Source organism: Pinus tabuliformis, chromosome 2_2 (genome assembly GCF_031772625.1).
Source record: "Pinus tabuliformis cultivar Carrire ecotype Pingquan chromosome 2_2, CPIR1, whole genome shotgun sequence".
Classification (NCBI taxonomy): Eukaryota; Viridiplantae; Streptophyta; class Pinopsida; order Pinales; family Pinaceae; genus Pinus; species Pinus tabuliformis.
In genome coordinates this window covers 588,332,906-588,477,084 of record NC_142300.1, presented here as the reverse complement: position 1 = coordinate 588,477,084, position 144,179 = coordinate 588,332,906, and positions in this window count along the sequence as shown.

Here is a 144,179-nt window from a genome sequence, read left to right as displayed (position 1 = left end):
TCCTTCTAGACTTGCTCCTTCAAATCGTGCAACTCCTTCTCTGTTTCCTCCATTCTCCATTTTTCTCTCTACCTTTGTGCATTCCTCTTATCACGATGTTACCTCTGCCTCTATTTCCAAATTTACTTTCTGTACAAGTGGGTCAGCTCGAAACTTGTAGCTTTGTTCCTCCTCCATGATGTTAACAATATTCGTCTTTCCTTTGTCGTGCATGGTACGTTTACCTCTACTACTGTTGTTGTTGGTGCTCTTCAGGATGTTTCTTGATGCTGCTTCGCTAACCATTCCACAGCGAGGCTAACCGATTCATTGGTCTAGAGGAGATATAATAATATCTCTATGGGTCTTCCTCCACCCAATGACATGCCCCATGAATCCAAGTAAACTGTACTCTCATGTAGTGGTCCTTCAAGGGACAATGTGGGTCATACGGATTGAAGCTTCAGGAGTTGAATGGATATTTCTTGAACTCCTCTACTTCGACATCCGCATGCCTGAAATCAAGGATAATTTTAGGGGCGAATGTTCGCCCTTTGGCGAAATTAAGGGGTTTTAAATTTTAGTGGGCGAATATTTTGTATCATAGTACATTTTTACAAATCACCTCAAATAGCCCACCTTATTTTAAGGGAGAATGTAAAAAAGGTAAATTTAGCCCTTGAAATTAGGACTTACAACCTTCCATTCGCCCATTTTCAAGAATAGGTTTTATTTAAGTGAATCCATTCGCCCATTTCAAGAATAGGTTTTATTTTAAGTGAATCCTATGGGCCAAATACCATATTTATAAAAGAGGTATGGTAAATTAATAAAAATATAAATAAATGAGAGGTATGGTAAATAAATAAAACATTTTTTATATTTACTCCATAAGTCACCTTATATACATGTAAGGGTGTAAACAAATAAAAATATAAGTAAAGTGGAGGTATGGTAAATAAATAAAATGTCTTTTTATACTTACTCAAAAGGTATGGTAAATAAATAAAAATATAAATAAACTAGACGTATCGTAAAATAATACCTATTTTTATATTTAGTCCATAACCCTCATTCTATTTATGAAGGCTCAAGAAAGAGGTTTTATTTAAGTGAATCCTATGGGTCAAATACCATATTTGTAAAAGAGGTATGGTAAATTAATAAAATATAAATAAATGAGAGGTATGGTAAACAAATAAAACAATTTTTTATATTTACTCCATAAGTCACCTTATATTTACGAACACTCAAAAAATGGGTTATATTTAGGTGAAACCTATGGCCAAAATACTATGGGACAAATACCATGGACTAGATTGTTATTAATACCATGCAAAAAACCATTATTAACCCTAATATTAGAATTAATAAAAATAAAAATGGCACAGGGTATTGACCCATGGTATTCACCAAAATGGCACATGGTATTGACCCATGGTATTCACCTGGAATGTATCCTATTTAAATGGGGGAATTAAACCAGCATGTAGCCTATGCTAAGATTCACTAGGACTTTACAAAGTTTTATTATTTAGTGAAAGACTCGCCAAGATCTTACAAAATTTTATAATTGAGTAAAATATTCGCCATGCCTGGTGAGAGATTCGCCAAAAAATTATATATACATATTATATTATTGATAAAATCGCCTTCCATTTTTCCTATATACCATGGAGATTCGCCCATTTATTATATTTATAAATTTAGGGGGGGTTCTTAAAATTTTCCCTGCCTGAAATTCCATATCTCATATAACCCGATCTGCAATGGCAGAGTGGGCCAAGGTGCATACTTCTTCCGATGGAGCCTAGCTGAAAATCCTACCGTTATGTGATATGATACTTCCTAAGTGATGAGTTTGTCCAAGGCAAACTTTGGTAGTACATGGGAAGGCTTCTCCAATTGTACATCCATATGAAGATGCCAGATGGTGAGGCATACCAATCTACTATATGAATTAATGCCTCCACTGCTGGCTTCGACATGTAGGGTGGATGTTGTTCAAATATCATATTGTACACTGTGGTGACAATATGATCAGGCAATTTTGTGATAACCCCGTTGAAGCTGCATTAGGACAACATATTAGAATAAGTTTTCACAGAGGTCTCTCTTGATGTCGATGCCCACTTCAAGCTTGACAACTCCTAACATGCATAGACTGCATCCAATATGTATGTAGACATGTACATTCATGCCTGCTGACCTTTGGGCGATTGTTGAGCTCTTGTTACCTATTCCTTCAGCTAGTGAGCCAACATGTCAGACTAGTTGCATGCTTTTCCTTCTTGGCCAGTTGGTCCAACATGATCACCCAAATCTGCAATAAGGTTTTCATGATCTCTTGGCCATACAAGTGACAAGCAAATATTACCAAGTATTGATACACCTTCTGTAGTAACTTTGTCTTATAGACCTGGTTGGGTGTCGTCTGGAATTTGGTTGGCTCCTTTACCCAATTCTTCAAGATATCACTGGAGTTGGCATTGGTGCTAGGTATGCTGAAGGGTGTATCCATAGTAATCATGGGTTTTGACACATGATACATCTATTCATAATCTTTTGCCCTGAAGGTAGCAATCTTCATCCCACTGACAATGCTCAATGTCATCATCTCGGGATCAGTGTGCAAGATGATCCAATGTATCATATCTGTGCATGGGAGCATGACATACCTGCATGCAATCTCATACAAGCTAGACTTATGGATGTTCACATAGAATTTTTGGTCTTCAAGATCTTCCCCAAATGTTCCTGCAAATACATCATTGACCTCTTGACATTTCAACTTGATTTCCTTGTCTACAATCAGCTTGGTGTCTTCATAAATCAACAAATTTGTAGACACTAGCTCAGCTGCTGTTCCAGTTGCACTTTTGTTAGTGTCCTTTGATCCTGCTCTTTTGGATTCCATTGATCCTGAACTGCTGAGAGGCTATATCTTCTATTGTGTGAGTGAAAAAGGAATTGATGTTGAGTTATGTTGTAGCTTTGCAAGTTTCTTATAAGAGGAATGCTCTTCCTATAGGATTTATTTAATTCGTTTTTGAGACCTCATTGATGCATATGGGATTGAAGGAGATTCATAGGAGGTATAAGGACATGGTTAGAATCATGAAGAGGTGGTGTAGGTGGCAGAAAGCTTGATGTATTTTATGATTTTTTTCATGTAAGGCATAGTGGAATTTGAAGATGACTTTTGGTTACATGGAATGGATGAGTGATTAAAGTGGCATTGGGGAACCTATATCAACGTTCCCTAAAGAATAAATGACCTTTTGACCCCTTTCTCCAATCAGATTGCCTCCTGTAGCTTCTTATCAGCCATATTATAATACTACAGGATCTTCCTATAGTAATTTAGCACAACCTCCTGTAACAGAATTGTTTTGTCCATATCTCATAAAAAGTAGAATGAATTGATCTGAATATTTTTTATAAATTTTCCATCATCCTTATGCACCTCCCCATAAACAAATATTGTCCAATGGATGCACAAATCGCGAGAAATATTAAAAAGGGTTGTAGGTTATGGAGGTTGATTTATCGACAGCTGTGCACTCGAATTGGGTGAAATTGCTTCGGCATGTTACCTTCATCCATATGCATCTCCCCATTTATCATCTTTGCAAATGGATGCACGAATATCAAGAAAATTCAAAAATGGTTGTAGGTGATGGAGGTCAATTTCTCAAAAAGTGTGCACCAAAACTTGCTCTTATTTCTTGGGCATGTTACCGTCATCTATATGCATCTCCTCCTGAAACAATTTGGCAAACGGATGCATTTTTTCAGGTATGACAAAAATAATTTTTTGTTGTATATATCTTTGTTTCATGTAGTAACTATAGGATCTTGTTGTAGCATTTTAGGATGAGAAGGAAAATGAGTGATAAAATCTTTGGAAGATGAGTGGATGGTGGAAATGTATGAGGGTGATGGATTGGCATGGCCTTGGTCCTTCTGGAGTATCTGAGAAAAATAGGAGAAAGTCCAAGTTTGACTTCCTTTGACTAGGCTTTTGATCAACTTTTCTTTTGGTGGCTAACTTGTTTTTTTGCTTGCAGAGGTTGTAGAACACTTGCATTCATGAGAGAGAGATACAAGGAGAAAAGAGTTTTATTTTTTTTTCTTTTTGGTTCTAAGGCTACTAACCCCCTCAATGAGGTTTTCAACTAGTAGGTCTACCTAGGCACCTCAAAGGAGGTTTTCACCTAGGATCTTTTCTTTTTCTCTTTTCTACAACCCATTCACTACCTCATGGAGGTTTTCAATCAATGAGACAATCTCAGGCATCTCAAAGGATGTTTTCACTTGATATTTTATGTTTTATCTTATTTTTAAATTTTTATTTTTTTTCCTATCCAACTCTACTTGAAACAATGGAATTATTTTCAAGTGTAGGAATACATCCAATGGAGCCACTTTCAGAACTGGGTCACATATAAAATCATGTGTAGGCTCGAAACATATTATTAGACATGTACCTGAATGTAAGAGACCAAACGCTTTGACTTTGATGATATCAAGCACAATTGAAGAATAGAATATTGTTGCAACTTAGTGACTGTCTGGAACCATATTTCAATATAGTTGTGATACACCTAGTCCACTTGATGATTTGGATCATCTTGGATGTCTTATTCTTCCATGAAATTCAAATCTTCTTCTTTTTGTTGATTATTCTCTTGAACACATAAAGGATTTCATGGTAAACATGAGGGCACTTTCCGAATCTCTGATTTTGGTGTCCACTCTTCATCAAGCACAGCCCATGATTCTTTGGTATTCTCATTTGAATCTTGTTTTCCAGCATGTTGTCATTCAATGATAACAATGAAATCTCTTTTTTGCAATACCTTTCCTGATCTAAGATGAATACCATTTAGACCAAGAGGATATAATTGGAAGTTTTGTGCCTCAACATTGTAAGTGGGTTGAGCTACTTCCTTGTTTGGGTTTGGAAATGGTAGTATAGGTAGTTGAGTGGGAGTGGATATTTGATATGGATGTGGTTGGGGTTGTGGTTGTGGAAGAGGTGGATGGTAGGTCTAACATGGAGTTGAGTATGGAGGATATTGAGGAAAATATCAAGGATATTGTGGATGGCTCCCATAAGTTCCTTGTCAACCTTGTTATCAAGATTGTTTTTGGGGTTAAGATGGCCAAGGTTGCCAAGGAAAGGGCGTGTTCCAATTACTTTGAGATGGATGTGCATAAGCTTCAAATTATGAATCAAGCTCTTGTATCATATTAGGTTGAATAGGTTTCCATGGTCCTCTTGGAGCTACATAGCATAGTTGCATTGGAGATTGACTTGGTCCATTGCCCTCTTGGTAAACTTCCTTCAACCTTGGTAATGAGGGGTAATATTTAAGAGCATGTGATTATACATGGACAACACAAATATAAACATATTCCTTTTCCTCATCTTGCATTCTTAACATTTCTACTTGTTTGGTTATATTGCTAAGAATTTTTGTTTTAAAGTCATCAAACAAATTTCCAAGTTTAGCTTGACTTACCAATCTTGATGTTGATTTAATTACTTTCGTGCTTCCTCTTGATATGTGTTTTAATGTTTCACAACTTTCCTCAAATGATAATTTATATACATCACCTATACTCATGAGGTCGAGGAGATATATCGACCCATCCCTAATTGTTCTAAGTAAGAGGGTTTTTAGTGTGTCGAATCCTAATTGATGTAGTTTTTCCCTCTTAACATTATACATGAACCTCTCTTTTAAATCCTCAAGGATCTAATATTCTTTTTGATTCATTCTAAATATTTCTTCTTTAAGATCATGATCTTTATATTTTTCTAGAAATATCTTTTGCATATCATTCCATGACCTTATTTAATTTGTCGCTAAACTCATGAACCATTTAAGAGCTCTATCCTTCAATGTTTCTCGAAACAATGTCAATTTTTTAGGGTTTATAAAGTAACCATAAGATCTACAAACAATTTCAAAATAAAAGAGAAATGTTTCAGGATCCTTTGACCTTAGACCATGAAATTTTGGAAGAAAATATGGAGGGATGTTTCTCATGAGCACACTAACATCAGTATCTTGAATGGGAAATCCAAGAGGATCTTCTTCATTACCATCATTCCCATCCATTTCTTCTTCCTTATTTGCCACCTCTTCTTCTTTTACCTACAAAAATGAAAGGTTACATGGATCTTACTGCACCACATGATCAAATTTGGGGGTTTGGTGTTGAAGAAGTATTTTTATTTTTTCTTTTGAATAAGAATGCTAATGCAATGCAATTTTCTATTTTCGAAATGAAATATGCCTAATGCAATTATTTTGTTTATGAAGAAAGTAAAAGAAATGAGTCAACTAGGGGAGAAAACAATGCATACCTTGACACCTCCTTGGAAACAATGCCAAAAAATATATGAGCCTTCGCATTGCAACAAAAATGCTGCAACTCCCAAGGCTACCAACTTTAATTATGAACTCGGGGTTCCTACAAACTTAAGAGGTATTGACACTATATGTGAAGCATAAAATGTTTACTTTGTTTGATTTCATCATGTAAAGGAGTGAATTTAAGGAAATCAAATACTAAACTAATTTCATAAATGGAAATTTTACTTTGGAAAAAATTAATCCTAGTCAAGAACAAAAAATTGTAATTGAAATCCTAAGAGCATGAATTCAAATAAATAGGCCTAATCTACATTGTAAAAAGGTATGTCCTAATTGGTGTTTATTATTCCTAAACCATTTATTTAAATCTTAGGGGTATTGATTCAACCCTAAGGGACCAAAACCAATATTTTTGAGCAAACCTGGGCATGTATATACACATTGGAAGAGTACTGAGGAAACTACAACATGTTACAAATTTACTACAGGAAGTTATAATTCATTGAGTGACCAAGAAAATAAAATCCAAATTCGATGGGATGATTTTTTTTATTGAATAGGATGTACTAGGTCTCCATTCCAAGTGGAATAACTCAAAAATACCTCTATTAACCCATGCTAAAATATAGTAGAAAATTACTAGTCTAAAATATAGAAATTCGAGAACAGTGAGCTAGTAAATCTATCAAACGCCTAACCCAATCAAGTGAAAATGAAATAGGGTGATTTTTTTATTAAATGGACTATTTTTGTGATCTAGTTCAAGTGGAATCAAATTGATTAAATCTTGCTATCATGTTCTGAAAAATATCAAAAATTTATTGTTATTTGCCACAAGGGATATCCAGAAATCTAGATTTGGGAATAAGAAAGTTAATCCAAGTAGATTAGTGATTACTAAGACCTTCCAAAGTTATTCCAAGGATGAAATAGTTCTTGTGATCTAGTAAAATAAATTACTTCAACCATTGAACCCAATCCTACAAGAAGAAATCATTAATACTAAATGCAGAAATATAAAAAGACAAGAACAAGAGATAGATGTGAATAAGAAGTGAAATGAAGAAAAGAAAATGATACGAAAGGGACATAAGGCTCCTAGGATGGCCAAGCATAAGGAAAACTATATTCCTATGAAGGAGACCAATATTTATAAGCTAAACATGGCACCAATCTTCATTATTTCCATCAGTACGATTACATCCTTGCAAGAAATGATATGGGAGCATCAAAAATACGAGTTCTCTCCACAAGAAGACTAAACAAATAAAACCCTTATAGGAAAATTAGACATGGTACTTATATAAAATGATTAGGAAGAATATATGATGAAACGAGGATTCTCTCCCCTCCAAAATCACTTATTAGTGGATCGCGTTGCCAACACTATGAATTTGCATTAAATGACTCGGAAAACATTCCTAGATTTTCTCAATCATTGTAGCTCCAAAATTTTTGTAGTACTTTCATAATATCTTGTTGATTTATTATTCAATATTGATCCTCTTATAGTAGGGAGAAATTCCCTAAATTATCTCCTCCTCCAAATCTCCATAATCTTCCCAAGTACGAGTGTCCCAATAGATGGGATCACATGTCCACACACAACAACATCCATACTCCTGAATACCTATGCATGGGAAGCCTATAGACTAGTGATGAGTTGCAGGAGATCTTCATAGTTCTTGATCTGACTCTAGATGCATGCCTTTAGCTTAACCTCTCTGGGCTTCATCATCTTAGGAAAGTCTAGCGAGGCTCCCTTATATCTCATTGTACATGTTTGCATGTAATAAAAAACAACATGTACGTTCGACAAGGTACATTGTCTCCTAGCACATCGTTGCTGCCAACTTTTGAGATGGACAACTACCTTATTCATGGTACCAAACATGGAAAACAATGCCCACATGATTGTTTCAAGGGATAATACCTCATCTAGTATTGCCTTCTTCAACTCTGCTTAGGTGGATGCTATAACCAATTCTTATCCATGCTTGGCCATCTGTAACTCCATAGCCATTCACTCATTCTCAGCTATAAAGAAGCGAACACTCGAGCTAGTGGCTTTGGCATATGATCTGGTAGCATCATCAGATGCTTTTGGATATTTGTGCACATCAAAGACAATCACTCTTTCCTCAAACTCGACAGGAGATGTGTAATCATCCAGAGTCGATACTCTATGAGATTTCACAACTTAATGTTGGAACTCATTGAATGAGATGTTATGCATCTCCTCCTCTAGATTGTCTCCAAGGATCTCAGTGTCTCCTTGGTCACTTGGGACCTACTCCACTTCCGGATCCGGTGAATTTGGTGGGTTGACATATTGGTGGTGATGCATGAGGTCGATATATTGCTCTAACTCCTATTTCTCCATGTTTTTATCCATATGATCAAGTGCTTATTCAATCTCCTAAGAAAAGTACTTCTCTTACGATGACTCACCCTATGTGCCTGATGCCATCTATCCAAATGAGTTGACTTCTTATATGGACACAGTTTCATCTGTCTGTACATGTTGTACCCCCTGCTATACCTGTTGCTATTTCACTTCCTTCTCCTATCTGTGCAGCTCCTATTCCTTCTGGATTTGCTCCATCAACTCATGAAACTACTTCTTTGTTTCCTACATTGTTCATTTTTCTCTCCACCTTTGAGCATTCCTCTTATCGCGATGTTGCCTCTTCACCTTTATGCCAAAGCTACTTTCTACATAAGTGGGTTAGCTCGGAACTTTCAACGTTTTCCTCCTCCATGCAGTCAACAATCTTCCTCTTTCCTTTATCGCGCATTGGTATGTTTACCTCTATTGTTGTTGTTTTTGGTGCTCTCTAGGATGCTACTTCACACTTCTTTGCTAATCATTCCACAGTGAGGCCGACTGGGTCATTGGGTCTGGAGAAGCTGTAACAATATCTCCATGGGTCTTCCTCCTCCTAATGACATGCCCCGTGGATCCATGTAAACTGTACTCTCATGTAGCAGTCTTTCACAAGATAATGCAGGTCATATGAATTGAAGCTCTAGGTTTCAAATGGATATATCTTTATCTCCTCTACTTCGACATATGCATGCTAAAAAAATTGTATCTCTTATAACCCAATCTGTAATGGAAGAGCAGGCCAAGGTTCTTTCTTCTTCCGGTGCATCTTAGCTGACAATCCTATCGAAATGTGATATGATACTTCATGCATAATGACTTTGTCTAAGGAAAACTTCGGTAGAACACGGGGAGGCTACTCCATGATGTACATCCGTATGAAGGCGTCGAACGGTGAGGCATACCAATCTTCTATATCAATCACTACCTCCATTACTACCTTCAAGATGCAAGGTGGATGGTGTTTAAACATCATATTGTACACTAGGGTGACAAAATGATCGGACAGCTATGTGATAACTCTTCTGAAGGTGCATTCAGACAACATCTTAGAATAAGTGTTCATAGAAGTCTTCGCCAATGTCCATGCCCACTTCAAGCCCGAGAAAACCTGATGGGCACATATTGCATCCAAGATGTAAGAGGACATGTAGATTTCTACTTGCTAGCCTTTGGGTAGCTGTCGAGCTCTTGTTACTTGTTCCTTCAGCTGGTGAGCCAACATGTCGGACTAGTTGCATGCTTTGCCTTCTCTGGCCAGTTGGTCTAATGCGACCATCCAACTCTGAGGGAAGGTTTTTGTGCTCTCTTGGCCATACGAGCGACATGCAAAGATGAACAAGCATTGATATTCCTTCCATACTATCTTTGCCTTATAGACCTAGTTGGCTGTCATCCTAAATTTGGTGGCTCCTTCACCCAGTTCTTCAAGATACCTTTGGAGTTGGTCTTGTTGCTGGGTATATTGAACGGTGTATCCATGGTGATCACAGGCTTTGACATATGATATATCTGTTCATTATCGTATGCCCTAAAGGTAGAAATCTTTGTCCCACTGACACTGCTCAATGTCATCATCTCGGGATCAGTGTGCAAGACGATTCAATGTATCATGTCCACACATGGGAGAGCGGGATACCTGCTTGCAATCTGTAGAAGCTAGACTTGTGGATGTTCACATAGACTTAGCAATGTTCAAGATCTTCCCCAAATGTGCCTAGAAATGCATAATTAACCTTTTTCCATCTCAACTTGATGTCCTTGTCTACAATCAACTTGGTGTCTTCATAGATCGACAGATTTGTAGACACTCACTCAACTGTTGCTCCAGTTGCACTTCCATCAGGTCCTTTGATCCTGCTCTCTTAGAGGACATTGATCTTGAACTACTGAGAGGCAGACGAACACATGCTAGATCTGGAGACATAGATACATGCATGGAAAGAAATATCTTAGCTAAACAACAAAAAAATTAAGGAACGACATGCAACATACCTGGGGATTGACTGGTAAGGATTCCCTAATTTTTCGTGGGAGTTCGGGAGACTCGCTACCGGAACTGCACAAAAGGAAGTTTGGGCTATTGGGAGGCTGGCTGACTACTGGAATTGTGCAATGCAGAATTTCTGTTGGAAATAGTTGCAAGCTCAGTGACTGCATTGCATAATTTTATGGGCCAACATTCATTACCTCTCAGAATTTCACAATGCAAGATTGGACGACAATCACTGGGAAAAAATGCTCATTTTCTGAGAGGAATGCAAAGCCTTCCCTCTTAGAATTGCACAATGTTTTCTTGGTGAGGTAGAGTCTAGGCTAAGATTTCCTAGACCCGTCGATGGGCAAATGAAACCAAATTTGAAAGTGAATGCATGGCGATACTGAGTGTAAGGAGTGAATGATCGTGCATGAAAACAATGAATGGGAGATTCAAAAAATAGAACAACATGCATGTGGGTGAAGCGAGTCGTTGAATCGGTGATCGTTCGTGAAAAAAATTGTCATGCATGCGATAGTAGAAGCTAATATGCATGAAAACAACAAAAAGCATTCACAGAAATAAAGCAAATAACACTCACACAAGCCAAAACACAAAAAGGGATAGAAATGCTGCAAAAGACAAGTTAAGATGACTTACCCGTAAATAGTTGAGTTAGATGTATCGAAGACTCCTGGATGTGCTATGGGATGTAAGAGCTCAAAGATCGATGCAAATAAGAGAGCTCTGAAGTGTCGAATAAATAATTTTGAGGCTCATGATAGGCATGCCACAAATCTAGGAAAAAGCGACAATTGGAGGAAAGATTCTAAAACTATCTTTGCATGTAACCTCCAACTGTTAAAAATAGATCCCTAAAATATAGGGAAAATTTTTGCATGTTTCTTTTTTCTATTTAGGGGAAAAGAAACCCATGCATGCAAGTCAAGTTTTCTCGGGACCTGGTGGAACCATTCAACCCAATGGCACATGCAACAACCTTCTTGAATAAGGGGAAATTTTGTGTATTTCTGGGAGGGAGTTGAGTTGGCTGCCCAGAGGGGTTGCGTAATTTCTCAGATGAGAAGCTGACTGCTACCCAGAATTGTGAAATTTCTTGGCTAAGCAGTCTTGCTGGGATAAATTGCCCATTTTTCCGAGTGAAGGTTGATAGGTAGAATTATGAAATTCTGGAGCCCAGCAGGTTGCCAAAATGGATTGCACAATTTCTGGAGGGAATGCCAGTTCCCCTCTAGAATTGTGCATTTTCTTAAGTAAGCTGCTCAACTTGCAGCTGGGCCAAGTCTGAAGAAACAACCTGGGAGGGGGTTGCAACAAGATATCATCCACAGGTTGGCAATCTGCTATAAAACCATTGAAACTTGTGTACTTGATAGTGGAAGACATGTTGCTGAGGATCGTTGCTAGGGAGGCTCCAAAATAAATCTAAGGAAAATTTTTGGAGGGTGGTTGTCGTCGCAACAACACTTGGCAACATGCTAGTAGAACCATAGCTCTCTTAACATACCTTGTTCATGAAAAGCAAGTCTACCACCTCTGGATGTATTGTTCAGCTCTCATTCATCTTGGTTTCCACACTTGCTTGATTGTAAGATGTAGCATCTTCCAAGCTCTTGGTCGGTCAGCACATATTCCAAGCCAAGCCAACACATTTGTTTTGATTGGGGTAAACAGGGACATTGGTGCACAAGAAGTATAGTCATTAGGGTCTTAGTTTCATCTCTAGTGTTGCTCCACTCCCAACAGACCTAGACAGTACCCTGACAAAGTCATGCAGGAACACAAGTATCGTTCTACTACCAACAAGCCTTGTCAGTACCTCGATGGAGTTACTTATATCATCTCCTTGTGTAGGAAGCCTTTCTCTTCTTTCACCTTATTCATTTTTCATTTTGAAATTTTTCACTTTTAATTTTTTCATTTTTCATAACTGTGCATAGCACTTATTCATTTCAGAGGCAGAAGAGTGATCCTGACTTATTGAGAACAGAAGAGGTTTTTCCTTAAGAGAAGTAGTTCATTATATACCTATAATATTACTATTAAGGTTTTCCCCCTCACATTACTCTACTTGACTGAGTTACCAAGTATTAACCCAAAAAGAACCGACTAGAGTAGGTGACACTAGTTAGCATGCAAGTGTTGTGTTTTCACCAAGGTTCACTTCGAACAGTACGTATTTTCCATTGACATATCACGAACTGAAGATAACAAGTTCTTACATAAGAGAGTAGACAATAGATAACCAAATGTAGATAATGGTATAAGTCCTCTTGAACTTTAGCCAGCTTGTTTCAAGAGTCACACATAGTTTCATGCAAAAATATCCTACGAGTGAAAAACAAGCAAACAAACAGAAAACAAAGTAGAATAACAAGTGAATGTGAAAGCAAAGCGGAAAGAAAACAAGCAAGTAGACAAACAATCATGCGTAGTAAGAAATCAAATGAGCATGTAATCAAACAACCAAAACAAAACACTATTCCTACTCCCAAGCTAATGGTGCATGGGCCTAATCACGTGAAGTGATACTTCTAATGTAGCCACTGACGCATTAGTTGACCCATGTTGATGAAGGCATGGTCTACGAGTAATCTTGATGTGTCAACTAGCAAATAAGAAAGATATAACAATGAAGAAAAAAACACTCCATGTTTCAATGTGTCCATAAAACATAAGTGAGTGCAACTACATGACACGCAATCCGTGGACTTGTCATGGTGTTGTGCGACACTATGTGCAACTGTGAAGCATACACATACTCTGGACTATGACATGCAAGCAAATGAAAGAAAAAAGCACAACTTGCATCATGCATGTTTTCTTTCAATGTAAGATTCCTCCAATGCATTAGTGATGGGATCGTGTAGTTTGAGTGGACGAAGTATGATCTGTGTGTGAGATTGATCTTTAATGCATATAGATGAGTGACGAGGAGCCTTGGATGTTTCAAAAATTTCGTCATCAGAAGTGAAACCAACCACAGGACACCAAGGGCCTCACATAGCCATCATCTCAGGCTAAAGTGCCTTGATAGTCTGGGGTGTTTTGAATTCATCATCAAATAGATCATCATAAACTAGTGGCTTCAAAAAATCAACTGCAATAGAATCATCATCGTGATCAAATACGAGAGCAAATAGATCATGACAGCTATGATAAGCAAAATCAATGATTTCATCGGCATCCTCATGATCTAATGAATGAAACAGAGGGGTATATGAGAAGCAGACAAATTCACCCTCTATGTTTCTAGAAAAGGCAGATGAAAAGGCAAGTGGATTTTCAATGAATAATTTATCCTCTCTGTTGTCGGATGATGCACTGACATCCGGTGTGTCCTATGAGTGATCAGCAATGTTACATCCGTAGGTGGAGATACACATGTGAAATCATGCATGGTAGGTTCACTAAATAGTTCAGGGAAGAACAGAGGAGGCTCAGATATTAAGGAGTGTTGATTCTCAAACTCCCAAACATACTCTTCATTAATGACAGTGCATGTTGGTTGTGCAACACCAACTCCGTCGATGGCTTGATCCTCATTCACAATATGTGTAGAGTCCAGAATGGAAGAACACAAGATAGTATCATCCATAGGATCATCCGAGTACAAATATGGAGGTTGTGGTACAAAATGAATACGACAGTTGGGTTGACTCATACCCAAAACTGTACGAAAATTAAGTGAAGTGATGTTGGGAAGATGTGACAGTTGAACAAATGCGTGCACCTATTCTTCGACATCACTCTGCAATGGTGGAGCTATTTGATGAGGGGATGGCGGGCATTCACTTATGATAGTGACCATTTCCATTTGTGATTGCATATCTCTATCACTGAAGTATGTTGAGTGAGGCTTGGGCTCAAACTTCTTCTTGGGATGAAATAATTTGGTAAGGCAATACTTGAATCTATCCCAAAGATAAGGAAATTTCATTTGTCTTTTCAGAGCTTGAAATTGAAAATCACAGAAGTGCTGCCAAAAATCCATAGGTGATTCATGTAGGGCCTTCCGTTGTTGTAATAGTTTTTGGTCAATATGTTCGAGATCAAAATGATGGAAAGTATCTTCAATGAGATCACAAAAATGCTTAAGTGAATGCATGTTGTAAGCCGGTAGGCTACAACAGCATCGCCATGGGGATTTGTGAAGTACATGTGCAAGAAGAAAACTGGCCTATTCGTTAGAACATCCATATTCCTCATCAATCATGGCAAGGAAGTCATGTAAGAACATAGGTCAGGAAACTTCGCCTTCACCATCATACATGAATTCGAATAAGAGATGTTTGAACTCCTTCATGATGTGTAGAGGTTCAACATGCGAAAGACATTGTGGATCGATTAGTGTAATAGGATCCATAATAGATGTGAAAAGGTTTAAAACGGGATGAGAGGACACATCTTGCCATCTGGTCCTCCTTCTAGTGGCAAAAATGTTGACAGTGTTGGACCCACCAACATGTCAGGGGATCTCCCGGGTAAGAAGTCCCAATTAGACCTCAGCCTGTTTGGTGTAGGAGTCCTAGCAGTGGGTTGTACGGTATTGCATTGACCATGGTTTCACACAAAGACAAGTAAGATTTCCCTATTAGTAGCAAGAGTGTGACAATTGTGTCAAGTCCAGGAAGGTGTATGAATGGTTCTAACACACGGAAAGTGGGATGAGTGCGCCTCTTGGAAACCTGTAATAGTATGCCGCTTGGAAGGGAACACACAAGAGAAGATGCATCACAAACTGGAAAGCAAGTTAGCGAGCAATCCAAAATGATGGTTAATCCAATCAAGATATTTCAGTAAGATTAATACATAGTTATATAGAATAGTCCTTACATGCATGCGTAAGGAAACAAATACATATATCATTTAGTGTAAACAAGATAGATGGAATACAATATGGCATATGCATGAAATGTGCTAGCTTTGTTATATTAAGAAGTGTAATTTCCAGTCAGACAATACATCCATGTCCACCCACTAGTTCCGATAGCGAAATGTTACAATCACAACCACCTACTCCTCCAAAGAGATATACTAGCTCTGCATAGTGGAGAAGCCAAGGATCATTATAATACTATCCAAGATTTCTCTAAGATACTCCTATTGGAAGCTTGGTTGACCAAAAGCCTCTAGAATGAGTTATGAGGGACTATATATAGCAAAGGGTGGGGTGGTACTTGACATTCCCCTTTGTGACAGTTCATCTACCCTCATGCCTCTTCATCTACTCTATGACTATTACATCCAACTATCAACACTTGAACTTACACTTGATAATACATTACATACAATTTGCACATGTACCCATGTGAGACAAAATAGGCTTGAGCAAGCCATGCAAGACATCACTATGACTCAGACAAATGTGAGAATACCAGCTCTTCGACATCCTCCTGGTGGTTGATAGCAGCGAATTGATGCGAAGCTCGATAGTGTGCAATGGTGTCTATCTACTCTAAGCTCACATATTTCTGGAAATGAAAACTTTCCTCGATAGCATCTGGGTACACTACTTGTTTAGTCAATTTAGTGTTCCTAAATTGATGTCATTAATTGTCAACCCAGGGCTCGTAAGCTGATGAAGTGAAGGTGTACTATATGTACTTAAGCAACCTCTTAGAGCTTTTTGTCGTTTGGGGTGTTGTTTGTGGTTAATTTATCTTCCTAAGATGGAGTGGTGATTTATAAACAGATGAGTGATAGTGTGTGTAAGGTGAGTTCTAGATGAGTGAGAGTGTGTGATTAGTGGTTTCTAACTACTTGCTGAAAAGGAAAAGCTGGAAAGAAATAAATAACTTGAAATGACTTGAAAGCAAAGAACCACTTTCTAATGGCACTAGACACCATTCATGCTGCTGCAAATAAAAGGTAAGAAAATCACTTTAAAAACCAATGATAATGTTTATCTCTTCCTAACTCCCTGCTTCTAACACATAGTACTGTGTAAAACACGATTAGGAAGTAGCTAAAGATGAGTTAGAAAAGTGAAAAAAATGAGAAAAATCTACTTTAAAGACTAGTTATAATGTTCAGCTCTTTCTAACTCTCTGCTTCTAACACATAGTACTGTGTAAAGCACGATTAAAAAGTAGTTAAAGATTAGCCTAAAAAGTACTCAAAGCCAGCTGTAATTTATCAGTATTCTGATCTCTAAAAGATAAACAATTTGTGATAAAGAGACCATTCATATGTTAGCAGACAACTTCGAGAAATTAAACTAAAAATCAGCTATGAAAATAAAGTAAAGGCAGCAACTTTGAATCTGTCAACTGAAAATACCATCAGTTATAAAGCAAATACATAAACACAAAAACAATCCCGGGTTAAAAACCTGCAAAAGAACAATACTGATCAGCTTAAAATAAAGGCTGGAAATGAAATAACATGAAAGTGAATCAAGCTGTACATGTTTCAAAGAAAAGAAATGCTGAATGGAAAATAAGGAAATGCTGAACATAAAATACTATACAAGCGCTAACATGAACATGGGCCCTCCATTCATATAACCCAAAGAAGACTCAAGGATTTGAAAACTTCAGAACAACGCTGTCTTCTATTACTCCATATGCAGAAAATTACAGTCAAGAGTGCTAGAACAGCACTATCAAAACAGAGCCTTGGAATGCACTAAAGTTATAACAAGTTCATAAAACACAGCAACTAAAAAGTAACATTAAGTGTATGCAAACGCTAGTTTTTATAGGCATCTAAACGATTGCCTAATGCGGAAAGCTAGAAACTGAAAATTAACTAATCTGTCATGCGTAATAAAGGTTCAGCAACACGTCATAAGCCTCATGGATGAGCTGGAGGTTCTGGTCGTTATGGGAATTGAATCCAGAGTTGGATTATGTCTTCCACAACCTGCGTAACACGGACAAATCACCAGTTGCATTGACGTGACCCAACAGCTTACGTATCACCGTTTAAGCTGCCTTTGTTGACCGTGGCTTGACCCTCGTTGACCGGAGGTGTAGATGATGTGGCTGACCGAACTAACAGCACAGGAACCTCGAGCACCTTTATTCCTAAGTGCCCATGTGGTTCGTTTTGCAAAATGACACGTGGAACCTTGAGATTAACAAAAAGGCTGCGGAATCATCAGATGGCTGCGGAATCGCTGAATGGCTGCGGAATTGCCAGACAGCTGCGGAAACTCTGTAAATATGTCAAAATCTAAACAAAACAGTCACACATTAGCAAAGTTCACTTAATCATGCTTAAAGACATTAAATGTAATGATCTGGGTTGGTTTGCAAGGAAAATGAGGCAAAAGAGAGAGATGAATGAGGGAAAACTGTAGGTAATGATGGATAATCAAGTGCAAAGTAGAGGCTCTACATACCCCCACTACGAGGGCATTGCATGTCCTCATGCAATCAAAAACATTGTTCAGTCCACCTGCTGAGATGCCTCTGCTAAGACATCCAGCCTTCTCTTCTTTCTCTGTGTGGCTATATTGACTCTTGGTCTTTTCATCAAACATCTGAATTTTAGATTGATCAAAGCTCTATTTAACTTCCTGCATCTCTTCTTGAGCTTTTTGTTTTCCTTTTGCCAAAGGCCCATATGAAGCATGGTGTTATCTTGGACCATCTTGTCCACATTGCTCTGTTCCTTCAGTCTTTCATTTTCTTGTTTGATGTGGCGATTTAGTACCTCTAGCTCAAATACTTCTTGCTTCAGTGATTGAACTTGCTGCTCCAAAGGTTGAACAGTGCTTGGACCAGCAGCTGCTTGTTCTAACGTCTCCAGGTAATTATAAACTTTCTGCTGATCTGGGTCAACCTCAGGTGACTTCTTTGGACTGGGTTCATACTGAAATTCGGATCCATGTTCATATTCAGGTTCATGCTCAAAAGGACTTTCCTCACGTGGAGGACTGGTCTCAACATACTCAGCGTGTGGAGGGCTTTTCTCAAAGTCAGGTCTTGTAGCAACCTTTTCAGGTGTGCTCAAGTCAATGATGAGTGACTTTTTACCCTTTGTGGCCCCCACTTTTCTTTGTAACCTGCTGCTCCTTCTCACGGTGGTGATGCTCTGTTTTTCTTTTTGTGCTTTTTGCTTTTGTTTTTCCACCTTCTTGGAAAGGGCAGTTTCATGGAGTTGGGCCAACCTTTGTGCTAAGGGCTGAGTATCTTCTTCACTAGAATTCTCAGGAGTAAGGTAAGTTTCTTGGGCTGCAGCTTTGCCTTTATCTTTCTTTTGTTTCTTCCTACTCTCTTTTCTCTTTTGAGCAACTTCTTGGGCAAGTTCTGAAAGGGTTTGTGTGGTGATTCTTTGAGCTGTTTGATCAATGTCCACAGCAGGTTCAAGATCAATTTCATGTTCAGAATGATGTACATCAGTTTCTTCTTCAATCTGTTCTTGGACAGTTTCCTCTTGGACAACAGTTTCAGGGGTAGCCTCTTTTCTTTTTCTTCTACTCTTTCTAGGCACAGAGGTTTCTCCTGCTTCTTCAAAATGGTTTCTCACAAGAAGTCTCTCCCAGGTATCTCTTTTTGCGTTCAACTGTTCCTCAACTAGCATCTTAACAAGACCATGATGATACAGATGTGATTCAATGTTTCTTGGGTTCCTTTGGACAATTGAACACATTTTTCTAAGACTTGAGAGTAGAAAATATGGAAGGTTAATATCTTCTCCTAAGAAATGCATCATGACTTTGGCATGGTAAACATATAAAAATCCAAACCTTCCCTCACAAGTAAAGAATTTTTGCACTAATAAAAGTAAAGTTGTCCATTCTTCCTTGACATAAGTAACAGGAATCCCTTTTGTAAAAATGCTGGTATCCATACCTGGATTCTTTAAGATTTGCTTCCACTGTTGGTCTTGTACTGATCTGTTTTTAAACCATCTTTCTCCAGTTTGTGGAAGTGAAGTGGCCTGTGCTATACTGCTCTCAGTGACTGTAAACTTTAGGTCCCCTATCTCCACTTGATTGTCTTTGTCTCTGAAGGAACGTGCAAAGGCCTTCGTAACCTCCTTGTGGTAACCTCTGAATTTTTGGATGCATTGGAGCCAGTTTGCTTTCTGCAAAGCCTCTTTAACTTGAGGATATCCCTCCAGAAATTTTGAACCCTCGGGCTCTACTCTTAAGAGTTTACCCATTGGCTCTACGGCTCTGTTCTAAGACTTTGGGAAAAAAAGGTTACACGGCTTCAACAGTGGCCTTAACACAGTAAATTTACGGCTCTAATGTAACAACCGTAACATACGTTCACTGATAATCAGAATTAGCAGAGAGGAAGAAGTAAAATAGAGTATGGCTAAGGTAGCAGCGTAGTGAGCACAGCGGAATAAAGGAACTGTGGAAATGAAACAGCGTGAATGGAATGATACGAGCGTAGGAGGGTTATGAAATGATGGGTAGAAACGATTAGGTCCTTAGGTTTCGGTCATAGGTTTACACTTGGCTGCGGGATTATGACTTAGAGAGACGTAGTATAGTAGTCTACGTCACTTAGGTATGAAAATCTTAATGGAGGAGCAGCCGCAATTGAGTTTCAAAATCGTGAGGATCATGACCGATAAGTGTGGGGGATACGTGGATTTTTGGTCGCATGATGGGAAAAACTGGTAATCATTACATTAAATGGCAGAAAACATAATCCCGGAAACTTTGCAAAATGAGATAACCGTAAGTTTAGGATTTAGATCATACCTCAGATCCGCGCTTGGATTGCCTTTGATCATTTTCCACTAACCCTTCATTGTTTTATTGCTGTTGCATGACTCTTTTCCACTTATTGTTGATGACTTCTGAACTGTAAATTTCTTTTCAAACAGACTGTGTTTTTTTTATGCAGGTGCAGAGAGCTGCGGAATGGCTGAATGGCTGCAAAATTGCCAGACAGCTGCGGAAACTGCAGTGGTACCCTCCGGCTGCACAAAACAACTTCAGTTATCTAAAAAAAATAACTTTATTGATGGAATGAAATGTAATGAATGGATGGATGGATGGAAAGAAATGAGGTGAAGTGAGAATGATTAAGTGAATGAGATGGTGAATGAAATGGATGAAATGGCGAAATGAGATGGAAGAGAGAGAGTTTTTTTTTTTGGAAAACATGAGGTGTCAGGTGACCCTGATTTTCACCTCAGGTTTTCTGCATGAGACTGCCAATCAGAGATTGGCTTTCAGGCTCATACATTTATTCTTTTTTCTTTTTTTTTTTTTTTTTTTTTTTTTTTTTTTTTTTTTTTTTCAAAAACCAAAGATTAGGCTGATGGAGGAGAAGAATCCTTCTCCACCAACCTGATTGCAGAATCTTCTTTAAACAGCTTGTCAAACTCTTCTTTTGAGAATGGCTTTTGGTAGATTTTCAAGCGATGGCCATTCACAATAAGAGGAATATGAAATTCATCAATAGTTTTCACTCGAACTGCTCCATTGCTAAAGACTTCATCAATCTCATATGGCCCAAGCCAATGAGTTTGAAACTTTCCTTTGAAGTCTTTGAATTTTGAATCAAACAATAGAGCCCAATCTCCTTTCTGAAACTTTCTTTCTTTGATATGACGATCATGCCATTTAGATCTTTGGTGCTGAACTAGATCGGTCCTTAGAATTGCATCTTGTCTTATTTCATCTAGCTCATTTAGCTGGTCCATTCTGTGTCTTTGGGCTTCTGAGAGGCTCATTCCCAATTGGACTGCCATCTTGAAGGTCTTGATTTGGAACTCAATGGGGAGCAGGACTTCCTTCCCATAAACAAGTTCATAGGGAGAATGTCCTGTTGTGTTCTTCCATGTAGTCCTATAGGCCCATAAGGCTTCAGGGAGCCTTTCCGCCCAATCTCTTCTATGAAGATGAACAGTCTTGGTGATAATGCCTTCAAGAACTTTATTGGTAGATTCCACTTGGCCATTGGATTGCGGATGGTATGGAGTAGATGTTCTGTGCTTGATCTTGTATTCCTCCATCAGCTTCTCCATCAATTTAGATGTAAACTGGCTGCCCTGATCTGTTACAATTTCCCTTGGGACACCAAAACGAGTGAAAATATCCTCAAAAAGAAATTGAACAACTGAATTTTCAGTGGCAGAAGGCAATGCCTTGGCTTCTACCCACTTAGTAACATAATCAGTACAAACCAGTATATACTTCTTTTGCTTTGATGGTGGATTAATTGGTCCAACGAAATCTAGAGCCCATTTCTCAAAGGGTTCGATGCATACCTGAGGCTGTAGAGGCATTTCATTTGAAGGAGTTGGTTTCCCAACTCTTTGGCAGCTGTCACACCTTCTAACATACTGCTTTGCATCTTTAAAGAGAGAAGGCCAATAATATCCTAGAGAAAGGATTTTATAGGCTGTCCTCTTGTCAGCAAAGTGCCCGCTGCATGGTTCATCATGACATGCCTTAAGGATGTCAGGCATTTCATCTTCCCGAACACACCTTCTGATTATACAATCTGGCCCTGTTTTGAACAATTCATTAGAAATCCAAGAATAATGTGCACTCTCCTGAATGATTTTCCTTTTCTCATTAGGAAATAAGTGTAGAGGAAGCTTCCCTGTAACAAGATAATTAGCCATATCTGCATACCAAGGAGTCTTGGTAGTCACTGCAAACAAGTATTCATCTGGAAACTTATCTTGTACTGGAGAATCTTCATTAGTGTTTTGGATTCTAGACAAGAAATCAGGTACTGTGTTTTGTTTTCCAGGTCTATCTAACACAGTAATGTTGAATTCTTGTAAAAGTAAAAGCCATCTTGTAACTCTACCATTGGTGACAGGTTTTTTCATTAAATATCTTATGGCAGAGTGATCAGTATGGACAAAGGTTTCATAGCCGGCTATGTAGTGTCTAAACTTATTGATCGCATGTACCACAGCTAAGAACTCTTTTTCTGTAACAGTATAATTTAACTCAGTGGGAGTCAAATTCTTACTTGTGTAATAAATGGCATAAGGGATCAAATCCTTTTGTCCCAAAACAGCTCCTAGAGCTGTATCTGAAGCATCAGTAGAAATGTGGAAAGGGAGTTTCCAGTTTGGCCCCCTTAAGATGGGTGCTTCAGATATTCTAGTCTTTAAAGCTTCAAAGGCAGATTGACACTCAGGATCCCATTTGAACTCACAGTCTTTGGTAAGAAATTTGAAAAGAGGGGATGCTATCTTAGTGAAGTTTTCAATAAATCTTCTGTAATACCCAGTAAACCCAAGAAAACTTCTAACATCTTTCTGGCAATTTGGAACAGGTAACTTAGAGATGACTTCAACTTTGGATCTATCAACCTTAATCCCATCTCCTGAAATATGATGTCCTAAAACAATCCCTTCAGTAAACATCATAAAACACTTTTCATGACTTAAAGAAAGATTTGTTTCCTTACATCTTACCAGTACTTTTTCCAAATTTTGCAAAGCTTCTTCAAATGTATTACCATAAACTGTGAAATCGTCCATGTATACCTCTACACAATCATGAATCAGATCTGAAAAGATTCCTAGTACAGCCCTTTGAAATGTAGCGGGTGCATTGCACAATCCAAAAGGAAGTACTCGGTAGGAAAAAGTTCCCCAAGGACAAGTGAATGTGGTTTTGTCTTGATCTTCAGGTGCTACCTGAATTTGATTATACCCACTAAAACCATCCAAGAATGAGAAATACTTTTTACCTGCTAAAGTGTCTAGTACCTGATCAATAAAAGGTAGAGGGAAATGATCCTTTAAGGTTGCCTTGTTCAATTCTCGATAATCAATGCAAACTCTCCATTTACCATTCTTTTTGGGCACTATAACCAAGGGAGAAACCCATTGGCTATCTGAAATGGGGTAAATGAAGTTTACCTTGAGCAATTTCTGGAGTTCTTCTTTCACGATTTCCCTAAGGTTTGGATTCATCCTTCTTTGTGGTTGCCTAATAGGTCTGCTATTTTCTTCAATATAGATGTGATGAATACAAGTCTTAGGATCGATTCCTTTCATGTCAGTGTATTCCCATGCAAAGGCAGTGGAATGTTTTTGAAACAGTTTAGTTAATTCTTCTTGTTGTGGTCTTTCCAAGTTTTTGTTAATGTTCAATGTTTTTCCTGGAAGGATTTCAACTGTAGAACTACCAAACTCTTCCATTGAGAAGAGAGACATCTGTCTAGAGGAGAGATATTCAATGTCTGCATCTAACTGAAATTGTGTAGAGTCATATTCTAAAGGTATTTCAAAATTTTCTAATGTATTTAGAATTTGACTATCCTCACTGATTTCAGAGATGGTTAGAACAGGTTGAATAGTATCCTCATCATCAACCCACTCATCTTCTCCTATTTCTGTTATTGCCTTTGCTGGAGGATACAAGTTGAATTTCTTGGTGGAATTACCATCTGATATATACATGTCCCCAGACCTACAACTTATGAAAGCATCAGCTGTGGCCAGCCAAGGTCTTCCTAAAATAAGAGGATGTCCTCCTAGATTGTTCTTGGGAGTTAAAATCATAAAATCAACTGGATATTCCCAAGAATCTAGAGAGACTGGAATATCTTCCAATACACCATCAGGTTTAATGATTGATCTATCTGCAAGCTGCAGCAAAGTAGGTGTAAAGAGAAGGTTAGGAAGCTTTAACTGATCCATGGTCTGTCTACTCATGATGTTGATCGCGGCTCCTAAGTCAATCAAAGTATTTGGGATTTCAACCCCATTAATATGAGTTTTGACAATAGGGCTACCGGGATCCACATATTTTTGCATGGTAATCTTACCCATCATTATGTCTGCAATTTTTCCAACTAGATGTATCCTTTTAGTATCTCTGGTTCTTTTTCCTGTTTTCTTCAAACTCAACTCCTTTATTGTCTTCGCTAGAATGGGAATTTCTTTAATGGCTTGTAACAAGGGAATCTTGATACAGACATTCTTCAATTCATCTAGGAAATTATAGTCAGGCACCCATATCTGCTTTTCCACCCCTTTGTCAATTTGCAATCTTTCAGGAAAAGGAGGTGTAGCTAAAGGTGTAGGTTGCTCAACTATGGGAGTTGTAGAAGTTGATTCTTTTTCTTTTTCTTTTTGGATATTTTGGTTTTGAAGTGATACTTCAGAACCTTTATTGACTTTGAGAGATTCTTCCTTAGAAATGCTTGGTTGTTGAACACTTGTAGAACGTTGATCTAAGATTCTACCTGATCTGAGTTGTACTTCATTGAGAGGAACAACCATATAGGTAGGGAATGGTTGACCTTCCATCATGTAAGAATTTTGAGGGTTCCTATTATTTGGATTTGGTAATGGCTGAGAGGGAAGTTGATTTGATTTCTGCTGGGATTGAAGTGATAGTTGAGAATTTTGATTTTGTGGAGGAGGTTGTTGTTGTTGAGGGTATGGCAATGATAGTTGTTGACCTTGATTTGGAAGTTGTGGGGCTTGCTGATTCTGAAATGATGGAGGATATTGATAGAATTGAGCAAATCTCCCATAAGGATTTTGCATGCTTTGCATCCATGCTTGAAAAGCATTTTGAGGTTGAGGCCAAGGTTGTTGCCAAGGATTCCAATTTGGTTGGGATTGAGAATTCATAGAGTTGTTAAACCCTTGATTCTGTTGTCCCTGCCAAGGTCTCCTTGCAATAAAACAGAGAGATTCAAGTGTATCTGGATCCTCTTGAAAGACTGCTTTGAGGCCAGGAATTGAAGGACACTCCTTGGTCTCATGAGTTTCTGAGCAAATTACACATGTTTCTACAACGTGTGAATCTAAGGGACATTCCCTTAAAGCATGTTTCTTTCTACATTTCGGGCAAAAGATAGCCAAAGCCTCAGCTTCTGCTTTTTGTTTATTGTGAATCTTAAGGGTATCAAGTTGTTCACTAAGACTCCCTAAGATGTCAGTTTTAAATTCATCAAGCATACTGCCGATTTTAGCCCTACTTACTGATCCTGTGGCAAATTTATTTTCCCTAAGGAGAGAAGGATCTCTAGGCCCTTTTTGAGTTTTTGATTTGCCCCTTGAGAGATGGATACAGAGTTCTGCTATATCATTGAGTGAAAGTTGAGAAATATCCCCTTTTCCCATCATGTTTAAGATATCTATCCATTCATCCCTAATGGCTTTTAATAAGAGGGCTTTTAAGGTCTCTCCATCCAAGGTACTCATTTTTGCTCTTTTCAAGTTATATGGAAATCTCTCAAGTAAATCTTCTAAGCTCTCATCTTCTTTTTGTATCATTTTAAAAACCTCGTCCTTGTGATTAGTAGGCATACAATAGTCCAAATACCTATCCAAAAATGTCTGTTTCATTTCATCCCAAGTCCTAATGGATTGAGTGAGTAACCCCATGAACCATTTCAAGGCTTGATCCTTCAGTGTTGAAGGGAACAATTTGAGTTTCTGAGAGTCATCCAGGTAGTCATAAGTTCGACACACCACTTCAAACTCAAATAAGAATGTTTCAGGGTCCTCAGTCCTTAACCCATGGAAGTTAGGGAGGACAGATGGTGATATGTTTTTCATGGTGGCTCGGGAATCCTCATTAACAATGGGAAACCCAAATGAATTATCCCCATCTCTATTTCCTCCTCCAAGGGGACCTCTACCTCCATTATTGTTATTTTTGTTTCCTCCTCCTCCTCTACCTCTACCTCTACCCCTACCACCTCCTTCTTCCTCTGCCATGATGATTCTCCTAGGAATTTCAAAATCTTCTGGTTCCTCTACAAAAGGTGAATGAGAAGAGATTTCTCCTTCTTCTTTAGATGATTCCACTTCCTCAATTACAATTGGTCTTTCTGTGGGAGAAAGAGAAGAGTCTCTTCCTAGTTCAAATTCAATAGAAGGTGCAGGAGAGTCAACTCTTGGCTCTTGAATTCCAGGAATTCTAGGACTAGGAGTTTCGGTTGGAGATAAGGGGGGTGTCTCTTGTCTATCCCTTGAAGCAGATGGACTTGTAAAAATTGAACTTCGAGCTCTAGCTAAAAACCTTCCTCTAGAATCTCTAGCTCTATGCATGTCATTTTTTATTATTTTCTTCAAGTCAAGTTAATAGTTCTTTTTCTGATCTTCCAGTTCACTCTAGGTGCAAGAAGAGAGCATACTCAAGAAACTACCAAATCAATAACTTTCTCTTTTCTGATCCTCCAGATCACCTTGCAGTGCAAGAGGAGAGCATACTTTGATAGGTTATCAACTTCTTTCCTTGAAATTTTTATGTTTTTTTTTTCTAAGAATATGGCTACTTAATTTCACTTCCCCGGCAACGGCGCCAAAATGTTTAGTCAATTTAGTGTTCCTAAATTGATGTCATTAATTGTCAACCCGGGGCTCGTAAGCTGATGAAGTGAAGGTGTACTATATGTACTTAAGCAACCTCTTAGAGCTTTTTGTCATTTGGGGTGTTGTTTGTGGTTAATTTATCTTCCTAAGATGGAGTGGTGATTTATAAACAGATGAGTGATAGTGTGTGTAAGGTGAGTTCTAGATGAGTGAGAGTGTGTGATTAGTGGTTTCTAACTACTTGCTGAAAAGGAAAAGTTGGAAAGAAATAAATAACTTGAAATGACTTGAAAGCAAAGAACCACTTTCTAATGGCACTAGACACCATTCATGCTGCTGCAAATAAAAGGTAAGAAAATCACTTTAAAAACCAATGATAATGTTTATCTCTTCCTAACTCCCTGCTTCTAACACATAGTACTATGTAAAACACGATTAGGAAGTAGCTAAAGATGAGTTAGAAAAGTGAAAAAAATGAGAAAAATCTACTTTAAAGACTAGTTATAATGTTCAGCTCTTTCTAACTCTCTGCTTCTAACACATAGTACTGTGTAAAGCACGATTAAAAAGTAGTTAAAGATTAGCCTAAAAAGTACTCAAAGCCAGCTGTAATTTATCAGTATTCTGATCTCTAAAAGATAAACAATTTGTGATAAAGAGACCATTCATATGTTAGCAGACAACTTCGAGAAATTAAACTAAAAATCAGCTATGAAAATAAAGTAAAGGCAGCAACTTTGAATCTGTCAACTGAAAATACCATCAGTTATAAAGCAAATACATAAACACAAAAACAATCCCGGGTTAAAAACCTGCAAAAGAACAATACTGATCAGCTTAAAATAAAGGCTGGAAATGAAATAACATGAAAGTGAATCAAGCTGTACATGTTTCAAAGAAAAGAAATGCTGAATGGAAAATAAGGAAATGCTGAACATAAAATACTATACAAGGGCTAACATGAACAGGGGCCCTCCATTCATATAACCCAAAGAAGACTCAAGGATTTGAAAACTTCAGAACAACGCTGTCTTCTATTACTCCATATGCAGAAAATTACAGTCAAGAGTGCTAGAACAGCACTATCAAAACAGAGTCTTGGAATGCACTAAAATTATAACAAGTTCATAAAACACAACAACTAAAAAGTAACATTAAGCGTATGCAAACGCTAGTTTTTATAGGCATCTAAACGATTGCCTAATGCGGAAAGCTAGAAACTGAAAATTAACTAATCTGTCATGTGTAATAAAGGTTCAGCAACATGTCATAAGCCTCGTGGATGAGCTGGAGGTTCTGGTCGTTATGGGAATTGAATCCAGAGTTTGATTATGTCTTCCACAACCTGCGTAACACGGACAAATCACTAGTTGTATTGACGTGACCCAACAGCTTACGTATCACCGTTTAAGGTGCCTTTGTTGACCGTGGCTTGACCCTCGTTGACCGGAGGTATAGATGATGTGGCTGACCGAACTAACAACACAGGAACCTCGAGCACCTTTATTCCTAAGTGCCCATGTGGCTCATTTTGCAAAATGACACGTGGAACCTTGAGATTAACAAAAGGCTGCGGAATCATCAGATGGCTGCGGAATCGCTGAATGGCTGCGGAATTGCCAGACAGCTGCGGAAACTCTGTAAATATGTCAAAATCTAAACAAAACAGTCACACATTAGCAAAGTTCACTTAATCATGCTTAAAGACATTAAATGTAATGATCTGGGTTGGTTTGCAAGGAAAATGAGGCAAAAGAGAGAGATGAATGAGGGAAAACTGTAGGTAATGATGGATAATCAAGTGCAAAGTAGAGGCTCTACACTACTCGAGGTCCTCTATCCAACTCCTCTGATAACATGCGCATTATTTTCTTGAGTATGACCAAACCAGCAACATACATGTGCATGGTGTCTGCACTGATCACCAAGTCTGGGTTGGTGGCTATGCGCGTCAACTCGTCAAATTACGAGTCAAGATCTATTTGGACCTATGCCTTTTTCTTCGCTTAGGCGTGTGTCCTAATAGATGGGATTACATGTGCTCGCACAATAGCATCGACACTCCTGAATACCCATGCATTGGAAGCTTATTGACTAGTTATGAGCTATGGGAGATCTTGATAGTACCAGATCTTACTCCGGATGTGTGTCTATAGCTTGACCACTCTAGGCTTCATCATCTTAGGCAAGTGTAGTGGGGTTTCCTTGTATCTCATTTTCCATTATTGCATGTAGTCAACATCAGCATGTACGTTCAACAAGATATGTGCTCTCCTAGCACATTGTTGCTTCCAACCGTTGAGATGGACAACTTCCTTATGCACAGTAGAAAAATTGGAATACAACACCCACATGATTGTTTCAAGGGAAAATACTTCATGAAGTATTTCCTTCTTCAACTTTTCTCAGGTGGATGCTATAACCAATTCTCCTCCCTTCTTGGCCAAATGAAACTCCTTATCCATTCACTCGTTCTCAACTATCAAGAAGTGAATACTCGAGCTAGTGACTTCAGCATATGCTCTGGTAGCATTGGCCAATGTTGTTGGATGTTTGCGTACATTAGACACGATCACTCATTCCTAAAATTTTGCAGTAGATGTTTGACCATCCGGTGTTGACACTCTGGTAGATTGCACAACTCTATTTTGGGACTCATCGAATGATGCTTTGTGCATCTCCTCCTCTATATTGTCTCGAACCATCTCAATGTCTCCTTTATCACTTGGGACTTGCTCCTATTTTCGATCAGTTGAAGTTGGTGGGTCGACCTCTTGGTGGTGAGGCATGAGGTCAATGTCTTACTCTAACTCCTATTGCTCCATGTCCGTATCCATCTACTCAAGTGCTCGTTCAATCTCTTGAGCAAAGTCCTACTCATGTGATGGCTCACGCTGTCTACCTAATGCCAGCTATTCGAATGATTTGAATACTTGTACAGGTGTAGTGTCATCTATCTGTACATGTTGTGCCCCCTACTTTACCTACTCCTATTGTGCTTCCTTCTCCTATCTGCACAACTCCTATTCCTTCCAAAGTTTCTCCTTCAACTCATGAAACTCCTACTCTATTTCATCCATTCTTTGTTTTTCTCTCCACCTTCGCACGTTCCTCTTATCGCATTGTTGCATCTTCACCTATATTGCTAAAGCTGCTTTCTACACAAGTCGGTCTTCTTGGAACTTGCATCTTTTTTTCTCCTCTATGCTGTCGACAATCTTCCTCTTTTCTTTGCCGCACACTGGTATGTTTACCTCTACTGCTACTGCTACTGGTGCTCTTCGGGATGTTGCTTCATGTTTCTTCACTAACCATTCCATAATGAGTTTGACCAGTTCATTGGGTCCAGAGAAGCTATAAAAATATATCCATGGGTCTTCCTACACCCAATGACATGCCCCGTGGATCCAAGTAAATTATACTCTTGTGCATTGGTATTTCACAAGATAATTCAGGTCATATGGATTGAAGCTCTAGGTGTCGAATGGCTTTTTTTTTATCTCCTCTACTTCAACATCCACATGCTTGAAATTTCATATCTCATATAACCTAATCCATAATGAAAGAGCTAGCCAAGGTGTCTACTTCTTCCAGTGCAACCTAGCTAACAATCCTACCGAGATGTGATATGATACTTCCTAGATGACGAGTTTGTCCAAGGAAAAATTTAGTAGAACATGCAGAGGCTTCTTCACACTGTACATTTATATCAAGGTGCCAGATGGTGAGGCATACCAATGTGCTATATCAATCAGTGCCTCCATTATTGCCTTCGACATGTAGGGTGGATTGTGTTCAAATATCATATCATACACCGGGGTGACAAAATGATCAGATAGCTATGTGATAACTCCTTTGAAGCTGCATTCAGAAAACATCTTACAATAAGTGTTCACAGAGGTCTCTAGCAATGTCCATGCCCAATTCTAGCCAGAGAAATGTTGACGGTAGAGATTGAATCCAAGATGTAAGCAATGTTACACTAAAAAATGTCACCATGACTACTTACAGTTAGTATGGCTCAAATCAACAGTCATGCTACCCTCTTAGGCAAGTCTTATGCCTCTGCTATCCATCTCAAACTCAAAGAAGAGAGAAAGTCTTGTAAAAAACGTGTTTATCTGTGGGGTCGTAGGTTCTCTCTAGCCTTACCTGCGGGGACGCTCACAATGTTCACAAAAGTTGCGTCCATGGACGCTCTGTATGTTAAGGGACAGGTGCGTCCTTCTGTAAAAGGCAAAATGCGCGAGTTTCATCTTAAAAAAGTTACTTGTGGTTACTTCTAGAACTTTCTAGAGGTCGGTTTGATGAAATGGATGCGCCTCCAATTGGTTCATGTATCCCTATTAAGGAGGAACTTATCCCATCAATAAGGGAGCTATCCCACCCAAAGAGGGGGATTATCCCATTGATGGTGGACCTGAATAACCTCTTTATAGCACTATAAATAAAGACATTGAGCCAGAGGGAGAAGAGGTTGGAGCTATACATTTTCTTTGGGTAAATGCTGCAGGAATTAGGACTCCCATTTAGAACCTTGTGAGGAGAGATTGTCTTTGCTTGATTCTACTTGGAAGTGGGTGAGCTTTGTCAAAGTAGAGGAAAAACCTTGATGGACCCTGGGAGGAACTTGCACAACACCAAGGCCAGGTTGTAAGAGTTTCTTTGTTTCGTTATTAATACAAACTGGTTTATTTTTCTCAATAGCTTGTGTTAATGAGTTATTTCATGTGTTCCTTGGTCTGCATGTTGAATATATGTTTTATTATATGAAATGCAAGTGCTTGGTAATTGTTTGATTGTTTGTGGTTGCAGGAATTGACATGAAGGAGGAGCTCATCCGGATCGGCAAGGACGGACTACAACAACAGCGTTTTGGAATAAGGTAAGCCTAAACACTTGTAGTTTTCATGTTTTAAAAGGTATATTTAGAGAAAGATCACTCCATTTTGTCTTGTTTGTCGCTAGAGAGTTTAGACTCCTAGGGAGGTCAGTTGTGTCCGCACAAACGACTTTTTCCGCCACGACAAATTGGCGACTCCACTGGGGAATCCATTAATGAGAAAGTCTTTTCCTTTGTGTGAACTTTGCTCTGAGAAAATCATTTTTATTTTCTGGTTTTTGACTGTGAGAATTAGTATTTGGGTGGCTTAGCTTTAGATTTAGTTAGATTTGGTTTTTCTTAACTTTTCCAGAAGGACGCACCCTCTGAGTACTGCACAGTGCGTCTTTGGACGCGCTGTTGCCGTTTGCACAGAGCGGGCCCGCACCTGTTATAACGGGTTGCCTGCGTCTTCCTGTAAAATTTAGGAAAATTCCATTTTTGCTTTAATTGCTTTTAGATTTTGATTTTTCTTAGTGTTTTCTGCCCAGATCCTTTAGTACCCTGTCAAAAATTTTCACCTGAACTTGTTTTGTGAGCTTTGAGTGTTTTAGTGGATTTCAACGAAGTTTAGGCCTAGGGTTTGATTTTTGGATAGGTCCTGTAGTGACTTTGACGGTAGAAAGTTGTCCAGCCTTAGATCTCTCTGGTTAGTCAGCCTTCTTAGAAGTCGGGCCTGTCGTAAAGTCTCCTTGTGTGAGCAGCTTGCCATTTAAGTTGTTTTGGGTCAAATTTCGAATTACTTGTTTATAAAGTGTTGATTTCCATTTTACAAAAGAACAAAAAGATTAGAGTTTTGTTTTGGCTAGTTTTTGGTTCTGCAATAAGCTAGTCCTTGATTTGATTGTGATCAAGTAAAACACCTTAGAATAATCATTGTTGGTTTTGGCCTCGTTAAGATTGCTTAGAGTAAATTTACCTTTTAGTTTGCTTATGAGTGAATTTTCGTAGATTTTAATAGTTGTTAAGATTGATTTTTGGTTATATTAGATTTATTTGCTTTATTAAAAGAAAAATACAAAAACATCTTCTTTAAAAGTCTTGTTTCAAGTAGCTTTTTGTTTTTGAAAGAGGAAAAGAGTTTTTTCGTGCATGTAAAGAGCGGTCATGTTTTTATGCTTGGAAAAGACAAACGAATTGTTTCTTTGATTGTCTTCAATTAAGAAGTTGCTTTTATAAAGATTGCATTCTCTCAACTTTTTAGTTAAGCAATTCATCGAAAAAGTAAAGTAGTGGGTAAATCATCCTAGGTGCATTTTGTAGTGGTTTCGAGTCGAGTCAACACACCACTGGTTTCACTTCCATCACCTTTTGACTTAAGAAACAACCTTAAAAGTAACGCTTAAATTAAAATCAATCTAGTAATTTTTATTTTTCTAGGGCTCTGAAACACCAACATAGCTTAGGCTAGGGTCTTGGAGTAGGTGAGTACTTAACTCTCCAAGACTACAAAACCAAACAGATAGTTTATCTTGAGTAGATTAAATCCAATTGTTTCAGTTACACTCTGGGAAAGCTCCTCTTAAAGGAGAAGCACGAGCTCGTGTCCGAACCAGTGAGGGGATCATTCCCCCCTCGTTGGGAACGACGCCAGACAGTACGTATTACAAACGGTAAACCTCGGATTAACCATTGTCGAGGAGCCAGGGGTCACTTATCGGTAAACCTTGGATTATTGTCAAGGAGCCGGTAAGGGGATTGAGCTTGTTACTCTGCCCTTGCGTGCTGTCGGAGTTTAGACTGTTCCCCCAGGTGTAATTGTTGTGATTGGTAACTTTAGTGACCATAATCTTTAGGGTTCTACCGAGGTGACGGTGGAGGGAAGGTCCCACTGTACCTGGAGCAGACGTCGGTTATACTCACTTGGATTTTCCGGGGGGTTCACTTCACTTCGAGACGGTTAAAGTGGAGGAACTTGTGCCGGTCTATTCATTAAGCAGGTTGCCGGGGTAACTGTTCCACCCGCCATTTCTGTACTGAATCCTGCGAGGTTGGGCCTAATCACCAACTAGCGCTTTTGGTCCGGAAGACTACTGTTTGTGTTTGGTTTGACGCTCTAGATTCTTTAGGCGTGTGCTTCAAATTTGTTTGCTTCTTTAGAAGACTTTAGGTGGTTTGATTTGAAATTTTTACTTTGTTTTCGTGTGTTGTAGTTAAAAATCTTTAATTGTGGCGGAATTACCGAGACAGTCCCGTCGACTTCGGGGCAAGTCTCCTGAGATTGTTACCGGAATAGATTTGTTAAGAAAACTCCGTAAATCGCGGGTGAATCTCCTGAAGACATTCCGGGTCAGTACGAAGGGTTAAAGGTCCTTGTAACTCCTCCTAGTGACAGTAGAGTAGGTTCACCTGAAGAAGGAGAATCTTCCTTGGTAGTCCATCCAGATTACCAAAGTTTAGAAACAGGTTACAATCCCGAAACTGTTACAGTTTCCGAGCTTGCTGGTAGTTTTTCATCTGCCAGTGAAACAGGCGAAGAACCTGAAATTTCCGAACCTGTTACTCCAACTTCTAGTGTCCCTGATTCACCGAGAATAGAAAGAATTATCACCGAAAATCTACCTTCTGGTTTGATTGCTATAGAAGAACTTGCTCCAGAAGAAGATATAGGTGTCTCTCACCTTGAAGGTCAACTTACTATTGATCTAAGGGAGCGTGAATCCATCTTTTACAGTCCTCCTAGAAGTACTTCTTGGTACCTTGCGTTAACCAATTTTTTAGACAACTCAGTAGGTTTTTCTACACCTCGTACTCCTTTTCCACCTGGAGGTATTTATACTCCTGTAAATATGTCTGGTCAGTCGTCCGTGTTTACTCAAAGTCCTGAATCTTTTTTACACGGCGGTCCTTCTGTTCCCACTGGGTATCAGTCACTTTCTGGTACCTTTGCGGGGGCATCTCCTCAACCCGTTGATCATGGGTTATTTGCTGGAAACAGTGGTAATATACCATTGGGTGTAGGAGACATTTACATGATGTCAGGTTCAGTTCCCGTTTCCCAACCTCAAGGTGGCCAATTACCGCCTGGGGGGCAACCGCAGTTAACGCCTGGGGGGCAACCTCAAGGTACACAAATCGTGTCTGGGGGGCAACCTCAAAGTCAGTATGTACCTATGGTGCAATACGTGCCTCAAGGTCAACCTCAGCCTCAATATGTACCCCAAGGTCAACCTCAGTATCAATATCAACCTCAAGGATGGCAACCCAAGGATGGCAACCTCAAGGGTATCAACCCCAAGGTTATCAACCTCAAGGGTACCAACCTCAAGGTCAAGGTCAACCCCAGTATCAGTATTTACCTCAAGGTTATCAACCTCAAGGTCAATACTCAAGTCAAGGTTATCAACCGCCTCAAGGTCAGTCATATGTTCCGAGTATGGGAACTGCACCTTACAATTATCAATCCTACCCTCAATCTGGTTATGGATCTCAGTATCCTCAACCTGTTACGGGTCAGTACCCTGGAATGTTAGTGTGGGATCCATCACAGGGTCAACAGGTGTTGCAGCCAAGTGTACAGATGGTTCCTCAAGCTGGACAACCCGTAGTTTCTGGTCCAACCCAGCAACCGCAACCTGTCCAGCCAAATGTTCAAACTTCTGTAGCTTCGGTAGTTACTCAGCCGTCAATTGCACCTAGTACTCCATCTCAAACGGCTGCTGCAACTACCGCTACATCTACCATACTTACTTCTGGAGTATCGACGGCTCCAGTTTCTACTGTCCCTGTTACCACACCTCAGACATCTTTACCGTTGTCTGGATCTACGATTCAAACCACGGTCCAGATGCCTGTAGGTCAGCCTGGTATAAGTACGGTTGTCACTACTCAACCTCAATTTGTTCAACCTCCGTACCAGGGACAGTACCAACCGGGCAAGCTGTCCAACAACCGGTTTACCAGTATCAACCGTATCCTGGGTACACTTATCAACAACCTCAACAACCCCAGTACGGTCCGGTTAATCCTGGTTTTCCAGGAGGATATAATATCCCAAATGCGACTCCTGTTCCTAGTTATCCTGGATATCCTCCTCCTGGGGCTGGTATTGTGACCCAGAGTTTTAGAGATCCTAACCGGCAGTTACCGTTTATTGCAACTTTGGATTTACCCGACTTGACGCGCCTAACGAACGATCCAATTCAATATCTTCAGTTCTGGCCGCCAATGCCAAATAAGTTGCCCAGCGATATACCCAAGTTCGAAGGTAAGTCTGGAGAGGATCCGTCCAATCATGTGATGACTTACCACCTCTGGTGTGCTTCGAATTCTATCTCAGATGATTCCATCCGCTTACGTCTTTTCCAGCGTACACTCATTGGTCTCGCGGCCAAGTGGTACATTGAGTTACCACGGGCCTCTTTTTACAACTTTAGCCAGTTAGCTACCTCGTTCTTAACTCACTTTCAGTTGCCGGTCAGATACGATAACGGCACGGAGTTATTAACTTCACTAAAACAATCGACGTCCACGTATATTTCTGATCACATTCATGAGTGGAGACGTCGAAGGAGATTAGTGAAAGTTTTTATCCCGGACCAAATCTTAGCTGAATGGTTTGTCAAATCATTATTACCGAAGATTACTGAAGATGTAGCTAAGGCCGGAGTAGTTACTGAGGAGCAAGTCATTGCTCAGGCACAATACCTTGACTTAGTTTACACTCAGTCGGGTACGTTACACGAGAAGATTCCGGATCTTCCAAAGTCGAATCAAATCGCTGCTGCTCCTTCGGGATCTCATGCCGCTGATGGTATGATTGGTATCGTGACTACGAAGAGCAAGAAGAAGTCTTCCAAGGCTTCAACTACTCCAATTATCACTTTGCCTGATTCTCCGACAGGAGAGTCTTCTCCTGAACTCACCGCCGACATTCACGCTGTAGAGTCATCTACGGCCAAACCAAAAAACGGTGGAAAGAAGAAAGGAAAGAAGAAGGCTAAAGCAGACAAGGCTCCAAAGGAGAAAACTGAAAAGTCGGAAACCAATGACGAAAAACGCAAACCTCGATATCCTTGTCTTATTTGTGAAGAGGATCATTTTACGAGAGATTGCCCTCATCGGGCCGAGGTTGTAAAAATAGTCAAAGGTTCTCCCACTCCTGCTGTGTTAAAGAATCCATTTCCAGAGCAGGAGAATAAGATGATAGGTTCTTCTTCGAATGCCAGTGAAGAACCCATTTTGATGATGTCTCATGTGAGGATTGCGACTCGATCGCAAGATTATGGTAGTAAGGCTCCTGTTGATGGCAAGGAAGCAGAATCTTCTCACTCTAACCCATCAACCTCAGCTCCTGGTTCCGATCCACTACAGATCGAAAAACCTAACCCAGACTTAGTGATTAAGCCGCCCGCCAAGGGTGTACTTCGAAGGTCTGCTTTCAATCCACATGCGAGAGCAGCCCAGAATTACAACATTGTTGAGGACTTAGCTGTTTCACCTTCAGCAATGTCGGCACTCGAAGTGCTGCAATCATGCCCAGCACAACGGAAATTGCTTTTGTCGGCTATCGGAGCTGTCGATGTTCAGGACCCGAACCTAATGATCTTTGATCTAGAAAATAGTACGCCACGTCTCCCCCATCAAATGGCTTTCCAAATTCCAGTGATAGTCAAAAACAGGCCTATTCATCGGACTGTGATTGATGAGGGAGCTTCTACGTGTATTATGTCGATTCAATGTTGGAGATCGCTTGGTTCTCCTTCGTTGAACCAATCCCCCACCATCCTTAAGGCCTTTGATGGCCGTGGGTTCCGTCCGTTTGGTATTCTACAAGAATTGCCTATAGGGGTTGAAGGTAAAACCGTTAGTCTGGATGTGGAAGTGGTTGATGCCCCTCTAGACTACAACCTTCTTTTGGGTCGAAGTTGGTCATATGCTATGACAGCGGTCGTTTCATCGGTCTTCAGAGTAATTAAGTTTCCACATAACGGTAAGATCGTGACTATTGATCAGCTGACATACTTTTCATCCGACCCAGCCTCTTCAGAGAGTATCCAGCATGTTGGTAAGACGACAATCCCTTATAGGGACGTTGGTGTAGGTTTAGTTAAGGATTCCGGTTTACTGGGAACTTTTCCTCTCCCTCCACTCAGCGCAGATCCTTCGTTTGCAACCATTCATATGATTACATCAGAAAACATTATTTATGATGATCCTTGGTTCGTCCCATCTGACTCTGAGATAGACTCACTCGGTGATGCTATGCCTTTGAGTCCATATGAAATTGCTTATGAAGCTCTCATGTCTTTTACCGACTTTCATTCAACCGAAGTCGACCAAATGAATGTGGTCAGTGAAGAGTCACTTTTCACCTCACCCTTAGAACGGATAACGTTTCCCGAAGTCGTGTCATCTGACGAACAACTTCGCGAAATCCTAAGTGTAGATGATCTACCATGGGAGGATCTCCATCACAGATCTTCGTTTTTACCTAAGGATGATGCATTTGAAAATGATTTTTCATCTATCTTTACCGCTGAATATGTCAAAGACGCTCAGGATCCAACGAAACATTCTGATTCAGAGTTGAATTTAGGGAATATTTCTCGTACTATTCCCATTGATATTTCAGTGAAGCCCGGAATCGAGGAAAACATTCATATAGGTGCCGCATGTACTGAAGAAGAAATCCAAACTTACAAGGCCCTATTCCAAGAATTCCGCGACGTGTTTGCCTGGTCTTACGAGGAAATGCCGGGAATTGATCCTGCCATTGTTGTTCATGAAATAAAGACCTACCCGGATGCTAAACCCGTCCGGCAACGGTTGCGTCAAATTCACCCTCGAAAAGCGGCTGCGATTAAAGCAGAAGTCGAAAAGCTGTTGAAAGCAGGTTTCATTTATCCGATCCCGTTAACGGATTGGGTATCGAATATTGTTCCAGTCAATAAGAAACAAGGAACAATAAGAATCTGTATCGACTATAGGGATATAAATCGAGCTTGTCCAAAAGACAACTATCCTACGCCTTATATCGATCAAATTATTGATGATTGTGCCGGAAGTGAAATGTTTTCCTTCATGGATGGTTTCTCGGGCTATAATCAAATCAATATTCTACCTGCCGACCAACCAAAAACGGCATTCATTTGTCCATGGGGGACATTTGCTTATTGCAAATTACCTTTTGGGCTTAAGAATGCCGGGGCCACTTTTCAACGGGCGATGTCTTATGCATTTCATGACATCAAGCACATTGTGCAACCCTATCTCGATGATTTGCCTGCTCATTCTTTACATCGAGCTGATCACCTTGTCCACCTACGAGCAATCTTTATGAGGTGTAGGCATTATCGAATTCGGTTGAATCCCCACAAGTGTGTTTTCTGTATAGAAACAGGTCGATTGCTGGGATTTGTTGTTTCAAAAGCCGGCATTCGCGTCGATCCCTCGAAAGTCGAGGCTATCATCAAATTGCCTCCTCCTTCGAGTTTGCGCCAACTCCAAAGTTTGCAAGGGAAAGCGAACTTTTTACGCCGATTCATCCCAAACTACGCCGAGGTCACTAAAGGTTTTACACGGTTGTTGAAACAGAATGCACAATTCTTTTGGGACGAGATTGCCCAACAATCTTTTGATGCACTTAAACACGCGTTGACCCATGCACCGTTATTGCATCCTCCCAACTACAACCAGGACTACTTCTTATACCTCGCAGCTTCGCATTCCACCATTGGAATGGTGTTAGTTCAAGAAGATGAATTCGGAGCGGAGCATGTGATATATTATCTTAGTAGGACCTTGAATCCCACTGAGCTAAAATATTCGCATGTGGAGAAATTGGCCCTGGCAGCCGTTCAAGCTGTCCAGCGTTTTCGTCACTACATTCTTCTCCGCAAAACTACAGTTATTTCGGATTGCAACCCTATGATTTATATTTTGACAAAACAACTGCTAGGGGGCAAGTACTCTAAATGGATTGTCATCCTGCAAGAGTTCGACTTGGAGTTCGAGAAGTCCAAGTCTAAGAAATCCTTAGTTTTTGCGGAATTGATGTGTGATTTCCCGAGTGCTGACACAGAGACTGTGGCAGAGGAGTCCATTGCGGACGAATCTTTGTTTCTTATCAGTACTGTAGATCCGTGGTACGGGGATATAATCATTTATCTCCAAACCCAAACCTTTCGGCCTGAAGCTTCCAAAGCGGAACGTCGAAAAATTCGGTTTCAATCCCAGCCATACAAAATTATTGGAGATACACTTTATCGCCGGGGGGCAGACTTAGTTTTTCGACGTTGTTTAACTCACGAAGAGGCTGAGAGGGTTTTGAATGATTGTCACTCTGGAGCATGTGGCGGTCATATGTCTGGGTATGCCACAGCTCAGAAGGTGTTGCGCGCTGGCTATTTCTGGCCGTCTATGTTTAAAGATTGTATCATTGCAGTCAGGAAGTGCCACAACTGTCAAGTGTTTGATCGCAAGATGCGCGCTCCACCTGCTCCTCTCCACCCTATAATTGCCGTTGGTCCATTCGCCAAATGGGGTATCGACTTTATTACTTGTAACCCTCACTCGGCCGGGGGGCATGCGTATATCATCCTTGCGGTTGATTATTTTACTAAGTGGGCCGAGGCGATGCCTACATTCGACGCAAGCGGCAAAACAGCTGCAGTTTTCGTATTCAATCATATCATAACTAGGTTTGGTGTCCCACAAGCAATCATTACTGACCATGGGAGCCATTTTCGAAACGTCATGATGACTGAGCTTACAAGCCAGCTTGGTTTGCGCCACGATAGCTCTACTCCTTATTATCCGCAAGCCAACGGTTTGGTTGAGTCTATCAACAAAGTTCTAGTTATCATGATCCGACGAACCATTGGTGTTCATCGGTCGAATTGGCACAACATGTTATTTTCAGCGCTATGGGCATACCGAACCTCAGTGAAAAATTCAACAGGGTTCACTCCTTTCCAGCTAGTTTATGGCTTAGAAGCTGTGTTACCCATTGAATGCGAAATCCCATCACTTCAAATGGCTGTCGAATTACTTCCAGCTACTTCCGAAGAGGAGAAACGTTTATTGTACTTGGCTAAATTAGATGAGACTCGACGTGACGCTACATTGGCAATCGAGACTCACGCGAAACGAATGAAAGCTCAGTATGATAAAAATGTAACCCCTCGAAGTTTTTCGGAAGGAGACCTAGTACTATTATATGATCAAGCTAACGATAAGCTAGGTGCTGGAAAATTCGTTCCCATGTGGCATGGGCCCTACATTGTAAAGCGAAAGCTAGCAAAAGGGGCTTATGAGCTAGTTGACTTTGATGGGGACTCTTTGGGTAAACCCAGAAATGGACTTTACCTAAAGAGGTATTATGCTTAAATGATGGGTATGGAGAAATTTTTAGATAGGTTAGATTTTCTTTCTAGCTAGCAAGTGTGTTAGTTTAGTCAGTGTGCTTAGCTTAGAGAGTGTGGTTTTTCGTCGTTATTCTGGCTTATCTTGGTTTTACTCTTGATATTGCAGATGTCGACGCCTCTCCAAACATACATTGGATTTGCTGATGGTGCTTGTCGTAGTACACGGAACATCTCTTCCGCAGCTTGGGTTATCTATTCGCCCTCTGACGAGTTAGTTTCTATGCATGGGGTAAGCCTCGGTCAAACAACGAACAACATTGCAGAATACAGTGCAGTGATTGAATTATTATCCGAATCTATTTCATTTGGAATTCGACGTTTGATAGTGAGGTTAGATTCTGAACTTGTTGTATTACAGCTTAATAGAGTTTATGCCATTAGGAATCCTGTGTTATTAAGGTTGTTTTTGAGAGTGCGTCTCTTGGAACGTGAATTTGATTACATTGAATATCAACATATTCCAAGGTCTTTGAATACATTAGCAGATGCAATTGCTTCTCGAATGTTGGACAGACATTTACGATAATCATGCAAGTAAATTTAAAAAACATTTCATCACATATGTTAAACAAGATAAGCCGGTAATAGTGATATATATAGATAGAAGTGTGTCAAAAAATATATACATCGTCTTCGATCATAGGTTGAAAACACCTTATGATCGGCAAAATGATAGTACAAAAAGTCAAAATGTCACATGTGACTACAAAAGTGACTAGTCAATCACTGGTGGTGCTCTCTGTATGACACCACTGCGCGGGCTACCTTACGCAAAAATCTCCTAAACGGTCCAGGGACCGCGACTACGAAGCGCTGAAGCCGGGTAGGAATGTCATCCATAGTAGTCTCAGGTATATCTGCCGTGAGACGCTCTAGATCATGCTCCAACTCAGCTAGTACTTCTGCAGCCGCGTCCTGTGGGGCCGGTACCGGTGCAGCTGGATGTAGTCTATCAAAAGGCCGGAGGTTGGCTGGACGCTGTGGACCAACATCTGCATTTTGAAAATTTTACTGTTAGTTTTGAGACGATATATATGAAAAATAAAAAAAATACATAATTAGAGAACTTGTGAAAATAAAAGTACCTCTGTCATCCCATTGTTCTCCCGGTGGAAGAACCATGTCCGGATCACCTCTAAAATCCACTCCGGCATACGGAAAGTCCTGTATCGAAAAAACCTGGTCCTCTAACCAGTGAAAGTAACTATCTGAGAATCGAACCACTGTCGCACCCTCGTCAGGATGCGGGCCATCACCGCAACCCATCGTATCAGCTTTGGCTCCCGAGGACCCAAGATATCAACAGTGAGTTGCTGAGGGATCAGCATTGGAACTCTCTCCAAGGCAAAGCTCACGACTAGAGGCCCATATCCAAAAGTCTTTAGTCGTCCGTTCTTTGCCTTGGTCAGTTGGCTCTTCATATGAGCCGACACAGCTTCACACCAGTTGAAAATGGTGCCTTGGTAACAGTCAATTGCCATCCGCATTTGGGATCCGGAAGCAATGTGTAAAGCGGCCGCGCCGCAAATTCTGGTAACCATGAACGCTATGACTTTGAGTTCAGGCAGAGTGATGTGTTTTATCTCTATGCCTTTTGAATGGTGAGCCCCAGGTGTGCACCACTCGTCGCGGAGACTATCAAGGGATTGGCCACCCGGCCTAGTCCCCACAAGACTGAGTTGCTCACCTCTGTTCGGCAAGCCAGTGAGAAAGTATACATCCGAGGGCTCTATCTCGAGCTGGTGCCCTCCTATGTAAAAGCATTGTTCTTGAACGTTCCATCACTCAACCAGCCATTCCAAGAATCTTACCTGGCCCCTCATGCCCGGTATGGTCCAATATTTGTATAATCCGCATGCTCTTAGGGCATCCAGGGAAGGTTGATGATTTATTGCAGCCTCATCATCCTCTACATGCTCTCTTTATCTCCAATCTAACATGGTTAATGCCCTGCACATCAGAAATAGTCATTAGAAATTGATTTGGGAATTTTTAGATAGTTTTTGAGGGGGTTGGGGTTTTGAAATGCGCGTTTCACGGAAGACGCACCCCGACTTTACAGCACAGGGCGCCCGGACGCGGCCCTGAAGGCGGGCTGCGTCTTCCGACCGTTTTCCTGTATAGGAAAAAGTCGGGGGACGCGGGTCACCCGAAGGGCACCCGCGTCCGCCGAGAGGCGCATTCCAAAACTAAAACCCCCCCAAAAAATGAAACTAAGACCTAAAAATTAATTCTAAATGGATAGAAATGCAGAGTAGGATGTGTGAAATACCTGGATAAGACGGCGTTCGATTCCGACGGTCGGATTTTCCGCAGCGACCACGGGAAGTTTCTTGTCAAAAGCTCCTTTTTCAACCTCAACAGTCAAATGGTAAAAATGACATGGTAAAAGGTCTTTTTATAGGTTTTTTGGATGAATTAGTTCATTTTTTACCATGAAAAGATATTTTTCGATGTATTTTTGCCTATTTTAAACAGGTATGAGTAATGTGTTGCTTTTGTGCAGGACAAAGGGATTTCGAGGGAAATTGTCATTTTTCACAAATAAAAATATCAGAGTCATCTTTTAAGCCCTTTTCTGACTCCTAAAACATGAAAAAATTGCCGAGCGTTTCTTTTACACTCGTTAAAACGGAATTAAAAGACGGTCCCCTTTTAGCTCTTTTATGACCGCAAAATCAGGAAAAGATTGCCGGGTTTTTGTCGTTTCAAACTCGATAAGGAAATAAAACGACGTGTCCTTGATCGCTTTTTACTTTTCAGGTCAACGACACTATTATGAAAGTACTCCTTGGTCGCAAGATCAAGCGGTTCCCCCAGGTATTATTTTATACTTTTTCGGGCTTGAGGGACACAAATATACGAAAAAGTTCAACGTGGAGTCTCCTTTTGTTTTTTCAGACTCTCTAAAAATGAAAAACGCCGAGTTTCTCCTATACTGGGCTCGTTAAACTTTTACAGTAAAGGACCTGTTCAATTACAAACAGGAACGAACCACTCCTTCCTAGGGTTCGAATTTAAACTAGGTTGCACTCGTCCGAAGGATGAGCTTATAATCAAGCATATGTTATCCTCCTCAAGCTTGTTAAAAATAAAGAGGTACTTGCCAGAAATGGTGGGGGAAAAGAGAGAAGAATGTACCTGTTTGTTACCTTTTGTCTCAAAAGAAACTTTATTACCACTCTTGAACACGACACTTTTCATTCACCTGGGTTGGGAAATCTTTTACCTCACAGTTGACCAAACCACTTTGAAAGTCTTTAACCGGGTTCCGGGGATTAACTTTGAGTTATTTGTCACCAAGCCATCTGTCGTGTCGTTATGTGTTCAAGAGGTCTGCAAGCAAAACTTTCATCTGCAAAATACTTGTCATCCATTTGACCATCCCTGAGTCAGTCCTTACAGCAACATTTCTTCAACTTGAACAATGATTTCGTGTTGCAGGCTTGCCTGCAACGGGTCGCTTTCTATCGACATCGACACATTATCTAGAAAGATGACTTAGGAATCGACAGTACCTTGAAGTCTGCATGCATCAATGGCAGGTTTCTCGCCTTTGACGTCAGTTTACATCATTGACTTTCGATCAAAGGATTCCGTGAAGTGTTCGACATCAAAACATCTATTCACATTTCACGGGTTGTGCTTGGTACTTTGAGAACCATTGACATTACTGGTGGTCTCTCTCACGCTTGTTAACAGTTTACATCATCGACTGGTAATCAAGTGGTTTCTAACATGTTCGACATCAAATCATTTAATCACATGGCTAGAATCGTACCAATTCGGGAAGTGGAAGTGAAGACCCTGGATCTAGTTTCTACCATCCAGGCTGCGAGGAGTTTTGTATTCATTATCTATGTAGACTAATCGTAAACAGATGGCTGCGTCCATACTGTGTCTACAAAAGTCTATAAAAAATGATGTACTGCAAGATCATTCCTGTATCAGAATAGTTAGTCCATTAGTTAAAGTTTTGAATCTGAGTTTGGGAATGCCTACCTCAGTGATGATATAATCTTATACATGTATTTTGTGTTGAAAATTGCAGGTTCCAACCAGGTCATCCACAAGACAATCCTTGAAATGATAAAGCGCTTCACCCTTCCTAGAATTACAAAACCCTAATCTATTCCAGGCTTCGCACTTTAGGGGGCAATCTGTTACACTAAAAAATGTCACCATGACTACTTACAGTTAGTATGGCTCAAATCAACAGTCATGCTACCCTCTTAGGCAAGTCTTATGCCTCTGCTATCCATCTCAAACTCAAAGAAGAGAGAAAGTCTTGTAAAAAATGTGTTTATCTCTGGGGTCGCAGGTTCTCTCTAGCCTTACCTGCGGGGACGCTCACAGTGTTCACAAAAGTTGCGTCCATGGACGCTCTGTATGTTAAGGGACAGGTGCGTCCTTCTGTAAAAGGCAAAATGCGCGAGTTTCATCTTAAAAAAGTTACTTGTGGTTACTTCTAGAACTTTCTAGAGGTCGGTTTGATGAAATGGATGCGCCTCCAGTTGGTTCATGTATCCCTATTAAGGAGGAACTTATCCCATCAATAAGGGAGCTATCCCACCCAAAGAGGGGGATTATCCCATTGATGGTGGACCTGAATAACCTCTTTACAGCACTATAAATAAAGACATTGAGCCAGAGGGAGAAGAGGTTGGAGCTATACATTTTCTTTGGGTAAATGCTGCAGGAATTAGGACTCCCATTTAGAACCTTGTGAGGAGAGATTGTCTTTGCTTGATTCTACTTGGAAGTGGGTGAGCTTTGTCAAAGTAGAGGAAAACCCTTGATGGACCCTGGGAGGAACTTGCACAACACCAAGGCCAGGTTGTAAGAGTTTCTTTGTTTCGTTATTAATACAAACTGGTTTATTTTTCTCAATAGCTTGTGTTAATGAGTTATTTCATGTGTTCCTTGGTCTGCATGTTGAATATATGTTTTATTATATGAAATGCAAGTTCTTGGTAATTGTTTGATTGTTTGTGGTTGCAGGAATTGACATGAAGGAGGAGCTCATCCGGATCGGCAAGGACGGACTACAACAACAGCGTTTTGGAATAAGGTAAGCCTAAACACTTGTAGTTTTCATGTTTTAAAAGGTATATTTAGAGAAAGATCACTCCATTTTGTCTTGTTTGTCGCTAGAGAGTTTAGACTCCTAGGGAGGTCAGTTGTGTCCGCACAAACGACTTTTTCTGCCACGACAAGCAAACATGTATATTTTTGCCTCCTGACCTCTAGGTGTTGTCAAGCTCTTGTTACCTATTCCTTCAATTGGTGAGTCAACATGTCGGATGAGTTGCATGCTTTGCATTCTTTGGCTAGTTGGTCCAATGAAATCACCCAACTCTGTGGGAATTTTTCCATGCTCTCTTGGTGATACAAGTGACATGCAAAGATGACCAAGTATTGATACGCCTTCCGCAGTATCTTCGTCTTGTAAACCTGGTTGGATGTCATCCTGAATTGGCCATCTCCTTCACCTAGTTCTTTAAGATACTTCTTGAGTTGGCATTCCTGTTGGGTATGCTAAAAGGTGTCTCCATGGTTGTCATGAGCTTCAACGTATGATAGATTTATTCAAAATCCTGTGCCCTGAAGGTAGAAATCTCTATCCCGCTGACATTGGTCAATTTTATTGTCTCAGGATCTATGTGTGAGATGATCCAATGTATCATGTCCACGCATGAGAGCATGGGATACCTACATGCAATCTGGTACAAGCCAGAATTATGGATATTCACATAGACTTTGTGGTCTTCGAGATCTTCCCAAAATTTTCCTACAAAGGTATCATTGACCTCTTTCTTTTTCAACTTTATTTCCTTATCTACAATCAGCTTGGTATTTTCATAGATCCACAGACTTGTAGACACTCGCTGAACTACTACTCCAGTTGCACTTCCATGAGTGTCCTTTGATCCTACTATCCTCGAGGCCATTGATCTTGAACTGTTGAGAGATGGACAAAGACCTGCTAGATATGGAGACATAGAAACATGCATGGAAAGAAATATGTCAACTAAAACTAAAGAAAACTTGAGGAACAACATGCAATGTACCTAGTGATTGACTGGTAAGGATTGCACAATTTTTGCCAAGAGGCCAGGAGACTGGCTATCGGAACTGTGGAAAAGGTAGTCCAACCACCTAGGAGGCTAGTTGGCTACTGGAATTGTGCAATACACAGTCCAGACTGGCCTAATAGTTGTTGGAATTGCGTAATATAGAATTTCTTCTGGCAATGGTTGCATGCCTAGTGACTTCATTTCGCAATTTTCTTGGCCAACAGTCACTGCCTCTCAGAATTGTGCAATGCAAGACTGGAGGAAAGTCACTGGGTAGAAATGAACATTTTATGATTGGAAGGAAGAGCCTTCCCTCTCAGTATTGTGCAATGTTGTCTTGGTGAGGCAGAGTCTAGGCCAAGGTTGCCCGAACCCACCGATGGGCAACTGAAACAAAATGTGAAAGTGAATGCATGGTGATACTAAGTGTAAGTAGGAGTGAATGATCATGCATGCAAATAATGAATGGGAGATTCAAAAAATGGAACAACATGTATGTGAGTGAAGTGAGTCACCGAATCAGCGACCGTTTGTGCAAAACAGTGTCACGCATGCGAAAACAGTGAGATGCTAACGAAAACTAAAATGGTGCTAGTACAAGATAATATGCATGAAAATGACAACAAGTGTTCAGAAAAATCAAGAAAAGAATAGTCACACAAGCCAAAATGCAAAAAGCGACAAAAAATTTGCAAAACACAAGTTAAGAGGACTTACCCATAAATAGCTGAGATGGATGTGTCATAGACTCTTGGATGTGCTATAGGATGTTAGAGCTCCAAGATCGATGTGAATGAGTGAGCTCTAAAGCATCGCATAAATAAGTTTGAGGCTCATGACATACATGCCACAAATCTAGGAAAAAAGTGAAACTTGGAGGAAAGATTCTAAAAGGAACTTTGCAAGTAACCTCCAATTTCTAAAAATTGATGCCTAAAATCTAGGGATGCTTTTTTCATGTTGTTTTTTCTATTTCTGGAAAACGCAGCCCATGCATGCAAGTAATGTTTTCTTGGTCCTGAGTGGAACTGATCAAACCAATGGAACATGCAACAACTTGCTTGACTGAGGGGAAAATGTGCACATTATGGGAGGAAGCTAGGCTGGCTACCCAAAGGGGTTGTGAAATTTCTAGGCTGAGTAGTTGACTGTTGCCTAGAATTGCACAATTTCTAGGCTGAGCAGTCCTACTCGGACATATTGCATAGTTTTTCCAGTGAAGGTTAATAGGCAGAATTCCACAATTCCAGAGCCCAGTAGGCTGCCAGATAGGATTGCACAATTTCTAGAGGGAAGGTTGGTTCCCCTCTACAACTACGCAATTTCTTGAGGGAGCTTCTCAGCCTGTAGATAGACCAAGTCTAGACAAATAACATGTGAGGGCGATGCAACAAGGTATCATGCATAGGCTGACAATCTGCTAGAAAACCATTGAATCTTGTGTACTTGACAGTGCAAGACATGTTGCTGAGGATGGTTGGTAGGGAGGCTCCAAAACAAAGCTAAGGAAAAATTTTGTAGGGTGGTTGTAGCCACTACAATAGATAGAAAATAAGAAAAAATTTGGTTCTTCCCTTCCTCATGTGTATTCCTCCTTTCCTGCAATGATAAGATCTTCCTTCCCTACTTTTTTCACACTTATTTGTCATTTTAGTATTGCATATATAATTCTTCTTCGATGGATGCCACATTAGTTCGAAGACATTTCCCATATATATTATTTAAGATTGGTCGAATCACTTCAATTAGGCTGACTTGTTGGAGATGGAGCTAACTTGGTGGAGGAGACTTATTTTACATTTTTCACATTAAAAAAAATATTTTTTCTTTGACATAAGGAGCCCAAAAAGGGTCTTTTACATTATGACAAGGAGAATGACTCATGACACAAGCCCTACAAGCACACAATGGGCGCTCGAACCTATAAATATAATAAATTGAGCATGAAACCCATGCTTATAAAATAAGAATTTTATTTTATTTACAATAATTTGCTTCATTTTTGAAAATACATATAAATTACTTATTGTCATGACCTAGACAACAATTATGAGGATCGATACTAGTTACTTTTCTCAACACTCCCTCTTAACTAGAGAGGTATTCATAATTGTTCAACTTCTACAAGTACGACCTCAATTTGAAGTGTTCCAAGAAGAGTACAATAAAATATCAAATGCTAGATACCATCAAGGCAAAAACTACTAAGGTATCAAAGATCCAAGTGTGAAGACACTATTACAAGAATCCACGTGTCATCACCAAGACACTAGTTCAAGGGTCCAAGTGTCATTTCCAAGACACTAATTCAAGGATCTACTAAGTCAACAAGGACTAAGGTGTCACCAAGGAAACTTTCCACTCTAGGTATCATCGCGCTTCAACCAAATTATCAATCCGAGAGGATATATATACCATCTAATCCTCCATGCGAAGATACCAACTCTTACAGGGATCTAGGTATCATCAAGGTAAACAATAAAATAGAGAACCATAAGACCATGATACCCTCCCACACTAGGATCTAGACATCATCAAGGCCAAATAATAACTGATATCTCAATACCAACCAGGTTGAGATGACCTCCCAAGTACCATCATATAGGTACACAGACTAAGGTACACCTTATCAACCAAATCAATCGAAGAATTCTTATGAACTATTCAAAACTTCTCAGGGAGAGATCAACAAACTACCTACTTGTTCATCCATTAGGACATATTTTATCCTCATGACCCTAACTAAAATCAAACTTCCAATATATTTGTTCTTATTATCAACATGATAGCATAAAATTTGGTGTCCTCAACCATTCTGATGCTTCCTAATTCATCAAAATATCCAAACAAATATTGATGTAACATTACCTTTTTATAACTTCTAAAGCAGTATCAAACTCAGCCTCAACACTTCTGAAACATCTAAGTCTCTGTTCACAACTTCACCAAACCAGAATAACCATAAGAAATCATTTCTCCATTCTCCAATATCATTCTTTCTTAGTAGTGTTTACCATACTTCATTCCTTATAAACCTTCTTTCATCAAAGCTCCATCTCAACTAGGGATTGTCCGTTCTCTAAATATTTTATGAGTTACCAAAAAGAAACTATTCTCATATTTTCTTCTTCATCATCTGAATCATTGACATGTTGATCATGATGATCATTATATTGATTTTCCTGGGTTATGAGGAGAACTTCTCTTGCATCTATTTCTTTTGTATCACATTCATCTAAATATTTGTTGTCTTCTTTAGAATAAATATTTTTCTTGTGGAATATTTTATATTCCTTAAAAGGACATCTATTAGAAAAATGCCATATTCTTACACAATCGAAACAGTTAAAACGTAGATTACCTTTGTTTTTTTCGGTAATCTTTTGCACTTCCTCATGAAAATTGCTTCTTCTATATTTGATTCATCACCTTGTGTTTCTTCTAACTTGGGTTCTTTGTTTCTTGTCTTCCTTTTGAATTTAAAGGATTCTTCTCTATTTGACTATCTATCTTTTGTATCTATTCTCATTTTGTATGGTATAAGATTGCTATGTACTTCTTCCACTCTCATCTTGGTTAAGTACTTGGTTTTTTCTATAGAAGATGCCTTAGCATCATCACTCAATCGAAGTGATCTCAAGGCCTTTAATACAAGAAAATGATATTTGAATTCTTCTCCTATTCATATGATGAGGTTGACAACTTTATATACTCTGAGAAAATATGTCACAATAGATTCTTTTGCATCCATTCTAACATTTTCAAAATGATCTCTATATTTTTTAAGTTTGACCTGCTTGACCTTATCATCACCTTCATACATAGCTTTAATTTTATCCCAAACTTCTGTGACTATGGTGCATGGCATCACCTTCAGCTTAATGGTTCTCGAAAGTCCACCTATGAGGGCATGAATAACATTTGAATTGTAGTTGAACAATTTCTTCTCATCAGGATCAGTTGGAGGATTTTAGGAACTTTGTATCCATTTGTGATGGAGAGCCAAATATACACTACTAAATCATTTAAGTAGGTTTCCATGAAAATCACTACAAGAAAAAAGGACAATGGTGAGGGGTGAAAAATTTCACCATAAGCTCATTGGTGACGGTCAAAAGAACCTTCGTCACCAAAAATTGAACATCACCAAAGGTTGCATCGCCAAAAGTATAGGTGTTATAGTGACATTCAAATTTTATCACCAATAATGATTTATAATGGTGGATAGTGATCATCAATGTTTCATATGAGCAATGGTGACGGACCATAGCTTCCGTCACCAAAAACTGAATGTCACCAAAGGTGGCGTCACCAAAAGTATAGGTTTTGTAGTTAAATTCAAAGTCTGTCACCAATAATGATTGATAATGACGGATAGCAACTGCCACCTTTTCATATGAGAAATGGTGATGGACCATAGGCTCTGTCACCAAAAACTGATCGTCACCAAAGGTGGTGTCACCAAAAGTATAGGTGTTATGGTGACATTCAAGGTCCGTCACGAATATTGATTATAATGGCAGATAATGACTATCACCATTTCATATGAACAAAAATTATTTATTATGATGGATATTTCATAGTCGTCACTATTGGTGCATATATATGGTGACATTTGTTAATCATCACCAAAAGCTGCATTGCCAAAAGTATAGGTGTTGTGGTGACATTCAAGGCTTGTCACGAATAATGACTATAATGAAGGACAACGACCATCACTATTTCATATCAACAACAACGATTTATGGTTATGGACCTTTCAAGTTCGTTACTATTGATGCATATATATGGTGGTGTTCATTGACCATCACCATTTCATATTTTGGTGAGGGTCAAAAAATGTCACCAAAGCTCATTAGTGATGGTCAAAAGAGCCTTCACCACCAAAAATTGATTGTTGCCATCCATATGGATTTCAGGGCACAATGGAATCGAACCACCAACCTCCTTCTTGTAAAGCAGGTGTTCTTCCATTGAGCTATGACCCTTTAAAGAATTAGACTTTTAAAAATTAGACCTTGAAACTTCATATATTGTAAATCTACAACTTTCAATAAAATTAAATTCTCGGCAATATTTTACTAAACAAGCAAAGAAACCTTGAAGTTGTAGGTTGCTACCTAATGGTTATGGAAGTTATGAAAAGTGGGTGGAGGGAAAAATAATTATGTATAAGAGAATCAATATGTTTAGTTGAATACTCAATTAGAAGTGAAACTCTGAAGACATTTATAATCTATAAATGTCTTATAACTAAAAAATTCACCAAATATTGCAAAGGAAATGTAACAAGTGGATATAATATGGAAGAAGAACATTAATGAAGACAGATGCAATATGTTATAGGTTGGGTGAAAGAAAAATCTCAATGTTTTTGTTGTTTCATGTTTATATATTTGAACGATATCTAAACTTATGTGCAAATGTAACATAGATCTCCAGAAACCATGAAGGAAATGTGATAAAAATAATTATATATATATATATATATATATATATATATATATATATATATATATATATATATATATATATATATATAGATATGTATATAGATATATATAGATATATATATATTCCCTTTACATAAACCAACATGCAATTTGGAATTTCACAAGTTTGCACTCAAAACATGACATCAACCAACAAATAAAAGAAATTGACTTGGACAGAAAACAATAGCTTCACCTTCATTCTTGAGTTTCTTCTGTTTATTTGAATTTGACTTGTGACATTATTTATCTGACAAGGAATTAAAATCATCATTAGTATTAAATTCACGTAACACGGAATTTGGAGATCCCACTGACATTTGTGTTTTTGTTTCCATGCTTGAAAAGCATGGAGATCCATGTCAATAGTAGAAGAGGATGTGTGTCTGCTACTCAAGAGCACATTCCTCATTAACCGTTGTTACCTGACAGAAACCAAAGAGGCAACAAAATATCAGTGTACACAAAATCCCCTACCTAAATATAATCATAACTTAGCTAAGAAGTCTAAAAGATGTTCTTAATCAATAAACTTTGTATTTAGAAATTTTATTTCTTTAGATTAAAAAAAGACTATTGTACAACACTTGTGTCTATTTATCCAAGGAATTATATCATAACATATGTCACATAGTAGAAATCAGAGTTATTTAGCGAAACAAATCCCTACACCATTGGCCCTTTCGGCATCAACCCACGGAGCACGGACTCATGTCTCACCAGAAGCAGTATGGGGGGAAGCTGGAACCAAGCTTTCACACCCTTGAGATGTTTGTGATGTCGATTTAGTCCAACTAGACCTCACCTTCATGTAGGTCACTTCGTGCTCTGTTCTAACCTTTAGTATCCTTGTAAAGTATCATAATCGTCTTTCGCGCAGCCCTAACCAGGGGCTGAGATGCTTCTGCGCTGCTAGGGCAACAATTTGCGCTATTTCCCCATCTAGACTGAATATCTTACTCATCTTAGTGACAGATCTTAGTTATCTCTGTGAAAACAGATATTCTTCGTTATGTTTACTTAATCAATATAGTTATACACATTCGTGCATCATATAAGCATTAAAAGTGAAATTCATATTTAATGTAACAAATGCATAAAACAGGAAATAAATACATAGAAATGATTGGAAAATTCTCTTTATTAATACTTCTAACTATTACAGACTCGACTCACCCTGTGCCCTCAGCTGTAGGGTTTGCGCACTCAGCTGCGAACTTCTAGGCCTCTGCGTACTTAGTTGCAGAGCCTCTTCCTACTCTATGACCCAAAACTAGACTTTACTCCACAGATATGACTCAATTCTTCATCATTTCTTCCATTCGATTATGTTATCAAACTACTTAGAGCCTCGCTCTCTTTATACAATCCCATAGTTCGCGTACCATGGGTAGATCTCTACAGTCGACATTACATTATCAAAATTAAGGGTGGACAACCCTATGACTCTTTTCCAAACTACGCACTCTGCACCCACAAATTGCAGAGTCTTTACATCGGAATTACAAAATTAACAAAAATCTAGGCTCTAAGCCCCAAAAATTTCCTTGCAGGATCCCGCACCCAACAGGCCCCTAACACAAACATCGTGACATCCTCGATTCAGTCTGTCGGTGCAGAGATCTTTGTGCGAAGACCTCCCAACTCTGATTGGATCGCTATAAGTTTGGCAGCGCACTGAGCGGTTGCCTACTGAACTTCCTCGACACGATGTTTGGTGACCGCTGTCATTGAATTGATGCCTTGAATCTTCTCCTATGCTACTTGCAGCTACACAATCTTTGCTTCAATGGAGGCTGTAATGGTATACGCCTCATCAATCCACAGCTGTAGACACACCTTCAAAACTGCTTTATTATGCCGAGTAGCATCCATCGGCTCCTTGAGCGCCTTAGCCTGCTACATCCTCCCAAGCCTCTATGTAAGGGCAACCATCTACATGCACCCTTTTACCTTGTCATACTTCTACTGTAGCTCACGCGCCACTGTCTCTAGGCGCTCTATGTTTAGGTCCTCTTGCAGGGTGGTGAGGACCTTGAACGACTGCTCGAGCAGCTTGGTGCAGTCTGTCATTGCATTGTTCATCGCCGCCATTGCTATTGTGATTGTGGTGGCATGTTGTTCCTTAACCTCCAGTGGAGTTGAAGGCTATGCTTTCAACTAAAGTTTTTCCATCTGAAGGTTCAGCTCCAACTAAATCCTGGCCATTTCATCTTTGGCGTCACGCACCGCTGCTGCTAATTTTCAGACACGCAACTCCATCGATTCCTCTACTTGGATGGCCAACTTGGGGACCATATCGCAGGCTTCCTCCACCACCTGCACTATCTGTCTATGCTACTCCATGACCTCGTTGTGCTATAGGCTCAACTGCTCAATATTGATTCATTGCTTGCTCATTACCTATTGCGCATGGCTCTCCCTGGCCCGTAGTTCTGCAGTGACTCCATCCTGCAAATTATAGAGCATCTCCCAAGGGAGCGTAGCCATGTTTAACCTAATCCTTTTCAACCCGCTGACAATAGGCATGTCTACCACATTTTCTGTAACGAGTGTTCCATCTAGTAGCACTATTGTGTTGGTCATCCAAACACGCAACATTTCATCGACTGCGGAAGTTCCTACTGCGAGGCTAGTTGACACTATTCCAGCCTGCATAGTGCACACCTGTAACCCCTGTATCTACATCTAGAGAGCCCCCAATACCATCTAGTGTTGCTCCTCAAACTACTAGAGGGCCTTCATAGTGACATCCCTCACCATTTCGCCGATATCGTGTAGGTCACCTTCAGTAAGGGTGATAGGGTCGAACAAAGTCTTTGAGGCCTTCGCCTTCTTTTGTGGCCCTATCTGCTCTCTTGGGCATGGATGTTTTAGCTGGGTGGACATTGTCTGTGGGTCTATGCCACCTTGTTCTGTATCGGACTCCGGCTCGGGTGAAAGCAACTTCTGTCCTTCGCACTCTTCTCTTGGCGTCTGCTATTCCTCAGCCAATTTCGTAGCATCATGTGCCGCTTAGGCCTTAGCTGCTACTTCTTCCTTCCTGTGATTTTCCACCAACTATGCCATCTGTAGTTTTGTGTCTTCCTTCTTCTACTGCATGACAAAATTCTCTGCTTTCATCGCAGACTCAGCGGGAGCACACCACTCCAGCAACCAAGACATAAGGACCGTGAAGATGACCTCGTCGATCACCAAATAGGGTAACTCATGCCATGTCTTTGTTGGCTCCTTTCGTGCCCTTATGAAGACATGGTGGAAGTTTGCTTTGAACTCCGAAAAGCTCTGCAGACTATTGTAGATTGTGGGTGATAATTGCAGCTTACAATTAATCCCCATTCTGATATTCATCTCCATGAGCACCCATAATATTTTCTTTCCCTTATCCATTGTGTATCTTTGGTTTCCTAGAACGAAGCGTACTTCACTACCTCTTGAAGGTCCTACACGATCCTTAGGAACTAGCTACCTTCAGGAAATTTCCATGCCACCAGTACTACTGACAATAGGAGACATACATAATGGAATGTTTTACCCTACTCCTATGCCTTGTGATAGTTCTCAAGGAACTCTCGGCATAGATAGTTTGCCTTGTTAAACTGGAGCCCTTTGCGCATTGTGCTTCTAGTACAACCACCGGTGTGGGCACCTCATCCGGGCGACACTTCTACATCACCTTCCCTACCAATATCTGCATTGAAACCTTGACTGTAGGGTTGTTGATGCTAGAAATGGCATACCCTCGCTTCCTCTTCTCTAGTTTAAATTTCTTCTTCATGGCCTCTGTAATGGCCAAATCGTCACTCTTTCCTTCTAAAATGTTTTTCGGTACCTCCCTTGCACAAGGGAGTAATGTAATCCTATGAATTTCATGGTGTGTGATGGGAATGTGCTCCTCCAACCACAAGCATCCATCATCCACCAAGCAGAGCAGCTTCCTGATGACAAAAATGGTCACTGGGGCACGGTGGTAATGCGACACCCAAAGCAGGTTTAGCAACCCTACCTTCTCAACACCTCTCACCCATTTGCATGGCTCCAAATCTATTATTCCAGGTGACACATCTTTTTTCTGGTGCATTAGTTGCACAGTCACGAGATGCAAGAACTTCTCATGGTCCACGAGGTCCTAATCCTCAAATTTTAGCACGGGCACTCGTCTCAAGTGTGCTCCTTCAAAAATAATGTCGTCAGGGAGCAGTGGAGTCTGCATAGATCTCTTTCTCTCATCTATATCCTTAGGCACCTTTGCTTTACCCTTCTACGGAGGAACATATGCGGGCAGCCTGGTGATAGGGTCCGCACCCTGCGTTTGAACTTCCATCTCTACATCCTCCTCTTCAACCAGGATTTCTTCAAATTCTTCCTGCTCATCAGCCTCCAAATTGATGGCTTTCCCCTTTTCCTCCATGGTGAGCTTAGTCCTAAGTAGATTTCTAGCTGAGACATGCACCGGTACCATGGCCTGCTTGTCTTTCTTTAGTCTCAGCGTGCGCGGTGATTTAGGGATTTTAGCTTCTATCTCGATGCTCTCTGGTGCTTCCACTTCCATAATTTCCTGTACGGCTTCCTTGGTGGTCATTTCACTAGTATCCATGACTTTTTCAGGCACTACCATAGTGCTATTCCACAATTCTCTCACTGTCTCCAGTAATTGTTCAAGCAACAAATTTGCTTTCATAAGATCGAACAAGTTTCGGTTCATGAATATCTGAGAGCGCAACAACTTAGTTCTCAAATTTCCAAGTGTTGTTCACTGGACAACCATTTTTAATTTGTAGCACCTTTTTAATTTGAATTCGACCGTTCCCCCCACATTCAGTTCACTAATGCTCGATTAGCAGCAGATTTTCAAGAATCTAGCCCATAAAGTACGCCTTAAATGCCTGTCGCCTACTCCATTTGGTCTCAAACCAAGCATCACAATGTGAATAGTGAACTTATCGGTCACTTTCCAAGCGACTCACGTGGAAATGTAGCTATCCTCATGCTATCGTGGACCTTGTGATAGTTCACTACTATGCACAGTCTGACATCGCGTAGTTCTCGAGTAGAGTTGTTTATAGTCCCACACCTCCTTTTAGCTGTTTGGAGCGCTAAGACTATGCTCTTGTCGGCTAGTCAGATGGCCAGGCCACCTATGTATGGTTTCAAATGACTGCCATTCACTTTTCATGGGAAAGGTTCTCCATTTAACTTTACCAACTACACCTTGTCTCCATCTGTGATCTCCTTAATAAAATATGGTCCCAGCCAATGCATTCTAAGATTTCCAGGGAATTTATCAAACTTACTATCATACAACATCACAAAATCATTCACATTAAAAGTGCACAACTTAATATGTCGACTGTGCCATGCCTTTTCGTGCTGCTTTTGGACCTGCTGGTGAAATCAATCCAAAAATCGTTCTTCTTCGAGCTCCTCCAACTGTGCAAGCCTCTCCTCCAGGGCTTCGTAATCCATCATATCTATGAGTGCTACTATGTGTAGACTAGTCACGATGTATTCCATAGGCATTACAACTTGCACTCCATAAACAAGCCTAAAAGGTCTATGTCCTATCAGTTTCTTGCATGTCATCCGATAAGCCCATAACACTGCTACTATGCACGGATCCCAATCACTTCGCTTAGCATTGCATGCCTTCTTCAGTGCATTTCATAGCTTGTGGAATGCTTCTGCACATAGAATTTTCTATGTGATTACTCTTCGTGCATAATTTCTTTCGAACATTAAGAGCCATCTATGAGCTTGCCCCACCAACACATTCTTATTGATTAGGTCTTTTAGCGTGGAGTACATGTGCATCCTTGCAAGTTGGTGATATTTTCCAGAGGCTTACATCCACTTGGCCAGATGTGCATGCGGACCATCCTGTCCCTTGTACTTGTCTACCAATTGTAGCGTAGGCTTCCCAAAGTGTTCTCTCATCATTCTCCTACATTCACATGAATCGTCAAAAATTCCTTTTTGTGTACCCCACCATCTCATCGGCGTAGCATGCAGTACCCAGTCCAATGCCTGGAAGCATTTCTTTTCGGGCACCTCCCTCTTAAATGCATCCAAGAAGGTATCTACGTCATTCAGATCATCATAAGTAGGCAGATTTCTTACTTCTATTGACATGCAACGCAATGATCTGGTCACCATATTGCAATTCAATGTGGTTAGTTCATGTAATCGATTTTGTGATCTCTCTATTTCTTCATCAGAATCTGAAGTGCAAGAGCTTTCACACTCCCATGCAATCTACCCATCCGCAATGGGATTTACTAAGTCTTGGTCTCATTCTGTTATCTTGTAGCTACAGTCCAAATCATCATCACTTTCATAGTCGTGAACCGGTTCCGTATAGCGCAATCCTTCAGTAGGGTCCAGGGGTACAATTACGCGGAGTGATTTCTTCTCAAAGGTGATTTTGTGCTTCTTCAGATTAATTACCCCACTCATGTCAGTGGCCTAGTCAATTCCCAAGAGCTAAATTGGACACCATTGTAGCGTAGATCGCCCCATTCGCTCCCATGTCTATTTTGGTAGAACATTCGCATTTGATCCCAAATCTAGAATTACTTGATCCATTTCATATTCTCTGATCTACGCAGTTAGTCTCATTTATCATCCCGTCCTTGTCTTATTCTTTCTAATCTTCCAGACTACGTGCAGTTCTCCTGGCGTGGTCCCAACACATATATTGATGAATCCCTGTAACTCTTTCACAGCCTTACTGTCACATAGTAACTTCATACAGGTTTCTAGGAATGTTGTCAGCATAGATGGGTCCATTTCTAGCTCTAGTTTATCTTTGCTTCCTGAAGTGGAGGCATTAGTGAAGCTCTTCTTAGCTTCCACAAAGGTTTCTTTAGTGTGCTCCAAATCAAACTTAGCTTCTTTCATCGGAGCTTTGCAAACCCAAGTACTATTTTCTGGTTATTTTCTTTTGTCATCTCCCATCACAATTCCACTTCGGAGCACAATGTTAACATTTAGATCTTCCTCGCATGGCTTAGACCTCGTCATCTGTAGGTTCTGAGTCGGGGGAGGTGGTAGTGCTCCCTTATCGCGTATCCTAACTATCAGCATAGGAAAATCTTCTGTCTCATGATCAAACAACGTGTAATAAAAACATGATAGGTGCGTTGGATTCATGCAATCATGGGCACAGTGTCTTCACACTTCGCAATTGTAGCAAATCAACTATCCATGACCTCTTCTAGGTCCTTCTCTTCCATGGCCTCATCCGCACCATTCCTGCATTTTGGTCAAGGGGTCGTGTTTGGGCCTGAACTCTGTAGGTAGGTGTTCTATCCATCATTAACTCATAACTTCTACAAGTGTGCTCATGATGTCCCATCGACCTACAAAATTTGTAGAACAACTGTTGTGAATTTTGCATATACTTCTGTAACAAGTGACAATTGTTTGTGGCATGCTTTCCAGGCTATTTGAAAATTCGCGCACCACAATGTAGGCGCCGCTCCAGGTCCTAGTTAAGCTTCTAGCCTTAAAGGCATCAGTCCTCCTCTTGTGAGGTAATTCATAAAAATCGAGCAGTGGTCTTTGTCATGACCTTGACTCTTTCATTTCACACCACACTTCTTCGCACACTTCTGGTTGAACCATCCTGTCCTGTTTTGAGACTCTGCATCTCAAGGCATAGATTCTTCAGCTGCGCGTGGATCTACTGAACTCCTAGGTTAGGATCCTACATTGGGGTCTCATGTAGCCTCATAACAATATCCAGGGCCTCAGCCTAAATTGTTATCTTCTATTGCGATAGCGCACTCCTTAAATATGGTAGTAGAAAAGTTACAAACCACTCGCAATGCTATCCATTTGTCAGATTCATATTAGCTTCGTGAATCGTACATTTTAGCCTCTGATCTAGCTCCCAAGGAGTCTCAATTGGTAGCATCATGATATCTTTGAAGCCAATGATCGACTATGCCTCAGACTTAGCCATGCTAAATTCTTTATTTAGCGCGGTTTGGATATCTAAGACTCATGCATTTGGACTATCATTGGAGTACTTAATATACTAGGTTACCGTGGGATCCTGCAGGGCACTAACTAGTATCACTTTCTTTATATGGTCATCTGTAACTCCTTACCCTTCTCATACAACCCCTACAATGAACCAGAAGTGGTCAAGATCCTTAGTTCCCAAACCCTTGAACATAGGCAACTTCACCGTGTTTGTCATATTGAATCATGGTGGTGGTGGAGTTGGTACGGGTGAAGATGGAAGTGATGGCAGTGATGTTGGTGGTGGTGTGGTTGGAGGTCATATTCGCAAAATTCTTTGCCTTATGAGATGGATCACACTTCGCGAAGAGACCTTCAAGAGATCTTCATCATCCCCTCGCGGAGGTGAAATCAAGGGGCTATTTTATAGATCCTTATTTCCTTCATTCCTGTAAACCTTTCCACTTCGCATAGCCCCAAACATCAAGGTAACTGCATAAACCGCTTTTCACACAACATCATTTTAATCCAAGTATTCAAAGACTTTATGTTCTTACCTCATTGTCCTTTGAAAAAACATCACTCTGTGTCGCTATAGTTGACTGAGGTGTTAACTGCGAACTTAGTAACGAGTCCTCCTATAATATGATCGAGCCAATGATCAACGACTTGCACAATCTTATCCTCTAATGCTTCCAACCTTTTCACTAACTCTAGGGTGCACACAATAGGATGGTCAAGCTTCCACCTTCCTCAGTTATCTACTAGCTTCGTGATCCACTCATATAGCATAGTAGGGAAGGACGTGAAGAAGATTTCATGGATCTTTGTATACAGGTAGCTTTCTAGCCACTCTTCTTTTGACAGTCGTAGGTTTTTGTTCTCCTACGCCGTGAACTCATGAATTCTTCTATCCAATCAGCCTTCAATTTCTTTCTTAGTAGGATTTCAATGATACGACATCAGACATCTCTATCCAAATTTTGGTCCCCATAACAGAACCATTTGTTGGCTTATGGGGGCCTGACCCAAGTTCAGAGTTATTTGGCTAAACAAATCCCTACACTATTGGTGCTTTTGGCATCAGCCTGTAGAGCGTGGACTGAAGTCTCACCTGAAGCAGTATGGGGGGATGCTGGAACCAAATTTCTACACCCTTGAGATTTCTGTGATGTCAATTTAGTCCAACTAGACCTTGCCTTCGTGTAGGTTGCTTCGCACTCTGTTCTAACCTTCAGTATCCTCACGAAGTGTCATAATCTTCTTTTGCGCAGCCCTAACTAGGGGCTGAGATGATTTCGTGTTGCTAGGGCAGCGATCTATGTTATTTCCCAACCTAGACTGAATATCTTACTTATCTTAGTGATAGATCTTACTTATTGAATTGAGGCTTCTATGATCCATATCAAGTTTATGAGAGATTTTTTGGCGTAAATCACATGATATTTCATTTGTTGACGCATTTCCAACCAACTAGTGTGGTTCATCATTAGGACAAGTTGAAGAATTAGATCTAGCTATGCATGTTAAATAGTCAGAGCAGAGCATCCAACGACTAAATTCTAGACTAGGTAACAGCTATATTGACTAATGGCTAAATTTGACTGGGACCGGACTACTCTGATCTTAGTTATCTTCGCAAAAACTAATATTCTTCCTTGCATTTACTTAATCAATACAACTATACACATTCGCGCATCATATAAGCATTAAAATTGAAATTCATACCCAATGTAACAGATGCACAATACAAGAAATAAATACACAGAAATGATAGGAAACTTCTCTTTATTAATACTTCCAACTATTATAGACTCGACTCACCTTGTGCACTTAGCTGCAGAGCCTCTTCCTACTCTACAACCCAAAACTAGACTTTATTCCATAGATATGACTCAACTCTTCATCATTGCTTCCATTCAATTATGCTATCAAACTACTTAGAGCCTCACTCTATTTATACAATCCCATGGTCCGCGGACCATGGGTAGATCTCTACAGCCGACATTACATTATCAAAATTAAGGGCGGACAACCCTATGACTCTTTTACAAACTACACATTCCATGCCCACAAATTGCGGAGTCTTTACATTAGAATTACAAAATTGACTAGAATCTAGGCTCTAAGCCCCAAAACTTCCCTTGGGGGATCCCGCACCAAACAATACCTAAAGTAAAAAGACAAATTTACTCAAGAAAATAGACTTAGAAATGAACTTTGAAAAGTATATGTTTGTCATCAAAGCTTTAATTATTTTCACAACAAACTAGTTGGAGTTTCAAAATCAAAACCATTGATAGGAAATGAGCAGGACAATGGCCAAAGTGGATTTCATACAAATAAAGCTAGATTCACTATTGTCATTGCAAAAAACTGAAATTTGGGCATTGGTCTAACAATTATAGCTTATTTGCAGGGAAGATTCGTCAATACCATCATTTTTTTCCACAGTCCATTGTGTCTCTAGTTCCATATGAGATACCTTATTATTCTGTAGTTCTACCATTTAAGTGTTAATTTCTAGCTCACCCTTTAAAAGAAAATTCTACCACACCATTTGATTTTGTTTTATCAAGAGAATTGGTAGGAACTTCCCATCCTCTATTTTACATCAATCAATAACCATCCATCAATGATATAAAGAATAACAGATACACAACAAAGGCCAAAGATGCACTTGTTGTATACCTATGTTCTAGGAATCATTTGACCTTATTGGTGCAAATAGCTCACCTTGAAAAAATAGCATCCACATGGAATTTACAAAAAATTTTAAAATCAAGCTTGAAGTAAACCAATCAAAATATGAACATCATTTAAATCAATAAAATCTCTGACTTAAAATAAACGTGGCCTAGAATTGAATGTTATATCAACCATGTCAAGTAACTAACATCGGGTGAGAAATACATGCCATGCATATTGGATTAGTGCAATAATTGATGTCATAAAGCTCAAAATCAAACAGATGACTTACAGCTAAGAAACACAAATAAATGACTTACAACTAAGAAATGAGGCTGCCCTTTCAAACCTGTCATTAAATAACTCTTCTATATGTCATAGACCATTAAACTTTTTTTGATACCAAGTGGAAGCGGTATTGTAACATTAACCTCTAATAGAGTTTATGTCCATGACTAATTCTAAATATCCACTCCATTACTAGCATTTTGGGCTAGATAAGATACATGCAAAAACCATCAACATGAAAATGAAATATGCATCTTTGTAAAAAAAATTGGAGGGAAAAATATCTACAAATTGAAATAGACTATAGGATAACTCATTCCTACAACATGATTATCTTGTCATGAATAATAAAAAAAGAAATCAGGAGAAATATAATTCTTGCCACATTTTGACAATCATTTCCTTTTGCATACTATATGAGCAACTAATGAAAAAAGTTAGCTAAAGCTCGTCAACATCAATATTATAGTAAAACATAAAGGAACTGCTCGAACACATATAATCCTAAACATAAGTATCTATACATATAATTACTTATTGAGTACATTGTATTTTGTTTGCAATAACACAATTTCTGGTAGCATTGCCTTACGAAGTCCATTCATTCGAGTATTTACAAAGTCCATTCAAGAATTTCTTCAAAGTTCAAAGTTCAAACAATTAAATTGTAGCCTAAAAAAATTAGATTTGAAAAGGAGATAACCCAAATATGTAGAGTATATATCTCACATTTATATATCCTAATTTCGAAACATTGAAATGACACTTTTTGGCATACTATTGTGAATTTAGCCCAAAATGCTAGAAAAAAATATTGATGGTTATTTTTGTTAAAAATCACAACTAGGGTCAAATTCCACTTTTAATAGACCATTTGTGGAATATAATTGTGGAATTGAATTCCTCTTTTCGAAAGGATGAAAATCGATCTAAATATTGTCAAATTTGGATAAGTAGAAGTGGAATTTTGAATTTACGTTTCTCTCATGTAAATTATTTAGGTCGGCATCAACAATATGTCGGCTTAAGAAGATCAAAAGTCATGTCCCCTCAACTCCACTGAATTGTATATATAGGAGAATTATCTCTCATTTGAGACACATCAATCGAAAGAAAAAGATATCTCTATGGCAGCGAAGATTAAGGAGGATAAATTTTGTTTATTTTTTGGACTGTTTTGGTTAGGGGTTTGTCATTATAGGTCTGATTTTGGAAGTAGCGCTTCGCTATGGTTAAAGAAAATATTATATATGGGTTGTGACTTGTTTTGTATGGGAATTCTTCCTATAGTTTGTTCACAACTAGAAGATATTCTCACATCTTGACCGCAGGCCTTGAATCACTTTCGCAGGAAGCTAAAATACAACAGAAAGTCATTGACCTTATATGATAGTATTCATGTGCTTGTTGACGATGACATGGAAACCTAAGAATAGGCTAGGACTACTACAAATAATACAACCCTTTTAAGAAGAAAAGGCCGCATTGTTTACAGAATTCAAGGGTTGGAGAAACATGCTTCAGAAGCCCTAATCGGGAACCACAGAGATAATATCAACGATGACATTAATGTGGTCATAAAACAGCTCCTTAAGCTAGTGAAAGGGAGCATCATGTGAAATAAGGAAGGTCGCATTAGAAAGGAGGATTTCTGGATCAGTCAAGTTAGAAAGGAGTGGACTATTGTTTCCTTAACCAGACCGATCTTGTACAAAAATATGATTTGTCCTCTATGAGCAAACTGCCTAGATTATAGGATTGAATGGATCTAAGAGAAGTGGTGCCTGATCTTCATATTGGTGTTGGCATTATGGCATAGGTTTGGAGTTATGGCACAGGTGTTGTCCTTTATGGCAACTCTCTTTGGTAACAGATCTCATTTCAGGTTTTCAGAATGAAGGAAAAGACATATACGCAGGTTCATCCAGACAAAGACGCATATACACGTGGGTTAGACATTTCAAAGGCACGTATGCGTATACACACACTTTCATGCAAGAAAAGCACGTATAGGTTGGAGAACTTACCTTTGGTTTGTGGTAGTTAGTCCTTGGTATTTGAACCTATGGTTTTGGACCATGGTACCTCATCAAAAGTGTTGATCCCAAGTATTGGGTCCGTGGTATTGGTTTATTATGGTTTTGGACTGAGGTATTATGGAAGGCCTAAGACTATAAAAGATGAAGGAGATCATTTGGCAAAGGATCATTTGAATTGTTATTGAATATCTGATAAAGTGCTAGATTTGGAATACTGGTAATTGGGTTATGGTGCATATCTGGATCTGAATGAAGGAGGAACCTTAGCACAAAGAGAAGGATAAGTTCTATTGATGGGTCATAATCTTTAAGCTTGAATGATAGTATCTTTGTATGATTTTGATTTGCTATATGTGGCGCTTGCTTGATCTATAAGTCCGATAATCTGGGTTAATTAGTGTTTGAATATCTGAAAGAGAGAATTATCCTTTATAGATCTGTACGCAGGTTCACTGGAGCGAAGAGACGTATACGCAGTTTGTTCCATACGCAGAAGTGTATGCACGTAGGTTTTAGGTTATTAAAGAAGCGTATATCTTTTGAGTTGTGATCTAGCTGCCTCTGTTTATTGCTGCAGTGTTCTGGGTTCAGATTTGGTGTGTGGTTACTGTTGCTGTGATTTGGGTATAGTCGTCAGAGAAGTGTTTGTGTTGATTGGTAAAAAGGTGATTGGTTGATGCAGAAGTTCTTGATGTTTGATTGATGTTATTTGTAGATCCAGTCTGAAAATTTATGAAATGTGGTCCGTGAAAGAAAGAGAAGGTTGTAGCCTTCTGTAGGCCAGCACCTACATACTAGTATCTTGGCTAGTGCAAGAGCTAAGGGGGTTGTAGCTCCCTTCCAGGAGAAGCTGGAAAACGAGAGAGGGTTGTAGCTCTCTGCAGGTTGCAGCTTGCATACTGGTAAAGGACTGCACCAGTACAATTGTAAACAGAAGTTTCTAATTAAAGAGAAGATAGAGACGAATTGCAGCGGGTCGTTTTCACCTAAATTGGATTTCCACCTTATATCTTGTGTTCTTGTGTGCGATTGTCTTTTTGCTCTATTTTACTGTTTCTGGTTACTGGTTATTTACTTTTGAAACACAGATTAACAATCAACATTAGAAAGATAAAGTAAATTAAAAGTTTGCATTATATACGCGGGTTTCCTTCTGCATAGTTGCATATATACACGGGTTTAATTAACTGAAGTAGCGTATATCATTTGATTTTGAAAAAGGAATATTTGACTTGATAATACTGATTCACCCCCCCTCTCAATATTATTTCCAACAATTGGTATTAGAGCAGGTTCTTCAGAATAATCTTGATCGCTTGAAGAAAGATCTTTCATCATTAGCAACTACGAGAGGGAAGCATCAATTAGGCCACCGATTTTTGATGGGACAAACTTCGTTTATTGGAAGGTAAGAGTTACTGCCTATCTTCAATCTCTTGGTACAGAAGTCTGGGATATCATAGTTACAGGGTATACTTTTCCATCAGTAACTCCTACAGATCTGGCTGAGAAGAAGAAATATGAAACAAATGCAAAGGTGTTCAATACTCTATTAGGATGCCTATCTCAATCAGAATTTGTCAAGGTAATGCAGTTTAAATCCTCAAAAGAGATATGGGACAAGATTGTTCTGAGCTGTGGAGAAGATGAACGAGGTAATGACTATAAACTTTTAATGGCTTTTGAAGACGATGATTACATGGATGTTATAGACATGGATATCTTTTACGAAGAGATTTCTAGAGTAAAGACATGTTTAGAAGAAAAGAATGTGATCATTGATACTCTGCAATTTCAACTTGATGAAAAAAGAAAAATTTCTTGAGATGTTAGAATGTGAAATTGTTGGCCTTAGAAAAGAAATTGAGAAAACAAAGGCTCTTAATCTTAAATTTGTTAAAGGATCTGAAACTCTGGATGAGATTATCAATGTACAACGTTCTCCACTAATCAAGACAGGTCTGGGTTATAATGGAGAAACATCTCAAGCATCCACCTCAAAGAGTTATCTTGATGCAGCAAGGAGGAATGAGCAAAAGCCCAATGGAGATCACCAGGTAAAGAAGGGACGAATTACATCAAGATCAAACAAAGACTACCAAGTAAACCAGGGGCAATCCATCTTAAGGGTGAACAAAAGCTACAACCAGCCACAAGTAAAAACTTCTCAATTTTCTTCAAGAATGGATGACAATAGAAATTACAATCATTTGGCTAGTAGATTTGATAATAGCAGAAGTTTCTTCAATGGCCAATGTTTCTCTTGCCATAACTTTGGTCACAAAGCAGCTCAATGTGTTGCCTATAAGACAATCATGACTAGAGAAGCTAAAAAACAAAGAAGTATGACCGGGATTACGAAAAGGACCTATAACAACTTTTCAGCCCTTGAAAATGAAATTGAATGTTCTATTTGTAATAACTTCGGTAATGAAGATTCTGAATGCAGGAGCAGGTTTCGGCAGACAAAGGAACAATACTCAAGCACCAGAACATGGAGAATAAAGGAACCACAACCATATATATGTGGGATAGCTTTTTATGTAGAAGGACAGTAAAATCTATGGTACATCGACAGTGGATGTTCGAAGCATATGACAGGTGATAAAGAAAAACTTGAATCATATACTGCTTTAGAAAAGGGAAAGAAAGTTTCTTTTGGAAATGATACCCCTGCAGCTATAAAAGGAAAAGGCACTGCTCAGTTGAAAGAAAAGGTCAAAGCTGGAAATGTTTTGTATGTTGATGGCTTGAAGCATAACCTACTGAGTGTCAGTCAGATGTGCGATCAAGGAACTGAGGTAATATTTCGATCAAATGGATGTAGTGTTCGTGATCTTGATACAGGAAAAACAATGATCAAAGGTAGAAGAACTCCAAATAACTTATACATATTTGAAGAAGGACAACAACAATGCTATTTAAGCAAGGATGATGAACATTGGTTATGGCACCGGAGGTTGGGGCATCTAAGCTTTTCACAAATAAGGAAAGCATGCAAATACCAAGCAGTTCGTGGTCTTCCAGATATCAAAATTCCAGACAACACAATATGCAAATCATGTCAGTTTGGTAAGCAAACCAGAACTAACTTCCTTGAGAAGGAAGGATCAGCTAGCAGGCCTCTTGAGCTAGTCCATACAGATGTATGTGGTCCATTTAGGACAAGGTCACCTCGAGGAGAAGAATACATTATATTATTCATTAACGACTTCTCCAGGATGGTTTGGTTAGGACTTATGAAGCACAAAGACGAAGCATTCGAAAAATTCAAATCCTTCAAAGCCTTGGCTGAAAACGAATCAGATCACAAAATTAAGTGCCTCAGGTCCGACGGAGGTGGGGAGTTTACCTCAAATGATTTTTTCGATTTTTGTGAAGAACATGGAATAAGAAGGGAATTCTCTACAGCTAGGACTCCTCAGCAAAATGGAGTGGTGGAAAGGATGAACCTATGCTTGATGAATCTGGAACTCCCGCAACCTTCTGGGGTGAAGGTACATTTGTTGCGGTTGTTATTCTCAACAAAAGAAATGTCCTAGTGAACAACACTCAAACTCCTCGTGAGCTCTGGTATGGTGAGACTCCTTCGGTAAAGCATTTCAAAATTTTTGGAAGCAAATGCTATATTAAGAACAATGATGAACAGCTTGGCAAACTTGAACCTAGAGCAGATGAAGGAATTCTCCTTGGTTATTCTTCCCACAGCAAGGCATATAAGTGTTACAATAAAAGACTTGGAAGAATTTTGACAGCATTGATGTAGTGGTTGATGAAAAAGGATACATTCCTAGACAAGTTAATTATGAAAATATCGAAGAGGATGAAGACTACTCTCCAAATCAGACTGATGATGAAGAAGAACCTCAAGAGGCATCAAAGGAACAGATAAGGATAGAATAGAAGACTCCATCTAGGTATGTTCAGAAGAATCATCCAAAATCTCAAATTTTGGGGCAGAAAGAGGCAGGTGTACAAACAAAAAGAACAATTGCAGAAGCCTCAAGCTATTTGGCATTACTCTCCTCCACTAAGCCACAAAATGTAAAAAAAGCATGCGTAGATGAATGCTAGGTCAAGGCAATGGATGAAGAACTTGAGCAGATCGAAAAGAACAACACTTGGGAGTTGGTTCCTAGACCAAAAGATAAGAATGTCATAGGGACAAAATGGATCTTTAAAAATAAGTTGAATGAAAATGGAGAAGTAATTAGAAACAAGGCCAAACTTGTGTGTAAAGGGTATGCTCAACAAGAAGGAATAGACTTTGAGGAAAATTTTGCTCCCGTTTCTAGACTTGAGGCCATCCGAATGTTCCTTGCTCTCTCAAGCCTTCAAAAGTTCAAAGTATTTCAAATGGACGTGAAATCAGCCTTCTAAATGGAGACTTAGAAGAAGAAGTTTACATTGAGCAACCAGATGGTTGCATCCTTGGGAATGATCCAAATCTTGTATGCAGACTAAAAAAGGCTCTCTATGGTCTTAAATAGGCTCCAAGGGCTTGGTACTACTGTTTGGACAAATATCTTCATCAACAAGGTTTTTCAAAGGGATCAGCAGATAGCAATCTTTATATAAAAATTGAAAATGACAAATTTCTAATACTTGTTGTGTATGTAGATGATATTATCTTTGGCAGCAATGAAAAAGCTATGAGTCAAAGCTTTGTCTTGGTGATGCAGAAAGAATTCGAAATGTCTTTAGTTGGAGAACTGACATATTTCCTTGGATTGCAAATCCAACAAAATGAAGGCAAGATCCTCTTGTCTCAAACCAAGTATCTCAAGAAGATTTTTAAGAAATATGGCATGGAAAATGCAAAACCAGTATGTACCCCCATGGTCACAGGATGCAGCCTCAGTGCAAATGATGAATCAGCAGCAGTGCATCAACCAACCTATAGATCTATGATTGGAAGTCAACTTTATTTGACAGGTACCCGACCAGACATCATGCATGCAGTGGGAATAGTTGGGAGATTTCAGGCAAATCCAAAGGAAACTCATCTTCAGGCAGTGAAGAGAGTCTTCAAGTATCTTCAAGGAACTCAAAACTATGGCTTATGGTATCCTAGAGATACAGATCTCACACTTCATGCTTATGCAGATGTAGATTGGGCCAGAAGCGTGGATGACAGGAAGAGCACAAGTGGTGGTGCATTCTTTATGGGTTCCAGATTAGTATCTTGGTTCAGCAAGAAACAGAGTTCGATTTCTTTATCTACAGCTGAAGCGAAATATGTGGCTGCTGCATCTTGCTGCACTCAACTTCTTTGGATGATGCAAACCTTGCAGGACTTTCAAATCACTTGTACACCACCTATCTCTATCTTATGTGATAATACAAGTGCAATCAGCATTTCAAAGAACCCAGTCATGCATTCAAAGACCAAGCACATACCGCTCAAGTATCACTTTCTCCGAGAACAAGCATTGGAACAAAAGGTCAAATTGGAGTATGTTCCTTCTAAGGAACAAGTTGCTGATATTCTCACCAAACCACTGCCTAGGGAGACATTTGAATACCTTAGACAGAAGGTGGGAGTAGTTGATGCATCATCTTGCTGTTAAAACCTGTCTATTTCAAAGAAAAATGGGTGTACGCGAGTTGCCTAAGGAGGATCCGCGTACATACGCCAGCTTGTGCAAAGACAGTCGCGTATATGGAGGTTTGATGGATATCAGTAGAGACAGGCTCTGGTTGAAGATATTCTGATATGGGTCTGACAGAGACCATCCGGCACAGGTTCAGGGGGAGCAGATAATCTTCTAATAATGCATTGTTGGCATTATCCTAGAAGCTTTTGGTTCTAGTTCACATCTGTTGTTGGTTTCAGGTGGAACAGAGGTAGAGGGAGAACAAAAGGAAATCTTGGTTGATGATGGTGATTGACAGATGCTGCTGCTATCAATTATTGGTGACTTTCATAAGTCTTGTTCTAGATATTTCATCTCTATGTCATGTATCTCTTTTGTGGTATCTCTTTTATGGTGTCAAGGTCATGTAACGACCTATTTTGGTTTCCCCACTATACCTGGGATGAACATGTAATGAAATTGGTTGTCATATGTAAGTTTCTGATGTATCCCCACTTGGTTGGGTGATGGATGTATGTATTGAGTCTTTTGGTGATCAGAAGGTCTTTTATGATGTATAAGTCATGGTTCTTCTTGAAGAACATCTTTTGCAGATCTTGCCTATAGTCAGGGGGAGCATGGTCAGCACAGCAATGCAGAATTTTCAGCATGTACTCAGGGGCAGCACAACCCTTTACTCTTGATGACAAAGGGGGAGAATGAATTTGAGGATTTTGGGTTGCCATCAAGTCCAAATGGGGAGATTGTTGGCATTATGGCACAGATTTGGAGTTATGGCACAGGTGTTTTCATTGATGGCAACTCTCTTTGGTAACAGATCTCAGTTCAGGCTTTCAGAATGAAGGAAAATACATATACGCAGGTTCATCCAGACGAAGACGTGTATACACGTGGGTTAGACATTTCAAAGGCGCGTATGCATATACACGCACTTTCATGCAAGGAAAATCGCGTATATGTTGGAGAACTTACCTTTGGTCCGTGGTAGTTAGTCCTTGGTATTTGAACCTATGGTTTTGGACCATGGTACCTCATCAGAAGTGTTGATCCCAAGTATTGGGTCCGTGGTATTGGTTTATTATGGTTTTTGACTATGGTATTATGGAAGGCCTAAGACTATAAAAGAGGAAGGAGATCATTTGGGAAACGATCATCTGAATTGTTATTGAATATCTGATAAAGTGCTAGATCTAGAATACTGGTAATTGGGTTATGGTGCAGATCTAGATCTGAATGAAGGAGGAACCTTAGCGCAAAGAGAAGGATAAGTTCTATTGATGGGTCATAATCTTTAAGCTTGAATGATAGTATCTTTGTATGATTTTGATTTGCTATATGTGGCGCTTGCTTGATCTATAAGTCTGATAATCTGGGTTTATTAGTGTTTGAATATCTGAAAGAGCGAATTATCCTTTGTAGATTTGTACGCAGGTTCAGTGAAGCGAAGGCGTGTATACACGCTGGTTCAGTGAAGCGAAGAAGCATATACGCAGTTTGTTCCATACGCAGAAGCGTATGGACGCAAGTTTCAGGTTATTAAAGAACCGTATATCTTTTGAGTTGTGATCTAGCTGCCTCTTTTTATTACTGCAGTGTTCTGGGTTCAGATTTGGTGTGTGGTTACTGTTACTGTGATCTGGGTATAGTCGTCAGAGAAGTGTTTATGTTGATTGGTGAAAAGGTGATTGGTTGATGTAGAAATTATTGATGTTTGATTGATGTTATTTGTGGATCCAGTCTGAAAATTTATGAAACGTGGTCCCTGAAAGAAAGAGAAGGTTGTAGCCTTCTATAGGCCAGCACCTACGTACTAGTATCTTGGCTAGTGTAAGATCTAAGGGGGTTGTAGCTCCCTTCCAGGAGAAGCTGGAAAACGAGAGAGGGTTGTAGCTCTCTGCAAGTTGCAGCCTGCGTACTGGTAAAGGACTGCACCAGTACAATTGTAAAAAGAAGTTTCTAATTAAAGAGAAGATAGAGACGAATTGCAGTAGGTGGTTTGCACCCACATTGGGTTTCCACCTTATATCTTGTGTTCTTGTGTGCGATTGTCTTTCTGCTCTGTTTTACTATTTCTGGTTACTGGTTATTTACTTCTGAAACACAGATTAACAATCAACATCAGAAAGATGAAGTAAATTAAATAGTTTTCATTATATAAGCGGGTTTCCTTCTGCATAGTTGCGTATATACGCGGGTTTAATTAACTGAAGTAGCGTATATCATTTGATTTTGAAAAAGGAATATTTGACTTGATAATACTGATTCACCCCCCCCCCCCCCTCTCTGTATTATTTCCAACAATTGAAAAGTTATTTTGTATCATTTTACTCTCTCTCTTTCTCTACTGAACATTTGATGATAATAGTAAGAAGATTTGATCAAGGGTTTCCCTATCTTGGTGTTTTTTCTTGGCTTGAGCCATATTCTCGTGTCTTTCTATCTTAACTTGTCTTCTGCATCTATCATTTATGTTATTTTGCCAGTTACTATTATATAATGTCTAATGTGATTGGTAAATGGATTAATGGGCATATGGTTGAATGAAGTATCCAACATAAGCAAAGAACATCTTAACTAAAAATTAACATGATATCGGAGCTCAGGTGAGGATAAGCCCAAGCTTAAAGATATTTCAATCACTAAATAATTTCATTGATACCTCTAGCTCTTTGTGGTAAATCAAGCTAGAGTTCAAATCTGGGTTATTTATCAAGGCCTTATTTAAGCCCTAATCAGTAAACATGGGCACAAATCCTAAAGATATTCAACTATCACGGGCAAAAGTTGGAAGACAACATGGTATGTTATTGTACTTTATAACAGTCCTACTCATCAAGCTTAAGATTGTATCACCATCATCAGCTTATGGAAAGATATTCTCTATGATCCCTGGAGGTATGGTCAATCCTCTACAGACCTTTGTTTGAAATACTATTTTCATCTCTAGAGGATTGATCAAGTGTAGGAGATACCTATCTAAGATATATCAAATACTTCAGATAACAAGTATGGGCTTGCATTATTTCTATCATTACTTTTGAAGCTGAGATTCTTTCCTAAGAAGTTACAGCCCTGGACATATATCAAGAGTACCAAATCCTATACCAAAACATATTTCAAAATGGTAGTGGAATAAAAAATTCCTCCATCAAATTCTCAGCATGATCAACATGATCATTTATTAGTATCAATTGTTCAGCACCTATTCTCTCTATCAGTGCCTCTTGTTTTGGAAGGATATTTCGCTTTGAAGATAGAATTTTTTGTGATAGGGTCAAGTCACTATGATGCCTTGCTTGAAGGATTGAATCATCTAACTTGCTGCAGGGATAACGCTCATGGATTGCGTAAGAGGCAAGTTAAAGAGGGATCATATTGATCTCAATGTTAGAGCCTAGATTGATCTCAAGCTGAATAAAGGTAATCCTAGGATAACCACAAACCAAGCTTAACTTGGTAGCTAGCCCTACCAAATCGGGAGGGGGCTCTCTCCTTTATGAATCTCAGTCAATATGACTGGATTAGATATGGATTTTAGGCTAGGTATAATAGCTCTAGGGTTTTTGATTGATTTTGTTGGGTTTTTTGCTGGATCAAATGGAGCTAGGTAGTTTTGGGTTCGAGAAATTAAGTCAGGATGCAAGGTGTTCTATGGGGCAAAGTAGGTAGGTGCTTTGGCACTTGAAATTGAGTGAGATGAGAGGTCTAATACAGGTGACGAGTTAAGGAGGGCATGTGAAGATCATGTACCCTTCTCAAACATTAGAAAACATAGAAAATTGAATGGCTTCCCAAGGCAGAGCACTGTAAATAATGAATTCTACCTATCTATCTTGATATCATTCAACTAAAAGCAATGAATTAGATTTTGATATACATAAAACATGTGAAAAACTAATAACAGAAGAATAAACTATGCAAAAACACCATACCACAAGTATCCAATAAAAATGGCTGCAAATCCTGGTTTATTTCCTTCCCAAACAGCTGATAGAGGTGTACAATATAGCTCAGAGCATCCAAGAGAGTCCAACCTTTTCTAATGATAAAAAAAATACATAATATAGACATCAAACCACCTATGCTAGCCATTAGAGGTCGAAACAAAGAGAAAAGGAGTTGTTACAACCATTTCCAAACAAGGACCAAGAATATAAGCAGTGGAACAACTTGTCTCTATAAGCATGGAAACTGATTCATTGACCCCAAACCACCTCAAACTGATGAATCTACCCTCTAAGACCATTTCACTATTACATTTACATGCCAATTCATTAATTACAATCATAAAATCATCCATGAAGAGAAATAAAGTCAACTTGTAGTGAAAATAGGCGAAAATTTGATTTTTTGGTAAACTGGTCAAAAGCGCAGCGCTATGAGCCAAAAGCGTAGTGCTATTTTCCACCCACATTTCGAGGCCTTACCATTAGCCAAACTTAGCCCAAGATGACTCATTGGATAGGTCTTCCTATCTAATTTTTGGAACAACTTGAAGTTTTTCATTTGGAGCTCATTTTCTCCATCAAAACGTGAATCTCCCAAGGCTACTTCTGTGTGTCCAAAAAGAGGCAGAGAGGTCATTGTTTGGTAGTTTTTGGACCTTTTGGTGACCTAGTTTCGCTCCAAAAATTCTGAAATTTTAAGGGATGAATGATCTTGACATGCTGAATCCAAATATATAAGATTTTCCTCCAACAAGTGCTCCAAGGAGAAGTGCAGCACCAATGGCACTGCGCTTCTGGGCCAATTTCTTGTGTTGCAAATTTCAAAATTTGAAAAAAAAAACGAAAATCTTCAAAATTTGCCCATATTTAACATGGGACACAACCATCAGCTGCTTTTATGGGCTAGTGAGGCTTTAGCTAGTATCTTCAACTTATCTTGCTCCTTTTTTCTCTTTAAAGCCTTCCTCAACCTACTTTTAAGTTTCATGATCCTTATGTTACAGATTTTGTTGCGGGTCAAGTAATGGTAGGCCATGTGGCAAAGCATCTTCTTATTCCTGTTGGCCTTCTAAATTAGCCCTTCAAGGTGTATCTTGACCCTCTCAAGCCAAGTTTCCTTATCATTCTCAATCTCTTATTCAATTGAAGTCAACTTGACACTAGCCTCCTTGGCCCTTTGCTTGTTTTCTTTGATTATTTGCAGCGCCATGAGGATTTTCTTGTTGCTCAATTATTTGTTTCCCTACTCAAAATATTTGATGATGAACTTAGCTCTCTCTAAGTTATCTGACAAGGATTGTATTTCAGCTTCTTGTTCCTTTATGATCATGTATTTGATAGTCTTCGGATCCTAAGCTTCCAAGTCAATAATGTCAACACCATGATGAGTAAAGTGTTGTTGTGGCTCCTCATGCTCAACAAGATTGAAATCTCTTTCCTGCTCATCACTAAGATCCTCTTCTTACATCCTTTTCTTGCCCTTTCTTTTGCCCTTGCTTTGCTGCTCAACATGTACCTATTTTGCTAAAGAAGAAGGAAAAGCCCCTTCCACACATTATGCAAATAGCATTTTCCTGTGGCCTGATGATGAAGGCAAGACCCCTTCCACACCTTGTGGAGATAATACTTGCCTAGCAGCTGCAAAACGTTTCCTAGAACCCCTCTTATATGTCACAAACACTGGCACTCCAACAGTTTCAATCTCTTTGACTTTTTCATGGCTTGAAGATCCACCTTCTTCATGATGTATTGATGAAAAGATTTGAGGGCCTTTGAATAGCTCATGAGAAATGAAAGTCCCCCATGGCATTTTAAGGAGGCTCAAGTGGTGAAGAACAATGATTTTGATCAAAGAGTAATGGTAAATGCTATTCAAGTGCTGGGGGTATGGCTTCCTCTGTACAATATGTGTCATCTTCTTTATGTTTCTAAACATGATGTAAGGCATATTCATCATCTTTACTCTAGTCGAGTGTGTGAGAAGTCTAATGTGGTAGGAATACAACCAGGAGAACCTACCTTCACAAGTGAAGTACTTGATAATGATTTTCATTAATGGAGCATACCTATCCTCCAAAAACTTGAAGGGGGATAATCTCTTCATTTGTCTTTGTATCTAGTCTTGATGTAAGGCTCATAGTACTCCTCATCAATATCCTGACCTTTGTACCAATTTTCTCCCACACCTGGAATTCCTGTAGCCTCTGAGATGACACTCGATGATATGGTGAATTTTATTCCAACAAGGGTTACTTCATTACTGTGAAAATGAGTCACAAATAGCCTAGCCAACTCATGATGAAATCTGACTCTTTCTATCGTTTCACAAAAATCAAAGCATGCCTGGTGTTTAAAGAAAGAAATGGCAAGTGGATAGGCTTGTAACTCCCTCAAACTAGTAGGCTCTTCTCTGATAATTCTTCCTCCTTTATGAGGCTTCCTCTACTGCTTATGTCTCTCCATGGAACTATCACTGAGTGCCTCTTCCTCATAGTCATATTCACTGTCTCTTTCCATTGTTTTTCTATGGCTGTGAACACTTATGGTTTTATATGGATGATGATGGGATCAGGTGGAGGAATGAAATGAACAGAGTTAAGATGAAGGGATATGTGAGAGTATGATGTGTGAACAAATTTTTTGGGATGAGTATGGTTTTAGGGAGAGTGGGTAGGGTTTGTAGGGTTGATGGAGAGTGTAAATAGGGATTTAGGGAAAATGTATGAGGGGAATGGGATTTAGAAAATATGGTATGTGGGAATGGGATTTAGTGAATAATGGAAAGTAGATAAGGGTATATAAACACTAGTGATATAAGGAAAACTAGGGTTTCACCCTAGAAGCTAGGGTTTTAGTTTTAAGAATGCTAAGCACCAAACTTGGCAAAAAACCCTAGATCATAAGATATAATGATTGTACTTTCTTGCAATAAAGAAAAATTGATGACTTTGAGGTGAATTTGGTAGGTGTAGAACATTTTGGGCGATTTGGAGCTTGGCTAGGCAGAAGCACAGTGCCTCACATAGGTGTGCAGTGCCACTCTGAAAGCGTAGTGCCCATGTAAAATTACACAAGGAAATGCTTCTAGATGCGCAACGCCAACTTAAAAATGCAGTGCCCTCCTCAAAAGCACAGTGCCAGTCAATTTTGTCCAAAAACGTAGCAACTAACTTGCATTTTCCCAATAATGCTTGAAATCGACCCTTAGCTCTCCTTTTGGCACTTTGAATTTCAACACTAAGACAATGAAATGATAAATAGAAGGATGGCTTTATATAGCTTTCACTTTTTTATTTTTGTTGATAAAAACCCACTTTTATAATGTCTATCTGTTTTTTCCAATACTCTGTTTTTTGATGCTTGGTTTCTTTGCTTTAATAGGTGGACTGATGCTCAATTTCTTTGACTTTTTGCAGTGGCAGTACTTTGGCAACATCACCAGATGTCGAGGAGTAGCATGGAACCATTATTACATACGATAACTTCAAAATTACATGAAATTTAAGAATAAAATACAAATGCTCTGTTTTCACCTCAAAACTAGTTTTGAAGTGAGAACTTCATTAAGCTTACAAATGAACAAATTATGACTTTTCTGATCATTATTGACCTCCTCATGTCTTTGATGACCATTATTAGCAATAATCACTGAATTTTGACCATGGTGGAAACCCTAAGACCTAATGAGACTAAAACCCTATGTAATTGATGAAATGAATTGAAAATGAGCATGAATCATGACTGAAAGGTATGAAAGAAGGTCAACAATTACATATCATGAAGGAAAAACTGAAATAAACCCTACCATCAATAGACACATGACCTAATGGAATGCAACCTCATTAGAATGGGACTCTTAAGATGAAATGAAAAAGAATAATTTTTTATCATTGATGGCAATGTGAAGACACTGATGCTAACACTCAAGAGACATATTATGGTTATGTTGGAGGTATCCCTAAAACAAGGTTATCGATTATCTAAGCACACGAAGGTTCAATTAGTCAAAACTTGGCACTTGATGGTCATTTTAAACAATATCTTGGCCTCCTTCAAGGTCATTGTTGAAGTGAAATTATAGTATATTGTTGTTGGTGAAAGCTATAGTAACTATGTAGACTTGGTTATTATTATTTGGAAAGCTCATATCTGAACCTTGTGGCATATTTAACTTTCTCCCTAAATTAAGCATGATAACCTTGTCATTAGCATAAATTGTGGCTTCCTTGAAAGAGAACTAATTCATTATACCATCCTACAACTCACAAGTTGATTGACTATTAACTTTAGATATATGTGAGAATGAAAGTTTAAATAAGTCATCTTTGTCAAGATTCTGAAAGAGGTAAACTAAAGCAACAAGACCAAGATGACTCTATCTATTTGAAAACAATAACACAAATGAGACTAAATGAACACAGTCCACATAAAAATGGTTTTAAACTTTTATTGTTGAATATCTTACAATTGTGATAATTATCATCAACACATGTATCTATTGTCCTTTGAGAACACTACAATTTGATAACATAAAATAAATGCAGTTGAAACACAAACAAAAAATTTACTACATGTAGAATTGCTTGCCAATACTCTCATAAGATTTGTAGTCATGTGTTTGTGAATTATTGTTGTCATACTCACTATTTCCAAACTAAGGAAAACATGGACAAAGATAAAAATAACTTGGTGAAGTTGAAGGCTCTATTTTCGTTATTAACATCTTCCTTTGACAAGGATATTGGTCATCTATAGGTCTTTGGGAACTCAGCACTGGATGTTAATTGGATGAATGCACAAGGTGAGATTCATGATACTTTCTTATCTCCCTTAGCTACTCACATGAAAGATCTCTCTAGGAAGTTCCTGATGATCAAAACCTATCATGTGTTTAGAGAACTTAATAGGACAACATATACTCTGTCAAAGGAAGGACTACAGTTGTAGAAGAACTAAGTTATAGAGAAGGAATTCATTGGTGATGATTTATCTTTTTTAAGAGAAAAGCATAATAGGTTACACAACATGGAGACCTTCCTTCAGAGCATTCACATCAAACTATAGTTGTTTAACATTTTTAATTTTTATTAAGAAGAGAAAGGTAATTTTATTGATGTCTAACAAATGACAAAAAAATATGCCAATGAGACTAGAATGTACAACCAGCAATTACCAATTTGTAGGGGTGACCTAGGCCACCCTGAAAGCATTAAGAGAAACTTGTTTAGTTTCTTTAGAGTGCACTTGTGCCAAATTTTTAATTCTGAATTTGGTTGCTCTTTACAGACAACTTCCACACAAGTCTCCCTGAGATCCCACTTTTATCAATAAATGATACCCACATTTAGTGAAAAAACCACTAGTGGAGTTTTGAGGCCTCCTAGTCATTGGAGAAGTTGATTATTAGGATTACTTGTGACATCCTATGTATTTTTCAAATGCGAATACACCATATATAATTCTTATGTATTTTAAAATCTCTGATACAAAATCAATATTACTAGGAGTCATCAAGGCCAACAAATATATCTTCAACCATATAGCTGGCCTTGGTGACTCCTACTAATATTTTTTCCTTCACTAAATGTATATGTAAGATGAATTCTACTCACATACAAATATATGCTTCTAATAAATAGCTTGCATGTTATTGAGGATCATTTAAGAGGTAATGTCCAAATCATGCAGGTTAATTTTGTGTGCAAGTGTTGTAAAATTTAAATATAACAAGCTATGGTGTGCAGTGCCCTATTTACATTTTCCTAAAGGAAGATAACATCATGTACCTCATGTGGATTTCTCTGTTTACTTTGTCCTAAAGGAAGATAACATTGACTAGAAGTGGTGAGGTATACTCATCTGGATAATTGAAAAAAGTTATTTTGTTTATTTTCATGTCTTGAGGCTTCACTTCTCAACATACCACAAACACTTGAAACAGTGTTGGTGGAAAGGCATGACACCATGGGAAAGGTTGTACCACACCTGTCAGTGAACTTGTATGAACCTGAAGCTTCTAGAATTCATGGAAACTGCTTTTATGGATGTTGTTTCTTACCCTTCCCCTTCTTCTTAGAACACGAAGAAGCATAGTGGCCATCCATACTCAAAGCCTCTACAATTCTTGCAAACTATTTTACTATTATTGTTGCTTACCCTTACCCAACTTCTCAAGATACTAAGAAAAATATTGGGCATGCTTCTTGCACTTAATATGGCTCAAATTATTCTTCAGTTGGTTAGAAGAGCTTGAATATTCCTTCTTCTTCTAACCCTTCACAAATCCTATTTTATTTCCCCCTTTCCTCACCCTCCCAATGAGGGCTAGCTTTTGTACATCCTCATCACTAGTTGAAACCATCTCCAATCTCATTTCCTCCTCAAAAAATGCATCCCACAAACTTTCAATTGAGGGTAGCTTCTCACAAGCACATAAAAACTATACAAAATGGTGCCAATATGGACCAAAGCCATTCAAGCTGATTCAAATTAGTCCATTCTCTTCTACCTTATCATCAAGTGTAGCTCATTGATCTCTCAACTATTGATATTTATGAGACAGATAAATATTGTAGTAGTGTTGCTCAAGAAAGTAATGGTAAATTTCTTCATTAAGAGAATTGTCCTAGACATGTTCTCACTCTAATACGATGTAATCAAGGTAATATGCATTTCCCTATCAGTCATTTTCTCTACAATGAAAGGGGTTAGATGATTCTTCACCAAATCCAAAACTATTCATTCTAGTTTGACCAATTTCTAATCATGCTCAGCCAACTCCTTGGTATATATTGAAAGTAAAATCTCCTTCTCCACAAGGTACCACAATTCAACCTCTTCCAAGAGATGTTGCATCCTAAACTATAATAGAGTTGGAAGTACTCTCCAACATGTGACAATCCTAAAGACCCTAACTACTTGTCATTACAACTCTTTAAATAAACATGAAAACATACCGAGAACTAAGAATCAAACCCGCAACAAGTTATAGGTGGAGGCCACCATTCGTAAACATGAAAAATAACACTCCAATCCCTGGAGCAACTCGGACATCGCACCCCATGGGCCACAACCTTTAACTAGTTGAAATCTGCTTCACTTGTTGAAACTTAGGCATCCCACCCTTGAAACCTTTTAACAACTCCCTCTAACAGGTTGCAATCCTATCCATGCACAACTTCCTATTAGTTTCAGTGAAAGTGCTCTGATACCGCATATTCCAGAGAATAGTAAGTAAATTTTTCACTAAAATAATATTGCTAAGATCCTAGGTAATTTAAATCACTTGATGGGTATACTAGAATCTACAAAAATGCACTGCAGAAAAATAATAAGAGCATGTACACAGGTCCGAACTCTCAATCACATCTATCTTCTATTTAATGCAGAGCAAAGAAAATACAATGCAATACCTCAAAACCAAAAGCTTGTAGACCAACATGGAAGTGTTCACTACATCTCCTTTATAGAATAGGAAGATGGGAAAAGCTATAAAGTATCTTGTCACATGCATGAAGCACTCAAGGTGACTCAGTCAAATGCTAGCCCAAGTTTTATCATCTAGTGTACCCTTGCTGCATGGATAAGTGTGATAGGTGAGTGCATCTCAACTGGAAGACAAATAGAAGCATGCATCGCCTTCCTTGAGAATTGTGCCCCCACCTAGACTGTAACCTTATCACGCAAAAGCACTCTAATTATATAGGGTTTTGTGTCCTTCAAATATTAGATCATGCATGCAGAACTGAACTGAACTGAATTTGAACTACAAATTGAACTAAACTAAAGAAAAAATGGAATTTCTTAATCTTAAACAACATGCAAACTGAAATTAATTGAGGGTAGAAAAACTGGAAATATACCGTCTACTCTCTTACGTAACAAGGTTTTTATCAAGTTTTACCAACATGTAGCATCCTGGAATGGGAAATTCTTCTCGTACAGTGCTTCATGGCTGCTTAGGGTTTTTGGTCAAATCTGTAGCAACTAAACCTCTCTGCACAACACCAGACTGCAACAACTCAGTATCTCTAGCGACAACATTACTTAGCAATTAGACCCATTGCTATGGATCCCCTTCTGGGGGGGACTCGGAGCCTCCCCCCAGGGGCAGCAAGGAGACTCGTATTTGTAATAGGACTGAAAGGACTTCTAATACGGTTTAGCCTAACAGCACTACAAAGCAGACTGAGCTAGCAGAGAACGGGAAGCAAAAATCACCATAGGATATTGAGGCAATGCCTCAGACTCAGTAGCAAGAGCATCCTACATTGAACAGAGAGATCCCCAAAGCAACCTCTGCCACTTGCAAGCCTATTGCAGTAGAGTGACCCAAGATAGAACTACTTGGTCACCAGATCAATACCAAAATCCAATTTATGAAGGACCACTCTCTCATAGGGAAATTTATCGGATTCTAGCCGATAGAGAAATCCCTGTAGGGATGGATTGCAGCCAAATGGAAGCCTAAAGGACATGTCACCCTATAGCTCAGACCTAAAGGTTTCTTTACGGCTATCTTCAACTGCAAAGAAGACTGTAACAGAGTCCTAGACGGTGGCCCCTACTTCTTCAACTCTGCGGGCCTGTATCTTAGAGACTGGATCAAAAGATTTAATCTGGACAAAGAGGATTTCAGTTGGGCACCGATCTAGATCTGCCTGTATTCCCTTCCATTGGAGTACTGGGATGAAGAATCACTAAAAGACATTGGAAATGGTCTGGGTGACTTCATAAAGATAGCCAAAGAAACAAAACTAAGAAGGTATACCTCTTATGCTTGCATCTATGTCTACATGCATCTAAACAAGGCACTCCCAGACTCGGTAAGTCTATATCACGATGATTTTGAATGGATTCAAACTATAGATTATGAACATGTTCCATTTAGATGCAGAAAATGTCATGCACATGGTCATCTTTTCCGTGATTGCCCCCTCAATGCAACCACCAAAACCAATACCACCTCAAAAAAACCTGATTCGGAAGGATTTACCAAAGTAAATACCCAGAAAAAGCACCACAAAAAGCCTGCCTCGGGCTCTAGAAATCCCACAGCCATCTCCTCCATACCCTCCACCAGCAACAACTTTGATATCCTAGCACAACCAGCATTGAATGACTCTGAACCCCCTAACCAAACCAATGATATACCCAAGTCATCTTTGGTAATCCAACCCTTAGACACAAGTAAAGCCCTGAAGCCACCTCATGCCCTGGTAAGCCCAACATCCAATCCCACTAAGGAAACCGAATGGAGGTCTAATGGAATGGAAATTGATAACTTTCTCCAAGAACCAATCCATTCAAATGACTTAGTAGTGGGAAGCAGTGAGCCCAAACATATGGAAGAGGAGCCTAAAAGTATTGACATTGGGGATCTAGATATATTCAGCCTTGAGCAAGCATGCAGGAGGAAAGAGTTTGATAAAATCCCAGATAGATAGTTAGAAAGTTTGGAGGTAATCCTTTCTAGAGCACATCAACAGTGAACTTTAGGGATCCAACCGGGTAGTCAATGGGATGGGAAAAACTTTCCCAAATATACCAAGAAACGAGGAAGAAATATAGATCTGCAAAGAACCATCATCATTGGGGGAATGTTGGTGGAGTTAGGAAGATATTCCAAGTTCACGAAGTATTACAGGCCGCTACCCAATATTGAACCATGAAGCTCACATCATGGAAATTAAGAGGGTTAAACAGCCTTGTGAAGTACACAATGATCAAAACCATGATATAGCAGGAGAAACCTCAAATTTTCTTCATGCAAGAAACAAAATGTAGCAGTAATACACTTGGCACCATTCTCTCAAAAGCCTAGCTAGGAAGCCATTCAGTAGTAGTGGACACCTCGGGAGCTTCAGGGGGACTTGCAATAGCATGGGATACATAGGCTATTTCACTCACGGATTTTCATGCGACTCATAATTTCATACAAGCTACTTTTCATATTATTGGGACCAATACTCATGGACATCTCACCAATGTCTATTTCCCTCAAGATGCCACGAACAAATTGGCATTGCTGAACACAATTGCAACGCTCAACTCTACCAGAGTACATCCTCTTTAGATTACAGGTGGTGACTTTAATATGATTACTAAACTTGAGGAAAAGAATGGAGGTCGAGTCAAATTAGACATGGAAAGCAACCACTTCAAGGATTTTATACAAAACAACTGGCTCATTGATCTGCCCTTTAACAATGGAATGTACACCTGGAACAATAAAAGATCAAGCTCGCAGCAAATAGCCTCATGGTTCGATCATTTCTTATTATCTGACAATGCCATTCATTTAGGGGGAGACTTCATTGCCATAATCTTGCCTCTTTCCAGGCCAAATCATTGGCCCATATCTCTTCAATGGCAAAGACCTGGAAACTCCACAAGGAGACCCCTTCGTTTTGAAGCATTTTGGCTTACTCACCTAGAATTCAACAATTTGGTCTTCTTAGTATGGAAAAGATTCATTCCCCTTGAAGGATAAAAAATGTATCAATTTTGAAAACGACTAAAATATCTCAAAATAAATATCAAGCAATGGAATCAAATGACCTTTGAAAATATCTTTCAAGCCCAAAGAGCTCTAGCACAGGAAATGATTGAACTTCAGCAAAAAATAATTAATGAAGGAAGGACAGAAGCACTGATAGAAAAGGAATATAACCTTCAGAATCAGCTGGACGAAAGAAGAAAACAAGAGGAGATCCTCTGGAAGCAGAAATCCAAAGTAAGATGGCTAAAATAGGGAGAGAGGAATACGAAATTCTTTCACCGCACCACCATACAAAGAATAATGCACAACAACATCACACAAATTCAGAATCAACAACAAGAAATGCTGGAAGAACATGTTGATATCGAAAGAGAGCTCCTCTAGCATTTCAAAAATGTTCATAAAGAACCACAAACCAATAGATAACCAGCTATAGAATGTATTATCCAGCATATCCCTAAAATCATAACGGAAGAACATAATCAATTACTCCTTCGACCAGTTACTCTACAGGAAGTTGAATCAACAATGAATCAGCTCAAGGAGGGGAAAACTCCTGGACCAGATGGTTTTACCTCCAACTTCTTTCATAAATTCTGGGATCTTATCAAAGTGGACATTTGGCAGGTTGTGGAAGAATCTAGAACTTTGCATTGGTTGCTTCCATCTCTAAATACTACCTTTATTGCACTCATTCCTAAAGAAGAGCATTCTATAACTCCGGACAAATTCAGGCCAATAGCTCTCTGCAATGTTATCTACAAGGTCATCTCCAAAGTCATCACTTCCCGTCTAAAACTACTGCTTCCCTTGCTAATATTTCCAAAACAATCGGGATACATCAAGAGATGGCAAATCATTGACAGCATCATCCTCACACATGATATCATTCATTCATTAAAGCACAACAAAAAAGCAGGTATGCTTCTCAAAATTGATCTCTCTAAAGCTTTTGACAAGTTAAGCTGGATCTACATTCAAAAAATGCTTACTGCCTTTGGATTCTCTCCTCCCTGGGTCAGATGGGTCATGAATCTTGTCTCCTCTACTTTTTTCTCCATTTTAGTAAATGGCATTCCCTCACGGCCTTTCCACCCCTCTAGAGGCATTCGTCAAGGAGATCCCCTCTCTCCTTTTCTTTTTGTGCTAATGGCTGAAGGGTTAGGACGTATAATAAAGAACGCTCTTCAAACTCAACAACTCAGAGGCATTTCACTCCATGACTCCCCAGCCATCACACATCAACAGTTTGTGGATGACAACATGTTGTTTGGGCACCCTTCAGTTCAAGAAGCATTAATGTTTAAATCCCTGCTTGATGAATATTCAGAAGCATCTGGAGCCAGCATCAACACTGAAAAATCCCAAATTTTCTTTTTTCACACGCCCCCCTCTACTCAATCCTCTATAACTCGCATTCTTGGATTCTCTAAAGCCTCTCTACCCTCAAAGTATTTAGGCACCCTTTTGACTGACTCAGCACTTAAGCATGCCTCTTGGCATTTGCTCCTCGACAAACTTGAAGCCCACCTTTCTTTTTGCACCTTTAGAGCCCTTAATATGGCTAGTTGGTTGATGCTGGTTAAAGCCATTCTACAATCAATGCCTCTATATCTTTTCTCTGTTTTAGCAGCATCAAAATGGGTACTAAAGAGAATCAAAAATTTACAATGTAACATTCTATGGGGATCCTCTGGCCAAAATAGTAAATGAGCATTGGTCAAATGGAATACAGTTTTCCTTCCTAAAAAATATGGAGGTGCCGGTCTCTGAGATCCTCAACACAACAATGTTGTTATGGGAGCAAGGATATGGTGGAAATGGATCTCAACTCCAAACACACTATGGGCTACACTTTGGACTACCAGATATGCAAATAAAAAAACACCAGAAGATTTAATCAGACTTCTGCCCACTAAAAAGGGCTCCTTAATATGGAATGTAGCCAGACAGCATAGTGACATGATACATAAGCACAGTTTCTGGGAAATCAGAGATGGTAGCAATGCTCATTTCTGGGTTGACTCATGGCAACAAAGACCACGGCTCAACAATTTGTTCAAACCTCCACATACAAATGATTGGGCACCACAACAGAAGGAAAAAGTCAATCAACACTGGATTCTACCCCTTAACTAGGGATATAGACAATGGCTAAAAGTTGCACAAATTATCAGACATGGAACAGAGTAAATCCACAATGAGATTGACACAGAACTCATGAATAGGAAAATTAGATTCTCAGACAAGAAGGATATTCTAAGATGGGGGTATACACCATATGGGATTTTCACCACAAAGGAAGCGTACAACCTTTTGATTAGCAATCAGGATTCAAAAGACCCTATGTGGGATAAAATCTGGTCTCTTGGTATTTGGCCCAAGACCTTGATGTTTCTCTGGCTGCTATGTCAAAAAAGGATACTCACTTGGGACAATCTAAGGAAAAAAGCTTCCACGGGCCCTCAATATGCCCCAATTGCAACCAACAGGAAGAGACAATACAACATCTTATGGACACATGCTACCTTGCCAATAAACTATGGGAAAAAACCGATTTTAGATGTCAAAAAAGAGGTAGAGTAACAGGGGATATTATAAACACCATCCGTACCTGGGTAATCGATCCTTACAAGAGTAGGTTGCTAAACTCCCTATGGAAAATTATTCCAGGCCTTCTCATCTGGACTATATGGAAAGAAAGAAACAGATGCATTTTTAAGAATCAATGCACACCTCTAGATAACATATGGAGTAATTTCTGCAACAACCTTCAGGAAACCTTGACTCTTCAAAAATGGCATGAAGAGGACCTTCCTACCCTTCCCCAGGAGAAGAATGTTTGGGAGAATTGGCATCTTCAGATTAACCAAACTCATGAGCACCCCAGCAACCTCTCTCAAAATCCCAAAGCTCCAAGTAAATGGCAGCCTCCTCCCCAAGGAATGATACAATTAAATTTTGATGGAGCCTCCAAAGGCAACCCAGGCATGGTAGGCTATGGAGGCATCTTCAGGGATCATGGAGGCAAACCACTTCTGCTATTCTTTGGCTCAATAGGTTGGGACACGAACAATTCAGCTGAACTAGAAGGACTGTGGCAGGGACTGTGCTTAGCTCAGCAACATGGATTCTTTCCTATTGTAATTGAAGGAGACTCACAAATCCTTATCAACATAGCCAATCAAATTCTCCAAGGAACACCTGCTCACAAAGTGGCCAGTAGCTGGAGATTAGCAGCTCGTTTAGAGCATATAGAAAAATGGCTCTTAACCAATAGAGAAATCACTTTCCAACATGTCAAAAGGGAAGGCAATAAAGTGGCGGATCTCTTGGCAAATCTGGGGGTGGATAGTGAAAGAGTTCTAAATGCTAGCTCATTTGACATTTTAAATGATAGCTCTCATTTACAGGAATGTACTGATCTAGTGTAGAATGATGCAGAACTCCGAGATTCAGGTGATTAAAGGCATTGGTACAGCACAAAAAATGTGGGTTGGCAAGTGGCGTAGCCACATGGACACCCATGCTTCCACCCAGAAGCTTACCGCTAACATTAATGGCATTTTAGTGCTTTGTTCGGGCCGAGGCAACCTCATTCTAGTTCATAAGATGGCAAATTTGAGCTGCCTTTCACTTGTTCTGCCTCCTCCAAATTGAATTTGTCTCCCTTTTGTAGCAGAGCCGAGCTCGCGCACGTCAACGGGGAGATGATGCCAAATCCTTTGTTGTATTGAGATGGTAGATGATGCCCACTTCTCACAGAGTCTACTTCGCTACTTTTGAACAACTACTTCGGCCTTGAATCCTGGATCTGAACCATGAATTACCAGTCCTCCTACTTCCACTGGCCATTCAATCCCTGGCACTGCTCCTCCTCGTCCTCGCCAACCCAATTTCGACCAGGTGAACATGCCTCGTCTGCGTCATAGGATGCGCTATAGAAGAGGCAGCAGTAGAGGAAGAGAAATTCCCCCCCCGCCCGGCTATCCCTCTCCGACTCAACCCCTTCGGACTCTTCCTTCCCCTCGACGATGGATCATTTCTCTGGTCATTATCCTACCACCCAAAGTGGTAGGAGGCATGTTCAGCGGGTTCTCGGAGTACTGAAGAGGCTCCCCAGCCTCCTGCTACTTTTATCCCAACTCTGCAACCCAGTCACTCTGCCCAATTCCAGTTTCGTTGCATGCTGGAGCGCCCGTGCATTATTGCAACCATTTCCGTAGCTTTTAGAGAGGAGCCTCAAATCTCTAAAGTCTCAACTCGTAACATTCAGGAGAGGACCAACACCAGCAGAAGAAAATCCCCTGTCAGTAGCTCAAGGACATGGAAAATCCATGAAGAAGCTCTAGACCACTCAGGTGCAGCTCAGGGATGCAATATTCCAGGCAGCTTCAAGAATGTGGACACAATGACGAGAGATCAACAGGACGAGGAAGATGACATGGAAGTGTATAAGTGTCTGATTGTGGAAGAACCTCCTCCACCTAATGACACCTAGCTAGCCAAAGTTTTCTTCAGGTTTTGAGTTCCCGCCTACCAACCTTAGGGGTCTTTTTTGCTGTTTCTTTTATGAAAATGTTGTCAATTTTGATGTTTTGTTCAAAAAACTCTTCCACTCTGGCATTACAGGCTATTACCCCTGTGTGGGTAGCAAACACTTCTAGTTTTGGACTGGTTTCCCCGGTGCGAGCAGTTATTTATAGTTATTGGTTGATAAACATGGCATAATCTGAGACTTGATCTGCAAAGGCCAGTGTCTCCTCGTACCATTTTTTGTTACATTAATAGAATTAGTCATATTTAGAAAAAAAAAAACACCTCCCTCATACTATAATGTGCACAGGAACCATGATAATCTACTGCCATTATTACTGTTGTATGGACATGTAAAAAGTACACCCTTACTACTATTGTAACTACCAATTAAGTGCACCCTAGTATTGTGGAGAAGACTCTCAGAGTTAAACAAGGTAGAAAATCTAACAAAGGATATGAACTAATTGATCAAAAAAATATTACCACAGTGATAAATTGAATCCTTAAAAGAGCTACTAGTGTGGGAAGACACAGAGTTAAGTCAAACAAAGTATAAATCTTTGCCATAGATAAGACAAAATTTACTGCATGGTTTTAAGAAAATTCATCTCAGTGGGAAAATAAATTGTTTCAAACCCCAAGATTGAAAGGAAATTGACCTAATGTACACCAAAATGTTAGTATTTCGTTAAGCTGCATCTGCATTTACTCAGAGGTGTTGATTTGATGCTATATAATTCTGAAAGCCATGTTCAACCTACAATAATCTCTATCTTTTCTGTTGTTAAAGTTGTAGTTCTATTTTAGCAAAGCCATAGGGTTTGATCATGATGAAATGTAGTTATTCCGGATTTATATATTTTTCATAGTTTAGTTTCAATTATGCATTTTTCCATACCAAGTAAGAAATAAACCAAACTATTAATAGACAAAGAAATGTATATCAATCAAAGTTAAACATGTAAAACAGAACGGATAGAGGATATACAAATGCAGAATGGAAAGTTTTAACTCAGAAATTGAATAGACATTGTGGTGTCAATAGTACCTCTATAGCAGGATTTGATATCAGGAGTAAAGACACACCAAGTCCATCGAATGCCTCTTTCCAAGAACCCTGAGTAAGAGTTTGGCAAAATCCCTTTGATTTCCCAAATGCGCTAGTTTACATCTAAGCAGAAGCTATGTCCAGTGGCTTTCCAAAACAAAATAAACCACCACATAACATAATGTTTATGTATAAATATGAGCAATAAATGTACAAGTCAAAATACCAAAATTTGGCTAGAAAATCCAAATCACTAGGACAAAGTAGGAAGATAAGGAGTTGTACCTATGTTATCACTATGTAAGCTCTAGTTGTAGTAGCTACAACAAAATTTGCCTTTGTTACCATATACTTGTTCCTATGTTTCAAGTAAAATATCTTAGACTATAACTATAATAGTATTCGTTAAAATTTTTATGTATAATTACTTGATGAAAATTGAATAAGCTAAACTAATTGTAAATAATAACACAAGTAATTATCTATAGACTAGAAAAGGATTTTCAACATGGTATCAGAGAAGTGAGATTAGGCAATGGAGTGTGTCTCGGTAGAATGATATTGCATCAAAAAAATCTATGTATTTTCCCTAGAACTAGTTCATCTACAGATCTGAGAATTCAAGTGTGCATTATGTAAAGATCCATTAGCTCTAGCACCATTATTATACACAACTACTTTTGAATTTTTGTTTTATCTTATTTTGGCATAGGTGTAAAGAGGTGATAATGATCATTCTCCATAGTCAATTTGAAGGGAGTCGTAGCATCATCTGTGTGGAACAATAAATATTAATTCATGACAATTTGTAATCCCAAGGGAATGGTTTCATGCAGTCTCCTCTACTCCGATTTTCTTTGAGCACCACGGATATCAAAAATTGAAGGCAAAGGCAAGGGGGCATTGTAGTAATATTACTCTATATCAAAGAGTTGTCACATAATTTCCAAACATGCATTGGAAGATGTACATATATATGGAAAAGATAGACATACTATGCATGCACAAGAATTCCATATCCATATAAAGAAAGCAATAATAAACCCAAAAACATGAAGGTGCAAGACCTCCAAACATGCAAAAGTAGACCCAAAAAATTCTTACCCAGATAACAGACGAGAAGTTAAGAAATAAACTCACAAACTAGATAAGCAACATATATCCATATTCTATCAACCGTCAAGAACAAAACTCGGTCACGGGTATTGCTATGAACCACGGAAACATCAATGAATTTAAATAAAATATAAAACATGATATCAAAAATTTATCCTTTTAATTAAATTTTTAGAGTCTACGATTTGTCAAATGACGCGGATGGCAGCAAGAACCACGATTATAAATATGAAATCATTTACTAATCCATATATTTGTGCATAATATATAGAATTTACACAGCTTTTCCTTACTGACCACCTGCCTAGTTGGGTTTTAGTTTCACCATTGCATTCCATGGTTTCCTCTCCTGAGGCTCTGTATTGTAGGTGTTATTGTCGGAGTTGAGTGATTGCCACAGAAATTCCCATTTTGAGATTTTTCAAAATACATATTTGGTCATCTGGTCTGTGTTAGTGAATTTATGTCAAGTTATAACGCTCCGGGGATTGCATAACAGTGATATCATGCTTGATCCTGGCTTCATCTATAGCATTATTGGTGTTGGCATCAACATCTCAATCCACTATATTCTAGATAATATTAATATTGCACTTCACTACAAGAAAAAGTTGAACTCTCTTAGAGAGAAGGTACGAAGAATCGAGCCTATTATAACCCAGATCTAGCAGTATCACCTCCAATTCAATTGGAAGAAAGGAATTCATAATGAGGCTACATAATCCGTTAATGAATGGCTTAGAAAGTTGGAGGGCATTCTTCAACATGCAACAACAATGGCTCAAAAGTGCACAATACCCAGCTAGGACATTGTCTCTCAGTATAAAACACGTAAGAGTGTGATGAAGATGAGTTCAGAGATCTTCCAACATCTTGACTTGGTTCCTTTGATGAACTTGTGGATATTAAGTAACTTTACTGTAAACAAATTGCAAATATACATCATCAAAGTAAGATGAATCTGACTATAAACAATTAGAAATATATTCTGCCAAAGGCATATGGATAGTCCTAAGGTTAGAGCATCATGAGTAGGATGATTTCAAAATTTTGAAACCGAAAACATCATGTGCATACAAGGACCCACTTGATACTTTACCTTCTTGTCTACTTGTCTGCCCCCTTTCTAATTGTACATTGCATATGTTTCTACACTCTCCAATAACGAGCGATCTATCCAGGGATCCATTCCCATTGAGGAACGATGTTGTATGAATCACATTCAATCTCCCAGTGATCGGTTCTCATTAAGGGAGGACAAGGTATTAATCTCATTCATTACCCATTTTGATTTTTAACTTTAATGTTTTCCTCTCTGGAACCTTTTTGAAGACTAAACCTGCCTGTACTGACCAAACTTAGATTTATTTGTTTCCTCTGCAAGCTTTTCTCTCTTTGTCTCTGAGTATATTTTTAAGAGGTTTGAGGTGTTTTTAACAAAAGTTTAATAGTAATTTTATATTAAACTAACTTGGGGATATTAAGGAAATGATTCAATCCGTGGCTTCTTCTTTAGCCATTTCTTCTCCAACTGCCTCCCAACCTATGATTGCTTCAATGGGTTCCTTCATCAAAGAACCCTTGATTGTGGGACAAGGTAGTGCTCTTTCAGCACTCCAGAAGTTGGTAATGGATGAAATGTCTGACTCTCCTTTCTCGCACATTTGCATGTTAGGGAAGGGTGGTTCCAACAAAAAATTGTTGTTGAAGGCACTCCTAAACTATAAAGAGGTGAGGAATTTCTTTTCCGACGAGTTATTTCTTTAGCTCACTCTCTCTCAGTCTCCGTCTTTTACAAGCCTTCTAAACGAGCTCTCTACACAAGTGACTGCTTACATAAAGGGGGCATTGCAATAATATTTCTCTATCTTCGAAAAGTTGTCACATAATTTCCAGACATGCATTGCAAGATGTACATATATATGGCAAAGATAGACACACTATGCATGCACAATAATGTCATATCCATATAGAGAAAGCAATAATAAACCCAAAAACATGAAAGAGCAAGACCCCCAAACCCATAAAAACAAACCCAAAAAATGCTTACCCCGATAATAGATGAGAAGTTAAGAAATAGACTCACAAATTGGATCAGCAACATATATCCATATTGTATCAACCATCAAGAACAAAACTCAGTCATGGGTAGCTCCATCTCACTAGTTGCAGGCATCCTCCTGACCCATTCCTTTGATTACACAAAGCCTAGAGGCAGCTTTCAAGTGCAAACATGCTTCAAGCATTCAATTTTTGTTGTTTTACCAACACCATTAGGACTGCTAGTAAAATTCAATGGCTTGTCAAAGGTAATGACAAGGATATTTTCTGGGATTTCCTCTATCCCATCAATGGTATCATCATGATTTTCTCAGTTCAAGTAGAGACAAATAGTCCAAGCGAAAGAAATGTATCAGTGTGATGTATCTCAGAGCGACCATTTCACTCCTCAAGATGTATCATGCCTCTATAGTGAGCATACCTTGCATCAACCACCATATTTGAGTACCCCCATAACTATGGGGTGTATTGTTGGCTCCAGGTTTCATTTACTACTGTCTTTGGATCTAGGGCACACTCCATGCATCTGGGATTTTATCTATCTTTGATTGAATCTGGTGTTTCATTTTGGCTTTGTTTTTCCTGTAACATTCCAGTTGGATCTGGGTTGTTGCTTTCATTTTGTTGCATCCTTGGAGTTGCTTTATCTTGTTAATTGATCAACCCTTTTGATGATTATACATGTTATGAGACATTGCATAATCTTCTGTTGACTAACCACAGTCATAGAGTGGCCACAATCATCAAGTCACATGGGAGACATTGGACCAGCGATAATGAAACTATAAATTTGATCTGCAACCACATCAGAGAAAACTCTTACCTTTATGCGATTGTATTAGTAAATAGGTTGGAGCTAAAGAAGGAACGAGAATAAATTTTGAAGGCTAATGAAGAATTGAATTTTTATTGCTACCGGAAGAGAACTAGCTTATGCTGTGAGTAGCTACAGACTTTTTAAAGTAATTTCGACTTACTCCTTTCCTCTCTATGTGGAAAACGGAAAGCACAATGAATCTCCTCTCTGTGTGGAACACTGAAAATGCAATGGAATTGAAAATGAAACATACCTTGGCGCAATAAATGGAGAGAAGATCAGTTGGTGCGGTTTCGATAGACCTAACTCAAAACTCTCTTAAATATCCTTTTAGCTCCCACCTTGTGAAATGTGAACATATACTACCTGTTCTAGAACTTAAACAAAGATTCGGGCTAGGAGGGATTTCCAAATATTACTAAAAATTTCCCTCCTGAAAAAACAATAATTACATTATTTTATTTTATAAATACACTATATTATTTTCACTTAAATACATTATACATTATTTTATTTTCTTTTCGATAATATGTTTTTAGTCGTATTTCAGAAACTAACGCCATTGGGAAGTTTTTTTGTTGTGTTTGAAAACATTTTTTTGTATGTTTGGCGTATTTATCATAATAATAATAATAATAATAATAATTTAATTTTAAGATTATTGTTTTTATGCAAGTTTATTGAGGTGGACATACTCTATTTTTGGAATTTGAATGTGAGACCTCTTAGAAGGAAACATGTACTCTTAACTTGCATGTATTGAAAATATTTAAGTGTTCTTTCATATTAAGTGGGTGCAAACAAAAGAGAGTATATAGTAAGCCAAATTAATAATTAAAAACAAGTGTTTGTTTCTTAAAAGTCATATGACAAATTTGGAAGGAGTAGGGTATGTACCCTAGGTTAAAGATATTCAAATTATTGTGTGAATGGGTTTGTAAGACCCTATGTTTTTATCTTGATAAAATGGAGTCCTCTACAAGTCACTCACATAGTTTAGGTTCTCATAAGCAAAGTAGGTGCTTTGTGTTAAGATGTAGACATTTCATTTTAAATACTGTGATGATGTGGTTTCTGCGAGGCATTAAAAGATGGAATGAGCATGCACATTTTGGATTCTAGTGTTATGTTCTACTCGAAGCATGGGTGCATGTCCAAGAAGAATCTAACAAGGGTTGAAGAGATGGAATAGTTAGAGAGATTGGGGGCTTGTGGCCTCACTTAAAGGTGTAGAAATGCAAGTTATGCACCATGAGAAGTTGTGAAGATAACTTAAGACATTTTATGTGTTGTATAAAGGAAGCTTGGCGATGATACTAAGTGAATGATTGAAGTTGATAGCCTCTCCTTGCGCTACCACTTTGCAAGATGAAGAAGAAATGTGAAATATATGTGCAACCCACTAAAGAGGTTGGCATGTTTGTTGCAACATATATAGTTGATTTTTTCGTGTTGTATAAGGATGTATTGGAACTTTGAAGGTGACCATTGGAGTATATTTCTCATGGTGTGTTAAGGAGGTGCAAGGAGTTGATAAAGATTGAATTACACAAATCTAAAAAATAGGCCATATTGGATTAGAATAGTATTTTTTTTTGGACATCCAAAGTTGAAGGTGCATTTTATTGAGGTGTAGTCTAAGGGCTTGAGTGTGGGCCACATCTTATGGTTATCTTTGACTTTTGGTGTGTGTTAGTGGTGTTAGTGCATTATGTTTAATTAACACTAGCTAGAATATGTTCCATGAAGGCAAAAAGCGCACGAGTTTCAAATGGCTTAACCATTTCACATTATAAGGTGTGTTATGCCCTAGTTTTCAAGAGACAATTAGAACCATCTTAGACTGTGATGGGTTGTACCATGGACTTAGGTCCAGTTGCATGGGTTGCGGTGCAAAGGTACCCCATGAGTTGAGGAAAATGATTCCAATGCTTACCTATATAGAGTGTTTATGATATAATATTAATGATTTTTTTTGGGGAATGGAAGAGGAAGATAAGAAAGGAGAGGCACTAAAGTTTGTTTTAAATAAATCAAAAGGAATGAAAAATGTCTCCTATTAGTAGGATTTTTCAAGTTGCCTATTCAATAGGACTAAATTTTAGTTGAATATAGGGAGTTGGCCTCAAAAGCAATGATTGGGTACTCTATAAATCCAATACCTAACATATCCACGATAGTGCATTAAATAAATTTGTCTTGGGGAAAGGTTGCAAAGGCTAAGGTTAAAATATCCCCTTTTTAATGTGGGTTTTGAACCTTCCATTTGAGAATGCTAAAAACAAGGTCATTTTCTTGAAAGGAAGTCGCTTATTCTACCAAAACCTAATTCCAATGCTTAATCCATGCTGTGATTCTTTCTATTTGAGTTTTGCCTTGAGCTTTGAGATCTATCTTTCAATCGAGTTATCAATTTGTTGTTTCACTTATGTGTTGACAAGGTCTTCAGGGTTATAGAGGATAAGACAATTATTTTCCAATACTCATCCCTTGAGACCCTATAAAGAGATAGTGTGCCACATTTATTTTTCATAATATTTCAATCACAAGCTCTTCCTACGAGGATGCCCTTCAAGGGAGGGTTTGTAAAAGAAGTGGAAAAAACCAAAATTTCATGTTCAGTCAGAGGAGGGGTATAGATTACAGGTGTCTCTAAAGGTCTTGACAAAGGTAAAGGAGAATGGAGTTTTCCTCCTATTGCAATGCCTTCTATTCCACCATTCAAGGTGATAAAGGGAACTAAATTTAAGGGTCATAGGTGAAATCTCACAAATATCTTAAAAATGAGAAGGTATATGTGATTAAGCATAGGATTGATTATTCAATGGTTGACATTTTCGGTGAGATTTACCAGTAAATGGAAAAAATTGAAGCCCTACTACCTATAGATTAAGTATAATATGAGAAAATATTTCCTAATATTCAAAGAGTCTCTCCATATTTTGTCCATGAGATCCATGGAAACTATGTTCAAGTGTCGATGACTCATGTTAAGATATCATCCTTGATTCGTGGCACATATATCTCTTCAACAATTGGTGGAGAGTCTAACTAATGAGTAGGCAAGGTTGTTCATTTACAACGTTGGAATCAATCAAGAATTCTCCCTCTCTGCCCAACTCTATGATGAGGAGTGTACATAATGGATTTATTATTCTAAAAAATTACAAATATTGGATTATCTTGAAGTTCGAGTTCTTGAAGTGATTGCCTCAACCTACAAATATTTAAAGGAACTATGTGGTTTTCAGTTAGACCCTTGTGGTCAAGGAACTGCAAAAGAGTAAGGCCTTATCGTTATTTTTAAGGGGTTGACCTAGCCTTGCCTATGTACTAACTTCTTTTGTCAAATGAGAAATGAAACTTTTTTATTGTTGCAAGAAACTAAATTTCTCTCTTCTCACTTCTTTATAATGTATATTATTGATCCCAGCTAATTAGATCATGTGATAAGAAACCTCTACTTGAAGGTTTTGGAGAAATTGTTCAATATTGTAAAAGTTTACAATTTTTATCTTTCACTAACTTTCTCATGAACAAGGCCTTTCAAATTATTCTAAACAAATACCTGGAACAATGAATGCCAATATTATCCCTCTTTATTGACATTCATGGAGGAATGTTATTGTTGATAACAAAAATAGGTCACACTTAGTAAGTAGATTTGAGATATCCGAATGGATTGACACTACGAGCTACCATTGAAAGCCTACGACTATAGAGAAACCAATTACCACTAAAACACTAATGAAAGTTGAAGACTTGTTCTAATCAGGGTTGTAAGGGAAGCTACAGAAAGATGTTACCTTGTGGATTAAGGTTTTAATGGTGGAAGAGGGCCTGTTGGTGATCCAAAACCAAAGCATGACAAAGGAAACACCTAGTATTGGGGGAAAGACCTAAAGAGAAGGATTCTACTAAATGGAGAGCTGTGAGAATGTCACGAGGATGGATGTAGATGACTTTTGAAAGGCTAAAGATTAAAGAGCGCAAAGGGGAGCACTTAGTGTAGAAATGGCTAAGGTCCCTGCAGGCGATTAAAAGGCGACAAAAGGAATTGCACCAAGCAGGAGTGGTGTTAATAGATCTAGAAGAGGGAGAAAGTATGGAAGGAATTTCAGTGGGAAGGGAAAAGATGTTCACAACCAAAGTGGGTCCAGAAGGTGATAGGGACCAACCCCTTCCAATGGAAATGGGGATAACTGGCAGCGGGGTGGATATGAAATCAACACTAGATGTTGCGCCAAAATATGTCGGATGAATTGGAAATGCACTGAGGTATGAGATTTCCCTATTTTTAATGGTGTAGATTCAGTAAATTCATTTATTAATAAGATTGATGCAATGATTATTGAAGAACATAAATTACCTCTACTAAATGTTCTATTACAAGTGATATCACCAATATGGTGGTGAGTTCACTGCAACTACCTCAGTGATTGGGAGAAGATCAAAATAGCCATGGAAGTAAGATTCAAACAAATGCGGTAGTATGCTCAAGATTTTTCAAATACAGGGGGGGACTCTAATCCTTGACGCCCTTTGCAAAATTATAAGGAGAGATAGAATTTGGAAGGAGTTCCAAAGGATTTATGGGTGCATAGTTTTATACACACCTTGAGAACCTTTCCAAAAACTTGGTATGTACAAGAAGAAATAAGCAGACATAATGGAGATTCTGAAAATTTTGTTGATTAGTTTGTTAGTAGATTTTTGTTTTTTAGACTGCAAAAAGGGGCTGAATGAGGTGTTGCAAGTAGTCAAGCAAATTCTTCTCACCTCGAGTAAACTAATGGAGGGGTGCATAGATCATAATAATTTACAAGATATCTAAGAGTCTAGATATCATGAAGCAATAGCCTGTGGGAAGGTGGACAAAGACCTAGATAAAGATGATCTATAGGAATTACGACATATGTCATTCCACAAAACTGAGGAGGAAAGGGATATCAAGGATGGACCTCTCAATGATGATCCACATTTACTCCCATTTAAGTTGTGGAAACATAACATTGAGACCAATGGCAAACCCAAGTTAGCCTCAACTAGATATTTTTATGATAAGCATACTACAAAGGAAATTTTTGACCTCCTGAGAGAATATGAAGACCCGTTCCCTTCTTTGGTTGTGAAACTGAAGGGGATCAAGGGAGATATAGGGGAGATGAAAATCATGCTAAAACTAGATGCAAAGCTAGTAAAGCATTGACCATACCCACTGAACCCGAGGGTTAAGGAGAAAGTGAAAAAACAATAGACAAGATGCTAGCAGTAGGGCTTATATTTTTGGTGGACAAGGCAGAGTGGGTAAGTTTTATTATGGTATATGGCTCCAGATGTTGCTAAATTTGAAGAAGTACTGCATATTTGTAGTCCCTTTTGCACACTTTTGGGCCACATAGTGTCCAAAGAAGGAGTATGTGTAGCTCTTTCTAAGGTTGCAGTGATCATGAATATGGACCCACCCACAAGTGTAAAATAGCTCAGATCCACCTTGCGACATATCGGGTACTACAGGAGGTTTATCCACAACTACGCCTCGATTAATCCACTGATTGAAAAGATATTAAGGAAGGTTGGATGATTCGTGTGGTCAAAAGAATGTGAGGGTGCACTTAACATACTGAAAAAAATAAATAATTAAAAAATTAAAAAATAAATAAATAAATAAATAAATAAAAATAAATAAATAAACAAATATAAAATATAAAATAAAATTAAAATTAAAATTAAAAAAGAAATAGTAATTACATTGATCCTAGTCTACCCCGACTAGAAAAAATAGTTCCATATCCACATTTATGCATCAACTATTGCTGTGGGTGTTGTTCTAGCTTAGTGGGGGGAAGACATCCTCAACCACTCGATTTATTTTACCAGTAGGAAATTGTCCACAGTAGAAAATAACTATACTATAACTGAGAGGGAGGCTCTTGCAATGGTATATTCTCTCCAAATATTCATAAACTATTTACTAGGAGGCCCATTCAAGTTTTCCACTGACTATTCCACTTTGAAATATTTAGTGAACAAGCCTATCGGCCAATGTGCTACTCCAGTCCTATTGCAGAATAAATAACTAATTGCTCAAAGCCTTGGACCTATTTTGATTTCTCCTCTCAAGGTGAGCCCTACTAGGAGGGGCAAGAACATATTGCATACGAGTGAGTCTCATGTAATCAGATTTAAGGCAGGCATTGGTAAAGGGTTCAACAACAAGGCTAAGACAATGGCACTAAATATTATCTAAACTCTCACAGCAGAATATGGGGTTCTAGAATTTCCAATATTTGACAATTCTCAATGTGCTATAAAATGACTCAATAGGTAGTATACTCTACAAATATCTACCATCACTAATGAGAAAATTCTTGGTATTGTTGAGGGGCTTACCCAGGTTGTCTTTGCTCACATTTTTAGAGAAGGAAGTCAAGGGGCAGATCTCCTGCACACTAAATATTCCCACTTTCCTTTCCTTTGATCAGTGGACTCTTGGATTATTTTTTATTTCTCATAGTTGAATGTACATTTTTTTATATTAGAGGATTGTTTAATTCTTTTGGATCAGAACTGTACAATAGCCTACCCAGAGGTATGCAACAACAGAAAGAATCAAAATATGCATAGTCATTTAGAGGTAACATCTAGAGATGAATAGGTCTAGTATTTTAGAATAATATCCATGAATTAAAATATAACATTTTCCTGGTAAAAAAAGGGCACAGGAAAGACCATGATTAAGGAGCATTTCTCCAAGAAGTACAGGAACATAAGCAAAAATATTTCTGATCTTTGTCCTCAATAGATACCAACAACACCAGTAATAGATAATAGGATGCCATCAAATCCAAAAATAGGCAGATTTTTTTATCACTCCCTGAATCCCTTAGCAATGTGTAGTGGAGTTTTCTTCACTCCATCTCAGTTTACATTTTTTCCCTAATGCCTTCAACAACACCATCACAACAAGCACGATGGTGGGTTTCAAATTTGATCCCTCGTATTCGTCTGTGCTTTCATCTGGCTATGGTTTGAGATCGATATCGATTGCAAGAGTGGTTCAACTACCCTCCCAATCCCACCCCCGCATTAGCAGAGGAAATTTCATGCCCCAAATGGATAGAAAAACGTTTGAGGTTATCGAAATCTGAGGTAGAGAGGACTATAAAACAAGCAAGGCAGAGATATGGCCCACTTACAATGGTCTTCTCTACTCTTGAACCTCGAGCATGTAAGAGAAATAATATTAGAGTGATAATATTTAAAAAATTTAGTCATAACAGATATAATATTAGACTGATAATATTTAAAAAAATTATACATAAGAGAAATAATATTAGAGCAGTGTAATATTTAAAAAATTTAGTCATAATGATCCATATGCTTTGATATAAAATAAATTTGAAAAATGTCAATTTTTAAAATCTCTTGTGTAGTTATCTATTTTCAAGTATAATATCACAATAATTTATGTCGGTAATGGTGTGATCATTTCTTTTACCTTTTTTAAGGAATTTTTTCTAGACCTACACCCCATCAAGCATAAATCATTTTAACATATACCTACTCTTGAAGTAATATAAATCATCCTATGGCTATCCTCAAAAGAATTATCACCCATAGCCTTAGTGATAGTGTAAGGCTCATGTCAAAGCGGTATGAGCTTCTTATAGGAGTTTGTCAATTTCCCTTTATACAAGTCCAACCATAACCCGTCACCAACTTGAAGCTTATGTCGAACCCAATGGATTGTGTATCTACTTATACTTGGAGTTGGCAACTCTCTACAAAATACCATGAATTAATTATTGAATTTGTCGGATACGTTACTCAAAATTGGTTTCTTTACTTATCTCATTCCAATTATAGGAGTTACCTTCATGTGTTATACCATGAATATAGCTACATCAATTTGTGCCAATTGTTGGGACCCTAAGCACACCTGAAAATTCTTATGGAAATAGAAATATGAAGAGTTATGTCAAATTTATGTTGAAAATATGGAAGGATTTCAACACGCGTATGTGGATGCTCAGAATTATATACTCTAAAGACATCTATAATAAACCTATTGACTACTAATTTCTATTTATCAATCTAGGGATGGAAGGTAGTGGATTTGGTCAAGCTTGATGTCCATCATGGACCAAAGGTTAAACTAGAAAATAATAAGGAACCTATTATACCTATCAAGAATTATGGTATTTGGAAACCCAAACTGAACCAAAATATGCTCGAAGAAGAACTTATGAGTGGATTTTATTGCGACAATTTTCTTATAAGGTGCCAAAAATCCCATCGTAAGGAAGATATCAACAACAACAAAGACACATATGTTACCATGATCGGTTGAGGGAAAACATGACATAAAATCCAAGGACACTGATTCCCAAGGATTATCTAGAGTAGGCAAAGGCCTACAATTAGTGTGAATGGTCATTTCCTTTGGTAGAATATAATTCTTCCACTGCTTACAGGCTTTGGCAATAGAATGTAACTTGTTTTCATAGTTTGGCTATCTTTGAAACCCATCATAGAATGTTTGGCTATGATAGACAATTACATGTTTGTGTCATGTGGCCATTACATCGAAAACATGAATGATTGGCTCATAGGGTCCCTAATGTGTAGCCATTCATCAAATAATGGTGTTGGAGATAATATTGTTTCCATAAAGAAGAGAACCAGAAATAGGCTCATGAACACCATCAATATCTACTGGAGGGGTTGCAATTACAGAAATAATGAATTCAAAAATTGTGGTCAATAAGATAAGGATCATCAAGATGTTGAACCATCCAATTTAAAGATGGTTTTTAGTGCTAGTGATTTAGTCACATAAAAGACCCCACAAATTTGTGCTTTGGGATAACCCCAATATTCAATAAGTAATCCAAAGTGAGAGGATTCGTTGATAAGGTGACAATGCCAACAACGCTGACTTGACCCAAAGTGACACCTTGTGAGTCTTTGACAATTAGAGTGCCAATTTGAGCATCAAAAGGAGGCATAGATGAATAGGTGGCAACATCTCACATTTAGGGCACTTGGCCACAAATCTTTATGCATTTTTCCATTGAGGGTACCTTTTAACATTTCCTAAGGCACAAATCACATATTTGAAGGAATTTTTTATGACCTTTCACATTCCACTAGCTTCATGCATGAAGATGTTCTCCCATTATTTAAGAATATTTTGGAGAATTTCATGGCATAGTCACGGGTCACATGTATAAAAGAAGAACACCATAGTCAAGAATACGAAAATTGGCATTTGTATCATCCGTTGTAAAGAAGAAGGACATAGGTGAAGAGTACTCCATTTAGAAACATCTAAAAGAGTTTTTATGTCCTCTTTCAAAAGAAGAGAAGGTACTTTATGACGAAAGACCCAAATTTCCAACAAAGGAAGAATAGGGTAAGGGTTACCTTTTCTTTCATATGTTGAGATACACTATGCATTTTAAGGTGTGTTTTGTTGTTGAGTTCACATATTTGGAAGCACAATTGCACAAGTGGAAACATCTCACATTTAGGGTACTTGGCTACAAATTTTTATGTGTGTTTTCTATTAAGGGTATCTTTTACATTCCCTAAGGCACAAATCAAATATTTCACTAGCTTCACACATGAAGAGGAGTTCCAATCATTTAAGAATGTTTTGGAGGGTTTTCATGGCATAGTCAAGGGTCACATTTACAAAATAAGAATTCCCAAGTCAAGAAGATGTAAACTATGTTGCCAAGGGATTTTTAGATGTGGTAGGTGTTATGGAATGTCAAGATATAAACTATGTTGCTTAGGTGTTTTATGGCCATGGTTAGATGTGAGCCTTGACTTGGTAACTTGTAACTTGTTAAGTGGGATAAGCTGAAATTGGACATGAGTAGCCAAAGATGAGTTATATTCAGTTCTTAGATGAACAAGGCACAATTTAGTTGTAGTAACTGTAACTTGGTCAGGTTGTTGTAGTCGAGGGACTTGGTTGGGTTCCCAAGTCCCAAAAAAAGTAAGGGTAGCTGTGAGGGCATGATAATTAATAAGTGTTGGGGGTGTGCCAAGGAATGAAAAGGCATGCTAACACATGCTAGACAGTTTCAATGCATGTTGAGGAGGGTTAGGGAGTGCTAAAACATCAGAAGGGATAACTAGGTCAAAATGCATGGAAATGGATGGATAAGAGTGTGTACCAAGGAGTGTCAGTTGATTCCAAGTGTCTCAAGGATAAAGTGTGTTAGGAGAAGGTTAGAATAATACTTGTAGGAGGCAATCCTATGGTTATAATAAGGGATTGGACAAAGTAGTTTCAGACAAACAAGACTTTGGATTGGGTACAACATTTTTTTTTCCAATGACCTAGTTGGGTTCCCAAGCCACAAAAAAAGTAAGGCTATCTATGAGGGAATGAAAGTTAGGGAGTACGAAGTTTGTCGGGGAATGTCAGGAAGTACTAGCACATACTAAATAGTTCCAAGGTATTATGGGCATGCCAAGATGCATTAGGTGTGAGGGTGTGGCGTGAACGCATGCTAGGGAGAGTGAGGATGAAGTGTCAGGGAAACACAAGGGAGCACTAGTTTCAAATGCATGGAAATGAAGTGTCAGTGAGTTCCAAGAGTGCTATGGAGGGAGTGACAAGGTATGATTGGTAGTTCTAAGGCATGCTAGAGTTCTTGGTAAGCATACCAAGATGTGTCAAGTGCCAAGGTGTGTCAATGTGTGTTGAGGAGTGATTGGGAGTACAAGGGAAACAAAAGGGATCACTAGGTAAAAATGCATGGAAATGAATTAATAAGAGTGTGTGACAAGGAGTGTGAGTGAGTTCCAGGTGTGTTAAGGATGGAGTGACATAGTATGATAGACAGTGCTAATTCATGCTAGAGTGTCAGGGTGGCATGCGCCCAAGATGTGCCAGGTGCTAGGGTGTCCAAAATGGGTATTGGCACCAACACTAGGTGCCAATAGATGCCAAGTGCCAAGTGTCAATGCAAAATATTCCTCTGTTTCTTCTCATCTATTTTCCAATAACTGATCTCAAATAACTTTAATATTAAACCATGCCAAAGCATACCAAGTCATCTCAACACATGCAAAACATTCTAAGCCTTAACAAGTGCCAATGTGCGTCAAGGAGTGTGATGCATGTTATGAAGTGGTAGAGCATATCGAAGAGTTCTAAGGTGCGCTAGAGAGTGCCCATGCATGATGAGGAGTGTTAGCGAGTACTAGGAAAACACAAGGGAGCACTAGGTCAAAATGCATGGAATTGAATGAATATGAGGGTGTGTTGGGGAGTGTCAATGAGTGCTAGTTGTCATGCCAAAAGGGAGTGACTAGGTATGCTAAGCATTGGTAAGGCATTCCAAGGAATATCAGGGAATGCCAAGAAGTGCTATAGTGTTCTAGGTAGTTTCGAGTTGTGCTAACATGTGCCAAATGGTGCCAAGGCATGTCAGTTGCCAAGACATGCTAGGATGTGCAGGGTGCCAAAGTATGCCAATATGCGTCAATGAGTTTCAAGGCAACAAAAGGAATAACCAAGATAAAATGCAAGGAAATGAACACATAATAGGGTTAATAAGTCTGGACTTTATCTTTTTCAAAAGGGGCATGCTAGGCACACTAATAATATGCTCGAATACATGCCAAGTGCCAATGTGTGCCAAGTGATAATGTTTGTCAATGCAATATTATGGCAAGGTGTTATAGGGCATGCTAGGGACTATAGAGAATGCTAACATATGCTTGGGCATCCCACTCATGGAAATATGTTCTAGGTACAAATATGTTCCAAGACATGCAAGGTGCCAAGGAATGTTAGTGTACTATTCCAAAGCATGTTAAGGTGTGCAACTTATTAATAGAATTGACAAAGTTTTATTATGTATTAAATAATATAGTTCCTACACACACTAGTGAAACTTTATTTAGAGAAAACTTGCTAGATAATAAACCTAATAGAGATGAATCATGTGTTGACTCATAGGAAAAATATATTATTATGACTTGAGGTAAATGATACACACTAATTACTTCTTAACAAATTGATTGACTATGATAACCACTGTGACCTTGGATACATAATGAAAAAGACTCGACAACAATGGCCTTAAATCGTTATCTTTTGAAAAAAAATATAGTAATAGGTACATAGCACCATAAAAAACTCATTGGAATCATCAATGATGACAAACATTTTTTTATCGTCACCAAAAGTAACAAAAAAGAGCATTGGTGAGGGTCAATAAAAGATCTTCACTAGAAGTGTCACCAAAGAGAGAATTAGTGATGGGACTTTAACAATTCTCACCAAAAGTGTCACCAAAGAGAGAATTGATGACGGGCCTTTAACGACCTTCACCTAAAGTGTCATTGAAAATGGCTTTGGTGAAAAACCTTAAAGGACTATCATTGTATACACTTACCACAATGATTTTTTAAACATTGTCACCATATGCGACATTGGTGACACAGGAATGAAGCATTATCAAAAAATCATTGGAATGATCAATGATGACAAACATTTATTGACCATCATCAAAAGTAAGCAGAAATATCATTGGTGGCGGTCAATAAAAGATCGTTACTAGCAGTGTTAGCAAATATAGAATTAGTGATGGGCCTTTAACGACCCTTGCCAAAAGTGTCACCAAAGATAGAATTAGTGACGAGGCTTTAATGAACCTCACCAAAAGTGTAATTCAAAATGGCTTTGGTGACAAACCTTAAAGGACCATCACTATATACACTTACAACAACGCTTTTTTAAAGAGCTTCACCATATGCGACATTGGTGATGGACCTTAAAGGTCCATCACAGGCATGACCCTCACCAATGACTTTTTTCTTGTAGTGAATGTTCCATAGTGGTTAATCATTTCTATCAAACACTACAATTGTCCTTGAACATATTCCTTCTATATAATCCATATTTTTCACCATATTCCCTCTACTAATTAAACTATGAAATGGCATTCTACTCTGATACAAATTATTGGAAATACTAAGAAGTGGGGCGAATTAGTATTTCACTTTTTATTACATTTTAGTATTAAGAACATTAACCAATAACATCAGTTCAAAGGAGTGCACTATATATATATATATATATATATATATATATATATATATATATATATATATATATATATAGATATATATATATATATATATATATATATATATATATATATACAATTTATCTTTATTTGAGTTAGGCTACAACTTATGTTTTACCAGCTACAACTGGAACAAGGCGACAACCTCTTGAAGGAAGCTACAAATTCATCCCCTAGAACCACCCTGCCAACCTCAAAAATAAAATAAAGAAAAAAAATATTTGGCCCCCATACCTGGGATGGTGGCCCAAATATAAAATTATGCAAGAACTGTTATCTTTTCCTAAACATCTTCAACTTCATGTATGCTCTAATGAGTATGTCATCGTAACTCTTACCTCCAATGAAAAAAATAGATTCTAATTAATTCCTTCAATCATTTGTTTTATATAGTCCTTAGAATAGACCTTTGATTGTGCTCTTAGTAGCTCATATCTCCCTCAAAAACTCTACCTCATATCTTCCTCAAAAGGTTCAAGGATTACATTACACTCTACTCAAAACTTCTATAATAATGACTTCAGAAACCACTCCCAACTTCTACAAGAATGACATCAAGATCTACTCCAAACTTGAACAAGAATAACTTCAAGATATTCTCCAAACGTCTACAAGAATAGCTTCAATATATACTCTAAACTTATATAGTGAAAAATTCAATATATGCTCCAAAATTATACAAGAATGTTTCCAAGAATAACTTAAAAAATTGTGCCAAAAACTTTTAAAACGTGCCAAAAGTTCTTCCATAAATAGCCTTGCCAATCTGGTCTCTCCTCACTTCTAGTTCATGAGATATGAACCCAAGAAACACTTCTTTTCTTTGCTTGTTTCAACATATCCAAATTTTCCTTGAGTGAATTATTAAAATTCCTCCTCATCATATGTATATATCGTGCATTCGGTGTCTATATTAGGTTGACTTGTCCACTAGCTAGGCTGACTTTCCCATTGGCTATATTGGCTTGTGTATATAGCATAATGTATAATGAATATTGAAAAAATAATTTCTCCTCAACCGTCAGGAGTTAAAGGGAGTTCAATATACCATTGGAAATGTATGAGAATGATATTTTCAACCATGTATGTTACACCTCCATTTGAGCTAGGTAAATGGACTAGAAATGCATTCAAAGGTAGGGTATCAAAATGGAAAATAAAAAATCCAAAAATCATTTCTCTTCAAATATGAGAAGTTAGAAGGAGTGCTATATACCATTGGAAAGGTCTCAGTGAGGGTTATGTGATGATATAGTCCTTCAATTTTCTTTGGCCTTGACCCTCTTTTCCTTTATTTTATTCTAGCTAGCAGTTTTGAAATTAAGGGCTTAAACCCTTTTCCTCTTTAGTGCCTTTTGAACTATTATCACTTGGTTTGATCATCCCAAAGCTAGGGCACCATCCCTAATATTAACATTTTGACATCAATGATAACATTATGCAACAATGACCCATTCACCCTTTGATATCAATGTCAACATTCATCCAACATGTATGTGTATTGGCCCAACATGTAATAACACATAACAAGGTTCATAAGAGGATGTATGTTTTTTTGTATGAGCCAGCCTAGTAGCATGAAGCACTTTCTGTATCATCCCTCGCCTATAGCCACTCATCCATGGGAAAGAATTTCCATGGTCATTGTGGGAGTTTTTGTGAAAGCTAAGAAGGGAGATGACTACGTATTCATCGTAGTTGTCAAGTTTAGTAATATATGTGTTTTGATGCCCTCTAAGAAGACTCTCAATGGGATAGAAGCAATGAACATGTTATATGGGAAAGTCTTGGTGCACTTTGGAATACCAAGGATACTTATTTTAAATAAGGACACTAGATTTCTTAGTGTAATTTGGACTACATGGTGGTAAAATATGGTCATGAAGTTAAAGAGGTCTAAAACATTCCTGTTGGCATTATGGCTTGTGTAGTTGCAATTGATGTGTGTTGGCATTGATGTCAACCTTGTAGCATTTCTTGTAGGTAAACTATCGTGCATATGTTTTATCAGTTATAACTAGTTGAGTTGGACATGTTGGCATTGATGTCAATCGTTAATTCCAACCTTTGATGATTGTTAGCTCTTGTTAGTGTGATTAGAGGCATTGTTACTGTTTCTATATATGGAGTTGCTGCTACATGTGTTGGAGATGGTTCTACAAGAGTTGGAAGCATTGGAGATTATGCTACATGTGATGGAGATGTGTTTCATCTTCATGAACTTAGTAGGATGCTTATGACATGTTGCAGAAGTGTGATGATCTATTGGCGATGTTTAAGAGGTAATGCAGAATGTGTTCAGATGTTTTGCATCTTGTGTAGATGACAAATAAGAGTATAGGACTTGTTGGTAGTCTTTGCAACCTTTTTTTGTTGGCCTTTTAGGTAAACCTAGCTATGACACTTTGTAGAATTGTTTGATCCATTTGAAGAGGCGTGAAAGGGTATGAAAAAGGTTTGGAGGGATGTTCAAGAGTTGGAGAAGGTGACCAAACAACTGGCAGAGCTTTTGGATTGAGGTTTGATGTTTTTACTTTTGTTTTTCACCAATGTTTGGCATGTAAGCCTATGGGATCAGTTGAAAGGATCCAACCTCTGGTAGAAAAGTGTATGGGAGTAGTTCCAACCCAAAGTAACTAGAGTTGTTTGTGCGATTAAGCCTTTTCACAAAAATTTCTTCGATTCCTTGCCCAAATCAAATTTAATTTGGCATGGAAATTCCCATAGGCTTCTATATTAAGTTGCAAAGGTTGGAAATGGTTTGAAAATGTCCTCCAATCATGTGAACACCTTTATTACGTAAGTACTGGTGACATTTGACTATTTTGTCAAATTTGTGCACCCTTGATCCTAGCCCTAAGGTGAATTTCGTCGAACACATTTTATATACATTATTTTGGAGTTTATTATTGGTTGGTTGTATATGATAGTGAGTGGGAGAAGGATGCATTGAGTGAGTGATTTATACCTATTGATGATAAATATTTCTTTAGTGTATGAGCTCTAATGGTAGAAGTTTGAGTAAATATACTTTCTAAAGCATAGTAATGATTCAGATCTTGAGATTTCAAACTAAAGATGAAAGGATTTGTAATAGATTTATTGGTATCGCGAGAGAGCTTGGAATAGCTCCAAGTTTATGAATCTCACATTTTTTCTGTAGCTTCTTCTGGTGCATTGGGAACATAACCATTGTGTTGTATGTTTCTAATTGTATTATGTTGTAATTATATTTTGGAGTGAGGGTTTGATGTTATGGAAGAGTGCGAGTTTTATTTTAGCTATCAATTATTATACTGTTCAGTTTTTATTGGATAGATTGGGGCCACTATTTTGTTGGAGTAGAGAGAATATTTGTGGTGTTATTTTGATTTCATGATATTTTCTTGCTACTAGAGGTCATATTGTAGAGTTGAATTGAGTTGATTATGAAGTCTTGGGATCTACTATGAAAATAGATGAAATGAGATCTACATAGTGTAGAGGAGTTGTGACTTCATGAGATTGGAGTAGTGATTTCAAAGCTTTGAATAAAGGAAAATTTGTACATCCAATCATGGTTGGATAGTCCAATTGGAGTTGGGTGAGGATCGTTAATCATGGTGGCCTTCATAGGATGGTATTTCATAGATCTGTGTGAAAAACAGGTTTTCTAAGTTAATTAGTAGAATTGAGTCTCCTGGTTGATTGGTGTTGCCCTATTGTATATGATCTCAGATATCTAGGCTTATCAAAGTCAGATAACTATGTAAAAGACTAATTTATTGACATAATAGAGATTCAGAGCAAAAGAAAAAAAACAAGGGTAGATTTTCTCCTCGAACGGTTTCCACCAGATATCTTGTGTCTCATGTGTAATGATGTGATTGTGTGTTGTTTATTCTTTTTGTTGTTTGTTATGATTTTTAATTTCTTCTCATATGGTGCACAGGTTATGATTTTTTATTAGTTGATAGTTATATGCATGATTCAATAAATCAAGTTTTAAATTGGTAAAAATTGTATACAAGTCACACTATTGATCCCCCCCTTCTTAATAGTTCTCAAAGTTTTCCAAAAATTGGTATCATAGAGGGGATCTTGGTTGCATCTTCATCATTGGAGAGAAGATATTTGGATTTGTTGGAAAAAAAAATATATTATTATTATTATTATTATTATTATTTATTTTTTAATTTTTTTTAGAATCAGCTCTCAAGGAATACCTACTCTTACTACTGGAAATTTCAAGGTATCTCAAGAAAGTGTGAAGTATAAGTTATTTTCTTGTGGATATAAATTTTGGAGTTGGTTTGTGAAGGATGTGATGATGATTTTCCCTCATCTGAGGAAAGTAAGCTAAATGCTCCATCACAGAAAATTATTCTAAAAAATCCCCATAATGCAAATCTGGAGAATGTTGGAGATTTAAAATATGCCATGGATATTTGGGATAGATTGCATATGTTATACGAACAAAGTTGTAGAAGAAATTATGAAGAAGTTGAGAAGAGTAGAGAAAATAAGAATAAGAAGAGATCCATGGAGAATGCGAACAAGGCTTCAATTGAACCAACTATAAAAGAGGACAACATATCTGAAGGTATAAGCCACATTGATTTAATTTCAAGTTATATTTTTAATAGAAGTGGTTAAAATAATTTAGATCTAGTTAGTGAAATATATGGTGGCCATAGTTACATGCATCTTAACGCAAAATATGAATTTTCCATGGTTGTTATTGACGAAATTTCTAGTGAGATTGGTAGACTAATAGATGTATACAAGGAGAATGAGAAGAAATTGTAGGTTTGTGAAGAAAAGGAGAAAAGTCTCAAGGAAGAGATCACTACCTTAAGTACACATCTAGAAGAATCGAAAAGAATAGAAGATGTCAATTTAAGCAAGGAAAAATATAGGAAATATTATGTTGAAGCACTTGAAGGTGTGATTGAAAAATTCAAAAAGCACCTTGAAAAAAAGACGAGAAATTGGTGCAAGTTACGAGTGTTAGCTCTTGAAATTTCGCCTCAAGCTGAGAAAGGTAAACCTCAAGGCAACATCAAACCACTTCGCCTCGTAGCTAGCCCTACAGGGCGGGAGAGGGCTCTCTCCAGTCTATCTCGGTGAGATCTTCAATGGATGAGATGACCAATAGGGTAACACTGATTTTAGGCTAGTAAACTGATCAAAAGGGTTGATTTGAGGTTTTTAGGGTTTTTGGTGGCAAATTGAGGGGATGGCAATTTTGGGTGCGGGGATTGGACACAGTTTCTGCAGGGGGTTCTTTGGGGCGAGGTAGGAAACAATATTGATGCCTTTGATTGAGGTGGATGGTCAGGAATGACAGGTGAGGAGCTAAGGAGAGAAAACATTAACTTTGAATTCTCCTTAAACAGTAGAAAACATTGAAATTAAACAAACTTAAAAGCAGAGCATGACAGCCATGAAATCTTACTTTAACACTTCGTTTGCTTAATGTGCAGAAGGAAAATAAAGGAAATGATTCACATAACACACTTACAAGTACATAGAGAAACACACCATCAATACATGTAACCACAAGAATCCCAAAAAGGACTGCAAAACCCTGGTCTTCCTTAGCCAAAAATTGCAGAGATACAGTGAATAATACAATGATAGCTTCTCCCTCAAGAGTCCAACCATGAAAATGAGCAAGAAAGTACATAATATAGATCATCTAACTTCTTTCCCTGCCTCCATGGGTCAAGCTCACTATCCTAGGAGCTGTTTCAACCACTTCTAAACTAAGCACTACAAACTAGGCAGTCAAAACAACTTGCCTCTATAAGCTAGGAAACCAATTCATTCATTTAATTTTCACCTTTTTCATGAATGAATCTTCTAGAAGAGGTACATAAGTGTAAAAGTGTCATAAAAGTACATTAATTACATCAAATAGGATAATAATCCACCCCAAAAAGTCAAACAGGGTCAAACTGCATTTTTCTGAGCTGTACACTGAAATTTGGAGAAATTTGCCTGACGGGTCGCGCGCCTCTGCCTGACGGGTCGCGCGCCTTTGGGACCACTTTTGGGGCACTTCCAGGTGTCCAAATTGAGCAAGAGTAGGCTTGTTGGAAAGGTTTGTGAGTCTAATTTCCAACCCAACTAGAATTTCTGAATTTGGTGGTCATTTGCCCCTCCAAAATTGCAATCTCCCAAGACTGCTTTCTGTGTCTCAAAAATGTGGCAGAAAGTCATTTTTTGCTTGTTTTTTTACTTTCTGGAGGCCCAAAACTTCATAAAATCTCTTGAACATGGATGAGCATATGTAACTTCTCATGAAAAATCTGGAAATGCTGAGTTTTTTCAAAATGGAGTTGCCAAGATGAAGGGTCGCGCGGGGGGTGAGACCCGTTAATGGAGAAAACCTGTAAATTGCCTGAAAAAACCAAAATTTACCCAAAATGCTCAAAATTTCTTGGAATTTGTGCTGGGAGTCCCCAATAAAGTACCATGCTCAGTAAAAGAGGCTTTGGCCAAAATTTCGAGTGGATCAGGCCTTTTCCGTCGTTTTAGTGCCTTGGCCAACCTCCTTGGATCCGACGATTGTAATTTTGACATTTCTCTAAAACCATGACACTTGTGCAAAAAGTGAAGGAGGTTTTTCTTCTTTGGCATGTTTTGGACAAAAAAATCTCTCATTTTTCCAAAATTCATCTTCTATTGCTCTGAAACATCATTTGAGTGCAACGTATCCCGATGTGTGGAACAAGGGATTTTGCCGAAATGAAACGAAATGAAGGGGACAAGGGGCTTCTAAATTCTTGGGGAAATTTTTGGGAGTGGGGAGGGATGTTAGGAAGTAGGGGAAAGTGGAATCGTGGAGATCAAGTGAGGAGAAGGGGTCCAAAAGGGAAAAACACAGGCCAAACCTAGAAAATTGCCAGGTTGTAGCTAGAAACTAGGGTTTGTGCAAAAATGAGGAATTTGGCGGATCTAAGGGATGGGAAGTGTTTGATAAGGTATATAAAGGATAGGGGAAGGTGTATGAATATCTGGATACAATTTTTGCCGATGATTTGACCATCCAAGAGAAATTGCCTTTCAAAACCCTAGGAGAGGGAAATGACCTTGCCTAGGTGCAACTGAAGCATGAACAAGGTGTAAAATGACTCATTAGACACTGACATGATAATGACAACCCTATGAATGATGATAAACTCAGCTGAATGGTGACATGGACTGACATTTGGACAACTTTAGAAGGAGTTAAAGCAAACCCTAGACCTAATGCCTAGTGACCAAATTTTGCTTGAAGACTCACTGAAATGACAAAATTTGACCTTGACACTCTGAGACCACTTTGTAAGAGCATATTTGATCACTGGAGGAAGGCTGGAAAGACTGACACTAACATTGGCTCCAATGGGGATGGTAGCTCCTTGGAGGTGCCAAGAACCTCAGACCTCTGGGAGAGCAGACTAGTGCTTTTGACCATTGGGCGATGGAGTCATTATTTACACCTTTGACACAAAACTTTGACACATTTATTGAATGAAAACTTGACTGAAAACTGACTAAAGCTTAACTGAAGCTTGACTCAAACCGACTCGATGGCAAACTGAAATAACTTGAAAAAACTCACTCAATAGACCAAACACAAATGACTCATGACTGACTTAACTAAAACAAGAACTTACAAAGCTTATGGAAGGGCAGCAGTCCATCAAGATTTGAAATCATGATGACAACCACCTGTGTTTCTTACAAGACAATATACCATCAAACTATTTCAAAATGCCAATGCAACCAATCAAGCAGATGCCTTCTTGATTGATTCTTCTTATCAGATCTTCTGGTCAACAGTTCAAACCTATAACTGAGCATCCAAAAACATAGCTGACCATGATCTCCTTCATCACTGAACACTGCAATAAACACTATCACTGCTGGCTGCAACAAACTTGCTAGAGGATCGTGAAAAACATGAAGATTTGCCACTGCCACCTCCTGCTGAAAGAACAAGGTGTCTTTTGCTTCAAATTCTGATCTGCCTTCATCATGTGCTTCAGAAAGAGTATGTTCCTGGGCTTCAAAAAACTCTGAACAGGTAGATGAGCAGATCTCCTCTTGTAAAAACATTTCAACACATGAGACATATGAAGAATCTGAAAGGTAATCCTGAATGGTCTGATCTTTTGTAGTTTGAATATATGGTAAATCATCCTCATATGATATGATAGCTAGATTCTCATTACATTCATCAATCATGAGAAAAGAAATTTCAGATGTTTCGTGAAACCCAACACTAACATTTCTATCAGCTATCATAGATTCATCCAGAGAAACCTTTTCACTTACTTGAACGAAGATCTTGTCTTGTTTTTCACAGAGGCAAGGAACTACCTCCTCATGAAGATCTAGTACTGGTGAGATGAGAGCATTTAGGTCTGCTACTCCATTTTCTTCATTTGAGGCAGCCGCGACAATACAACTCTCTTTTATGAGATCCGGAACAACACGTTTTGCCTCATCACAATTTATCTCTCGATCTGATTTATCATCATCACTTTCTGAGATTAGAACATTACTTTCCTGCGTGACCTGCATGCTGTCTTCTTCTATGGACAGATCTGAAGCAACATTTTCTCTTTCCTCATTTTCGGCCATATGGAAATCTTCAGCCTGCTGATCTTGACAAATATCCTCTAAGATTTCTATGTGCTGCTGAAACGGATTTTCATACAGAGCCTCCATGATCTCAACATCCATAAAATTATCATCTTCATAATATTTCTCAAGGCTTTCAATAAAAGTAGAAGCATGTTTGCAACAGTCATGAATTAAATTTAATGATGGATAAGAGTCCTTATATCTTTCAATGAACATAGCATGAAAATCCTTTAAACAGTAAATACAAGCAGGCGGCAAACTTTCATACCATGATTGGGCTTTACCTTCCAGAGTGGCCAAGAATATCTTCATCAAGTAATCTTCAGGAAAATCCACCTTCAACTTGCGAATATGCATATGAAATCTAACTAGATGAAGAGCAGCATCCTTCTTACCATCATCATTAAATGTAGGCAAATTCCTTGACCAATCTACCTTCAAAATTTTATTTGGAAAACCAGGGATGTGATCTCGGCTCAGGGGAGCGTATCTTCTTGCAATCCGATCCATCTTGAAAAGCTCAAAGCTACTGATCTCTCTGCAGTGAAGTCACAATGAAGCACAGGTTGCTGGATTCTTCAGTGAAAAGAGTCGCCAGGTGAATGATTTCAGCCTTGTCAGTGTCTGATCGTTGTCCACCATCAACAATCAGATCTGAACTTGATACATGTACTGGGGTAATATGCAAATAAAGTGCTGTATTCACAAGCTCACGGAGATGGACTGAAGCAGCGTTTATCTACTTCCGCTTATGCAAAGAAAAAGCGTTTCGAAGGCTACCTGGCATAACTTCAGGCTCCGTCTAAGACTTATGAAACAAACACATCAATCCACAGACAAGTTTGTTCTCCCTAGTATGGTCACCAATATGTTAGCACTTGAAATTTCACCTCAGGCTGAGAAAGGTAAACCTCAAGGCAACATCAAACCACTTCGCCTCGTAGCTAGCCCTACGGGGCGGGAGAGGGCTCTCTCCGGTCTATCTCGGTGAGATCTTCAATGGATGAGATGACCAATAGGGTAACACTGATTTTAGGCTAGTAAACTGATCAAAAGGGTTGATTTGAGGTTTTTAGGGTTTTTGGTGGCAAACTGAGGGGATGGCAATTTTGGGTGCGGGGATTGGACACAGTTTCTACAGGGGTTCTTTGGGGCGAGGTAGGAGACAGTATTGATGCCTTTGATTGAGTTGGATGGTCAGGAATGACAGGTGAGGAGCTAAGGAGAGCAAAAATTAACTTTGAATTCTCCTTAAACAGTAGAAAACATTGAAATTAAACAAACTTAAAAGCAGAGCATGACAGCCATGAAATCTTACTTTAACACTTCGTTTGCTTAATGTGCAGAAGGAAAAGAAAGGAAATGATTCACATAACACACTTACAAGTACATAGAGAAACACACCATCAATACATGTAACCACAAGAATCGCAAAAAGGAATGCAAAACCCTGGTCTTCCTTAGCCAAAAATTGCAGAGATACAGTGAATAATACAATGATAGCTTCTCCCTCAAGAGTCCAACCATGAAAATGAGCAAGAAAGTACATAATATAGATCATCTAAACTCTTTCCCTGCCTCCATGGGTCGAGCTCACTATCCTAGGAGCTGTTTCAACCACTTCTAAACTAAGCACTACAAACTAGGCAGTCAAAAAAACTTGCCTCTATAAGCTAGGAAACCAATTCATTCATTTAATTTTCACCTTTTTCATGAATGAATCTTCTAGAATAGGTACATAAGTGTAAAAATTTCATAAAAGTACATTAATTACATCAAAGAGGATAATAATCCACCCCAAAAAGTCAAACAGGGTCAAACTGCATTTTTCTGAGCTGTACACTGAAATTTGGAGAAATTTGCCTGACGGGTCGCGCGCCTTTGGAACCACTTTTGGGGCACTTCCAGGTGTCCAAATTGAGCAAGAGTAGGCTTGTTGGAAAGGTTTGTCAGTCTAATTTCCATCCCAACTAGAATTTCTGAATTTGGTGGTCATTTGCCCCTCCAAAATTGCAATCTCCCAATACTGCTTTCTGTGTCTCAAAAATGTGGCAGAAAGTCATTTTTTGCTTGTTTTTTGACTTTCTGGAGGCCCAAAACTTCATAAAATCTCTTGGCCATGGATGAGCATATGTAAATTCTCATGAAAAATCTGGAAATGTTGAGTTTTTTCAAAATGGAGTTGCCAAGATGAAGGGTCGCGCGGGGGGTGAGACCCGTTAATGGAGAAAACCTGTAAATTGCCTGAAAAAACCAAAATTTACCCAAAATGCTCAAAATTTCTTGGAATTTGTGCTGGGAGTCCCCAATAAAGTAACGTGCTCAGTCAAAGAGGATTTGGCCAAAATTTGGAGTGGATCAGGCCTTTTCCGTCGTTTTAGTGCCTTGGCCAACCTCCTTGGATCCGACGATTGTAATTTTGACATTTATCTAAAACCATGACACCCGTGAAAAAAGTGAAGGAGGTTTTTCTTCTTTAGCATGTTATGGACAAAAAACTCTCTCAGTTTTCCAAAATTCATCTTCTATTGCTCTGAAACATCATTTGAGTGCAACGTATCCCGATGTGTGGAACAAGGGATTTTGCCGAAATGAAACGAAATGAAGGGGATAAGGGGCTTCTAAATTCTTGGGGAAATTTTTGGGAGTGGGGAGGGATGTTAGGAAGCAGGGGAAAGTGGAATCGTGGAGATCGAGTGAGGAGAAGGGGTCCAAAAGGGCAAAACACAGGCCAAACCTAGAAAATTGCCAGGTTGTAGCTAGAAACTAGGGTTTGTGCAAAAATGAGGAATTTGGCGGATCTAAGGGATGGGAAGTGTTTGATAAGGTCTATAAAGGATAGGGGAAGGTGTATGAATATCTGGATACAAGTTTTGCCGATGATTTGACCATCCAAGAGAAATTGCCTTTCAAAACCCTAGGAGAGGGAAATGACCTTGCCTAGGTGCAACTGAAGCATGAACAAGGTGTAAAATGACTCATTAGACACTGACATGATAATGAAAATGCTATGAATGATGATAAACTCAGCTGAATGGTGACATGGACAGACATTTGGACAACTTTAGAAGGAGTTAAAGCAAACCCTAGACCTAATGCCTAGTGACCAAATTTTGCTTGAAGACTCACTGAAATGAAAAAATTTGACCTTGACACTCTGAGACCACTTTGTAAGAGCGTATTTGATCACTGGAGGAAGGCTGGAAAGACTGACACTAACAACGAGCACGATAGAAATGAACAAATCTGGTAGGAATTTTCAAATGGGAGGGACAGTTTTCAAGAAGAGATGAATCACACAGAAAAAATAAAGAAGCATTCAATAAAGAATGTGATCAACCAGCAACAACAAAAAATAAGAGAATCAAGAGGAGCATCCACATGTAGAAGACCATTCTCTCCCAGGGTTGAGAGCACTAGTTTTCAAAGGAGTCAAAACTCCTTTTCCCCCTTGATGGGAGAGATTGAATACATCAACTGTCACAATTTTGGTCATGTGGAAGATGATTTTAGGAGGAGAATACATACATCCATGAAACAATATGATTGGCAAAGAGTATGACCTACATTCAAGTATATAAGTTCTTTTAATGGTCATTTTTTTGCATGTAACATGTTAGGGCACAAATCCATTGGTTGCAGATCTAGTGTGACTAGATGGAGGTCTAGTATGAGGAACAAAAGATTAGATCATTTGGCTACATAGCTTGGTCATAAATAGTGTTATGTGTGTCATAATTTTAGGCACGTGGCCAAGGATTATAAGATTCCTAGATCCTTGAGGCTTTCAATTCAAAATGGGTAGATAAAAGAAAATGCTCAATTAAGGAACTGACCAAGGAACACATGGAAGAAGGAGAAACATCTAGGAAGATGTGGTATTGCACTTTGTTCGTGTCATGAGAATGACATGTGGTATATTTATAGAAGATTCTCAAACCATATGTAAGGAGATAGGAGAAAATTTAATTTTCTCAATAGAACCAAGACTGGTCATGCTACATTTGAAGGAAATGAAACAACAAGAGTGTTGGGAAGCAATAAAACCTATCTTCATGAGACAAGGACAAATGAAAATGATGTTCGGCTCATTGAAGGTCTAAGGCATAGTATTTTGATTGTGAGCCAAATGGTTGATGGAGGAAAAGAAGTGATTTTCAACTCCAAAGGTTGCATCATCTAGAAATAAGAATCAAAGAGAGTGATTGCAGAAGGATTCAAGGCACTGGATAATGTGTGTGTGTTGAAGGGAAGAGTGAAAAGTAAGAAGAGACCAAGGGATTACTCTTGATCACTAGTTTTAGACTAGGAGATATTAGCCCCTACTACAGTCCATTCTTTCATGTTCGATCTAATTCACTGAAAGATTATGTATGGGACTAGCATGGTCTCACAGGGAGAATTTGGAGCTTGAGGATTTTTAGCAACAATGAGTTTTGATACAGTTATTCCATGTATTTTCAGATCAACTAGATCACTTCATATGAGGTATATCATGCTCAAGGGAGCTACTTTTTCAAGTCTTGTTCTTTCATGTTTATTTATTTTCACTCATTATTTTTGTAGCTGATGTATTTACTAGGTATGAATGGAAACGACATGTATATCAACCTTGTTGTAATATTCATTGATCATTTTTTGGCCACCCTACTAAGAGGACAATGCGGTAGTGACATGCATACCGTGACTTGAGAGATGGGCCAACCAAGTATAAGTTGTTATACTCAACTTACTACAACCATGTATTTATTATTGATTCATCTTTTCATATTGATAGAAGGAAGATTCATTAGTAGATTGATTTTTCATGGTGATAGGAACATTTATGGAGTCCTTTTGCGGCCACATCTATGGGCTACTGATGTTGTATCAGATATGATATGTCATTTTTATGAGTCATTGGTCCATAGAATATGATCATAGAAACTATGTACTTCATTTTAGTATGCATGTAAAAATGCTCATGACATTATATCCTTGTATTTTATTATGTTTCGGGTCATCTAGTGATGAATCATGAGGTTATGTAATGGTCATGTTATGGTCATATGGTAACATGTATGACATCTTATGTCATTTCCACAACCATGTATCTATAATTTTATATGTTTTTCAGCCATGGTCATGTGTATTCTATGTCCATATGGTACTTGTTTCTTGGTAAGGAAGCATTGTTTACATTGAAATTGATTCACTACAACTTTGAGATGATGTTAGAGATAGCACATGTTCAATGGGGAGTATCATTTTCTCTTATTCATTTCATCCAAACATTATTGGAATTATGATCCACTTGGAGGTGTTCATGGTGTGCCTCATGATGAGTCTCAATATTGCAACAAGAATGATGCAACTCCCAAGGGTACCAATCTTAATTATCAACCCGAGGTTCATACAAACTTAAGAAGTATCAACACCATATGTTCAACATAGAATGTGTCCTTACTTTTATGTCATCATGTAATGGAGTGAATGTAAGGAAATAAAATACTAAAATAATTTCATAAATGGAAATTTTACATTGGAAAAGAAATTAATCCTAGGCAAGAACAACAAATTAGAATTGAAATCCTAGAGCATGAATTCAAATAAATAGATGTAATTTACCTTGTAAAAATGCATGTCATAATTGGTGTTTATTATTCCTAAAACAATTATTTATAGCCTAGGGGTCATGATTCAACCTTAATGGAGCAAAACCAATATTTTTGAGAAAACGTAAACATGTATATACATGTTGGAAGAGTACTACATGAAACTATAGGATGTTACAAATTTACTACAAGAAGTTATAATTCATCAAATGACCAATTAAATAAAATAAAAATTGGATGGGACAAATTTTTTTATTGACTAGGATGTATTAGATCTCCATTCCAAATGGAACCTCTCAAAAATACCTCTGTTAACCCATGCTAAAAAATAACAGAAAATTACTAGTCTAAAATCTAGAAATTCAAGAACTAGTGAGCTAGTAAATCTGTCAAATGCCTACTCAAATCAAGTGAAAATGAAATGGGATAATTTTTTTAATAGGTATAATGTTTTTTTCATATAATTCAATTGTAATCAACTCTATTGAAGCTCGTTAGCATGTTCTAAAACATAGAAGAAATTTACTATTATTTGCCACAAGGAAGTTCCAGAAATCTAGATTTGGTAATAAGGAAACTAATCCAAGTAGCTCAATGATTAATTTGACCTTAAAAAGATGATATAAGATGAAATGATTCTTTTGATCCTGAAAATTAACTTACTTCAACCATTCAACCCAATCCTACAATAAGAAATCATTAATACTAAATGCAAAAATAGAAAAAGATAAGAACAAGAGATACATGTGAATAAGAAGTGAAAGGATGAAAAGTAAATGACACAAAAGGGCTCTGAGTCCCTTGCTATGGCCAAGCCCAATGTAAAGTATAGTCCTATGAAGGATACCAAGATTTATAAGCCGAACATGAAACAATCTTCATTATTTCCATCAATACAATTACATCCTTGCAAGAAGTGACAGTGGAGCTACAAAAGTACAAGTTTTCTCCACAAGAAGACTAAAAAATAACCTCTAAGGGAAAAATCGAATTGGTACTTATACAAAATGATTAGGAAGCATTCCCCATGAAATCAGGAATATTTTCCCTCCAAATCCCTTAATTAGTGGATTTGGTTGCCAATAGCAGGAATCAACATTAAATGACACATAACACATTCCTAGATTTTCTCAATCATTGGAGCTCCATAATTTGTGCAGTAATTTTAGAATATATTACTGATTTATTATTCAATATTGATCCTCTTGTAGTAGGGATCCAATCCCTATTTTATCTCCTCCTCCAAATCTCCATAATCTGCCCAATATTCTCACAATATTCCACAAAAAAAAAAATTAGGCACAAATATGTAATTATACATAAACATTCCTAATGAACATATTAAATTTAAAAATACATTATCTAATGAAAAAAGAGAGGTTTAATGTGATGAAGGATGGTCAGATGGGACTTAATTTATATCTAATTTGGAGGCCCAACATACACCTTGCTGAAAGTGTTGCTCATCCTTTGAGCAACTTAGTGACCTCATTGGGCCTCATTCATGGCCCTCGTCGCCTCCCTGATTTGTAAATTCCTACCATTTTCTCGTTATGCGAGATGGGTTCTTCAAGATTGTTCAATTTGGCAAGGTCTTTCGCATCCTTTTCCAATATCATGCTACCTTTTTCCACCATTTGGACACCTTTGGAACCCTCAAAATGCCCTTAGATGAGATCATTTAGTATACTAGGACATCCTTTAGTAATTCTTATAGTAACTATAGGAAACCCTGTACCAGCCTGTTTAAACCTGTTTTGTACAGAAATGATAGTCTGAGCCTAGGGTAGGCCCTCAACTTGAATTTTGTGCCTCTTAGTGCAATTTTTGACTGGTTTTTCCATGCCTTTCTCCCCTTTCTATAACATCTTTCAGGCCTTGGACAAAAGCTAGAAAGATATTAGAGACACCTTGGAAAGCCTCTTTTCATCAATGCAGTTTGACTTCTATTTTCATGGTAAATGCTTTGTTTCCTTTTGTTTCCTTCTTCTTCTCTTTTGTGGCCTAGATGATTTCCTAATGAGTGTTAGTGTTCTCTTTTTTTATTCTTTCTCTCTTAGGCATTGCAATTTTTGTTTTTAGCATAATTTGTTCCTTTCTTCCTTCTTGTAGTAGCATTCTACCTTGTTGTAGTAGTCATTCCTTCTCTTCCAAGGTCTTGTAAGCATATGGTAGTGATGAGAAATGATGTAGAGGGTTTAGATGATGATTCTAGGGCTTCGAGGGAGTAGTGTAGGTTTGTGAAAATGGAGAGAATGTCTCGTGTGTGTTTTTTCAAGAAATTTTCAGGGTATGATAGAGCGTAGCGTTTGTTCTTGAAAAATGTTATTTTTTTCTTATGAAATGGGATGGATGAATGATGGATAGATAGTGGATATGAAGTGGATGGAGGGATTGGAGAGCTTTGGTGACTTGGCCTTTGCACAAATTTCCTCTTTTAGTTGTTGTCCCTAGTCTTCAGAATCATCACCCTTCCTAAATTGGATTTTCCACATTGCATGAGTGAGGGATTTAGTTGCAATTAACTACTTGAAGGTGACTAAGACTAATGACCCATCCTTATGTTTATAAAACCTCACCTCTCATGCATTGACAACAAATTTCTAGCTATAATATGCTCAAGAGAAGAGGTCAAGAATATTGCATATCTGTACCTACTTGATGGTTGTTTGAGATGCATGCATATTGTTGTTGAGTGATGATTGATCCATTCTTCCCTGGATGTGGTAAATTTCTTTTCTTTCTTCTACATAGGTCTTCATAGCTTGCTGATTCTTTGAATGATAAGGTTGTTGTGTGAAATTTTCTTTCCAGTGTTCAATCTTTTGTTGGTGGAGTGGATGGACTATATCTTGAGGAGGGTGTGCCCCCTTTTCAATATTCATAAATGTCTTCATGCTACTCAAGGTGGCTAGATCTTCTACTGTGTGAGTGATAAAAGGAATTGTTGTTGAGTTATGTTGTAACTATGCAAGTTTCTTATAGGAGGAAGGAAGGATTTATTTAATTCCTCTTGGAGACCGAATTGATGCATCTCGGATCAATGGAAATTCATAGGAGGTATAAGGAAATTGTTAAAATAATCAAGAGGTAGTCTAGGTGGTGGAAAGTTTGATGAAAAAGATTTTGTGATTTTTTTCATGTAAGGCAGAGTAAAATTTGAAGATGATTTTTGGTTAGATGGAATGGATGAGTGATTAAAGTGGTGTTGGGGGACCTATATCAACCTTCCCTAAAGAATACATGACCTTTTGACCCATTTCTCCAATCATATTGTCTCTTGTAGCTTCTTCTCAACCATCCTGTAGTAATTCATGACAACCTCCTGTAGTAGACTTGTTTTGTCAATATCTCATAAACAATAGAATAGATTGACCTGAAAATTTTTACTAAATTTTCCATAACCCTTACGCACCTCCCAATCAACAAGTATTGGCCAATGGATGCACGAATTGCGAGAAATATTAAAAATGGTTGTAGGTGATGGAGGTTGATTTCTCGAAAACTATGCACTGAAATTTGGTGAAATTGCTTGGGCATGTTACCTTCATCCATATGCATCTCCCCGTGAAACATCTATGCAAATGGATGCATGAATATCAAGAAAATTCAAAAATGGTTTTAGGTGATGGAGGTCAATTTCCTGAAAAGTGTGCACCACAATTTTCTGAAATTTCTTGGGCATGTTACTATCATCCATATGCATCTCCTTCTGAAACAATGTGGTAGATGGATACATGTTTCTCAGAATATAACAAAAAAAAAAATTTGCTCTATATATTTTTGTTTAGTGTAGTAACTACAGGATCTTCTTGTAGAATTTTAGGAAAACAAGGAAAATGAGTGGTAAAATCTTGGAAATTATGAGTGGATGGTGGAAATATATAAGGGTGATGGATTGACATGGCCTTGGTCCTTCTAGAGCATCTGTGCAAAGGAGGAGAAAATCCAAGTTTGACTTCCATTGACTAGGATTTTGATCAACTTTTCTTTTGGCACCTAACTTGTTTTTGTTGCTTGCATAGGTTGGAGAACACCTACACTTATGAGAGAGATACATGGAATAAAGATTTTTATTTTTTCTTTTTTTTATTCTAAGGCTACTAGCCCCCTCAATGAGGTTTTCAACTAGTAGGTATGCCTAAGTGCCTCAAAGGAGTTTCCATTTAGGATCTTTTTTTCCTCTTTTTTTCAACCCATTGAATACCTCATGAGGGTTTTCAATCAATGAGCCAATATTAGGCATGTCAAAGGATGTTTTCACTTGATATTTTATATTTTCTCTTATTTTTCATTTTTATTTCTTTTCCTATCCTACTCTACTTGGAAAAACAAAATTATTTTCAAGTGTAGGAATACTTCCAATGGAGCTACTTGCATAACTGGATGACATATAAAATCATGTGTTGGCCTGAAACATATTATTGGACATGTAACTCAATGTAAGAGACCAAATGCTTTGAATTTGATGATATCAAGCACAATTTAAGAAGAGAGTATTGATGCAACTTAGTGTCTGCCTAAAACCATATTTCAATATAGTTGTGATGCACTTTGTCCTCTTGCTGATTTGGATCATCTTGGAAGTCTTATTCTTCCATGAAATTCAGATCTTATTCCTTTTGTTCATTATTCTCTTGAACACATAAAGGATTTGATGGTAAACATGAGGGAACTTTCCCAATCTTTGATTTTGGTGTTTTCTCTTTGTCAGGTTCAACCCATGATTCTTTGGTTTTCTAATTTGAATCTTCTTTTTCTGCATGTTATCCTTCAATGACAACAATAGAATCTCTTTTTGGCAATACTTTTCCTGATCTAAGATGAATACCATTTAGATCAAGAGGATATGTTTGGAAGTTTTATGCCTCAACATTGTAAGTGGGTAGAGCGACTTCCTTGTTTGGGTTTGGAAATGGTAGTATAGGTAGTTGAGTGGGAGTGGATATTTGATATGGATGCGGTTGGGGTTGTGGTTGTGGAGGAGGTGGATGGTAGGTTTAACATGGAGTTGAGTATGGAGGATATTGAGGAAAATATCAAGGATATTGTGGATGGCTCCCATAATTTCATTTCCAACGTTGTTATGAAGATTGTTTTTGGGGTTAAGATGGCCCAGGTTGCCAAGGAAAGGGTGTGCTCCAATTACCTTGAGATGGATGTGCATAAGCTTCAAATTGTGAATCAGGCTCTTGCACCATATCAGGTTGAATAGGTTTCCATGGTCCTCTTGGAGCTACATAACATAGTTGCATTGGAAATTGACTTGATCCATTGCCCTCTTGGTAAACTTCCTTCAACCTTGGTAGTGAGGGGTAATATTCAAGAGCATGTGATTATACATGGACAACACAAATATAAACATCTTCTTTTTCCTCATCTTGCATTCTTAACATTTCTTCTTGTTTGGTTATATTGCTAAGAAGTTTTCTTTTTAAGTCATCAAACAAATTATGAAGTTTAGCTTGATTTACCGATCTTGATGATGATTTACTTACTTTTGCACTTCCTCTTGATATGTGTTTTCATGTTTCACAACTTTCTTCAAATGATAATTGGTATACATCACCTCTAATCATGAGATCAAGGATATCAAACCACTCATCCCTAATTGTTCTATGTAAGAGGGTTTTTAGTGTGTTAGATCCTAAATGATGTAGTTTTTCCCTCTTAACATTACGCATGAACCTCTCTATTAAATCCTCAAGGCTCCCATCTTTTTTTAATTAATTCTAAATATTTCTTATTTAAGATCATGATCTTTATATTTTTCTAGAATTATCTTTTGCATATCATTCCATGACCTTATTGAATTAGTCCCTAAAATCATGAACCATTTAAGAGCTCCATCCTTCAATGTTGCTCGAAGCAATGTCAATTTTTTAGGGTTTAATAAGTAACCATATCATCTACAAAAAATTTCAAATTCAGAGAGAAATGTTTCCAGATCCTTCGACCTTAGGCCATGAAAGTTTGGAACAAAATATGGAGGGGTGTTTTTCATGTTCACACTAACATTAGCATCTTGAAAGGGAAATCCAACAACATCTTCTTGATTGTCATCATTTCCATACATTTCTTCTTCCTTATTTTCCACCTCTTCTTCTTATACCTACAAAAATGAAAGTTCATTTGGATCTTACTGTGCCAAATGATAAAATTGGTGGGGGGGGGGTGGGGGGGGGGGGGGGGGCGCTGGTGTTGGAGAAGTATTTTTAGTTTTTTTTGAATAAAAATACTAATACAATGAAATTTTCTATTTTTGAAATGAAATATGCCTAATGCAATTATTGTGTTTATGCAGAAAGTAAAAGAAATGAATCAACTATGGGAGAAAACATTGCATATTTTGACACCTCCCTGGAAACGATGCCAAAATATAGATGAGCCTCGGTATTGCAACAAAATTGCTACAACTCCCAAGGCTACCAACTTTAACTATGAACTCGGGGTTCCTACAAAATTAAGAGGTATCAACACTATATGTGAAGCATACAATGGGTCCTTCCTTTGATTTGATGATGTAATGGAGTGAATTTAAGGAAATGAAATACTAAACTAATTTCATAAATTAAAATTTTACTTTGGAAAAGAAGTTAATCCTAGTCAAGAACAAAAAGTTGTAATTGAAATCCTAAGAGCATGAATTCAAATAAATAGGCCTAATATACGTTGTAAAAAGGTATGTCCTCATTGGTGTTTATTCTTCCTAAACCATTGATTTAAATCCTAGGGGTAATGATTCAATCCTAAGGAACCAAAACCAATCTTTTTGAGCAAATTTGGGAAAGTATATACAAGTTGGAAGAGTACTAAGGAAACTATAAGATGTTACAAATTTACTACAGGAAGTTATAATTCATCGAATGACCAAGAAAATAAAATCCAAATTGGATGGGAATTTTTTTTATTGAATAAGATTTATTAGGTCTCCATTTCAAGTGGAATCACTCAAAAATACCTTGGTTAACCCATGGTAAAAAATAGCAGAAAATTACTAGTCTAAAATCTAGAAATTCGAGAACTAGTGAGCTAGTAAATCTATTGAATGCTTAACCTAATCAAGTGAAAATGGAATGGGGAAATTTTTTTTATTAAATAGACTATTTTTTTGATCTATTTCAAGTGTAATCAAATTTATTAAATCTTGTTAGAATGTTCTAAAAAAATAGCATAAATTTACTATTATTTGCCTCAAGGGGCTTCCAGAAATCTAGATTTGGGAATAAGCAAACTAAGCCATGTATCTCAATGATTTCTATGACCTTTCAAATTTGATGCAAGGATGAAATAATGCTTGTTATCCTGCAAAATAAATTACTTCAACCATTGAACCCATTCATACAACAAGAAATCATTTATACTAAATGCAGAAATATAAAAATACAAGAACAAGACATACATGTGAATAAGAAGTGAAACGAAGAAAAGTAAATGATACAAAAGGGATATGAGCCTCCTGGGATGGCAAAGCCTGACGAAAATAATATTTCTATGAAGGATACCAAGATTTCAAAGCTGAACATGGCCCCAGTCTTCATTATTTCCATCAATACGATTACATCCATGCAAGAAATGATAGCGGAGCAGCAAAAATACGAGTTCTCTCCACAAGAAGACTAAAAAGATCAACCCTAGAGGAAAATTTGACTTGGTACTTATATAAGATTATTAGGAATAATTCCCCATGTAAGGAGGAATATTTCCCCTCCAAAATCCCTTATCAGTGGATCTGGTTTCCAATACTACGAATTTGCATTAAATGACTAGGAACACATTACTAGATTTTCTCAATCATTGGAGCTCCAGAATTTGTGCAGTAATTTTAGAATATCTTATTGGTTTATTATTCAACATTGATCCTCCTGTAGTAGGGAGTAAGTCCCTAAATTATCTCCTGCTCCAAATCTCCATAATCTGCCCAATATTCTCACAATATTCCAAAAAAATGAATAATATTAGGCACAAATATGCAATTATCCATAAACCTTACTAATGAACATATTAAAGTTAAAAATACATTATCTAATGCAAAAAGAGAGGTTTAATGTGCTGAAGGATGGTCATATGGGCTTAATTTATGTCTTATTTGGAGGCCAATCACCTCATACTATGTTAGGAATGTTTGGGTTCTTGGCCTTATGTTATTTTCAAAGATGTTTGGTAGTTTCTATTTTGTGGTTCCAATGGAGAGTTGGATTGTTGGCTCATGTGCATATTGTGATGGATGTTCCTTTTGGTTTCCTTATGTTGGCATATTTATTTTATTGTTGGAGATTTATTGGTGTGATATGTTGCTCTGAATGTTGGTTGGTGATATGTGCTCCTTGCGACTTGTATGGAGGCATGGATGATTTCTGATATACATTGATTTTCAGCCATGAGGAGGTCACTTTCTTCATTACTTGTATTTGTTTTCTTCTTGCCTCATCATATGGAGTTGACCCTTTACCATTGATGTCAGAGGTGGAGCAATAGAAGAGGATTTTGATCTAGAGGTTGTGTGAGGTTGCCATCGATGCCAAAGGGGGAGATTGTTGGCATTATGGCTTGTGTAGTTGCAGCTGATGTCTGTTGGCATTGATGTCAACCTTTTAACATGTCTTGCAGGTGTTCTGTCATGGATATGTTTTATCAGTTGCATCTAGGTGAGTTTCCTATGTTGGCATTGATGTCAATACTTGATGTTAGCCTCAATGATTGTTGGCTTGAGTTGACATGATTGGAGGCACTGTTACTGTTGCTATATATGGAATTGCTTATACATCTATTGGAGATGCTTCTACAAGAGCTAGAGGCATTGGAGATGATGCTAAATGCGATGGAGATTTGATTCATGTTGATGAGCTTGGTAGGATGCTTATGACATGTTGCAGTCGTGTGATGATTTAATGGCCATGTTGCAGAGGTGTTACAGAGTACATTCAGATGTGTTACAATTTGTGCAGGTGACAGAGGAGAGTAAAGGACTTATTGGTAGTGTTTCCAACCTTTGTTTGTTTCCCTTTTAGGTCAACTTGGAAGTGACACTTGGAAGTCTTGTTTTATCCATTTGTTGAGGTTTCAGAGGACATGATAGAGGTTTGGAGGCATGTTAAAAAAATGGAGAAGGTGACCAAACAATTAGCAGAGGTTCTGGATTGACATTTGATGTTCTTACTTAGTTTTTTCCCAAATCACGAGAATGGAATCCTATGAGAGTAGTTGAAAGGCTCCAACCGCTGGTAGACAAGCCTATGGGAGCAGTTGCATCCTAGAGAAGCTAGATTTTTCTGTGTGATTAAGCATTTTCATGGAAATTTCTTTGGATTCCTCATGCAAATCGAATTTCATTTGGCATGGAAATTCCCAGTGGCTTATAGATTAATCTATAAAGGTCAAGATGGTTTGAAAAGTTCCTCCAATGATGTGAACAACTTTAGTGCACAAGCAGTGGTGATAGTATATTGATTTTGTCAAAATTTTGCACCCTTGTTGCTAGCCCTAAGGTAAGTTTTTTCCATCACATTTTATATACATCATTTTGGAGATGAGTATTGATTGGTTATTTTTGATAGTGAGTGAGATAACGATGTATTGAGTGACTATGCTTTAGACCTATTTATGAGTAAGATTTCTTTAGTGTATGATCTCTAATGGAAGCAGTTTGAGTAGATCTAATTGCTGAAGTATAACATTGATTTAGATCTTCAGATTTCAAAATAGAGATGTAGAGAGATGTAGCATAGTTGTTGGTATAGATGAAGAGCTTGGAATAACTCCAAGTTTATGACTCTGACATTTGTTTTGCAAGCTCTGCTAGTGCATTTGGCACATAGCCATTGTGTTGTATGTTGTTGATTGTATTATGTAGTAATTATATGTTAGATTTAGGGCTTCAAGTCATGGAAATGTATGGTTTTTAGTTTAGTTTTCAGTCATTATATTGTTCAATTTTTATTGAATAGATTGTGGGCATTATTTTTCTATAGTACAGCGAATATTTGTGGAATTATTTCGATTTGAAGAGAATGTCTTACTGATAGAGATCGTACTGCAAAGCTTAATCGAGTTGAGTAGAAAGTATTGAGATCTAATATGAAAATATATGAAATGAGGTGTCCATAGTGTAGAGGAGTAGCGACTTCATGATTGTGGAAAAGTGATATTAAAGCTTCAGGAAAAGGGACAATTTCTCCATCCAATCAAGGTTGGATAGTCCAATCAGAGTTAGGTAAGTGTAAAACTCCCCTCCCACATCTACCCAAGTAACTGCCCAACCAGGGTAAAAATGTGATGAGAGGCTACTATGATGGGATTCAACCTCCTATTTGACCTCAAGATAGTGGAATCGATAGAAACAAATCATACATACCTTCCACATCAACAAATTGAATCCCAAGAACCATCCCAACCTTTCCATCAATCAACCCTTGGGTCCCACTGAGTTTTAGACCAATTAACCCCTTCAATCTCCCATGTTATTGGCATTCCATGGTCCAAAGAGATTTTGACACTCCCACAACATGACATGCTAGCATCCAGGGACTATTTTTCTTAGTGTTGTGCCAACGTCCCTAGGATTTGAGCCACTTTTTTAAGGCCGAGAGCCTAGGTAACTGCCCATAATTAAATGACACCTTCAGAGGAGAAAGATAATAAGGTAATAATGATATAAATGTAATTACCTAAATAAGGGCTTGGTTGGACCTCTACTAAACATGAAAGGAATTTCGTCAAACATATCACAAATATGTAATTTGTAGGTGTAAATGACATATTTAAGAATAAGGGTCTCATAATTATTTGAGAATCGCTAAGAAACATTGTTCTCTTATATCATTAGTTGCATTATCATCTATTAGGTCATACATACATTTTTCATTAAGTTACAAATAAGAATATGAGGAGATCCATGCATTATCAATATCATAAAACATGCTTATAACCAACATAGTAAAAGCCCCAAGAGTTAGCTCAATCGGTCAAATCAAGTGCCTCGCCAATGGGAGGTCACAGGGTCGAATCCCGAAAGCTCTTGGGGTTAGGTCAGTAAATAGGCCGAGGGGTGTTGATGCCCTTCGGGTGGCATCCACTCAGTGTTTAAAACCCTGGACGTAGCGGCTACCCACTGACCCCGGTATCCGTGAACTAGTAAGTGAAAAACCAGCATAGTAACAACAAAAATATCAAGGATACATCATCCATAAAATCCACATATAAACTAGTACATTTATACATGAGATATCAAGGAGGGAATCTCTTATTAATGAATAATAAAATCCAACCTGAGATGGGACTACCACATTCCACCCCATCATAGAATGGCTAAGTAAAATCTCTCTTCATCCATTCAACCCTATGCCATATTCCAAGCATGAATGTGGGATTCAAACCAAAAGAACGAACGAGGGAATCCTGAGGCTAAACCACACCATCCTCATCAATAAAAACTAGGCTTTCCAATAATCCACACTAGGTCACCTGACCAACAAAATAAACATGTAGTAAGAGGCTCCACCAGATCACTAGGCCAAAACAAGTATGGATGCCACCATATTTCTCCACCTACACCATGTGGAATTTTCCTGTCTCCTAGTTGCTTAGGCTTTACCGTAATCCAAAGCATGATATAGGGATTACTAGGCCCTAAACCGAGACACACCTCTCTATGATTTACCATATATCCTTCCATTCAATGGAAAGTATTCCTAGGCCTAATTAAGGGAAAACACCTCTTTGATTTACCATATATCCCACCATTCAACGAAAAGGATTCCTAAGTCCACCGTTGCAACACAAAATATGTTTTTACCAGAACCCACATTCTGGTTTAGGGGTTACTAGGCCATGTTTTCTATCATTTAGAGATCCACCTCAATTAGTTTTGAGTCCATCCAGAAATCCAACTTAACCAAAACATGAGAACCTTAGGTTTACCCTTCGAAGAGGTTAATTTTCAAGTCACTGATCTATCTATTTTCTATACGGTTGCATAGCATCATGTTGATGCCCTTTGTCTGACCATCAATCAAGGGGTTGAATGTAGTCGACTTGGTGAGCTGGGTGTCCAACAATGACTAGAGGCTAGACCAGAATGCACTTAGGAACTTACTATCCTGATCAAATAAAATGGTGTATGGGATCCCGAAATGTACCCACACTAATTCAAATAAGAGTTTAGTAGTGGGTTTTGCTATGATACTCTTGTTGTAGGAATCCAATATGGCCATCTTAGAAATTTTCTTGACAACCACAAATACAGAGTCATTTCCATTGTTGGTAGAAGGAAAGAAAAACACATAGTCCATGGTGATGGATTCCTAGGTCCGACTAGGACTAGGTAGAGGATTATACATTCCTTGTTTCTTAATGGTTGGCTTGGAGATGGCATAAGAAGTGCAGGATATGATATATTTTCCAACATCATGTCAGATATTTGGCTAATAAAAATACTTTTGTAGTGCTACCACTGTCTTCTCTACACTAAAGTGTCTTGTGAGTCAACTATAGTGCACCTCTCAAATAATCCTCACATGCTCGCTTGAAGAAATAAAAAGGTTTTCTGGGTGGAAGAATAATGTATTCTGGAGATGGAAGTACGTGACTTTATTTCCATCCATCAATATAGTGGTGGAAAATTTTGGATAATTTTGTAAATTTGTGGCCATCCAGAAGTATCGTGCCCAAAAAAGTCTACAACAATTTTCAATGCCACAACTGGTGGCCAGTTGAGTCAATCTGCAACATTATTCGTGCTTCCCTTCTTGTATTTAATGCTAAGATGAAAATGTTATAGGTATGTGGACCATTTATGATAGAAGTCATTTTGTAACTTCCCTTTTGTCTATATAACCTAAAGAGGTTAGTGATCTATATAGATGATCGTCCCCTTCTCCATAATGTAATGTTTCCAATACTGAAAATCCTACATGATCGAATACATATCTTTATCATAAGTGGGGTATTTCTAAATTGTCTCAGAAGGAATCTCACTATGATAGGCCACCAAATGTCCTTTCTAGGTGACAACTCCTCCAATATCATATTTAGAGGCATTTATCTCAATTTCAAATGGTTGTTGTCAGTTTGTAAATGTCAGTACTGGTGTAGAGAAAAGGCGGTGCTTCAACTCAACGAATGCCTTATGTTGGGACTTGGACCAAAAACACTTTTATTTTCCTCCACCCTTTGTAACTTAACTCAAAGCCCAAGTGATATGAGAGAATCCCAACATGAAACTTCGATAAAAATTGGTAAGGCCAAAAAGCTGCGAAGCTCTATTAGAGAGGTCGAGGCTAGTCAGTCCTAAATGACTTGGATCTTACCTAGATCCACATGCTTGCCTCACTCACCAATGATGTAATTGAGATATTAGACTTGGTTCATGCCAAAGGTGAATTTCTCAAACTTGGAACATAGTTTGTGGTGCTAAAGGGTTTGAAAAACATGTCGAATATGTTGGAAGTGATCTTCCCAACTCTTTTTGAAGATGAGGATGTCATCTAGATATACAATCATGAGCGATTTGGTTAAGGGACATAAGATGTCATGCATCATCCTCATAAAAATTTTAGGTGCATTTGTTAATCTAGAGGGCATGATGAACCACTCAAAATGGCCCTCCTTGTATTCGAAGGTGGTCTTCCATACATTTTTGGGTTCTATTGGAACTTGGTGATAGGAAGACTTAAAATAAATATTGGTAAATTACTTGGCCGCATTCAGATGGTTAATAAGGTCATGAATCTATGCGATCGAATACATGTTCCTAATAGTGATTTTATTCAGTGCCCGATAATCAATATCGATTCTCCAAGTCCCATCCTTCCTCTATATGAGTACAATTGGGCTCCCACAAGGTGAGGAACTTTGTTGGATGTGCCATTTCTGTAGCAAATCTTGGATATGCCACTTGATTTTTTCATTTTCTAGAAGAAAACAATGGTATATTGACCCATTGGGTAGAGGTGTTCTAGGGGTCATATATTTTAGAAAATTCTTGATGTGAAAATGCAAAAGTACCCTTATGGGTGATGAGAAGATGTCCCTCTATATGTCCATGACCTTATCCACATTCTTTTGCTTCATGGAGGAACCCTTACCAAGAGCCATGGATGTGGCCATGATATTCCCCTTAATTTAAGATCAAATTGGAAAGAAAACAAATTTCCCAATATAGGAGATGATCTTACTACATTTATTAGTAGAGATCAAAGAAATGGAGATGGCTGGGGCTACGTCTAGTATCCTCTATAACTTACTCCCAAAAGTAATAATAACGATGCGAGACCTAGACTCATATATAACATGACTCTTCCATAATTATAGTTATCTTAATAATACATCACAAACTTCTAGGGGAGGAACATCACACGATACCTGATCCATGAAGGCCTTCATTTTATAGGGAAGATTAAACTAATCACTGACAAAGAGATGTTTCCCTTGGAAGCTCCATCCAATGGTGTATGGCTAGAGGTGTGGTGTTCTCTATAATGTCAACTTCTTCATGACCTTGGTTGAGATGAACTCCTTTTTACTTCCACTATCGATAATGAATTACAATGGTGAACCTTTCACCCAAATTTGTGAGCGGAAGAGACACTCACCCTCTTATGATCTTCAAGCTCAATCTTCTTGACCTTGGTGGTTCCAATGGTGTCTCTGGGTTATGCATCAATGATTTATTTCCCCTTTCAGGTTCCAAATTTGAGTTAGAAAATCCATATGATTTATAAGCTTTTAGCTTCGTCACCAATGGTTGCTTTGCACAACACTCATTTGAGTTGTGAGAGGGGTTCTTATGGAACTCACACCACTTTCCTTTTTCTTTCTTCATCTTCTTGTTTTTTTTATTTGATTGTGTCCTTAATGGGTTGTCCTAGGCCATTCCCTACTGGATCAATCCTTTGTTTTACGCCTTGGAGGTGTTTTTTCCTTACTTCAGATTCATAGATCGAAAGTCCTGCTTATTTTTTGAAAATTTATGCTTGATCTTGAAAACATATTAGTATGGCACACCAAGGGAGATGTCAAAGAAATACATTTCTTCCTAGATGTATCTGTGCAGAAAATCACAATACTTGAATACTAGATGTTTCTTAGATTCCTTGATAGCCAACTTCATGCATAGGGTATGAAAAATATTTGTGAACTCCGACACATCATGGTCCATTTCTTTCCGTAGTGTGGTCCATTTTATGTAATTATCTTAATATCTCATGATAGGCTAATATTGTTTGTTGATGATGTTTCATAAATAATTCCAAGAGGGTGTGGTTTAAACTAGTGATGGTTCCTTCTCATCCCTCTGCTCATAGTAGGTTTCCCACCAATCCTTAATGTGCAGGGCGACTTTGAAGAGTGCAAAAGAAATATTTTCCCTATTTCAAAAATTATGGACCAAAAAATATCCTTCTAACATATTTAACTATCTAGCTGTGAACTATGCATTTATATGGCCTTCAAATATAGCAATGTCAAAGTTAACTTGTACCTTAAAGGTCTTGTCACCTCCGAAGTGACTACTAGATGAAGATTTTTTCCCACTGGTAACCATCAATGTGATAAAAAATTGACTAAACTAAGAGGGGGGTGAACCATTTTAGTCCATTCATGGACATTAAAATTATTCTCATTAATCTCATTAACTGAAACATTACATGACTATGTTAACAAATAATGACCAAGATATTGAATATGTGAACAAGAAGTAATAATCAAACCAAAACATCACATCAGCACATAATAACAACACATATTGACATTGGATATATGTGGAAACCCATAAATGGATAAAACCACAACTTAATTATTGTTTTGATGTAAAGGAAAGATCCTACTCCATATTACATATGATTTTTTTGTAGGATGCAACCTACAGGAGGTTGCTACCTCAATTTTCTAGAAAATGCAACATGCAAGGAAGCTACTACTCCCATATGTTTTCTGTGGGCCATAACCACACAGGAGGCTCCTACCTCAACAAGCGTCAACTTGATGTTTATCAATCCACTACTTGAAAGGAGACTACAATCCCCTGATGCAAACAAGAAACAATAATGTGCTAGTTTACTTGGTCATAAATTATGCATATCTCTATTTTCATTTCTGCCTTTTCTTCCCATCAAATATTTTTCACATAAGCTTCATATGTGCTATGTAACTAACACATAACACCTCAATCACCTCTTCCACATTATCCCACTCTATAACAACACTTTTCTTCCAAAAACAACATCTTTTATAAAGATGTGTAGGATTTTTGAATTCAACATAAGAATATGATGTGAACAAGCTTGACTCTTTTCCTTCCACTCATTCGTTTCCAGACTCTTCATATTTTAAATATTATAAAATAAGCAAGTCCTCCACAACATATTATTTTAGCCATATATAATGATTAGGTGTGTCAATATTAATAGTGCCAAAAACAACATTATACCATAGCAACACATGCAAGCATTCTCCAATTTAAAAAATATGCACACAACATATGAATCTAATGCAAGCATATGAATGCAACATTCACTCTCCAAATCCAGCTATATGATCAAATTCATCTTTTATTCATGCCATTGCCTCAATCTCCTTGAGTCTTGTCTTGCTTTGCTATCATGGAATCTTTCTGTTGCTGTCGGGGAGTATTTCCTTTTATACCATGGAGACTTTCCTTTGATGTCATGGAGTCTTGCCTTTGCATGACAAAAACTCAGCTTAATAAAAAATTAGTGTCACTACAAATTCTTTATTAAAAAATGTCTGCAACATTATCCAAGCATCAAGATATCAAAATTCCATCAACACAAACATCAAGCCATCATCATGCCAACAACAATATTCCACCAAACCATCAAGGTATTTGTTGATCCTTTGTCCTGTTGTCATCAAGCATGCCAAATAATTTGGCATTCATAGTCAGCCTATCAACTAAACCTGAAATGTTGATAACCCCATTGTCAAGGAAATGGTATTTGATGATCATGATCTACTATTTTTCCCTTTACTAACATTGTTACTACTCTTTCCTTGCTTCTCCTTTGCTTTTTTCTCCTTTACTTACTACTCCTTGTGCTACTCCTTTGCTTGCAACTACTTCTATTTCTACTTTTCTTGTTGCTCCTATCCTTATTATTACTTTGTTTCTCCTTTTCCATCAATGACAACAATGCCAACACAAAGGATATAGGAAAATTTATCCATCATCTCATTCCTTTTCCACTCAAAGGCTTCTTCAAGAAATAGTTTGAAAGGATCTCTCAATTCCTCATATTTATTTTATTCCTCAATTTGAGGCCATCAGGATCAGCAAGGTCAGTGTTGCAAGGGCTAAACAAATTCAATTGACAACTCCTTATATTCTAACATCATTGGGCACATGCACACAAAAAAGAGAAAAAGTAGACTGCTCTGATACCATTGATCCATATTTATACAGGAAAAAAGTGAAATACAAATTAAAATAGAAACACAGAGCTACAATTAAAACTAAGATTCAATTAATTACTAACAAATATTGAAAATTGCTTACATGCATAATGGAAACAAACTTTCTCGAGTGATGATAGCTTTTCTATAAGAAAATATGTGCTGACTATGTGCCTTCTAAACTATCTTATTATTAAGAAATAATTTAATACCAAAAATGTACAAAACACATAAGCTTAGGAGATGAAGCACCAAAAGTTTATGCTCCCTGTTGGGATTAGTTGGAATGCAAACTTCGAGGGGTCATAATTTGGGCATATGATATTCATTTGACATACATGATACCTTGTTAGAAATATTTGTATGAGGAAAACAAATTTCCTGACAAGCCCCAACCATTGGTTACAATTTTTATGCATTTTCCAAAAAATGTTGTTTAGGGCCCGAAAAACTGCCAAAAATAGGAAGTTGTGCTAGAATTAAAGAAACTAAAAGGAAACAGTGTTGGTGGTCCAAGTGGAATAGTGAGGTGGCCACCAATATCCACCTTGATCAAGGGAACCCCAACTTCCCATTCATGTTGAGGATTTTTATCCTTTCCCCTATCCCAATCAACAACCAAAGACAAGACACTTATGTAGGCAATCTGAGCCCATCGATATTCTCTCTCCACATAAATATGCCTCTTTAAAGATCCCTCCTCAAAGCCACAAAAAACTAAGATAAAATTAGTTTTAGGATATTCCAACACATAGGAAATAGTTAAGTATAACTTGTTCTATTGTAGAGTTAGGTAAAGTGTGTTTCTTTACTATGTACTTTTGTAACTTACAATCTGACAGTCATGATATGTTCTAGACATGAAGTGATCTGAAGGTATTACCGACACTTGATTTGTAGCTTAACACCCAATTGGTCAATGATCTCTATTTAAATATCATGGAGGGTCATTTTTAGGTTAATCATTCATGAGAGAATCTTATGTAAATTTTCATTCTTTTATTAATAAATTGCCTGAAGTGGCCACATTGGCTCAGGTCGTGGACTGTTTCCCTCTTTGATGGTTTTAACCACGTCAACAATATTTGTGTATTACTCTGTGATCTATTTGTGAGTGGTGTCCTTTGGTGTTCTATCTAAGGAACTTACCCTGTAAATTCCTACATGGTATTGAAGCTATTTGAGGGCCACATCCATTGGTGATCCAAATCTGAAGCTGGTAGAACTGCATCTGACTGTCATTTCCTAGATCTACTATTACTGACTGCTTTTGGGCCAAGCGGACTACTCTATCGTGTTAGGAGCATCTGTTCTAGTGAGGAACCCCTTTCTTTTGACGCAAAAAGGTTTCCGGTGACCCTAGCTATGTCATTTTTAAGATTTGGAGGTATACAGTGTTTATTTGCAGTTTCTAGTTATTTTCTCTCTGTTTATTCCGGTTTATATAGATCTTTTTTTTTATTATTACCAGATCTATAGCTTTCATTTCTATGTATGCTCTTTGCCTTGCGACTCTGTGCAATCTGGGCAAATCAGAAACAGAAAGGAAGTATTTTCCTCATGCGTATGCTCTTTTTCACCATGCTTTAATGTGATCTTAGAAAATGAGAAACATTGAGGAAAATATTTAGTTTCTGGCTAAAGCTAACTTCAAGCTGTAAGGTTGTTTTTTTTGTATGTCTGTGTTGGGTTCGCGTTTTTTTTTTGTAGGAAAAAATAGCTTTCTCAAGCAAGCATGCACCCCAAAGCTTCAGTGACTAAAAAAAAAAAAAAAACCTCCTTCCTCTTTTCCAAAAATTACTAACCCTTTAGTCTAGCTCACTTGGTCCAAAGATACTTTATGAGAGTAGAGGTCTTGAGTTCAAGTCTTTCTTTTTGTTGAACTAATTAGATTACATTTGGAAAGTAGGTGGATTTTTATTTAAATATAACATTATCATTCATTTTCGTACATTCCCACACTTCGTCGGCATGTTCAACAAATTTTATTCAAAAAGCCATAACTTATTCATCCGGAAGCCGTTTTTTGAATTAGCCTAATTTTTTGAGATCTTTCCATTGGAACACTTAGTTTCAGCATCTATAGCTTCAGTCTCTATTAAATGGAAATTCCATGCCAAGTTATTCTTGACAGCACCAACTACCTCCAATGGTGGTCCTGCATTGTGGATTTACTTAGAAGTAGAGGTCTTCACAGAATAGCCTCAGGCCAAGAAACCAAACCAAAATATGAATATAGGTAGCCAAATTAGAAAATAGGCAAGATCAAGCACATGGATTGATAGGGATGTCTATTTCTCTGGACCTTAGATTCCATATCACAAAACTTGATACTCCTAATGAAGCAATGAAACATATCACTAAAGTTTTTGGAATTAAAAATGAACTTAGAGCCCATCAACTCAAAAATCAGTTGCTTACATTGGACCCCAATAATTTTTCTTCCATTGAATATTTTGAGTCCAAGTTCAAGACCCTTAGACTTCTCTTGGAATGTGTTAAGGTTAAGAAAGAAGATGGTAACCTTATCTATTCCATTCTTACTAAGTTGGGACCAGCCTACTCTGTGCTTGTTTCCACCTTCCATTCTACAAGAGAAGCCTTCATTTCTCATGGACAAGACTACAAGTCCCCTTCCTTTGATTCCTTTTGTGATTCTTTAATAAGAGAACAAGAAAAAATCTTACATCTTGGTCTTCTTAAACTTGGAAACTCTTCTAAGAAATCCTTAGCCGCTCAAAAACAACAAAATTCAAAGAATCCTAAGTAGCCGTATCCTAAAAAGAATGGTCCTAAACCAAACAAGGGCCCTAAGAAATTTCACTCTCAAAATGAAAAATCATTTCAACAAAATGATAAGGAAAATAAAAACAAAGCGAAGAAGACTCATAGACATTACCACTTTTGTAATCGATATGGCCACTTAGAATCCAAATACTTTAAGAAGATGGAAGCCTTGGAAGTAGCAATGAAGAAGCATAACATCCATTTGGAGCACTCTTCAACTTCAACTTCATCTTCAAGAATAACACTTTCTGCATGTGGTTGTCAAGCATCTCGATCTGGCTATGCACTAAATGTATCTTCTTCTTCTCATTTTCATGAGTGGCTCATTGATTCTAGAGCTTCTTATCACATGGCCAAAAACAAAGCCATGTTTTCTTCTTTAAATGATTGTAACACCAAAAATATATATGTTGATGATGATAGATCTCTTAGTGTTGTAGGGACTGGAATTATTCATATAGGCAATGGTCAATTTAATGATGTATTATGTGTTCCAACCTTACCTGAAAACTTCTATCTATATATCAGATAACTCATTCAGGTGAAGGTAAAATCATTGCATTTCCACCTCATGATGTTGTAATTAAGGACCTAAGAGATCCTAGACAAATTTTAGCTACTGGCATTGCTAATGATTCTACAAGGTTGTATATGTTTAACAAATTTTGGTCATCAAATCTTCCCTTGGTATTTGTTTCTCATAAGGATGAAGTGAGAAAACTTTGGCATGAGGGATCTGGTCGCTTAAAGTATCTCTCTGTTCAGAATCTATGTAAGGAAAATATGGTGACCGGTCTTCCAATGGTATCTTGCAGAGATGGTGTTTGTTCCGGATGTGTACTCTGAAAACATCATCAATATAGTTTTGAAAAACGTGCCTCTTAGCATGCCTCAGCCCTTTTACGGCTTGTGTATAGTGATTTATGTGGTCCACTTCCAATTGTTTCATTCTCTCACTACAAGTATTCCTTAACTTTCATTGATGATTTCTCCAGATGCACTTGGATATACTTCCTAAAACTCAAGAGTGAAGTATTTAACATGTTCTTGGCCTTTAAGACCTTTGTTGAAAAATAATCTGGACATCAAATTCTTAAGCTAAGATCTGATAATGGCGGAGAATATGTGAACAACAAATGTTGGCATTATGATTCAAGTGTTGTCCTTGATGGCAACTCACTCAGTGGATGGTACAGGTGCTCAGAGGTTAGTACAGGTGATGGCAACTTAATCAGAAGACAGATCTCAGT